Source organism: Peromyscus leucopus, chromosome 5, assembly GCF_004664715.2.
Source record: "Peromyscus leucopus breed LL Stock chromosome 5, UCI_PerLeu_2.1, whole genome shotgun sequence".
Taxonomy (NCBI): domain Eukaryota; kingdom Metazoa; phylum Chordata; class Mammalia; order Rodentia; family Cricetidae; genus Peromyscus; species Peromyscus leucopus.
The window spans coordinates 113,572,125-113,694,461 of record NC_051067.1 but is presented as its reverse complement, the minus strand read 5'-3'; the positions used below and the strand labels follow the sequence as shown (position 1 = coordinate 113,694,461).

The 122,337-nt window shown below is 45.3% G+C and overlaps 1 protein-coding gene and 1 non-coding gene across 6 annotated transcripts; both read left to right on the top strand.

Annotated features, from left to right (window-relative positions):
- The first annotated feature begins 13,714 nt into the window (after positions 1-13,714).
- Wdr59 (WD repeat domain 59) lies at positions 13,715-90,366 on the top strand. 5 transcript variants are annotated; one of them, XM_037206281.1, is made up of 27 exons: positions 13,716-13,901; positions 27,103-27,152; positions 35,282-35,417; positions 37,227-37,312; positions 38,795-38,875; positions 42,434-42,471; positions 45,766-45,854; positions 47,443-47,559; positions 48,909-48,986; positions 51,741-51,897; positions 54,853-54,932; positions 55,968-56,121; positions 56,221-56,345; positions 58,759-58,923; positions 60,449-60,544; positions 60,702-60,858; positions 61,723-61,792; positions 64,819-64,972; positions 68,347-68,403; positions 74,074-74,207; positions 75,706-75,787; positions 78,962-79,074; positions 80,383-80,533; positions 80,640-80,712; positions 82,061-82,184; positions 82,308-82,450; positions 88,884-90,366. In XM_037206281.1, exons 1-27 carry the CDS (start codon positions 13,848-13,850, stop codon positions 89,117-89,119), a joined length of 3,000 nt encoding a protein of 999 aa, XP_037062176.1. In that variant the 5' UTR covers positions 13,716-13,847; the 3' UTR covers positions 89,120-90,366. The 5 variants fall into 5 exon arrangements, with proteins under 5 accessions (XP_037062178.1, XP_037062176.1, XP_028748588.1 ...); XM_028892755.2 differs by having other exon boundaries at positions 82,058-82,184; XM_037206284.1 differs by lacking the exon at positions 68,347-68,403.
- On the top strand, positions 84,900-85,005 carry LOC114709122. The gene has a single exon (XR_003736887.1). It is a non-coding gene; the product is annotated as a U6 spliceosomal RNA (small nuclear RNA).
- Positions 90,367-122,337: the final 31,971 nt, after the last annotated feature.

Sequence of the window (122,337 nt, the reverse complement as noted above, 5' to 3'; positions counted from 1 at the left end):
AAAGAGTCTAAGTGGAGACATGAAAGATAAATTAGGAGGCTGAGGATGTAGCTCAGTTGGTAGAGTACTTACTTAGCATGCACAGAGTCCTAGGTTCAATCCCTAGTATTGCATAATCTGGGCATGGTGGTGTATACCTGTAAACTCAGCACATGAGAAGTAGAAGGTCAGGAGTTCAATGTCATCCTCAGCTTTTAAGTAAAATTTCCATGTAATTTTCTCCAACCATGCCTTGAGGGAGGGGCTATCCCAAAGCTTGAAGGAACTGAGAAATTTGAACTTGTTCCCTTTTAAATTAAGACACGTTCCCTCTTCCTCAACTAAAGACCTATGTGCTTTCAGCACATACATGAAGATATTTATGTATGTCTACATATATAGATTGGAGAGATGCGTGAAGAAACACAGTGGTCCCCTTGGGAGAGACAGTGGTGGCCAGGGTATTCTGGGTGATCGAACAGAGAAAAACATTGTCCACATAATACATGTTTTAGTATTTTTTGTCTCTCTGCCATGTACATTTTTTGTTTAAACTTTTTTTAGATTTATGTATGTAAATGTTTTTGCCTGTGTGTACATATGTGCACCACATGCATGCAGTGCCCACAGAGGTCAGAAGAGGGAATCAGATCTGAAACTGGTTGGGAACCACCACCGTGCAAGGTGCTGGGAACTGAACTCAGGTCTTCTGATAGAGCAACAAGTGCTCTTAACTACTGAGCCATCTCTTATTTTTATTTAGAACACAGAATCTCACTGTGTAGTCCCCCAGCTAGATTTGAGTTCTTGATCTTCCTACCTCTGCCTCCTGAGTGCCAAGGCTATAGGTGTTTACTGCCACGCTCACTGTGCCATGTAAATGTAGATGGACAGACAGATGGATACATGCCACATGTACACTAGAAGGTCCCATAGCCAGCAGGAATAGAACTGAGCTAGCTTCTGTGCTTTAAAGTGAATATGCTAATCATGAAGTCTCCAGATGACAGTTCTGTTTGCTCTGTATGCTTTTAAACAAAATGACAAAGATTAGGACTGCTCCAAGCCATATTTCTTTTTGCAAATGAGCCATTTGGCCTGTAGTTTTATGTTATATCTTACTGTTTATTAAAAGGCTGCTGCTCATAGGCTTACCACCCAAACAGCTGAGCGAAGCCCCCTCTTTCTGGAACATACTAATGCTGTGCTTTGGTGCCCTTCTCAGAGACTGCCCTTGTCACCAGTCTGTACATGTACCCAAGTGTAGCTTGAGTTTTTCCTGCCTTGCCCACAGTCAGGACAAATCTTTATCACCCGCCAGTCCCACAGCCGCTCAGACCCAACCAAGTAAACACAGAGACTTATATTGCTTACAAACTGTATGGCCGTGGCAGGCTTCTTGCAAACTGTGCTTATAGCTTAAATTAATCCATTTCCATAAATCTATACCTTGCCACGTGGCTGGTGGCTTACCGGCATCCTCACATGCTGCTGGTCATGGCGGCGGCTGCAGTGTCTCTCCGCCTCAGCCTTCCGCTTCCCAGAATTCTCCTCTCTCCTTGTCCCACCTACTTCCTGCCTGGCCACTGGCCATCAGTGTTTTATTTAGATAGAACAATATCCACAGCACTTCCCCTTTTTTCTTTTTTTTAAAAAAGGAAGGTTTTAACTTTAACATGGTAAAATTATATATAACAAAACAATTATTGAGCAAGAATAACAGTTACAATATTAAAGAAGATGTCCTATCTATCTTATATTTGTGAATTTAAGGTTTTATATCTAACTTATCTTTTATCATAACTGAGGGAATTACAACTATCTAGTTTTCAACCACATCAAAGACCTGAGAAGGAACATAATGGTACCTGAGAAATGGTAGATGGATGCAAGCAACTTTCGGGAATCTTGCAAAAGTAGACCAAGACAGCTGGCAGCCTGGACAGTCACCTAATGTTTCTCAGCATTGTTGGTGCATTCAAATTGGCTACAGGCCTAGAGTATCTGACAGATCATTTTCAGAAGCAGGAATTCTGAGAGACCATCTTACCCTGTCTTGGCAGAGTACAGTGGTCGCTTTCCTTGTGTCCCGCTTGTCCAGAAAGGACAGCATTATATTTGTACTGTCAGCCGTCAAGGCAAGGGCAGTTCTTTGCCCAGTAGGCCATTTTGTGCCAAAAAGACAAACTTCCAAATGGAAATGTCTTAGATGCCCAACATTCTCTCGGGATCAATTGGTACAGCCAGGAGCAATTGTGTCTCACATCAACAGAATTTTAAGTTATTTAAATGCCATGTTCTCTAGGTCTATGAAGTGTTTGAAGATTACCTATCTATCTGAAATATATCTATGTATACCTAGAAGACTTAACTAACATGGCTACAGATATGATTATCATAAATGACTAATTATTAACCTATTTTTTAATTATCCATTACAATTTTAAATGAGTTACATAAACATAATACCTCAAACTAGAAATATATATATACAGTATAACAAAATTAACTTTAAGTTTGTATCAATAATCTAAAATTTATACCAATGTAAAACATTTTAAACATAAACTAAAATCTATACCAATGTAAAACATTTTAAACAAGTTGTTCTTTAAAAGTAGTTTCATTAATCTACCCTTTTATCTTATCATCTCTATATCCTCCTGTATATCTATATCATATCCCCTTTTCTTTTTTAGAAAGAGATCACATTTATAATCAACCTGTTTTAAATAAAAATATTGGTTTTTCTCTGTCCCACATCAGAGGGCTCTTCTGATTTGGGACACAAGAATCTCTTAACCATTTTTTTTAAAGCAATATGTCTGGGTTTAGAGGGGGAGGGAATTTGGGCGTAGTATCTCTTACTACTTCCTGCTGGAGGGGGGCGCTGTATCTTATGGGGACGCAAAGAAAATTTTAGGCCTATAGGGTAGTCCGTGAGGCTTTATTGTGTGAACCAGTTGCCTTGAAACCGCTCTGGATGTTGGATCATCTGGGCCATGGTGTCATCGGAGACCTTTCAGGGGGTCTTGGCTGGTCAAACCTGATGTATCTTAATCTGGAACAAATCCACAGCCTCTGGTTTTCTGTGGAAACAAAAGCAGAATCTCTTTTCCAAAGCAACATATCCTTAAATCCAAATTTTGAAGTCAAGGTACCTTTAAAATATACATTTTGGCATAACTCAACAGCTTTTGAAATCAAATGTTTTTCTTCAGTTACGAATATCAGAGACAACATAATCCAGATTCTCTGTGTGGTAGCCATCGTTACATGGCTTATTTTTTATATTACCTTGAGCCTTGAGCCTATTGCTTTAAACTGCACCATTCTAAGACTAAAATGGCGCTGTGGCTGCTGGCTCCGCCCACTTCAGCTTCCCAACATGGCAGTGGTACATTTTCCGCCAGGTCTGGGAGTCATCAAGTCTCAGAAATAGTGGGTCTAAGCTTTTATCAAAGCAGCGTGTAGCCCAGAAACCAAATCTACCGCACAGCGTAATGTGCCGCTGGCAGACGCCTCATTCCCGCCATACTGCCGGTCAAACGCACACGCCAGGAACCCGCCAGTGTTTAAACCCACGTTTTGCAGCGTCTAGCTGCCCGTATGAGACAAGAAGCAGGAACCTGGTTTTGGCTCTGTTTAGAATTGGTTATTAAATATTCTCAGGTTTAAGGTGGAAACTCGAGCTGTTGGGCACCATTTGTTGCTTGAGTTTTTCCTGCCTTGCCCACAGTCAGGACAAATCTTTATCACCCGCCAGTCCCACAGCCGCTCAGACCCAACCAAGTAAACACAGAGACTTATATAGCTTACAAACTGTATGGCCGTGGCAGGCTTCTTGCAAACTGTGCTTATAGCTTAAATTAATCCATTTCCATAAATCTATACCTTGCCACGTGGCTGGTGGCTTACCGGCATCCTCACATGCTGCTGGTCATGGCGGCGGCTGCAGTGTCTCTCCGCCTCAGCCTTCCGCTTCCCAGAATTCTCCTCTCTCCTTGTCCCACCTACTTCCTGCCTGGCCACTGGCCATCAGTGTTTTATTTAGATAGAACAATATCCACAGCACCCAAGTGACAATTTTCTCTTGGAAGTGACATCGCAATAGGGAGCTGGGGTTCAGGAGCTTGAGTCCTCCCTTTACCTGGTAGTAGTCCATAACATTGCAACAAGCAGGCATGCACCCTGTCCTAAAGTCTGAGAAGAGTTCCATGTTGTCATTTGTTGCAGCAAGAGTCCAGTGTGAGGGACTGGGGAGATGGATCAGTAGGTAAAGCATTTGCCAGGCCAGCATGAGGAAGGTTCGAAAGAAGAGTTTGGATCCTCAGGAGCCATGTTAATGCCAGGTGGACATGCAACCTCTCTGTAATCCAAGCACATGGGAAGTGGAGACAGGGGATCCCCAGAGCAAGCTAGCTAACTAGACTAGCCAAAGTGGCAAGCTCTGGGTCCAAATGAGAGCCCTGCTTCAATACATAAGGTGGAGAGTGATGGAAAAAGACACCTGGTATAACCTCTCCTTTGGCCTCTAATGCGTATGTGCACATGCACTCCCATACATGTGTGCACTGAACATGTAGACACACACATACACATCTATACTTACACAGAGTTCAGTGTGAGCCAGACTGGTGACACATGACTGTGATCCTTGAGAGGCTGAGATAAGGGAATTGGGAATTTAAGACCCATCTGGATTATAGAATGAGCTCAAGACTATCATGGGTAACTTAGCAAGAATCTGCCAAAAAAAAAAAAAAAAAAAAAAAAAAAAAAAAAGTAGGAAGGTTTGAGACTATAGCTCAGTGGTCAGGCACCTGTGTAGCCCAGGACCCTGGGCTGGATTCCTAACACCACAGAAGGAAAAGGTTAATGGGTCTGGGAAAGGCAGCAAATCCTTTCCTATGTGTTCAGATGCTTTGAGTGGAACAAGGATCCTCCTGGGGACAAGAGACAAATGGAGTCTCAGAACCTACCAATATTCTGTGACCCCCCCCCCAAAAAAAAATAACAGGAAAGTCCGTGTTTGAATTGGACCTCTATCTAGAAAAAAGAAAAGATTTTTATTTTATTTATGTTTATACCATGTGTGTGGTGGTGCCTGGGTAGGCCGGAAGAGGGTGTCAGATCCCCTGGAGCTGCGGGTATAGGCAGTTGTGAGCTGCCCAGCATGGGTGGTGGGAACTAAACCCGTGTCCTCTTGGAAGAGCAATAAGTGCTCTTAACCACTAGCCGTTGCTACAGGTCCTTGACTTCTACCTTCCATTATTCTGTTTTATCTTTATGTTCTTACTGCTTATGGGTGAGCCGCTTCATGGCACTCTTGACTGCAGCAAGGTTAATGAATATTGATTGACCTGCCTTCTATAACAGTCAGGAGAAAGCTGATAAAATAGGTGCTGCAAAAGCCCACTGCAAATGTGGAAACGCGGGCTGCTACGCTGCGCAGCCTGTTCCAAACATCTTAGGAAGTATACAAGAAGCCCGGGGCTTGCGCAGTTCAAACAATAAGGGAGATGGATCGTCAGGGCCAGCTCCTGGTTGGCAATGGGAAACTTCTCCCTGTTGCTACAAGTCAGAGAATGGAAGGGCTTCCCACCGCTTTGAGGGAGCCCCAGCACCTCGACTGGGAGAAACACAAGTCTTCCACTGAGAAACATTCTCTTGACCCCTCTCGGAGCCCCGTGTTTTTACTGTTTTGCTTGAAAAGAAAAAAAAAAAACTTGAGCAGAGAAACAAGCAACCAAATGTGCAAAGCCAGAAGGCTAAGCAAGTGAGCACATCCTCAAATATTTGCTGATTGGTAAAGAGAGGGAAATTACTAGTGGGTCTCAGAGCAAGGGTCCAAGGTTTCCAGGTGTAAAAGGATTCGGCAGCAGAGCGGTGGGGAGCAGCGAGCTACCTCTACATCCTGCAGAAGAGGAAACAGGAGGCTAGAAAGAGAAGGGGTTGTCTTATATAATGCTGGTGGGAATGTAAACTAGTCCAGCCAGTATGGAAATCAGTATCGCAGTATTGCGGTTCCTCAAAACACCAAAAATAGATCTACCATGTGATCCAGCTATACCACTCCTGAGTATTTACCAAAAATACTCCCTGTCAATCTGTCACACAGGTACCAGCACACCAGTATTTACCGCAGCTCTAGTCACAGTACTAAGGTACGGAACCAACCCACCTTTCTTTAATTTTTTTAAAATTTGTACCTATTCAGTGTGTGTGCGTGTGTGCTTGTGTGGTGTCTGCCTGTGGGTTCAGGTGTCAGTGAAGGTCAAAGGCATTATTGCCTCACCTGGGTGCTGGGAACCAAATGTGGGTCCTGTGCAAGAGCAGTGTGTGCTCTTAACCACTAAGCCACCTCTCCAGCACCCAGTGAAAAAGAAAAACACAGCTGTGCTAAAATTTCATGGCTAGCTGCTGTTAAAAGCCAGCTGAGGTCCTTGCTTGCTAGGTTTCCTGTGTATCTTGCTTTTCTTTGGATTGGCTAATTAAGTGACCTTCTGGAAAGACAGGAAGGTGAGGGCCCTGTTGTGTGGTCAGTACATTGGGGTGTACGTGACATGGACTGCCAATGTTCCCCGGCCTCTGCCACAGACAGGACACTCACCCGTGACTCTCAGATGTGCGCAGGAATGAAAAAACAGTCAGAGAGCTTTCGATTTTGCTTCAGAGTCCTCAGTCGTTGATGGCAGAATCATGACATGACTTAGTGGGTGGGACATAGTGTGGGTGGAAGATGTTAAAGAAGGGCCCGAGGAGGCAATTGGGAAGGCACAAATGCTCCGCTTCCTTAACATTCTTTCTACCTGAAAGGAAGAAAGCCTTGAAGGAGGGAGCACGAAGGATCTCCGTTCCAAAGTACTTTCTGTGCTCATAACACACGACATGCAGATTTTGAGATCTGGAAGCCAGGTGTGGTATCACCAGTCTGTTAGCCCGACACTTGAGAGGTGGAGGCAGGAGAATCAGAATAAAATCGTTTGCGCTACAGTGAGTTCCAGGCCAGCCTGGGCAACATGGAAACCTGTCTTTTAAAAAGAAAAGATTGGGAGACCTGGAGAAATTTGAGTGAAAGAGCTGAGAGTGGGTGATAAGGGTGATCCAGCACATTGCCAAGCTACGTGTGGACAGACAGAGCTTTGTAATATCTTTATCTTTATCCATCCCACAAACAAAATTTGAACATGTAAAGCAGGGTCCTTCCTAACTAGTTCTTTACCTTTCCTGGCTGTAATTTCCCCGACGACCTGTCATGGTCTCTTAAGTACCAGTCATACCTGGCTGGTAATCATTCAGTTAGCAGAGTGATACAATTTACTATTTCCAGCTAATAGGCAAGTAAGAATACATCATGTTAGGTAAATTAATATATTCATTGATTCTGATGTGCTTTCATGAACAGACATAGAAAAATGTTATTTTCCCAGGGTGTAGTGCAACATGCCTGTAATCCCAGTTCTTAGGAGGCTGAGGAAGGAGGATCACTATTTTGAGGCTAGACTGGGCTTTATCTTCAGATCAGTCTTGGTCATTTGTGACAGAGAGTTAGGTATAGGAGGGCACTGGGCGACAGAAGAAAGGTTATTGGAGGAGGGTGGGAGCAGAGAGTAGAACAGTCTCTTGTCTGGGGGTAGGTCTTGCTATGATGCAGAGGCTGGTCTAATTTCTGATCTAAGTGATATTTATTTATTTATTTATTTATTTATTTATTTATTTATTTATTTATTTATTTTTGAGACAGAGTTTTACTGTGTAGTCCTAGCTGTCCTGGAATTCACTCTATAGATCAGGCTGGCCTCAAATTTACAGAGATCCATCTGCCTCTGCCTCCTGAGTTCTGGGATTAAAGGCATGCACCACTTGGCCTGAATTTTTTAAAAAGATTTTTTTTTTATTTTTATGTGTATGTGTATGTATGCCACATGTATGCAGGTACTCACTAAAGCCAGAAGAAAACATCAGATCCCTTAGGGCTGAAGTTACATGCTATTGTGAGCAGCCCACTCTGGTAATAGGAAATGAACTCCAGACTCCTAGAAGAGCAGCAAGTGCTTTAACTCATGACCCATCTCTCCAGACCCCTAAGGATCCTGTTTTGATAATGTACCCTGAGTTCTGGGATTGACTTGAACTTGACCTTACAGTTCACTCTAGAAGTTTTTCTTTAATATATGTATGTGTTTCCTGGTATGAGTATCTTGGTATATGTGTTTGTACTCACTCATGTAGTTGCTTCTGTACATGGGGAGACCAGAAGAAGGCACCAAGCTTTCTCCACCTATTGTTTTGAGGCACGGTCTCTCTCTCTGAACATAGGGCTCATGTTTTCTCAGCTAGGATGGATGCCAGCAAACTCCAGTGATCCTCCTGTTCTATCTCCACCCAACTAGGATCTGGTGTTACAGGTGCATACTGGAGCCTAGATTTGTTACATAGTCCTGAGATCCAAATTCTGGTCCTCATGAATTCAAAGCAAGTGTTCTTAATCACTGGGCCATCTCGTTCTTGTGGAATAGTCTTTTACACTGTGTGAATATATGTTGCTGTAATTGGTTTAATAAAGAAGCTGACTGGCCAATAGCTGAACAGGACAAAGTTAGGTGGGAGAGCCAAACTGAGAATGATGGGAAGAAGAAAGGCAGAGTCAGGGGAGTTGCCAGCAGATGCAGAGAGAAGCAAGATGGGCATGCTATACTGAGAAAATGTACTAAGCCACATGGCAAAGCATAGATAAGAAATATGGGTTAATTCAATGTAAGAGTTAGCTAGTAACAAGCCTGAGCTATTGGCCAAGCATTTATAATTAATACTAAGCCTCTGTGTGGTTACTTGGGAGTGGCTTGCAGGACAGAAACTTTCACCTACATTCTCTAGGCCTCAAGTTGTTTTTTGTTTTTGTTCTTTTTTTTTTTTTTTTGGTTTTTCGAGACAGGGTTTCTCTGTGTAGCTTTGCGCCTTTCCTGGAACTCACTTGGTAGCCGAGGCTGGCCTCGAACTCACAGAGATCCACCTGGCTCTGCCTCCCGAGTGCTGGGATTAAAGGCGTGCGCCACCACCGCCCGGCTTTTTTTTTTTTTTAAAGATTTATTTATTTATTTATTTATTTATTTATTTATTTATTTATTTATTTATTTATTTATTATGTATAAGCATGTATGACTGCAGGCCAGAAGAGGGCACTAGATCTCATTACAGATGGTTGTGAGCCACCATGTGGTTGCTGGGAATTGAACTCAGGACCTCTGGAAGAACAGTCAGTGGTCTTAACCTCTGAGCCATCTCTCCAGCCCTGTTTTTGTTTTTTTAAAGAGCTTCAGTGTGTGAGAGAAACCTGATGGGTGGATGGGAAAGAAAGCATTCAGGAAATCTTATGTTTTCTCCTACATATACAGAATTCCACAGGGATAAAGAGATACTTATCTGTATACTGCTCTTGTAGAGGACCTGAGTTCCATTCCCAGGACTCATATCAAGAGGATCACCAAGTACCTGTAACTCCAGCTCCAGGGTATCTGATATTCTCTTCTGGCCTTCTTAGGCAACTACACTCATCTGTATATTACCTGCCCCCCTACATACTGTCCTTCCTACACCACACACACACACACACACACACACACACACAATAAATAAAATAAATCTTTTAAAAGTCACACATGAAGAGCAGTTTTGAAGTTACTTTTGGTTGCACAGAAGGTCCTCCCAACCTACAAAGCTGTCTGGGATCATGACCATCTGCTGCTTGCGTTCATTCAGGGCAAATATTCACGGAGCAGCATGTACATGTGGTAACAAGCAGGAACCAACAAAATGGACCAGGGTCCTGTTCTGAAGCTCTGAATAAATATCAAATAAATAATTATTGAATTAAAAAGCATTGTGTACTTTGAAATAAAGAAGTATAGTGCCACAAGAGAGTTAAATTGGAAAATAGCCTTATATCTTTGGAACACAACTCATTCTTCACACTTCAAGGTCTTTGTTCACACTTATTTATTTATTTATGTTTTTTGAGACAGGGTTTCTCTGTCTAGCTCTGGCTGACCTGGAACTCACTCTATAGACCAGACTGGTATAAACTCAGAGATCTGCCTGCCTCTGCCTCCTGAGTGCTGGGATTAAAGGTGTGTGCCACCACCACCAGGCACTCTTAATGAAGTATTTTTCCTTTTTGATAGTGTACCCTATCAAACTCTTAATATACTGAAACACTCAAATGTCACCTTCAAGGTGTCACTTCAGGTCCTCAATTTAGGTTATTTCATCCTTGCTGCAGGCCACAGGAATATATCATAAGAACTCAGCTGGTTATGGCAAAGTCACTACCTGGAGGAATCAGGGAATTCCTCCAGAGGAAGCCAAATCCCAAGGAGTTTTTGGTGTTACTTGGCTTGTTATATATCAGCTGTATTCTGTTATGAAAATCATGTGTGCCTTCATAGTTTTCCCAATTGACTTTCCCCTAAGAAGGGCTGACAGTGTAGACTGATCACTCTCTGGACATACACATTCCAGGTATTTGGAGAATAGCCTCAGGAAAGGCTTTCTCTGGAATCAGATATCTCCCTTGGCCACTTTCAAGGACTAGCAGTAATAACAGTCCACATGCAAGTCTCCTGATTTAAGACAAATTCCACAAGGAGACACCGCCTAGGTCAGGTGGATGTTCAATAATAGCTTTACACAATTTAGCTTGGACCCTCCTTTCTTACAACCTTACTAACTTTATAGACTGCTAACTCCTTACCTAACCGCTTCTAGGAATATTTAGATAACCCTCTGCACTGACAGCTATGCTCAGCCAGAACCCCAATTCAAGCCTCCCTGTAATTATCATCATTGGCAGCATCCGGCCAAGTCCATCCCCAGATGGAGGAAAGTACCTTATCAGAGATACCTCCGTACTTTCTAAGAACAGACTTAAGCATCCAGGCTACCCATGTGAGAAGGCCTGGCGGATGTGCCAATTAGGCTTTACTTCCTGCTTTCCCAAACCTTACCTCTAGTTCCAGATCTCCCTTTAACTATCACCAGAGGCATCTAGCTGTACACAGGTTGCCTAGCAACTGAGCGCACTTTCCCCCACCCTGCAGAAAAACGGCAGACAGCTTGGACAGATAGGAGCCACAGGAAAAAAGAAGACAGTTTTATTTTCTCCCATTGACCTAGCAACTTATAGATTCTTAACATTTTCTACTAATCACGTTGAAGAGTTTAATAGTTGAGCACATAAGATCCCTCTTCTTAGATATTACCCGAATTTAGCCTTTAGTTAATTCCTTTCCCCATTGGTCACTTCCCTTTGGGGTTGCAAATGATAATTAATGGTTATTGCCTCTCAATGTGATTCTTATCACCCCTCCGTTTGACCCTGGAAGCCTGGCTTTATATACGAGGACTTCCAGGGCACGAAGAGACAGAGAAGAGAAAAGAGTATGTAAGAACTAGACAGGTGGGGCTGGAGAGATGGCTCAGTGGTTAAGAGCACTGACTTCTCTTCCAGAGGTTCCGAGTTCAATTTCCAGCAACCACATGGTGGCTCACAACCACCCATAATGACATCTGGTGCCCTCTTCTGGCCTGCAAGGACACATGCAGGCAGAATACTGTATACATAATAAATAAATAAATCTAAAAAAAAAAAAAAGAACTAGACGGGTAAGAACTTGCGAGGAATTATGGGGAAGAACTAGATTGAGGGGCTAGAAGAAAGTACTAGAGGAATGAGATGGAAGATGAGGAAGAGCCAGTACTAGCTGGGTAAGAACAAGCTGAAAAGGACCTTGCTGAGGCAGAATTAAGATGAGAGAATTAAGATAGAACTTAGAGAGAGCAATAGATAAGTATAGAGAGAAATCAGGCAAGAAAGGAGCTAGACATGAGAACAGAACTGAAGCTGTGTATAAAGGATGTTATGCCAGAGGAATTAAAGCAGGTGGACGATAGAGCTCCGTGTGCTGAGATTCTATTTCCTGAAAATAGTCCTTGACGTTAGTAGTTCTCTCTCCTGAGCCCCTGGGATGTATAATATTAAGGCTGGTCCCTCTAATATTATACAAGACCTTTTGTCTTAAGCCTGTGTCCTGACTCATGGTGCAAGAAGGTTTCTTAATAGGGAAGGGAGATATTCAACTATTCACCACAAAGAGGCCTGGGGTTCCTCCCGGTCTGCAGCACCTTTGGTGAGGGCCGTCAGTAGCCGGCACTTCAGGGGTCACCTTTACGACTCCCCGGAGAGACTGCCTTGTCTTTGGACAGCCTCCGCCAAGCACACCACTGCTTTTTGAGTGTGCTTAGTAGATTACTCTTCCTGAGACTGGGTACCCAAGGGCGCCATCACATTTATTTATTTTTTTATTTTATTTTATTTATTTTATTTTATTTTTTGGGTTTTTTGAGACAGGGTTTCTCTGTGTAGCTTTGCGCCTTTCCTGGAACTCACTTGGTAGCCCAGGCTGGCCTCGAACTCACAGAGATCTGCCTGCCTCTGCCTCCCGAGTGCTGGGATTAAAGGCGTGCGCCACCACTGCCCGGCGCGCCATCACATTTAATGCCTGCCCATTCTCTAAAGTTTTTTTTTTTTTTTTTTTTTTTTTTTTAATATCATGGTCCATTATGGTAGCCACCAGCCACTTGTGGCTATAGAACACTTTAAAATACCTTGTACAAGAGCTAGGCGGTGGTGGCGCAGGCCTTTAATCCCAGCACGTGGGAGGCAGAGGCAGGCGGATCTCTGTGAGTTCGAGGCCAGCCTGGTCTACAAAGCGAGTTCCAAGAAAGGCGCAAAGTTACACAGAGAAACCCTGTCTCGAAAAACTAAAAAAAAAAAATAAATAAATAAAAATAAAACCTAAAAGAAATTAAAGTCGTGAATAAAAAAATAACAGTTATATATCCACTTTCATTAATGTTAACTACACACCTTTTCTCTGTGTTACACTGGCTGTCCTGGAACTCTGCTCTGTAGACTGCCTCTGCTTCCTGAGTGCTGGGACTAAAGGCGTGCACCAACACCACCCGGCTTAATTTCACATATTAAGTGAAGAAAAAAACAAAACAAAACAAACAAAATCCCAACAACTACACTTTCCAAAACTTAAAAGATGTTATCGAACAGTGGCAAGTCCTTTTAACATTCGGCTTAAATCTGGGTACATTCCCTCTATTGGTTATGTACTACTGCACAATAGGGAACAACACTCTATGGCACACTGGTGAGAGAAAGTGAAAGTAACGTGTTAATAGGATTATGAGATTGTTTTACCTTTGGGGACTTGCTTCCCCACCCCCAGTATGTCGCGGAGACCCTCAGGAGCCCCTGAACACTTAAGAGGACCAGCGGTACAGCACCAAACAATAAAATGTGCGCTTAGATTTTTCAAATCCTTGATGACAGGCATCAGAAGAGGTGTTTTCTTTAGGTACCGATGTTTATAGGGTGTGTGTAGGAGAATACGGGAACATCAACCAAGCAGAAAGCAGACAGTACAACTGGCATCTGCCCTCTAACCTCCGGCTCATCCTGGGTCACCGACGCTGTGCGGACCCTGGACTACAATTCCCGGCAGAGCTCACGGTAAAGGGGTGTGTCAGCGGCCGCGCGGGGCCCGGGTGACTCCTACTGATGACGGAATGAAGGGGGCGTTCCTGTTGGGGGCAGGCGAGGTTCGCCGTTGGGGGAAGAAAGCCCAAGGGGCGGGGTCTATCATTGGGATAGCCAATGAGTTGCGGTCAAGCGGAAGGCGGGGAAATGGGCGTGGTTGGATTTATTGCTAAAACGTTGTGGCGCTTACTAGCCGGGCAAGTATCCGGGTTTGGAGTTGGGGATCGCCGATAGGCACCCCCACGGTCGGAATAAGGAGATGGCAGCGCGCTGGAGCAGCGAGAACGTGGTGGTGGAATTTCGGGACTCTCAGGTGAGCTGTGCGTGAATGGAGCTGCTTGGGCATGCGCCTTCAGTAGCTTTCCCTTCCCCCCACCTTACGCCGTCCCATCCACCCCCTTGCCCAGGATGGGGAGATGGACATGGTACTGACCTGGAGCTCTCCAAGTCAGAGAGCCTAGAGGAGCTTTGATACCTGGTCAGGACAGCTACGACAGGCGTGTACGGGGTTTTAGGGTTCCACACGGGCTTATGGGTCTTGGGACACACACTGAGGCAGTAAGTGCTGAAGGGATTCTTCCCTGGCTTAAGGTAGTGAACTGGGAGGTGTCCACTCCCTGAGGCGGTCGGCTGCACTTGGTTACTTAGGGAAAGTTGCAGAACTTCTCTGAGCCCCAGTTAGTTGGGCCAACCTCACCCTGTGACATTTTTGGGGTGAATTTGTGAAATACTGCTTTGCAGAGCCTCTGTTTTAGCCCCCGACCTAAGTAGTTGCTAATGTGGAAAATACTCTGTCCTTGACAATATACATGTATTGCTTAGATTGGACACCTGTGTAGCCCATCTCTGACGTCACTCTTTACCCGTCAGTTTCCTTACCTGTAGAAGGGAGGTCATTATATTTACAGGACTGGCGTGAGAATTTTTTGAGGCTACATGTTAAAGATGTGTGGCACAGTAAGGGGCATGTGGCAGGCCTCAAAAGTTGTTAACATTGGGGGCCGGCAAGGTGACTCAGCTGGTAAAGGCACTTCCAAGCCTGCCATTCTGAGTTCAATACCCAGGACGCACGTATCAGAAAGTGAGAACCAGCTCCCGTAAGTTGTCCTCTTCCTTCCATACACATGCTGTGGCACACCCATACATAGTAAATAAATAAACATAATAAAAAGTATATCTTTAAAAAAAAGTGTTAGCATGAGCCTTGGAAACGTCTCAGATAGTGGCTGTGCCAACAGGCCTGAAGACCTGAGTTCTGTTCCCAGGGCCCACGTGGTGGAAGGACAGAGCCAGCTCCCAAAAGTTGTTCATTGACCTCTACATGTATGGCGATGCATGTGTGCTCACACTCACATACACACAAAATAAATGAAAAAAAGAAAACTAATTTAAAAATTAAACAAAAGGCCAGGCAGTGATGTTGCTCCCCTTTAATCCCAGTACTGTGGAGGCAGAGGCAGGAGGATCTCTGACTTCGAGGCCAGCCTGGTCTACAGAGTGAGTTCCAGGACAGCCAGGACTACACAGAGAAACCCTGCCTTGAAAAAAAAAAACAAACAACAAAACAACAACAAAAAAAGTTTGCATTGTCTGAATAGGTTTTTTTTTTAATCATTTTTCTTTTCTTTGTTTAAATAAAAAAATCTTATTATTATAGTGAGCGTATGATGTGCGTGAGTGTGGGTGCATAGAGATCAGAGGACAACCCTTGGGAGTCATTCTCTTCTATTGTGGGATTTGAGTATCCAACTCAGGTCAACAGCCATGTCTAGCCAGAATCTTTATCCTATGGACATTCTTGAAGGTACTCATTTAAAATATTAGGTATATGGTTGTTTTGCCTGGATGTTTGTATGTGCACCGTTTTGGTATCTGGAGACTGCAGAGGCCAGAAGAGGGCATGGAGTTACAAACAGCGTGAGCTAACATGTGGGTTCTGGGTATCTATCCTGTGTTCTCTGGAAGAGGAGGAACCAGTGCTTTTGACCACAGGGCCATCTCTCCAGCCATCCCTCCCCCCTCCCCCCTCCCCCCCTCCCCCTTTTTTTTTTGAGACAGGTCTTATATGTAACCTTGGTTGCCCTGGAACTCATGTAGCCCAGGCTGGCTTCAGAATCACTGAGATCCTGCCTCTGATTCCCAAGGCCTGGGATTAAAGGTGTGCACTACCATACCTGCCCTCTTTTTTTTTTTTTAGGACAGTGTTTCATGTACCTACCCCAGGCTGACTTTGAGGTTGATGTGTAGCTGAGAATGACCTTGAACTTCTGATCCTCCTGTCTGTACCTCCTGCATGTTGAGACCATTGGTGTGCACTACCACACATAGTTTTATGCAGCACGCAGGGTTTTGTGCATGCTAGGCAAGCACAATACTAACTGAGTTACATCCCTGTGGCTTTATCATTTTTCTCTACTGAGTCTTCCATATGCTAAGCTTTGCGTTAGGCAGTTTCTCTACCTATTCTTTTTCTACTTAACGAAAGAGCCATGCAGGCTAAGTAGGTATTATCCTTTTATACCAAAAGGTGAAACTGACCCCTGTTTGGCTGATAGTGAGAGACTTGGCTAAGGCCTCCTGTACGTGGCTGATGGCACTGGAATTTGGACAGTCTCTAACCCCAGAGCCCGTCGTATTATTTCATCTCTTAACAGCTCGTAATGTGTCACACATAGGTCCATAATAAATACCACATCTCCCTTTCCTGATACCTACGACATTTCTTGGCACTTTCTTTTTATTTATTCAACAAATGTTATTGAATATTCTCTTATATTTTTGGTTGTAATCCTAACCTAAGGCTGAGCCATCTCTCTAGCCCTGAATACTTCCCGTGTTCCATACTTATTCACTTGCTTATTTAATGAGGATTGATTGATTGATTTCTATTTTTATGTGGGTGGTGTGCATGTATGTGTGTACGCATGTTTTTGCATGTGTATACACATGTGTAGTTGTGCATGCAGGTGGAGGCCCAAGGTTGATGTCAGGAAACGTCCTGAATGCTTTTCCACCTTATTCACCGAGGCAGGGTCTTTCAATGAAGTCCAGAGCTTGCCAGTGTGGCTACCCTTGCTCTGGGGGTCCTCTAGCTTAGCCTTCCAAGGTTAGAATTAGAGGCAGGCTACCGTACCCATCCCGTGTTTATGTGGGTTTCTGGGGATCTGAACCTTGGTCCTCATGATTGCAAGCAAGTGTTTTGACTGCTTAGCCATTCCCCCAGCACCACCCCCTTTTAAAAATAAGGATTTATTGAGCTCCTACTGGGTGCATATTGTGCTAGGCACAGTGTGTTGATCTACAGTTGGTTTACACTGAGGGAAATCTAGATCACAGTAAGTGAGTGATGTGAGTCTTCTTAAAACCCCGTCCTGTCTTTTGCTGTGAGGATTAATATGTGACCACTCTGCTTCCTGGTGCCCTCTGATAAGTGGCTGCCGTGGTGAGTTTGACCAGCAGCTTTTTGGACTGAGGGATCTTGAAACCCTTGGTCCTGTCAGCGTTGTCAATGTGAGGCCTGCTTTCCCGAGGGAGGTGCCGGAGTCTTAGGGGAAAAGCATTGCCGTTACCCTTCTTGTTAATTGCTTTCACTGGGGATCAGGACAGAACTGAGCATGTATCACGCATCTAAGCCTGCTAATTTGGAAGATGCTAATCTAGAAACCTTTGAATTCTCACAGAAACCCAGGAAGTCTCACTCTATTTCTTTATAGAGATGTAACCGAAGAGACCTGCAGAGAAGGTGCTGACACCTAGATTGGAGTGCTATGAAGTAGGAGCAAATAATTAAGTCTAAACAGCGGTTGGCATGGCAGGAGAATAAAGTAAATTGGGTAATTTAACTGCCTTGTGGGAGTTTCTGTTTTTCCTCCGGATTTTTCTATTTAGTTGAAAGGGTATATCTATAGTGTGAATTTGCCTATTTTTTTATGATGCTGATTGGCAAGAGGCAGAAACCTGTTTTTATTAATTTTCCACTACATAGAAAAAGTCAATACTTCATGTTGCCTCACCGACAAAGATGGCCAGAATAGTAAACCTCTCAAAATGCTCCATATTCTTTTTGTTTGCTTGCTTGTCTTTTCTTTTTGAGGCAGAATTTCTCTGTGTAACCACCCTGGCTGTCCTGGGACTCCTGCTGTAGTCCAGGCTGGCCTCAAACTCACAGAGATCCGCCTGCCTCTGCCTCCCAAGTGCTGGGATCAAAGGTGTGCACCACTGTTACTACCACCTGGTACCATATTCTTATTTTATATTCTAAAAAATAATTTTAGTAGGCTGTGGTGGTTTGAATGAGAATGACTCCCAGACTTATATGTTTGAATGCTTGGTCCCCAGTTGGTGGAACTGTTTGGAAAGGATTAGGAGGTGTGGCCTTGGAGGAAGTGTGTCACTGTGGGCCAACCTTGAGGTTTCAAAAGCCCATGTCATTTCCAGTTAGCTTTCTCTGCCTCCTGCTTGTGGTTTAAGATGTAAGCTTTCACCAGTCTGTGGTGGCACATACCTTTAATCCCAGCACTCTGGAGGCAGAGGCAAGAGGATCTCTGTGAGCTCAAGGCCAGCCTGGGCTACAGAGCGAGTTCCAGGACAGCCAGGGCTGCAGACAAAACCTGTCTTGAACCTACTCTTCCACCCCCAAAGATGTCAGCTGTCAGCTACTGTTACAGCACCATGCCTGCTTGCCTGTGGCCACACTCCCTGCCAGGATGGTCATGGACTCTAGCCCTCTGAAAACATAAGCCCCAAATTAAATGCTTTCTCTTATAAATTGCCTGGGTCATGGTGTTTTGTCATAGTGATTAAAAGTAACTAAGAAGCTGGGCGGTGGTGGCGCACGCCTATAATCCCAGCACTCGGGAGGCAGAGGCAGGTGGATCTCTGTGAGTTCGAGGCCAGCCTGGTCACAGAGCTAGTCCAAGACAGATTCCAAAGCTACAGAGAAAGCCTGTCTGGAAACCGCCCCCCCCCCAAAAAAAAAAAAAAAGAAAGAAAGAAAAGAAAAGTAACTAAGACATAGGCCAAAGAGTTTGCTGTCAATGTGATGACCTGAAATTGGTCCCCAGGGCTCACATGGTAGAAGTAGAGAACTGACTCCTGAAAATTGTCCTCTGACTTCTACGTAGGCACTGTGGCATGTGCACTTGCTATCCCCAACACGCACAAATAAATAAATGGAATTTTTAGAAATTTAAAAATTACTTTAGGGCTAGGGATGTAGCTAATGAGAGAGTGCTTACCTGCATGCTTGAGGCCCTAGTTCTTTTAAAGTTTGTTTCTATTTTATTAATTATTATTATTATTATTACCTTTGTAATCCATCTGTCTTTACCTCCTTAGCAATGGGATTACAAGCATGTGCTACAATGTCTGGCCATTAAGAACAAATAACAAAAGGACCAGAGGACCCAGGTTTGATTTCCAGCACCCATATGGCAGCTCACAACTGTCTGTGTGAGTGCAGGTGCACACCTGCCATAGCACATGTGTGGTCAGGTGACAACTTTTTTTTCCCCCTTTGGCTTTTTGAGACAGGATTTCTCCATGTAACAGCCCCTTGCTTTGTAGACCAGGCTGGTTTTGAACTCACAGAGATCTGCTTGCCTCTGTCTCCTGAGTGCTGGAGTCAAAGGTGTGTGGGCGCCACCACTCCTCAGATGACGACTTTTAGGCGTCAGTTCTGTTCTTGCACGCCCAGTCTGGGGCACTAACTCAGGTCTTCAGGTTTGCCCACAAGCACCGTTGTGTCTTTTTTAAGTTCAGCTAAGTGCTGCTCAGCTCTTGGTAGGCCTCATGTGGGGTGCGAGGATCTTGGAAGTCCGGTGGTCTCACAATCACACAGAATGATGATTGAGAGCAACAGAAGGGCAAGGAAGCCAAGTTTCCTTGAGAAGTAGAGTAACAGCTTCCTCCAGCAGGAGGGATCTCAATGAGGTGTCATCTGGTTACCCCAGCTCTTTTGTGTGTGGAGTCTCATTGGTTCAGCCTGTATATAAATTAGGCATTGATTTGAGATGAACCTGGGAACACGAACACACACACACACACACACACACACACACCCACACACACTTTTTTAAAATGTGTATGTGTATCTATAAGTGTGTATGTGCACATGCATGTAGAGGCTAGAGGTCACCCTTGGGTTTTGATCCTCAGGAACCGTCCACCTGTCCTTACTTCATTATCACTAGGATTACAAGCATGTGCTACAATACCTGGCTGTTAAAAATAAAAACCAAACAAACACGAAAAAGCCCCAGGGACCCAGGTTTGATTTCCAGCACCCATATGGCAACTCACAACTGTCTATGACTCTGCTTCCAGAGGATTGAACAACTTCTTCTGGCCTCTTCAACTGGACATGCACATGGTGCACAGGCAAAAATACACAGAAATAAAATAATTATAAAAATTGGTGTGTGCATGCTGGCGCACCTGTTTGTATACACATGCACGTGGATGCCCGCAGAGGCCAGAAGAGGGTATCAAATTCCCTTGACCTACAGAGTTGCAGGAGGTTGTGAGCCCTCAGGTCCTTGGGAAGAGCAGCCAGCGCTCTTAACCTCTGAGCCACCTCTCCAGCCCCTGGCTTACTACCTTTCTAAGCTTCAGTTTCTTCATCCATAAAGCAAGGCAAACACTAGGCACTTGTACTACCCAGAGCACCCCCAGGATGATGAGAAAGTACAGTGAAATTCCACAAAATAAAGTCAAGGAGCAAAGTCACAGGGAGTAGAGATTGGACAAAAGGAGCCCCGGGCTCCCTGGGGTCCTTTCGTGTGGAGTCGCACAGGACATTAATTCTTCCAGTGTTAGTGCCTGAAGTATTGTTTGGATCCTGGTCGATTAGGGATTACAACATGTACCATGAGTGCAGCCGCTCCTCAGAAAGAAAGTGAGCTCAAGAGTAGCCACAGGAAGTCACTTAGCAGCTGGTGTGAACACTCCCCAAATCCAGATTTCAGACAGAAGCCAGGAGCTGTGATTACAGGGAAGCCTTTGTAAGGCCAGCCTCAGGCCTGCTGCCCTTTCTCTTCCTGACACTTCATCTGTAGAGTAGTAGATGTGAGGATATCTGTGCAGAGCACTTAGCACAGTGGCCAACATATTCTAAGTGTTTAATCTGTGGTGTTAGTACATTGGAAATCTGACCTAAGGAAGAAACAAATGTGCCTTCACACGAATGGAATCATATCACGTGTAGTCTCTGTGACTGAGTTCTTTCACACTTTTCAATGTTCATCCATGTTTGTAGTATGTGTCAGAGTTTCATTCCTTTTTATGGTTAAGTATAGTCCATTGTATGTCTCTATAACATCTTACTCATCCACTCATCAATTGTTAGACATTTGAATTGTTTCCACTTCAGGGGTACAATGAGTACCGTGGCTATGAACATTAATATACTAGTTTTTCTATAGCATAAGCATTTAAGACTTAAATTGGCTAGGCTGTAGTGATGCATGCCTTTAATCCCAGCACTCGGGAAGCAGAGGTAGATGGACCTCTGAGTTCTAGGACAGCCAGGGCTGCATAGAGAAAGAAACCCTGTCTTGAAAAACAAAACAAAAAAGACTTAAATTGCCTTTAACACCAGATACTCATTGAATTAGTTTATGATTGAATACCATGTGCTAGGCATTGTGCTTACAAATTGATTTTTACCTTTAAGGAAATTGCAATCTAATGGAGGAAATGTACTAGTATATAAATACTATTGGGGTTGGGGATTTAGTTCAGTGGTAGAGCGCTTGCCTAGCAAGTACAAGGCCCTGGGTTTGGTCCTCAGCTCCAACAACAACAACAAAAAAAACAAAAACAAAAACAAAACTATTATAGTATCTCAAGTGTTAGGAAAAGAGAAACCCTAGGTTCTGTGGAAATACTGAAGCAGCTAATTCACACTAGGTGTGTGTGAGGGGATGGTCCAGCAAAACCTCAGAAGAGTTTATACTGAATCCCAAAGGGTAAAGATTTGGGGTTCTGTGTAACTGCCATGCACGCATGCAGAACTGAGTTTGGATCCCTGCTACTCACATAAAAAGCTGGGTGTGGTGGTGTACCCCTGGGAACCAGGTACTGAGGAGGTAGAGATAGGATCTTCGGAGGTTGCTGGCTAGCCATCCTAGCTAAATTGGTGAGTTCTAGGTTTCAGTGAGAAACTCTGTATCTAAATAAATAAATAAATAAGGTGGAAAGCAATTGAGGAAGACACTCCATGTTGACCTCTGGCTTCTATACTCAGGAGCATGCATGTATTCTGCACCTACCACACTACCGTCCCCATCCCCCATCCCCCCCCCCCCACACACAAAGAGTGGACAGAAGTGTCTTCCAGGCAGACTGGTTAAAGGAAAGGTCCTGAGGTGAGAGAGGAAGGGAGGAAGAGACAGGTTTGAGTTTTCAGCACTGGACGGAATTCATTTTACAGAACTCATAATGGCTGGGATATTGGGCCAGGGGTTGGGAGGCAGAGCTGTGAGGTGGGTTCTAGGAATGAACAGGAAGCTCCAGGGTGGTCTCTAATGCTACACTAAGGATGCAGTCAACCCTGCTGACTCTGCAAAGCCAAGACCAGATTTAGCTTCAGCAGCAGCTTGGAGATTACAGGGAGCACAGCTGGTGGGCGGCTCCTGACCTTCCCGGTAAGAAGTGACAGGCTGCGACTGTGCAGAGCGAGCATGGGAGCCAGCAGCCGAGTCAGAGAGACTAGGAAGGCATGTCCACACTCATGCGAAATCTCAGGAAAATTGTATCCTGGAAGCAAGGAGTTCTAGGTGGCTTTGTTTGTTTGTTTTTGTGTTTTTGACTATATTTAGTTCCTGCTGGCTTTGAACCTGTAGTCCTGTTGCAGCTAAGTGTTAGTATTACAGGTACGCCTCACCATGCACAGCTTGTTCTGTGTACACACACGCACGCACGCACGCACGCACGCACGCACGCACGCGCCCGTACAGCTCAGAGAACTGTTTAGAAGTTGATTCTCCCACCTTGTTTTGAGGCAGTGCCTCCCGTTTTTGCCCCCACCGTAGGAGTGCTGGAATTCCAGATGTGTGCTGCTGTGTTTGGCTTTCCTCCTGGGTTCTAGGTATCAAACTAAGGCCGTCAGGACTGCATGGCAAGGGCTTTTGCTTTCACTTACTGCATCACCCCTCTGGCCTTGTTTAAAGATATCTTTCTTTTAAAAAGTCTCACTTACCACTCTGTGTGTCTAAGTGTGTAGTGCACGGGCGCCACAGCACACGTTTGGAGGCCAGGGGCCAGCTTTGTGGAGTTGGTTCTCCTTCCACTGTGGGTTGTCAGGCATCCATGGCCAGCACATCCACCTGCGGAGCCATCTTACCCGTCCTCAATATACATTTTAATAGGAGGTATAAAGCACCTCTCTCAGTTATGGCTCTGGTCTATCCGCAATCTGCAGCAAGCCCCTTCCTAAAGGCAGGCAGGACGTTCTACCAGAGTCACTGCAAGGGTTCCTTTCCCCACTTCCGGTTCAGATAAAACCCCCAGGTCCAGTCCCGTGGTTCTGAGCTGTGGAGCCTCTGGCGCCCTGTCAGCAGGAAGGCCTTGGACTACAGCCTCCTGTCCTACAGATCACCCCTTTCTCCAGGCAGCTGCTTCATGTCTTGTTAAGAGTACTTCCCTTTCTCCAGTTCTCATGGGGCAACCCAGCATAATCCTCCTGTGTGTTCCTACACATGGTGGTAGCTTTTTAAAATTTTTTTTATTTTTTTAATGGTTCTTTTTAAAAAATAACTTTCTGGGCTGGCAAGATGGTTCAGTGGATAAAGGCACTTGCCACCAAGGTTGATGACCTGAGTTCAAGCATTGGAACCCATGAGGTAGAAGGTGAGAACTAAGTCCTGCAGGTTGCCCTCTGACCTCCACACACACCATGGCATACATGTATGTACCCTCCACCCCCAGTAAATAAATAAACGTGTAAAAGATACCATAATATGGTGATTGGTATATTTGCAGTTTTGATGTATTTTCCATGTTATTTAAAATGGTACTAGAATATTCCAATGTCTACATATATACTATAGTTGTAAGTAAACAACTCTGTTCAGAAAACATTTGCTGTATTTTGGGGTAGGTACTAGATGTAGAACAGAGATAAAAGGCATGGTATTTTTGGACTGTTGCCAGATCATGCTTTATTAGTGTTCTATTACTGTATACTGTACACTACACATTTAACAACTTAAAACAATGCCCATCTATTAGCTCAGATTTCTGTGGGTCAGAAGTCCAGGCACTGCATGGCTGGTTTCTTTGTCCAATGCCTCATGCCAAAATCAAGGCATCTTTGAGCTGTGTTTTCACCTGGAGGCTTCACTTAAGAGGAATGCACTTCCAAGCTTGTTCAGACGGTTTCAATATCTAGTTACTAGGGGTCTAGGACAGAAGTTCCTGCATCCTTACTGCTTGTTACTGAGGGGTTACTGTCAGCCCCCAGAGATCACGTCCTTGCCCTGTGCCCTTTCCATGTTCATAGGTGGCATAGTGAATCCCCTTCCCTTCTAACTTCCAGACCAGTTTAAATAGCCAATTAGGTCTCTCAATTGTTGCTGCTCCCTCCTAACTATTCATCATCCCAAATAGAAAGTCTATACTCATTAAACATAATTCCCCCAACCTTGCCGGCCTCTACGTTCTGTTTCTAAGAGCTTCCCTGCTGTGTTACTTACTTTTCTTGGTGGTTGTTGCTGTAATAAAATATTGTGACCAAAGGCAACTTAAGGAAGAGAGGGTTTGCTTTGGCTTATGGGTCCAGAGGAAGATCCATAAAGCAGGGGAGGCTTGAGGGCCAGAACAGGAAGCTGAGAGATCACATCTCCATCACACACAGGAAGCAGAGGGAGGGAGAAGGCTGCTCCCAGTGACTGGCTTCCTCCAGCAAGGCTCCACCTTCTAAAGGTTCCATAACCTTCCCAAACAGCTCCACAGCTGGGGATCGTTGGGTTTAAATACATGAGCCTGTGGGGACATTTTTCATTCAGACCTTCATACATGCCTTAAGTAGAGTTATCTTTGACTGGTCTCTTGTGTGGTGTGTTTCACTTGGCACTTGGTATAATCTTTTAAGAATCATTTGTGTTGTAGCATCTATAGGGAATTCCATGCTTTTGAAGGCTGATAATAATCCATTGTGTTGCTGGCCACATCTTCTTCATCTTCTATTCATCCCCTGACGGATACTTGGGGTCTTTAGATTTCTTTATCTTAAGGCCGGCTGATTTGGCCCCTTACTTGGACCAGTAGCCCATTGGCAGCTATAGTTGGAGTAGTGTCTTATTAGCCTTGCACAGCAGGGGGAAGGTGTGTGCTTCAGAGCCCAGAATCTTGGGGCTGTGGTAGGGTTCTGCCACCACATGCCCTCTAGGAAGACTCTGCCCCTGTTGGAGAAACCATTTTGTCCTCTTTGTAGCATAAATCTCTAAATCACACAGCAGAGTTCTAGAGATAGCGTGGCATCCGGCTTGCCTTCATAGCCAGGCTCTCTGCTCAGGACTCAAGCGCAATACGAAGGATGCCTTTTAATCACCTTCCATTCTGTGGGAGAGCACTCTGGCTTCATGTCTCCAGTATGACACGTGACATGGTTTTTAAGTGGTAGATAAGTGTGAGAAAACCATTAGTAAAGCGAGTGAGGGGGAGGGATTGGTGTTTACCTTTTATAGTTTATGATTATGACAGCATGCACGAAGTGAATTCTTCCAGCATGCTGTCTTGGAAAAGAACTTGGAGTACCAGTGACCAGATAGATGACACACAGATGGCAGTGTAAGGCTGTGACAGCCAGGGTTCCAGTCAGCCATGTGCCTCACCTTCACTAGACCTGCTGCAGTCTTTGGGGGATGAGGTACTGAATCATGACGATTGTGCTGGCTAGGAACTGGGAGGTGGAATTTCAGACTGAATGTGAATGGGACATGTTAGTAACAAGAAGGTTACCTGGGAGGAGAGTGAGGTACCGGGGTATGTGTGGGAATATGCTCAAGGTACATTATGAACTTGAATGGAAATGGCCTTATATAATCCTGTATAATAAAAAATAGCTAAAATATTAAGAATAAAACCTTGGATTCAGCAGGGATGGTATTTGAATAATGTGCCATATGGCTTCAAGCAGGTTCCACATGCTATGGAAAGGAATGAGTGTATTTTATGGGTGACTAGGTGGCAGTGTCCTAGGTTAGGTTCTCTTTGGGAGAGACTCTGTTTAGTAGCTAGCTGCTTCTTGCTCTGGTGCTAGTCACATTTTGGTTTTTCGAGACAGGGTTTCTCTGTGTAGCTTTGGTGCCTGTCCTGGAACTCACTCTGTAGCCCAGGCTGGCCTCGAACTCACAGAGATCCGCCTGCCTCTGCCTCCCGCGTGCTGGGATTAAAGGCGTGCGCCACCACCGCCTGGCTTCTATTCTTAATTTAGAGTGCACTGCCTTGGTTGTGTATAGTCCTGCTGTGTGTGTGTGTGTGTGTGTGTGTGTGTGTGTGTGTGTGTGTGTGTGTTTGTGTGTGTGTGAAATAGAAGCTGTCATGTTGTCAAAGTAAATGTGAGATTTAGGTGATAATTAAAAGGGCTTCACAGTCATGGTATGTACTCACTCATAGGTGGATTCTAGATATAAAATAAAGAACAATCAGACCACAATCCATAGAACCATGGAGGCTATATATATAGCATGCAGGTCCCTAGGACGACTGTGGCTTATAATAAATTTCAGTTTTACTCAATTATTGAAAAAAAATAGCCAAATGAATGGAAACACATGAACTATGAAGCAAAGGCTGAGGGGCCCCCAGCTGGATCAGGCCCTCTGAATAGGTGAGACAGTTGATTGGCTTGATCAGTTTGGGAGGCAACTAGGCAGTGGGACCGAGTCCTGTGCTCATTGCATGAGTTGGCTGTTTGAAACCTGGAGCTTATGCAGAGACACTTGGCTCAGTCTGGGAGGAAGGGACTGGACCTGCCTGGACTGAGTCTACCAGGTTGATCGCAGTCCTCGGGGGAGGACTTGTCCTGGAGGAGGTGGGAATTGGGGGTACGCTGGGGGTAAGGGGAGGGTGTGGGAGGGGGGAGAATAGGGGAACCCATGGCTGATATGTAGAGCTGAATGGTATTGTAAAATAAAATATATATTAAAAAAAAAAAAAAAAAGGGCTTCAAGCAGTGGTTCTCAACCTGTGGACCACAACCCCTTTGATGAACCTTTATCTCCAAAAACATTTACATTACGATTTATAACAGTAGCAAAATTATAGTTGTGAAGCAGAAACTAAAACATTTTCATGGTTGGGGGTCACCACAACATGAGGAACTATATTAAAGGGTCACAGCATTAGGAAGACTGAGAGTCCCTGGAAAGCATCCACGGCAGAGAACTCCAGTACCTGATGGTTGATTGTTGTTAGCTGGGGACTGCCTGAGAGGAAGACGAGCCAAAGGTAGGTCAGTCTTCTCCCCTGGCTGTATTGCTGGAGAACTGAAATTGTGTTCTTTCTCCCAGGCAACTGCTATGTCTGTGGACTGTCTTGGGCAGCATGCAGTGCTTTCTGGGTAAGTGAGCCTTCAGAGTTCATCTGCCACGAGTTCTGGGGATATGTTATAAGTTTCTGGGAAATTGGAAAATATCCTTATGTTTGAGGACAATGAAAGGGGTTAGTTTTCACATCCTGAGGACCTCAAGGGCACTTGCAGGGATTCTTTGCAGGTGTTTTTTTTTTTTTTTTTTTTACTCTCACAGGTAAGCAATGAACTCACATTTTGGTCATTTGTAATTTGGCCTTGAGCTTGCAGTTTTCTTGTTACCATACAGTCTCTTCAAGGAATCAGTCTAGTCTGGACAAAGGGGCGGTTAGGAGGATTGAGGGGACCTGGGTTCCAGTTTGATGATGCAGTGAGTGCTGGACATTGAGTCAGTTTACCTAACTGGACCTCAGTTTTCTCCTGAACTAATTTAAAAAATGATTTATTATTTGTATGTGTGTATGTGTATGCATGTGGATACATGTGTGCAGGTGCATGTGTGCCATGGTGCATTTGTGGAAGTGAGAAGACAACTTTGGGGAATCAATTCTTTTCTTCCACCGTAAGATCTGGGAATCAAATTGAGGCTATCAGGTTTATGTGGCAAGTGCTTTTACCCTCTGCGCCATCTCACCAGCCTCCAGAAGCAGTTTACTTCCACCAAGAAGGAATTGAACTACGTGATTTTCTTACTCAAAAATTGTAAGATTCTGGCCTTTGCTAATAACCCTAGCATTGAACCGGAATACAGTTAATGGGCAGAGACCCCTTCCCTTTCATGTTACTTAAAGTCACTGCCTTCCCCTCTCAAAGTTAGCTTTATTTTCAGTAATTTCATCGTTATTTGCTTATTTTTTGAGACAGGGTCTCACTGTGTAGCCCAGGCTGGCCTGGGATTCACTTTGTAGACCAAGCTGGCCTTGAACTCACAGAGATCCACCTGTGTCTCTGTATATATGTGTACCACCACAGCCTGGCTGGAAATGCTGTATTTCTATCATGATCTAATTTCTTTCTTTCTTTCTTTTTTTTTTTTTTTAAAGATTTATTTATTTATTATGTATACAGTGTTCTGTCTGCACATATCCCTGCAAGCCAGAAGAGGGCATCAGATCTCATTACAGATGGTTGTGATCCACCATGTGGCTGCTGGGAATTGAACTCAGGACCTTTGGAAGAACAAGCAGTGCTCTTAACCTCTGAGCCATCTCTCCAGCCCCATGATCTAATTTCTTAATCACTTAAAAAAAAAATCAAAAGCCAACCAAACAAAACAACACAGAATTAGGCCTGGGGAGCTGTCTTAGTCAGTAAAAACGTTTGCCATGCAAGTATGGACTTGAACTTGATCCCCAGGACCCACAGGAAAAGTCGAGCATGGCACATGCCTGTAGTCCTGGCTCTGGAGAAGTGGGGACAGAGGGAGACCTGAATTTCACTGTCCAGACAGCCTAGCTGAGCCTACATGCCCCATGGTCATCCAGAGACCATATCTCCCCCCCCCCCATATGTAAAAGCAAAGAGCCTTTATTTCAGGCTTGGAGCTTGGACTCTCTGCCCAACACAGCAGTGAAAGCAGAGAGTTCTGAGCCCAGGAAGAGTGCGGTTTTTGATTAATAGCAGAGGTTGGGGTGAGGGGATTTCCAGGCTTCAGGACCCTGATTGGCTGACATTTGCAGAGACCATATCTTTAAAAAAAAAAAGGGGGGGGGGCTATGGAGAGGGAGCTCAGCACTTAGGAATATATATTGCTCTTGCAGAAGACCCAAGCCAGTTCCCAACACACCCACATCAGATAACTCACAACTGCCTGTAACTCCAGCTTCAGGGGATTAGGTGCCCTCTTTTAGCCTCTTTGGGCACCTGCACTCACATGAAAATCCCCCTCACAGACACACATATACATGCAATTAAAAATAAAGTTCTTAAAAAAGAAGATGTGGGAGCCCACTTAGGTTTCCTGGTGGCTTTACCCAGCAGGTCTGCATAAAGAGGATGATTGGACCACAAGCCTGAGTGCAGGTGTCTGAGATGTCTGCACTTGGCTGTGCTGGGGGGAGGTCTTTTGCTCCACCCCTTGGAATTCCCTTAAACACCCTTTGGCAGGGACAGTCAGGGCCCGATGGATTAGCATCCGGGCCCTCCTGAGGCTATCCTGTATTTTCTATCTGTTTCTCCCCCCTCTTTGCTTCTATCTAATATTTCCTGCTGCTTCTACTTAAGAGTACTCTGGGGGAGTGTGGGGGTGGGATGGCCCCCCGACAAGAAGGAAGGGAACAGTTGAAGGAGATAGCCAATGTTGATTTCATATATGTGCACCCCAACACACACATAGATGAATAATTAAAACAAGCATTCTTACAAAACAGCTTTGTTAGGATATAATCAACACATCATACAGTTCACTTACTCAGAGTATACAGGTCAGTGGTTTGTGGTGTATGACATTAATTGCCTGCTTACTCTTTGCAGTATTGTGTTCTTTTTTAAAATTAATTAATTAATTATTATTATTTTTTTTTCCTGAGGCAGAGTTTCTCTGTGTAGCCCTGACTGTCCTGGAACTCACTCTGTAGATCAGGCTGGCATCAAACTCAGAGATCCGCCTGCCTCTGCCTCCCTAGTGCTGGGATTAAAGGTGTGCACCACCCCACCCCCACCTCCCACCCCCACCAGTATTGTTTTGTTTGTTTTTTTTTTTTTTTTTTTAGTTTTTCGAGACAGGGTTTCTCTGTGTAGTTTTGCACCTTTCCTGGAACTCGCTCTGTAGACCAGGCTGGCCTCGAACTCCCATAGATCCGCCTGCCTCTGCCTCCCGAGTGCTAGGATCAAAGGCGTGCACCACCACCGCCCGGCTCAGTATGGTGTTCTTGAGGAAGTGTGTGTACATGAGTAATGTCTAGAATTGAGTCGTGCTGCCAAGCCTGTGTGTAGAGCAGCAGTGCCTGCCTCCCTCAGCGTTTCCATCTTGGATCTCCTGTCCAGGAGCACGTTCTTGACGATCTTTTAGCCCTTCCGGTTCATTGTCTCCGATTTCCAAATACACTGCTAGATCTGGCTGTGCCCATCACAGACATTGTAAGCTGACTTCTGACAGCTGAAGGTGAGGACCTGGCACTTTGACCAGGTGCTCCGAAGGTCGCAGGTTACACCTGTCCGATATCCCTCGACTTCCCACTGTAGTTGTGTGTCACAGTTGTTAAGCGTTGACATTTGGGGTTCTTTGAGTCCCACCCCCTGAAGTCCTGGGGACTGACCCAGGGCCTCACACAGGCCAGCCAAGTACTCTACTATTGAGCTGCATTTTCACCCACCCCACCCCCTGTAGTTTCTTAAAATGTTTCTTACAGTGTCCTGCTAAGTTGTGCAGGCTGGCTTTGGACTGGTAATCCTCTTGTTCAGCCTTCTGAGTCACAGTTATGTAGTAATTCTAGATTCTTCACATATATTGCATTTGTCTCATTAAAAACCTTTAAAATTCTATCTCATTTGTTTGTTTGTTTTTTCAAGATAGGGTTTCTCTGTGTAGCTTTGGAGCCTGTCCTGAAACTCACTCTGTAGCCCAGGCTGGCCCTGAACTCACAGAGATCCACCTGCCTCTGCCTCCCGAGTGCTGGGATTAAAGGTGTGCCACCACCGCCCGGCTAAAATCCTATCTTTTATCTCTAAAATTTGTGAAGTTTTCACCATGATTGCTTTGGCCTGTGTCTGGGCACTCAGAGGACCTCCTGTCCCTTCCCTCTTTCATTATTGAGGTGTGTGTGTGTGTGTGTGTGTGTGTGTGTGTGTGTGTGTGTGTGTGTAGGCTGGAGAATAACCTCAGGTGTCATTCCTCAGGCATGGACTACCTTGTTTGTTCAGTTTTGAGACAGGGATTCTTGATGGGCTGGGACTCACAGAGTACACAAGGCTAGTTGGGCAGCAAGGTCCAGAGATCCACCTGTCTCCTCCACCCCCCGCACTGAAATTACAGCGTCTGCACCATGCCCAGCCTTTTTCACGTGGGTTCTGGGGAATCATATTCAGGTCCTCATAATTACACAGCAAATACTTTACCCCCTAAGCTATTTCCCCAGTTGACACTGTTTTATCCAAGTAAATAGAGGGATAGAAATACTCTGTATCATGTAGCAATACTAATGACCCATAAGATACTCTTAGGCACTCTGAATGTTAGATTTTTCCCATATTTGCTGGTTTGAAGAGTATCATCCTTAATGTTCTAGAGAATTGGAATTATGTGACTGGAAATCATACATGTGCTAATGCCTTATTGTGTTTTTCAGCATGTACATGCTTATATTATTTCCAGCCCAAATTTGAAGGGCTCCATTTTATTTTCATATAAAATGCTCTTTGAATTAACTAAGCAAGGCTCAGATAACTCACAGAGACTGAAGCAGCAAGCACAGAGCCTACATGGGTCTGCACCAGGTCCTCTGCATATATATTATAGCTTTCAGCTGAGGATTTTTATGGTACTTCTGACTATGAGAATGGGTGGGTCTCTGTAGTAGAATATTATTCTAAGGTGTGTTACTTTTGTTTATGTTGCATTTGCTTAACTCTGTGAAGCTGTGTTACTGTGCCTTACATACCTGATGGGCTAATAAAAAGCTGAATGGCCAATAGTGAGGCAAGAGAAAGGATAGGTGGGGCTGGCAGGCAGAGAGTATAATTAGGAGAACTCTGAGAAGAGAGTTATTATTGAAAAAGAGAAGCCAGAGAAGGAGGGGGACATTAGGGGCCAGCCACCCAGCTACACAACCAGCAATGGAGTAAGAATAAGATTTACAGGGCCTGGAGAGATTGCTCAGCGGCTGAGCACTGGCTGTCCTGAGTTCAATTCCTAGCAACCACATGGTGGCTCACAACCATCTGTAATGAGATCTGGTGCCCTCTTCTGGCCTGCAAGCACTCATGTAGGCAGAACACTGTGTACATAATAAATAAATAAATCTTTTTTTAAAAAAAGAATAAGATTTACAGAAGTAAGAGAACAGGAAAAGCCCAGAGGCAAAAGGTAGACTAGATAAGTTAAGGAAAACTGGCTAGAAACTAAGCCAAGCTAAGGCTGGCATTTGTAATTAAGAATAAGCCTCCGTGTGTGATTTATTTGGGAGCTGGGTGGCGGGCCCCCCAAAAGAGCAACTCCCCCCCAACAATAGGTCTCTGACTATCATGCCAGCTCTTGGGACTCTTCCTCCTGTTGGATTGCTGTGTCCAACTTCAATATGACAGCTTTTGCTTCATCTTATTGTATTTTGTCATGTTTATTGTTATCTCTTAGAAGCTTGTTCTTTTCTAATGAGAGAAAGGGAGGTGGGAAGGAACTGGGTAGGAGTAGAGGGAGGGGAAACTATAATCAGGATATATTGTATGAGAAAAGAATCTACTTTCTTCTTTTTTTGTTTTTTGAGACAGAGTTTCTCTGTATAGTTTTGGTGCCTGTCCTGGATCTTGCTCAGTAGACCAGGCTGGCCTCAAACTCACAGAGATCTGCCTGACTCTGCCTCCCGAGTGCTGGGATTAAAGGCATGCACAACCGCCACCCGGCAAAAATCTACTTTCAATGAAAGGAAAAAAAGAATTTTAAAATATATGTAGTGAGATATATGTACTATACTAATATGAAGTGAATAGCTCAAATAAATTTACAAACATATATGTTTATGAAGTCACCATTCTGATTACATTATAGTATTTTTTAGCATGTTAGAAGGCCCTTCCAATCTGAATTATGTATTTTTTAGTTTGGGAAGCTTTTCCTGCCTTACATCCTTGATAATTTTCTCCCCTCTATTTTCTCTTTCCTCTTTCTTTGTTTCTGTAGTTGTTAGTGTTAATTCTCCTAAGTGGATTCTTTTCTGGCCTCTTTCTTTTTTATTTCATTTCATTAGATTGTCCTTTGAGATTTATTTCTTTATTTTATTTTATTTTTAAAGATTTATTTATTTATTATGTATACAGCATGTATGCCTGCAGGCCAGAAGAGGGCACCAGATCTCATTATAGATGGTTGTGAGCCACCATGTGGTTGCTAGGAATTGAACTCAGGACCTCTGGAAGAGCAGTCAGTGCTCTTAACCTCTGAGCCATCTCTCCAGCCCGAGATTTATTTCTTTATTGTTTATTTGTTTTTACGTGTGTCCCTGCATGAATTTATGGCGTGGTATGTGTAGGTGCTCACAGCAGCCAGAGGTCACTTGATCCCCTGGAACTGGAGTTAGAGGTGGTTGTGAGTCCTGATGTAGGTGTGGAGAACTAAACCCGGATCCTCTGCAAGAGCAAGTGGGGTTTTAAGATGAAAAAAATTGTGAGTTTTCCTGAATTTATATGTTTGCACTATGTATGTGTCTGGTGCCCTGAGCGTCCAGAACTGGGTGTCAGATTCCCCAAAGCTGTAGTTACAGGCAGTTGTGAGCCATTGTGTGGGTGTTGGAAACTGAACCCATGTCTTCTGCAAGAGCACCAATGCTCGTAACTACTGGCCCATCTCTCCAGCCCTCTGTTAGATTTTCTTAATTTTCAACAACTTTGAAAGGCTTTGAATTGCTGTTTGAAATCAAAGGAATAGACAGAGTGCTAGAAAGGGGGACTCTTTTTATGCCTCCAGTTGTGGGCACAGTTGCACACCCTCCCCCCCAAAAAAATCTTGGAAAAAAAAAGATTAAAGAGTGATTGGGATAGCCAGCCATTCCCATGCTTTCAGACAGTCTTGTTTTGTTCTGCTTTGCCTTCCAGCCCTCTTTGCCTAGAGAAGGTGCCACCAGGTCCTGCACCTCAAATCAGCTTGCTGCTGAGACACTTCCTGCCTTCAGCACTTGGGCTTATCATCTGCTGTTACTTATTATCAGTTACCATTTGTCCAGATGCTTTCATTTCTCCTCCAATTTTCTTTGCCGTGTGGCTTCCTGTCTTTTTTTTTTTTTTTTTTTTAAACTACATTTTGGAAGGGCTTTGGGGGTTGGGAATGAAGAGAAACACGTTGAGTCACTGGTGTCTATCCTCAAGAGTCCCCTTTCTGCTGTTCTCCATCGTCTGCACTGTGTCCGAGCTCCCCAGTAATGGAGAAACAGCTCATGGATGAAGCTCGTAGTCTGGACTGATTTTCCTCCTAATGGGAAGGTGCCATCTTTCTGCTCCAAGAGTACCTGATTCCTTTGCCTCTAGATCTTCATTCTGCATTAACTCTCTTAGACGTTCCAGAAGGTCTGTGAAATTCCACCTTCCCTGTGTTAGCCGCCTTCTCCTTTAGCCATCGTCCCTCTTTAGATTTTCCGCTACTCTCTAGAAGTCTGGTCTTTCCAAACAGGGACTGTTAATCTTTCTTTCTTGAGCTCATTGGTCCTCATTGATACGCAGAGGCTTAGCATGTTCTCTAATTAAAAATCAATGCCGGATTACTGCAGGGATGTTAATTCACAGATCAGCAGTAATTTCTTTCTTAAAAAAATATAAAGCATTCTTATTTTTCAGATTCTTTATATTGATTGACACTTTAAACTTACTATGACAGCCTTCCTATGCTACTTTGCTCTTTTTTCTTGGGTCGTTAGTTCACTTCCTGATGGATCTGGTTTTGTTTCTGACTAGTAGACTTGCAGAGGAATTTGAGATTTTTCTGCAGGATTTTGACCCAGTAATAAGTGTGTTTAACACATTTATTGAGTGTAAAGCTCTGTGCCTGGTGATATTGGGCTTTAAAAGATATTCTAGACCTGGTGTTGTTTCCAGATATGTAGGTGGATTGAGACGAGAGCCTTAACCTTGGAGAGCCTTCTTGTAGAGAAAACACAGTTGAAATGTAGACCTTGCAGTGGGATTAACATGGAGCCGGAATTGATCCTAGCTGGGGCACTGGGAAAGACTGGGAGAGGAGCAGGTTGGAGCTGAATCCAGAGGGAGCAGACACTCTCTCATGAGTGGATATGGGTAGTGAAGGCCAAATACGGAAGTAGCTCTCACGGAGATACTGTTCCCCCTTGCTTAACTGTCAGCTTGGGTTACACTTGTCATTGGTATGCCTTTCAGAGTAGATCATTGTCATGTGCATCTGAGAGTTTTTGGAGCACTGCCTGCAGTTCGGCATGTGCTTTTCTGTCATAACGTGCGTGCTCTTACGTTGCTGTATTGCTATAATGTTGATGTTGTTCTAGCCGAAGATTCCTGTACATCGTCAATCTAGATGCCCCTTTTGAAGGTCACCGCAAAATCTCCCGCCAGAGCAAATGGGACATCGGAGCTGTGCAGTGGAATCCTCATGACAGCTTCGCACACTATTTTGCAGCTTCGGTGAGTTCATTTACGTGGTGTTGTCTTTTTTTAAAATGTGTCATTAAGGCAAGTCTTTGTGTCCTGCACAGAGAAGAGAATGTAATCTTCATTGCTCAGTTTAAAAAAAAAAAAGGAGAAGAGGTTTGTGAGGCTGGCGAATGGCTCATTGAATGGATGATCTTCCAGAGGACCTGGGTTTGATTCCCAGTACCTACATGGTGGCTCACAACCATAACTGTCTGTGACTTGGGTTCTAGGATATCTGACACCCTCATCCAGCCTCCATGGGCACCATGCATATGCTGCACAGATATACATGAAGGCAAACACTTATACACGTTTAATAAAAATAAATCTTAGGAAAGGGAGGTTTGCCTGTTTCTGAAAAAAGAGACAAGGTGTCTTAGAGGTTTTATATGTGTGTATATGTATAGTTAATTTGCTGGCCCCTAGTCTGTGTCAGGCTTTGTATTTATTTCTAGGGACTGAATCTAGATTTTTTTAAGGGAAGCAAGTAGATGCCTTCGTTTCTGTGTGTAGTGAGTTACCTTCCTCAGTGATAATCTGACTAGCTAAGGGCTGTGTGGCAGATGATCAGAAAGATACTCTAAGAAGAGGAATGTGAGCTGGTCTGGAGCTGGCTTTCTTTGCTTTTAGAGGGATCAAATACCTCATCCATCGCCTGGAGAGATGGTTCTCAATGGTTAAGAGCAGGAATGGCCCTTGCAGAGGACCTGAGTTCAGTTCCCGGCACCCACCTTGCGTGGCTCCCAGCTGTCGGCACCTCTAACTCCAGGGACCCTGGCCTTTCCTGGCCTGTGAAGGCACCTGCACTCACAGGCATATACCCCCTCCCACACATGCAGATGGTTAAAAATAAAGTAAAACAAAACTACTTTATCCATTCCAAGGGTGGGATGCTTTCCTAATTGGAGTTCATTAGATTGCTTAAGCTCTGTAGATTTCCAGTGTCCATTTATATGTGAATTCCCCAGGGTTTACACCTAGCTTCTTTTTCTTTTCCGAGAACCTTACACACCTCAAAAGATTTTGGACTATGTCATCTCTGGTGTCTTTCTCCAGATTCTTTGTCATCATTTTCTCTAAAGCAGTGTTTCTCAAACTTCCCAGTGCTGCTGCGGCCCTTTAACACAGTTCCTCATGTTGAGGTGACCCCATTCATAAGATTATTTTCGTTGCTACTTCATAACTGTGATTTTGCTCCTGTTATGAATCGTAATGTAAATATCTGTGTTTTCCAGTGGTCTTAGGTGACCCCTGTGAAAGGGTCATTCGACCCCCAAAGGGGTCGCAAATCCATAGGTTGAGAACTGCTGCTCTAGAGCAACTGTAGATTTCCATGCTTGTCCCTTTATGATTATCATTATTTGTGTATGTACATGTGGATATGTGTTCGTGTGTGTGTGTGTGTGTGTGTGTGTGTGTGTGTACACGTACACGATTTCATGTGTGTCTACATGCATGTAGAGGCCAGAGGTCCGTGTGGGATGTCTTCAGTAACCAGTAACCCCTCAGGGATTCTCTTTTCTCCACTTCCCCAGCACAGAGGTTCTGCACCTAGCTTTTCATGTGGGCGTTGGGCATCGAATTCAGGTCCTTATGTTTGTGTGGTAACCACTGTGCTGACTGACCTTCTCTACAGCACTTCCTGGACTTGAAGTTTGTTTTGTTTACCCTGTGGAATCTCTGGCACACAAGTTGGCTTCTATATGGCGTCCTCTTCTTTACGTTGGGCAGTTGAGGTGAGAGCATCTATTCCTGCATGGCTGCGCCACTCACGGCCTTCTCATCCTTGCTGCTTTGCAGAGTAACCAACGGGTCGATCTCTATAAGTGGAGAGACGGCAGCGGAGAAGTTGGTACGACGTTACAGGGCCACACTCGAGTGATCAGGTAGGCATTGCCCCGGGCAGCTTCCTGGCCTGGCGCACTTTGTCTCACAGTCCTTTGATGAGGGAAGGTGCCATTCATTTCACATGCTTGACCTGCTGTGTCGCCAACAGGGCCTCAGTCTTCAAGGCAAATGCCTGGAAGTGAAAATACCCTGGAGAACAGCCTGTTAAAATTTAGGAAGCATAACCTGAATCCCAGAAGACTTGGCTACAGCCCCGTCCAAAGTACAGGGCCAGGGCTGATTTTTGCTGCAGGAAGGAGAGTTTGTTAGACAACAGAATCTCCTTATTCAGGGTCCTTAGTGGTCAGGAGTGCAAGGACACACTGGGCAGCAGCTGTGGATTGTTCCCCGGAACTCTGCTTCACATAGTTGCCCCCCACATGAGGCCTTCCAGAGTGTTCCTTGATCCTCCTTTCCTCTGGGTCACCATTTCCTCTTCCTGGAGAGTAGTAGCAGGGAGCAGAGGGTTGGGGAAGATGGCCTGGAAGTAACAGGAAAGATGAGATACTGGTGTGTGCAGAACTGCCTTTCCTAGAACTGAGGGTAACAGCAGGAAATAAGTTGCCCCTGCTTCCGAGGGTTTACCCAAGGCTCCTGTGGAGATAACTTTGTGTGTTTCCTCTTTGTTTTGTCTGTTTATTCAGAGAGTAGGAAGAGGAACAGAGTTGGGAGAGGAAGAGTTGGGCTCCTGTACATTTTGTTTCTTAGGAGAGATTAGGAGCTTATGTCTTGTTTGTTGTTGTTTTTAAAGCTTTAGGGCAATTTAAGAGTTAAAGACAACTCCAGGATGGTAAGCTATAGCTCTCACCACTGCCTAGAAGAAGGTGGAGAAGGGAAAAAGACAAGGCCATGCTGTTTGAATTAAACCTGCACAGAGGGTCAGTCACCTGTAGAGAGGAGGGGACCTTTAGAGAAAAAGTCTTAGGGAAAGCAGGCCTAGAAAGAGATAGAAGAAGCTGGTGTGGTGGTGGCGCACGCCTTTAATCCCAGCACTTGGGAGGCAGAGGCAGGCGGATCTCTGTGAGTTCGAGGCCAGCCTGGTCTAAAAAAGCAAGTTCCAGGACAGGTAGGACTGTTATATAGAGAAACCCTGCCTTGAAAAACAAAACCAAACAAAGTGGGGAGGGATAGGGAGAGAGAGGGGAAAGCTATGCTTCTCTGAGCTGAAGGGCAGGCTCAGCAGAACCTTACTGCCCCTCTGTGCCGTCTGCGGCTGTGCGTGTTTTAAGTTGAAATGCCCATTTCTTCTTGGGAGCGGGCAGGATTATGGCTGGCAATTCTGGGTGGCAGGACCCGGGTTTCCTTCTGAGCTCAGTTACCTCTTGTTCACCTGCAAAGAACCTTCGTGCCTCGCCCCGAGTCATGTTAGGAAGCACACTGTGAAGACAGCGTGGAGCCACCAGAGAGTGGATTTGTCAGCGCGTTGGAACCAGACGTTAAAGCTCTGTCTGTCTGTGTTCTCTTTATTTTCTTTCTGCCAGCGACTTGGACTGGGCAGTGTTTGAGCCAGATCTCCTGGTCACCAGCTCTGTGGACACCTACATCTACATCTGGGATATCAAGTAAGAACAGCGACGCGGCATCGCCACTCAGTTGGTGGACAGTCGGAAACTGTTAGAGGTTAAGTGTCTTAGTTTGGTTCCTGTGGATCAGATCCCGAGACCAGGATCTGAGAGCAGGTATAGATAGTAAGAGGTGAGAGAAGAGCTGCCAGGGATGAAGACAGACAGGTCTGGAAGGCTGTGAAAAGCAGGCATGTCTTCCCTGGGCACCACTGTAGAGCTTAGTCTTCCCGGGGAACGTCAGTCTCTGCTGGGAAACTCCTCCCTTCCCACCGAGGGCCTGGGAAGCAGAGTACTGCAGTCACAGCTGACGGCTGCCCCCAGAAGTCTGAATTCCCCAGCTCTTCCGGCTTGTCAGGGTTCTGCCAAGCAGTCCTCAGAGGCCAGAGAATCCCTGTGGCAAAGCTGCACAGATGCTGGCCTTTGCAAGTCGAGCTGGTCTGCTCAGGCGGCACATGATGAGCTGCTAAGACCTCTGCTTAGCTCTTACTGGCTCTGTCAAAGGGGCTAGTGGCCTCCACACCGGGGTGCACCTCATAAAGTAAGGTTAAAGGAGCTCCCAGCCTCAGGTCTGGCTTGCCTAAGAACAGTGCTGCTTTTAGTGATAGAGCTAGCCATTCTGAGGGGGCGGTCTGCAGACGCTGCTGCATTGGAGGCCCCCTTGCGGCAGGCCACTGCCTCCCCCGTGGCAGTAACTTTGGGTTGTTTTACCCTGCCAGAGATGGAAGGGGAACAGACTAGTTAGACTAGCAGAAGTGTTCTGAGGAAGTAAGGTATGTGTGCCTGGCCTGACCAAGTACGGCCATGTTACCTGCAGACCAGCCCTTGGAGCCTATGAGTCTAAGGTCTAACATCTGAGGGGAATCATGGAATCCAGAAGTGAAGAGGAGAGCTCTTCAGCAAATAAAATGTCCTCAGGGAACTGCACCCCTCATTTACAGACAACAAGTATTTTCATCATTTGAAGACACTGAATTAGCCAGGCATATTGGTGCACACCTTTAATCCCAGCACTTGGCAGGCGGAGGCAGGGGGATCTCTGAGTTTGAGGCCAGCTTGGTTTATAGAATGAGTTCCAGGAGAGCCAAGGCTACACAGAGAAACTCTGTCTCAAAAAATGGGGGTGGGGGGTGGGAGGAGACATTCTTTCCTCAGATATTTAAGTCACACCGAATGTGGGGGTCTTAAAACATTTGGCAACAAGAAAAGATTTCTGAACATTCAGTGACCTAAAAATTAATCCAGAATCACACACAGAATGAATCTGAGGTGTTTTGATTTTACACCTATTTTATAAACCTGTGAACCCTAGGGTTGCATGAAAATTTCTCAGGCAAAAAGGGAATGTCAATGCGGGAAGTTTAAGAAACTCTAAATAGTAAGCCTCCTCAGCCCCAGGGAGCCTCCTGGTTCTCCCCTCTGTCTCTGTGGAAGAAGTTTCCCCCTGACTTGGTGGTCAGCTGTTATACTTCTTTGTATCAACAGTAATGATTCCTTGAAGTGTTATTCTAATTAATCTTATCAATAAAAAACCAGGAGTCAGATATCAGGGTGAAAACCTGGAAGATCAGAGAAGCAGGGGAGCAGCCACAGTTGCTTCCTACCTCTCCAGTTCCTTCGACCGAAAGGGCCGAGAGCCTCTCAGGCCACTTCCTGTCTCCTCTCTCTACAGTCCTCCAAACCTCTATGGTTAGCTAGTGGCTAGCTCCACCCTCTGACTCCAAGCAAGCTTTACCAGTCAGAGCACAATCAAAATATCACACAACAATTCCTTATTAAAATTGTGATGACATATAACATAAAATTTGGCATCATAGCCATTTTTTGAGTCTGCTGCTAAACCATGCTCAGTACATTTACATTATTCTGCAGTTTGTCTCCAAAGGCTTCTCTTGCAGATCCTAAACTTCACACATTAAACAACTCTCCATTCCTTCCTGCGCTTGGAACTGTGCACTCAGCTCTCATCAACTGCAATTGCATGTAGCAGGCTTTCTTTGGGCAGCCAACCAGCTCTCAAATCATGACACAGAGACTTATTATTAGTTATGAATGCTCTCAGTCTTAGCTTAGGCTCACTTCTTGCTAGCTCTTATTTCTTAAATTAATGTTTCTCTTCATCTGTGTTTTGCCTGAGGGTTTTTTACCTTCCTTTCCTTCTGTATGTCTTACTCATGTAGCTGGCTGACTGGCCGGCCAGCCCCGGGTATCTCCCACTTTCTGTCCTCTAGTTTCCTTCTCTCAAGCCTAGATTTCTCCTCCTACTTATTCTCTCTGTCTGCCAGCCCCGCCTATCCCTCTACTGCCCAGCTATTGACCATTCAGCTTTTCATTAGACCAATCCGGTGCCTTAGGCAGGCAAGGTAAAACAGCAACACACCTTTACATAATTAAGCAAATACAGCATAAGCAAATGTAACACATCTTTGCCTAGTTAAACAAATGCGACCCACCTTTACATAGTTAAAGTAATATTCCACAACAGTTCCACTCTGTTTTTAATGAATCTGAGCACTTCAGCTATCTCGTATAAGAAAAGATAGTGTTTACAGTTCTTACCTTTTTGTGGCTGGCTATTTCACTTAGCATAGGTTCTCAAGGTTTATCTCTGAATGTGTAGTATGTCAGAGTTTTCTTCCTTTTTAAGATGGACAATATTCCATTTGATAAAAATATCAGTCTTTTGTTATCTATTGCTTCTGCCTCATAGCTATGGGGAATGTTCAGGGTAGTTTGTATCCCTGCCCCCAGCACAGGATTTCATGTGGCTGAGGCTGGCCTCAAAGTCACTGTGTGTGCTCTGATTACAGACATGAGCCTTTATGTCCACTTTTGTTCTGCTTTTGAGACAGGGCCTGATCGGCCACCAGCTGTGGCAGCCCTCCTGCTTCAGCCTGTGGGATGTGGGATGTCAAGTGTGAGCGGGGTGAACCGTCATGCCCCGCCTTTTATTTAGTTTTTTGACATAGTGTCTTGGTATGTAGCCCAGGTTAGTCTCGAGTTTACAATCCTGTTGGCTCAGCCCTTGGCGTACTGAGATTATAGGCAAATGCTACTATGCCTGGCATTTTCTTTTTTCCTTTCTACTGGAGATTGAACTCAGGGCCTTTTCCATGTTAGTAAGTACTTTACCACTAAGGTATACCCCCAGCTCCCATAGTAGTTTTTAAACACTGGGAAGGTCCTGCAGCATTATACTGTGACTGTGCCTTGTTGTGGCTAGGAATAATGACAACATTGAGAGATTCTGATTCTTTTTTTTGAGATAGGGTTTCTCTGTGTTGCCTTGACTGTCCTGGAACTCGCTCTGTAGACCAAGCTGGCCTAGAACTCAGAGATCCGCCTGCCTCTGTCTCCTGAGTGCTGAGATTAGACGGGTGTGCCACCACCACCCAGCTATCTTTATTGTTTTTTTTTTTTAAAGGTCCTTAAAACAATGTTAATTCCAAATTCTCCTAGAGGAGAGAGAGAAATGTAAGCAAAGGGCGAGTGGCACTGTCTGGCTGTTGGTATACAGTGAAGCAGGCAGTGTTTGACTTTCGACTTCTTCTGTTTCAGAGACACGAGAAAACCTACTGTTGCGCTATCCGCTGTAGGTGAGTATGTCCACCCTGACTTGTCTTCCTCAGTCCCTTCTCACTCGTCCTGCTCACGACTCTGACTACTCACAGCCCATGCTCCATCGTGGCTGGGTGGAATTCTAAGTCCCATGTTCCGAGATGCTTACTTCAGGCTGAGTCCTGCCCTAACCCTGGTTTTAGGTTATCTGCAGTATTGTTCTATTAGCGTCAGTAATTGTCATCATATATCCAGTCTGCTTTACCGTCGTTCCCTTTGTGATTATTTTGAAGCAAAATCTGGATATTATATTACTTCTTCAAATATTTTATTATGTGTTTGCTCTCTGTCTCTGTCTTTGTCTCTCTTCTCTCTCTCTCCTCTCTCCCTCCCTCCCTTCCTCCCCCCCCCTCTCTCTCTCTCTCACGCACACACACACACACACACACACACACACACACACACACACACACAATCTCTGAGGGCTGGAGAGATGCCTAATTTGGCAATGTGCTTGCCTTCCAAGCATGGCACCCCAGTTTGGTCCCTAGAACGCATGTAAAATAAGCCTGGTACGTGTACCACATTTTTTTCATCCATTCTTCCGTTGATGGGCATCTAGGTTGTTTCCAGGTTCTGGCTATTACAAATAGTGCTGCTATGAACATAGCTGAGCATGATCTTTATGGTATGAATCAGCATTCCTTGGGTATATGCCCAAGAGTGGGATGGCTGGGTCTTGAGGTAGTTCGATTCCTAATTTTCTGAGAAACCGCCATACTGATTTCCACAGTGGTTGTACAAGTTTACATTCCCACCAACAGTGGAGGAGTGTTCCCTTTGCTCTGCATCCTCTCCAACATTGACTGTCATTGGTGTTTTTGATTGTAGCCATTATGACAGGTGTAAGGTGGTATCTCAGAGTTGTTTTGATTTGCATTTCTCTGATGATTAAGGATGTTGAGCATTTCTTTAAATGTCTTTCAGCCATTTGTAGTTCTTGTTTTGTGAATTCTCTGTTTAGCTCTTTAGCCCATTTTTTAATTGGACTGTTCAGTATTTTGATGTCTAGTTTCTTGAGTTCTTTATATACTGTGGAGATCAATCCTCTGTCAGATGTGGGGTTGGTGAAGATCTTTTCCCATTCTGTTTGCTGTCTTTTTGTCTTATTGACTGTGTCTTTTGCCCTGCAAAAGCTTCTCAGTTTTGAGAGGTCCCATTTATTAATTGTTGTGCTCAGGGTCTGTGCTGTCAGTGTTTTATTTAGGAAATGGTCTCCTAAAGAATGCCAATGCGTTCAAGAGTGCTTCCTACTTTCTTTTCTGTTAAGTTTAGTGTAACTGGATTTATGTTCAGGTCTTTGATCCACTTGGACTTGAGTTTTGTGCATGGTGACAGATATGGATCTATTTGTAATCTTTTACATATTGAGATCCAGTTATGCCAGCACCATTTTCAACTATACAATGGAAAAAAGATACTTTCTTTTTTCCATTGTATAGTTTTGGCTCCTTTGTCAAAAACCAGGTGTTCATATGTGCATGGATTAATGTCAGGGTCTTCAATTTGATTCCATTGGTCCGTATGTCGGTTTTTATACCAGTACCAAGCTGTTTTTATTACTATAGCTCTATAGTAGAGTTTGAGGTCAGGGATGGTGATGCCTCCAAAGGTTGCTTTATCGTATAGGATTATAAAAATGTGGTACATATACACAATGGAGTACTACTCAGCAGAGAAAAACAATGAAAGCATGAAATTTGCAGGCAAATGAATGGAACTAGAAAAAATCATCCTGAGTGAGGTAACCCAAACCCAGAAAGACAGTCATGGTATGTACTCACTCATAAGTGGATTCTAGATATAAAATAAAGAACAGAGCCGGGCGTGGTGGCGCACGCCTTTAATCCCAGCACTTGGGAGGCAGAGGCAGGCGGATCTCTGTGAGTTCGAGGCCAGCCTGGACTACCAAGTGAGCTCCAGGAAAGGCGCAAAGCTACACAGAGAAACCCTGTCTCGGAAAAAAAAAAAAAAAAAAAAAAAAAAAAAAAGAACAATCAGACCACAACCCATAGAACCATGGAGGCCATATATATAGCATGGAGGTCCCTAGGACGACTGTGGCTTATAATAAATTTCGGTTTTACTCAATTATTGAAAAAAAAAAATAGCCAAACGAATGGAAACATATGAACTATGAACCAAAGGCTGAGGGGCCCCCAGCTGGATCAGGCCCTCTGAATAGGTGAGACAGTTGATTGGCTTGATCAGTTTGGGAGGCACCTAGGCAGTGGGACCGAGTCCTGTGCTCATTGCATGAGTTGGCTGTTTGAAACCTGGAGCTTATGCAGGGACACTTGGCTCAATCTGGGAGGAAGGGACTGGACCTGCCTGAACTGAGTCTACCAGGTTGATCGCAGTCGGGGGTGGGGGTGGGGGTGGGGGAGGATTTGCCCTGGAGGAGGTGGGAATGGGGGGTGGGTTAGGGGTAAGGGGAGGGAGTGGGAGGGGGGAGAATAGGGGAACCCGTGGCTGATATGTAGAACTGAATGGTATTGTAAAATAAAATAAAGTTTTTTTAAAAAAAAAAAAAAAAAGCCTGGTACGGAATTGTGTGGGATGTAATCCCAGATCTAGGGAGGAAGAGACGGGAACCCCTGGGGCTGATTGGTGAGCTCCAGGCCAGTTGATGTCTCCCTGATCTCTGAGCACAGTGGCAGTGGCTAAACTAACTGTGCTGATGGGGGGGGGGGGGGGGATGAGCATCACTAGGGATGTGTAGGGCTGGGTGTGGTGATGCACAGAGGCAGGCATAGCTCTGTGAGTTCAAGGCCAGTCTGTTCTATATAACATAGTGAGATCTTGTCTCAAAGGAAAAGAACGGGGGTGGCGTACTGCCCACCCTGGGTTAACTCTAAATCTCGAGTCAGTGTTTCCCTAAGACAGTTGTGCAAAAACAACAATGGAAAAATAGAGTGCGAGGGGTCAGAGCGAGGCTTTTCTGCTGTCATCTGGGAGTCAGATTTTTGTGACAAGTCTGTTACCAATCAAACCCCGCCATCCCTGCTACTGTACGTGGCTCCTGCGGCTGCCCCCTTAGCGACGATCCCCTCCACAGGTGACTGTGGTCTCCTTCCCTTGTGTTAACTCACTTATTTGCAACTCTTTTCGTCTGTACTGGCGGAGGAGCCGGTGCCGCCCTAGAAACTGGAAGGATTCTCTGCTTCCGAATCAGAGCTCGTTGTCCAGCTCTCCTGGACGGGCTTCACTCTGCCTCAGAGAACCTTGAGGGCCGTGGCATTCTTCCCGTGCTTCTGTTTTTTTCTTTGCAGCCGGTGCCTCCCAGGTCAAATGGAATAAAAAAAACGCTAACTACCTTGCCACCAGCCATGATGGTGACGTCCGGATATGGGATAAGCGGGTGAGTGACCTGTCCCCGGTGACCTTTCTCCTGCAGTTGGTATTTAGTTTCCCCTAGAGGGTGTCATCGAGGCCCAGGACTTGTCTCAGTGGATTGAAGACTCCTATGGGGCATGGCAAATTGTCATTGTAACCAGAGGACATTTGCTTCTCACCTGAATAGCTGTTGAAGGAGGGAAGAAAACGAAGACATTGTAATCAGTAGTTAATACAGTAAACCTGGCCTGACCTAAGACAGAGCCCCATTTTACTGCTCCCTGAGCACATCAGGTATTCCCGTCCTTATACGGCTTTGTGGGTTGTTTTTTGTTTTTTGTTTTTTGTTTTTTTTTTTTTGTTTTTTTTTTTTTTGAGACAGGGTCTCACTGTGTATCCCTATGGGGCTTGGAACTTACTGTGTAGACCAGGACTGTATAGACCAGGCTGGCCTGGAACTCGCAGCCACCTGCCCTGCCTCTGCCTGCACACACGAGCTGCCACACCCAGTGTTCTTCATTCTCTCCCCTCCCCCTTACCACGTCCTAACCCAGGGGCTGACAGTAAGGCTCGAGCTGTACAGAGACTGCCACACACATTTGAAAGGGAAGCGGGAAGTGAAGCAGGGTTGGGGTGGCTCATCCCGTCTACTGGCACAGACTGCAGACCTGCTGGGGTGCACGGTGCAGTGTGCTGAAGTTGCTGCCTCCTGGGGCTCTCGGGAGAGGTGATTTCAAAAAACTGGAATGGCGTAGCAGTGCTTGTTTTTGTCTTCTGTATCTTTGGTCTGGTCTGCCATAGGCCGACAGCCCCCTTTCCTTCTCTTTTTCCTTTCTTTTTTTTAAATTTGTGATTGGTTTTATTCGTCACACACTTCAGGGTAAGTCAGTGTTCTTAAGAAGGCCAGGTTTGGTCCGCATGCCTCCAATCCCAGTGCTCACAGGTGGAGGGGAGGAAGGCCGAGTTCACATAGTTGTAGTATAATTTATTCAACTTCATTACTCCCTACTTACTGGTTTTAGAAGTTGCTTCTGACATTCTGGAGTTCTAAAGAACACTGATGCGAATGTCTCTTGTATCTAAATCTTTTATTGAATTTGGATTACCCCTTTAAAAAAGGAAAAGTTTAGTAAGTTTCTTTTTTAACATTTTAAATTATGTGTCGGGTGGGAGGATGTGTGTACACAGGTAGGGCTTTTGGATCTTAGTGCTCAGTCACTAGAAGACATATGTGTGCTCTTACCCTCACAGTTGAGGTTGGGTTCCTGTGACTGCCACAGTCCCCCTTTTTATGTCAGGAGGGGAACAGAAATGGTCCACTCTGAAAGGATGAGAAGTAGTCACTACCTGTATCTCTTAGTAAATCATACGTCAGGCCGGAGTGGGTAGAAATGAGACTGTCAGGCTTACTCACAGGGCGTGTGGAAGAGATCTGGGGACGTCTTCTGTTGTTGGGGTATTTGGTTTAAACAAAGAGAGCTTTTGGATAAAGAGTAGAGGCCGTAACTGTCCTGGCAGTGTTCAGCGTCTCCTCAGCACCCAGCAGCCTGTTCTGTAGTAGACATGCAATGCGTTCTTTCAAAAGTAACAAACCTGGTGTCATTGTGTCGCAGAAACCCAGTACAGCAGTGGAGTATCTCGCAGCCCACCTCTCCAAAATCCATGGCCTGGACTGGCACCCAGACAGCGAGCACATTCTTGCCACCTCTAGTCAAGATAACTCTGTCAAGGTGAGTCGTCCCCACCAGGGCCATTGCAGGAGCTGCATGTGGGAGGCGTCAGGAATGCATGACAGCACTTTGGAAGGAAGTGCCGTTTGCTAGTATGCCGGACATGCTCCCTGGGGGCCCGAGTGAGTCGGCCTGGCTCTCCGGACCAGCAGAAGTGATGGTGTGGCCGCTGACTGATGAGCTTCTGAATTTCTTCAGATTTTCTTTCCCTCTGAGAGCCAGAGACAGAAAGCATTTAGGAAAGACAAGTTTACCTGAGAAGAAGTTGTAAAGAAACCAGATGTCTACACAGAGATAACATCAAGGAGCAGCAGCCCACACGATTGTGAAAGCCACCAGGATTATAGTTTGTCTGCTCATGGTGGCCAGCCGTCAGTTCCTCATGCGATTCTATCTGTGAGAGATCTGGCCTCAGACATCAGCGTGGCCAGGATAGAGTTTTGTTAGTGTTCTCTAACTTAGGACCTGCTCAAGCTTTGTGTCCAGGAGCCCTGTCGTCTTTGACTCTTCCTAGAGACGGTGTGTCCCCTGTTTTCTGTCGCTGTGACACCAGCCTTGCGCCCTTGATCAAAGAGGTGGCGGGGCAGGGTGGACTCTGCCCCATCCTTCCCGTTGTGTTCAGGTCTCTGGCCCTGTACGTCAGGACTTGGGCACAGAGGCTGGTTTAGCACATGGTGATTATTATTATACGGTTTTATTGGATTTGCATAGCTGTAATCTTTCTGGTTTGGCTAGCTAAACTCGAGTCCAAGCCTTTCTATGTAAGGACTAAAAGTACTTCCGTCTGGAGGTGTGTGAATCCCCTGGCTCTGTGCCAGAGTTACTTGTTTGTTTTATTTTAGGTTTTGTAGGTTTCTGTCCCTAATCTCCCAAATTCAGGAGACAGAAACTTACCCCATTCTGCATTTGAAAAAAAGATTAGGAATGTCCTGCCGTGTTTGTAGTAAAGATTGGGTGAGATTAAAAAGTTTTAAATGTCTGTCTAAAAGCAGTAAGTTGTCATGGCCTGTTACCTGTTGTTAAATTACTTTTAAATGTTAAAGTAATGCAGGATTGAAACCTGTTATTTTCACCTTTGAACTACAATGGTTATTTAATAGGGGGTTGATCTGCCCTGTGCGGTCCTGGTGAAGTCTAGAAACCCTGCTGTAATGTTGATAGATGTCAAAGGAAGGGTTCTTTATGTGTCTGACAGTACATGGTTATGGGGGTGGACCTAAAAATACACTATTGAAATATTTCTTTGGAGGACGAAAAGCAATCAGTTTGAAGGCAATGCTTACTTCAATAGTTGAGTTTTTTTTTTTTTTTTTAAATGGCATTTATTTCACCAACTTTCTTTCTTGTAGTTCTGGGATTACCGCCAGCCTCGGAAATACCTCAATATTCTCCCTTGTCAGGTGCCTGTCTGGAAAGCCAGATACACAGTGAGTGAGCTACCCTACCTCTTGTCTGAAGCGTGCATTTTCTTGTTTTCTTTGTGAGACAGTTTTCTCCTGTTGTTTTGGTTTGAAGTATGGTAAATGCAGCAGTGGTGTTAGGTTCTTACCTTTGGAAGGCTAGCTATGTGTTCTGCAGAGAAGCAGGCTGGTGAAGATGTTTGCTCACCAAGGGTGGATCAGCAGGGTAGGACGGAGAAGCGGGGCCAGGGCAGAAATCCGGTGAACTACGGTAGAAAGAACCCTGGCTTTAGATTCAGAGCACCTGGTTTGGGGTCCAACTCCACCATTTAATGTTTTTGTAGCTGTGGAAAAGATACTTGATTTTAAGCAGTAATTTCTTTATTTGCCGAGTTGAAGGATATTTTTCACTCTGACCTTAAAATTTTTTGTTAAGGATTTGTGTTTATTTGTGTGTGTGTGTGTGTGTGTGTGTGTGTCTGTGTCTGTGTAAGTAGGTACCATGTGCATGTAGGTGCCCATACAGGCCAGAAGAGAGCTGGGGATACAGGCAGTTATGAGTCGGCCAACATGGGTGCTGGGGATGAAACTTGGGTTCTCTGGAAGAGCAGCAGCTGCTTTTAAATGCTGAACCATCACTCCAGCTCAAAGATTTATTGTATTTTATTTTTTGGTTTTTCGAGACAGGGTTTCTCTGTGTAGCTTTGTGCCTTTACTGGAACTCACTCTGTAGCCCAGGGTGGCCTTGAACTCACAGAGATCCGCCTGGTTCTGCCTCCCGAGTGCTGGGATTAAAGGCATGCGCCATCACCGCCTGGTTCTTATTTTTATTTATGGGTGCATATGCCGTGGGAGTGCAGGTACCTACAGAGGTTAAAAGAGGGCATCAGATCAGAGTTACAGGAGTTATGGGAGGTTGTGAGCTGCTGCTGTGGATGTTGGGAATGTTCTCTGGAAGAGCAGCAGGAGCTTTTAATTGCTTCTGTCTGCTCCAGCCCTGCCCCTCACTTTCATTATTGCAATAATATTCGCCATACTAAAGTGGACAATTCTGTGGCATTTGGAATATCACAATCTGCCTTCCACTTGAAATAATGTATATGAATGTGCTTTATAAATCACAGAATGCATATGAATGTGCTTTATAAATCACAGAATGCTACAAATAGGATGTTATCCACCTCCAACCATTTTTTCCAGGGCCACGTTGATAGCTGTGAGTCAGAGATAAATGCATTTCCTTTAATGTCACTTTGAAAGCAAGCTCAGGGATGAACAAAGCTACATTTATGCATTAGTCTATCATTGTGGGACTTTGTGGAGCAAAGAAGATAATTGGACATTATGTTGTTTTTGCATCTGGGATCACTTGCCAAGAAATCAGACACTGTTCTTAGGAGCTGACATCTCTGGGTTCATGTTTGCTTTAAAAAATAAACATGAAAGTTGGGGAGTGTTATTGGGAGGAGAGGGGAAGATAAATAAGTGTGCTCTTGTGTAACTATGCTTTTTCCCTGAAATAACAGAGTCTAGATATAAGTCAAATGGGCCCCTCAACTCCCCGACAGACTGCGTTTTGTAGTTCTGGGGTTACTCAGTGTCACACTGAGGCAGTGAGAAGGTGATGCTTCATGGAGATGGTGTCCTGACCTTTCTGCATGCAGATTTTCCCAGTGAGCCTTGCATGCTCATTCCTGAGGAGGAACTCATAGAGAGAGTAGGTAGGACATGGAATAGAAAGAGCCATTTGCTTACTGTAGGGTTTTCAGAGTTATTGTTAATTCTGCCAGGCGAAAATAAGACCACTACCTCAATTTTGAGCCAAATTTGAAGGAAGCTTTAATTAAATACTAGCCAGGATGATGGACTCTGGCCAGGTCCATTCCAGGGTTCCCAGAAAATGGCCACAAGCTACTTTGGCCAGGTACTTATAAAGGCAAACCCACAAGGCTACATACTTCCTGCCTTCGTCCAATTGGGGACAAGCATACATCCTGACATACTTCCTGCCTACATACGATCAGGCACATCCGGTGCAGCTGGGTCAACCAAACTTGTGTAGAGAAGTAAAAACATGTAGCTTGTCCTCGTATATGAACAACAGCCTCCAGCATCGCAGAAAGTACCCGTTCTTGGGCCGGGGGCTTACAGGTTAGAGGTCTTTGTTTTATGGATCTCTTAGGCACAGTAATTAAAACTTAAAACATAGCTTTGATTCTCATATTATCCAAACATTTGGCTCAGCCTTATTTCCCATTGATGTGTTCCATTCCATTACCAGAGAGAAGGCTGTATGCGGTAGACAGCTTATGGTATTTGAGAAAAATTTCCCCAAATGAGTTTGAGCCTTTCATAATTTTTCTTTTTAATTAAAGATAGGTTCTTATCCTGGTGGTCATGGCACACACCTTTAATCCCAGTACTTGGGAGACAGAGGCAGGTGGATCTCTGAGTTTGAGGCCAACCTGGTCTACAGAGTTCCAGGATAGCCAGGGCTACACAGAGAAACCCTGTCTTGAAAAAGGCAAAAAGTAAAAAGAAAAAAAAGGTAGGTTCTTTCTATATAGTCATGACTGGCCACCCTGGAATTTGATACGTAGACCTGACTAGCTGCAGACTGCGGCAATCCTTCCGCTTCTGCTTCCTCAGTGCTAGTGTTACCAGCCTGAGCCACCACGCCTGGTGTCCGTCGTATAGTTTATTTTAGTCAGGAAGAATTCCAGCGTTGCTTTTACCTGATTCTCCATGGACTAATCACGGCTTTCCCCTTCTTGGCTGCAGCCGTTCAGCAACGGCTTAGTGACCGTGATGGTCCCTCAGCTGCGGAGGGAAAACAGCCTGCTCCTGTGGAATGTCTTTGACTTGAACACTCCAGTTCACACCTTTGTGGGACATGACGATGTGGTCCTGGAGTTCCAGTGGAGGAGACAAAAGGAAGGTGAGTGAGGAAGGTGGCTGTCTTGTCTTCTGAGCTCTGGTGGACAGCCCATGGAAGCAGTCGTTTGGTCTAGTGAGGAGAACAGGGCTGGCTTTAGCAGCCAGGGCACAAGGAGGGCTGTGTTCAGTCACAGGTGGATAAAGGGAGTAGGTCGCATTCTCTCCCCCCAGTTCTCTTCTCCAGCTTCCATTGTAATTTCTCCTGCTTGGAGGAGATCTGCTCCTGTGAGAGGCCGGGAGGGGTTTGTTGTTGAATCATTGCAAGGGTCAAAGACAGCGATTCTCAACCTGTGCTGTCGGTCATGACCCCTTTGGGGTTATACTATCAGATATCCTGTAGATCAGATATTTATAATACAATTCATAACAGTGGCAAAATTACATGAAGTAACAACGAAATAATTTTATGGTTTTAGGTCACTCCAACATGAGGAACTGTATTAAAGGGTCACAGCATTGGGAAGGGCAGAGGGGCTCATGCCTTTAATCCCAGGGCTCGGGAGGCAGAGGCAGGCGGATCTCTGAGTTCGAGGCCAGCCTGGTCTACAAAACCAGTTCTAGGACACACAGATACACAAAGAAACCCTATCTCGAAAACAGACAAAACCACCCCTCCCCTTGAAAACAAACAAACAAACCAATAAACCAATAGCAATTTTCCTCCTGCCCTCCCTCTTCTCCTCCCTTCCTTCTTGTCTCTTTGTTTGTTTATTGATTGATTGTTGCTGGAGATCAAACCTAGGACCTCACACTTGCTACTGAGCTATGCCCCTGTCTTTCACTACCAATTTGTGAATTCCTAAAGCTAATTGTCTGGTTTTTTTTTTTTTTTTTTTTGAACCTTCCATAATTGAATTATCCTGGATGTTTTTTAAATTTGCCCTTCTTTCCAAGCTAATGTTGCTCTGGTGTATTTTTACCACCATGTCTTCTCATTTAGTTTGCATTGGACCACCTTGCGCTTGGGCTTTGGTCTTCACTGTGGGGAGGGCCCAGGCTGTGGTAGCTGCGGGAAAGGATGCCTAGGAGAGAAGCAGCAGTCATAGGGCTTGGGTGTTGCTGAAGACCAAAGGAGTGTGAAACACAAACATCTAGCTGGGCACAAAGGAAGCTGTTGGATGAGTAAGAGAGAAATTCCAAAGTGGGCTGAGACGAGAAGCCAGATCTCTAGGTAGCGTAAGTTAGGCCGCAGGGACTGGGCTTGTTACTTCCAAGACAAGGAGTGGAATGGGCAGTTGGGGAAAGCAGGGAGAAGATGCCGGAAAGGAGGTCAGTGGGAGAGCAAGGCCTCCTGGGAAGAGTGGGAGAGGCATGGAAGGCGCAAGTAGAGGAGATGAATTTATAAGGCCGTTAGGTCTAGCTTTTCCTCACAGCCAGGGGTGTGTGGAAAGGATAGACGCAGGGTCAGAGTGTTGATGACCGTGAACATGAGACTAGGTGGTGGAACTTAACAATGATCCAGAAAGGTTACTTTCTTGTTGGTGTGCCTCAGGACGTATTAAAACCCGGGGAGACAACTGTTGGTTGAAGTGGTGACACAGAGCAGGACTGATGAAGAAGAGAACTCGCCCTTGGCCAAAGCCTACGTAGCCTGTCACCCTGTACAGATCATGTCTGTTGTCTCAGTGTCCTGTCTACGAGTTGAGGGGATTGAGTGAAATACTTTATAAATTCTGTGTTGTCTGAAGATGCCCTGAAGGTGGTTGTAGGTGCTCGGCAGTTAGCCCAAGTGTCCTCAACTTGTATCAGCTGTTTCATGAGGCCCCCTGAACTTCTTTTGAGTCCCCTTTGACTGGACCCAATATCTAAAATAGGATTCAGCTAATTAAGAGGGCTAAAAGGTTGCTTATTTACTTTATAAGGAGATGTATCACCTTACAAAATTATTTTGAACAGTGAGATGCAATGTTGCATAGAAAACCGTTCATTTTTACAGATGATTGCCTTCGTCCCAGCTCCTCGGGAGGGAGCGCGTTTGCAGAGGTGACGATTTGGGTGACCTTAGGTCTTAGCCTCACTCTCTGTCTGCTAATTTGCTAATTAGTATTTCACTTCGTTTCCGTCTCTGTTCTCATGGGACTTTCCCGGGGAGTCCTAGCCAAAACCCGCTCTCAGCAGTCTGCCCTCTTCTCTGGTGTTATTTTTCTCACTACTCATCCCCATCAGTAGTTTATTACATATTTATTTGCTCGTCTTTTTCCACCATTGGAACTGTGAGCTCTATAACGATAGATGATTTTATTCATGCTACTGTTCTGGGGCCTAAGCAAGTATCGGCCATAGACTAAAATGTTCAATAACTACTTGTTGTAACTCGAATGTTAAATAGTCTTTAAATAAGAAGCCCAGGGCCAGATGTTGGAGTAAATGCTGAAGCATCAGAGAGACAAAGGAACAAGCCACAGCCACCACCTCCTACCTCACCAACTCCTCAGCCTGAAAAAGCCCTAGTTCCTGTCTCCCCACCCTTATATACCTTTCTCCGTCCAGCCATTACTTCCTGGGATTAAAGGCGTGTGTGTGCTTCCCAAGCAAAGGCATGAGATCTCAAGTGCTGGGAATAAAGGCATGTGACTCCCAAGTACTGGTATTAAAGGTGTGTGTTACCACTGCCTGGCTCTGTTTCTCTCCTAGACCGAGTCAATCTCATGTAGTCCAGGGTGGCTTTGAACTCACAGAGATCCAGATGGATCTCTGCCTCCTGAGTGCTAGGATTAAGAGTGTGTGCCACCACTGCCTGGCCTCTATGTTTAATCTAGTGACTTGTTCTGTCCTCTGATCTTTAGGCAAAGTTTATTAGGGTACACAATATGTCACCACAATTTGTGGAATATATATACATATGAATGTATGAGTGAGTGAGTGAGTGAATGAATCTTACTCCATTGCTGCCTGTAACAAAATGGATGTCAAATCTAGAGGATGTGTTTTAGGATTTTTATTTGATGATTTCTAGGGTCCAAGGACTACCAACTTGTCACGTGGTCCCGGGATCAGACCTTGAGGATGTGGCGGGTGGATTACCAAATGCAGAGGGTATGTACTTAGTATTACTATAGAGACATATAAGTGGATATACCAGAACTTCAACCAAAAGATAAAAGATATTAGAGAATATAGGCTGACATTTAACATATGTCTGTGGTGGGCTGGTGGCTTGTGCATGCCACACTGGCTTGGAGGTCTTTAAGAACCAAAGTCGTCTTCACTTTAAGGCTAAAGACTCCGTTTTTCCCCTCTTGTCCTAGGATGGGTGCCATAGTGAGCAAAATGGCTTAGCTTTTTCATTTCTGCCTCTTCCCAGTGGTTTGGGAAGCCTGCCCGTGTGCTCTGCAGATGTTCTAGCCCTCTCCCCCATCAGCACCCTCTTCTCTATGCAGCTCCTTCCAGTGTTTTCATGTATGAGTGTTTGGTTCTATGTAAATGGAAGGGGTACCTGATATGTCGCTCCGAACAGTCAGGGGACAGTCTTCTTTTGGTCCAGTGGCTGAATCCCTTGATGATGAGAAAATGGCTCACTGGTGTTTCATACCCAACAGCATTTCTCATACCAGCTCCTCCAGGACCGATGGGAAATGCTGGGTGAATGCTTAGTCTAAACTCACCTGAGCATTTTGGTTAAGTCCTATTATCTTATCACTTTTTATTTAAATCTGTTTTTTTCCAGAACATGCTATTTGGTCCAAATGCTTAGGGTTATGGTAATTTTGCTTGTGAGTTAGCTGAATAATTCCATTAAGACTTGGAATTTAAGTTGATTTTTTTCCTCAGCATTTTTTGCTCTGATCATGATGGAAAATGTCTAGAGTAGAGTAATAGAGTGTATTATCCTTTGTATTTAACCAGGGAATGTTGGTGATGGGTAAAATCTATTTTGATTATACCGGCTCTTAGCTGACACATCTCTGTCCTTTATGAACCCATTTTTTAAGACAGAACTCTTTAGCCAGACATAGTGACCGTTTCTGTTACTTCTCTGACTCTCTATCTTTAACCCAGGGCTTGTGCATGCTAGGTAAGCACTTGAACACTGAACAACATTCCCACCCCACCCTCTGCCCTTGATTTCAGCTCTGTGCCAATGACATACTGGATGGTGTTGATGAGTTCATTGAGAGCATTTCTCTTCTGCCGGAACCAGAGAAGACCCTCCACACTCAAGACACAGATCACCAGCCCAGCGCAAGCCATGGAGAAGAAGATGGTAATGGAACTGATGTCCTAGGTGAGGGGCCCCACTATGCATTCCAGAGTTACGTGGCAGATACCCCAGGACTCCCTCATATTCTAAAACATTTTCAATATTGACTTTCTCTCCTGGTAGCCTTAAAGGAAGATCCTCCCAGCAGTTTGCTGGAAGAGAGGAAATCGGACCAACTAGGCCTGCCTCAGACTCTGCAGCAGGAATTCTCCTTGATCAATGTGCAAATCCGGAATGTCAATGTGGAGGTAAGTCGGAGTAATGACCTGGGCTTGTGGATGGCATGTGTGGGAGTGTGGGTGACGGGTCTGTCGGAGCTGGAGTTAGAGGCAGGTGTGAGCTGCCCAAACACAGGTGCCAGGCTGAACCGTGGCCCTGTGGAAAGACAGTAAGCATGCTTAACTGCTGAGCCATCTCTCTAGCCCAGCCTTCTGTTTTAATTCCTAAGTTTTCTAAAGACACTTCTGAAGCTCATGTGCTGTAGCATCTCCCTAGCATCTCCAGCCCTTACTTTTCTGTGTGTGGTGATGTTTGCTCTGGGGAGGCTTACTGGTTGACAAGATGATGGGGAGGTTAATGGCAGAGCTGAATTTGGAGCCAAATCTCCTAAATCTCCATGTTGCTGTTCTGTGCTCCCCCACTTTCCATTGTGAGCTAGTTTCCTTTGGTGTAAATTCGGAGGAAGAAGGTGACCAGAGCCTCTTGGTTCACTTAGCCCTTGGAACAGACCTGCGCCAGCAGGTTATTTATCAGTGACAAGGTCCTGAGGAGGACACATGGCCAGGAGATGAGACCACAAAGAAAACAGAAATCTGGGGTCAGGAGGTCTTGTACAAGCTATGTCTTATGCCAAGAAAACTTATTAAGAAGTACAGCATCTTATATGCTGTTTCCAGGGGGAGAAAAGGGAGGAAGGCAGCAGCAGAAGCTGTCACACAGTGGGACACCGTCAGCAAGATGCTAGTCAAGCAGTGTGGCCCAAAGAGAACACAGGGTATCGCAAGTACGTCCCAGATTGACCACACAGCGGCCTTGGGACTGATAACTCGTCTCTTCAAGGGGAAAAGCCACGTTCCCAGGAACCAAAACCCTGACTCATTCAAGGCCCAGGTCCCAGCTCCAGATTAGACTATGGCAAATCTGCCCCTTGGCAAGGGCACAAAACTAGGTTCCTTGTGTGATCTCATCTGGCCTCTGAGAAGCCTTGGATTGGCCTGACTCTCAACATGGAGCAGTGTGTGTGTGTGTGTGTGTAGATTTCAAAATTCTTTGCTTTAGAGAACTGAGTACCACTCCAGAAAGGGATTTTCAAGCTTTGATAACTTTCCTTTTGCTCAGAGGTGTTTCACTACAGACAGAGATAAGTACTGCAGTGCCGGGGTCTGTTGGTCTCTAGCGTTATTGTGTGATGTGTAGTGTAACTGCACTTTACAGATGAGGGAATGAGACAAAGGGACAGATGACCTCAAAGGCCAGCAGCTGTTTGGTCTACATGTCTGTCTGCACACCACGTGTGTGCAGTGCCTGCAGAGGTTAGACGAGGACACTGGATCCCCCCCAAACTGCAGTTACAGACAACTGTGAACTGTCATGTGGGTTCTGAGAATTGAACCTGGGTCCTCTGAAAAAGCAGCCAGTGCTCTTAACCACTGAGCCACCTCTCCAGACCCCTGATGATAGTATTTGAATATTTGAATTGAATTTAGTTGCACAATCGAAGTTTCTAGATCTCCATGGGTTTCGCCCTTTTCACTTCACTTGAGTTGCTTTCTCTAGTTGGCCATGTCGGAAATCACCAGAGCTAAAGGCTGCATTAATTGCCTGTGCGTATCAGCTTAGTCTCTACTGCTGTTCTCCCAGTTGATTCCAGAGTTGGGCAGCTTTCACCACTGTTTAATTCTAGAACATTCCCATCACCCTAAAAAACAAAACGAAACAAAATTCTGTAACCAGCGAAGTGTGGTAGCACATTTTTGTAATCCCAACACTCAGTAAAGATCATGAGTTCAAGGTCAGCCTTGGCTGCATAACAAATTCCAGGCCAGTCTGGGGTACATAGTAAGGTCCTGTCTCTCAATCAATCAATCAACAAATAAATGAATGAATGAATAAAATAAGTAAATAAATAAATAAAGCAACTCATTTTTTTGCATCTCTCAGATGGATCAGAGCTTAAAAGCTCTGGCTACTCTTTCAGAGGACTCAAGTTTGGTTCCCAACACCCACATGGCAGCTCCCAGCTGTCTCTAACTTTGTTGTCCTCTTCTGCCCTCCAAAGGCACCAGGCACATAGGTGGTGTACAGATATACCCATACATATAAAATTAAAAAATAATATGTATGAATTTATTTAAGACAGTACTAAAACTTAGAAATCTTTTCTGAAAACGAATTATCTTTCAAACTCACTTGTTTTTATAGGCACTTTCCTTTTACTCAGTTACTAGGAACACGAGCATTTATGCTGATTGTTAAAATCCATTCGCATCTTGCTGAGGGTGTGGCTTAGGGGTAGAGAGTACTTGTCTTGCCTGTTCAAGGCCCAGGCTTGAGGTTCAACCCTGCAAATAAAATACAGCACAATCTGATAAAGTAAATGTGTTTGCATCTGAAGACCCTTTGCAGTTTGTCTCCAAAGCACCTTGGGCTTGTGTCTTGCAGATGGACGCTGCAGACAGGAGCTGCACGGTGTCTGTGCATTGCAGCAACCATCGTGTCAAGATGCTGGTGACATTCCCAGCACAGTACCCCAACAACGCCGCTCCTTCTTTCCAGTTCATTAACCCTACCACTATCACGTCTGCCGTGAAGGCCAAGCTGCTGAAGGTAAGGCTGGGTCCCAGCTTTAAATTCTCCTTGCATCTGTAACCGAGGCATTGGTGAGGTTGAGCACAAACCTGGATCGTAAGATTTAGAAGTTGCCTGTTCCCTATATGCTGCAGTATCTGCTGCATAGATACTGTCCTGGCCTCCCTCTTGGTCCAGTCAGCAGTAGGGCAGGGTTCTTAACTGCTTTTTTTGAGGGGGTGAGTATGGATGTCCTTTGGAATTCTAATAGAAACTGTTGACTTTTCTTCAGAAAAACTTTTACAAATGTTGGATATGAAGGGTTTCATAAATACTTCAGGCACATATATGAACTATAACTAGTGTACTTGCAAATTTAGAGCTTTGCATTAGTCTGAGGTTATGACTCTGCAAGGCAATTTCACTTATCTAGAAGAAATAGGCAAGATATATTTTGAAGCTGAAAAATATTTGACAGAAAAAATTTATGTATAGTCATTGAAAAATCTCAGAAAAGTAGGGGCTGGAGAGATGGCTCAGAGGTTAAGAGCACTGACTGCTCTTGCAGAGGTCCTGAGTTTAGTTTCCAGCAACCGACCACATGGTGACTCACAACCAACTATAATGAGATCTGGTGCCCTCTTCTGGCATGCAGGCATACATGCAGGCAGAATACTGTATACACAATAAATAAATCTTAAAAAAACAAAAAACAAAAAAACTTCAGAAAAGGAGCCCTGTGGGTTCGGAAACTGACATGTGTGTAAAATAATCTTAAGATACATTGATTTTAATAGTACTTTTATTTAACTCAGCATATCTAAAATAATATTGTATGCCAACATATAATTAGTGAAAATGAGCCAGATAGGGTGGAGTGATACAGTCCTTTAATGCGTGCACCTATTGTGGGAAGCAGGGAGATCAGGAGCTCAAGGTCATCTTCAGCTACATAGCAAGTTTGGGGCCAACCTGGGCTACATGAGTCCCTGGGTCGACCCCCCACAAATGAAATACATTACACTCCAGCTTCTGTGGAGTTGTGAATTTTACATTTGCGGCAGCTGTGAGTTTGGAGGAGGCACATTTCCTGTGTTCTCTGCAGGCAGTGAGGGCAGCGGTCCAGTGCATGTGCCTGTCTTAATGTGGGTGTCAGTTGATATCTCTAGCATGTACTTTAAAATGTCAGGGGTCACTGTTTTCGTGGATAAAAATAGAGCAATGCATCATAACTTGCTGAATAGAAATCTTTGGCCTGGCTTATATCACTTAGAGCAGTTTTCTCTCCAGCCCAGTGATGGTGTTTACAAAATGATGGTATTTGTCATGTGTGGAAGCAAAGCTGTGTAGAACTCACTAGAAAGAAAGACTAGTCATTCTGTTCTGTCTAAGGCTCAGGAAAGTTCTTCCCTTGAGCCCCTGTGGGAACCAATAGAAGCCTCAGGCCTGACCATGTGCCAGCCCCCAGTGCCAGCATGCTTCCAGCCCCTTTGCAGAGTAAAGCCAAACAGGAAACATATGGACATATGATTCTCTCCCTGATGGTGTTTTGGGTCTTTTCCAGATCCTAAAGGACACGTCCCTGCAGAAAGTGAAACGCAACCAGAGCTGTTTGGAGCCTTGCCTGCGTCAGCTCGTCTCCTGCCTGGAGTCTTTCGTGGTGGGAAACGTGAACTTGTTGAGCTGACCCATGCTTTCGTGCCTTGTTGCGGTTCCTGTCCCTGAGACCCTGGCCCCCATTGCAGTACCGCACCACTGTCTTGTAATCCAGCTTCAAGATAGGTTGTAGATTCTAGTGTGTTTATGTTTGATTTCAGAACCAAGAGGACAGTGCTTCTAGCAACCCATTTGCACTCCCAAACTCTGTCACACCACCCTTACCGACATTTGCCCGGGTAACCACTGCCTATGGGTCATACCAGGATGCCAATGTTCCCTTTCCTAGGACCTCTGGGGCCAGGTTCTGTGGAGCAGGTAGGTCTCTCTGTTCTTTGACTCTTAACTCTGAAGGAGTGTAGCTAAGAAAGGCCTATATTCTGCATAATTATCAGAAAATGTTTGTTTTTAACTTTGCAAGAGCTCAAAACAACATATGGTGTAATGCTAAATTGGTGTCTGTGGATATAGCCTAAGAATGTTTACCAGGGGCCTGGAGAGGCTCAGCAGTACAGAGCACTTGCTGTTCTTCCAGGGGACTCAAGTTCAGTTCCCAGCACCCAGGTCCAGCAGCTCACAACCACCTGAACCTCCAGCTCCAGGGGATCTCACATCCTTTCTGGGCCTCAACAGGCATCTGGACTCACGTAGCATACACATACATGTACACATAAGTAAAATAAGTAGGTCTTTGTAAAAAAAAGAATGTTCACCATAATTGAAGTCTAAACTGTTTTAGTTCTGATGATCTTGAATCTGCATCTACTTAGATCCCTGATTCTTTTACCTCTCCTGGATCTTGTAGACTCTCACCTTGTTCCTTTTAAGGATTGGTGTAGTCACAAGCATTGGCAGTTGGTAGAGATGTGCCTCAGGTATACTGAAGGAGAGGAAAAAAACCCTGCCTGGTGATAAGAATGCTTAGCATGTGCAAAGCCTCACATACACTCTCTAGTACCACCAAAACAATTATTTTAAGTATAGTTATTAATCTAGGCATAGAGGTTCATGTCTTGATTCCGGTACTTAGGATGCTGAGGCTGGAGGCTTGCTGTGAGTTCCAGTCCAGCTTGGGCTATCTAGTGAGACCCTGTCTCAAAGAACAGAAAGATTAGCCAGGCCTGCCTTAGGGTCCTCATGTCCAGCTCCCTGACAGCACCATGCTCATGTCTCCTTGGTCAGGCTACCTGGTGTACTTCACAAGGCCCATGACGATGCATCGAGCAGTGTCTCCAACAGAGCCCACGCCTAGGTGAGTCTGGGAGATGCAGCAGGAATCTGCATCTTGGGTCTCTCTGGAAAGTTCATTTCAGGTCTTCAGTTAAATCCCTCTTACAAAATTCCTTCTTCAAATACTGAGGTTCATGAACTTATTTCTACTGGAAGGTTCGTATCAGAGCACGGGAAGGCAGCTTGGTGAAGGCGGTTAAGGCAGCTTTGGGCTGGGCTGCAAGCCTGGTGGGAGTTTATGTTCAGAGCGTGTCCAAGGACCTGGCTCCCCTCCTTAGGACTAGGAGGAGAAAGAGAGAATTCTTTCTAAGTGTTTGATTCCCATTGCTAAACTTTTACTTAATTTTATTATTTAATATTAAGCTGAAAGTAGAAATACCATCTATAGTTAACCAACGCTAATAGGCCACTTCTAAAATCAGGGTATGTCATCTTAAAATTGTGTGTTGGGAAAACTCAAACCACACTAACGTTTTAAATGAAAATGCAAAAGCCTACCCTTCCCCCCCCCCCGTGCCGGAAGAGTCTCTGTCAAACAGCACGTTCCTGCCCTCGGCACTAGTTTTCTGTGCTGCTTCTCTGATGGACAAGCTGGTGGGACAGATGAGGTGTGAACTTTATAGCCAAATTACCTGGGTCCACATTTTGGCTGGTTGATTCTTTTACTGTGGACAGTTTATCTAAACCGATTTAGTTTTTTCAGCAGTCACATGGGAAGATCCTTTAGTTGCCAGTAAAAAATTTTAAAAGAAAGGATTGAATACCTTAAAAGAAAGGATTGAAGATGCTATTGCTTGAATGGGAGGTTGCCAGTTTCTGTAGTAGACCGAGCAGATGAAACCTTGATGCTCAAGAACTGGGGTTAAATAACCAGGAGTCCTACACCTACTCTCCAAAGGAAGCCGTGAATCGCTGGTCAGGACTTGGGATCACATGTTCTAGTGGGGACGTTTTTTCAGCTAGCAGTCTTTCCTTGGGGTGTAATTGGCAGTAGACAAGTTTGAAGTTTACTGCTCAGTGACCAACATTCAGCTCAAAACACAAAATATTATCTTGACTCCTAAAAGGTCCTGGTTCCTTTGCCAAGCTCCACAGGAAACCACTGTCTTTACATCTGTCACCAGTTTTGCCTGCTTTTAAACTTCATTGAATTAGAGTCATGCAGCATGACCTGTTTTATGTCTGGCTTACTTTGTTTAACTTAACGTTATTGAACTTGATGTGAATGGCTGCATGGATCCATAATTGCACTGTATGAACATAACGCAGGCTGATTCATTCTGTTGACGGATATTTGGATCATTTCCTGTTTGGGACTATTAAAAGTAAAACTAGATATACATGCTCCCTCCCCCCCTTTTTTTTCTTTTCTTTCACGGATATAGTAATTTCTTGACTTAAGGAGTGGAACTGCTGAGTCATAGGGATAGACGTCTATTTAACTTCAAGAAAGTGTGTGCTCAGTGGTGAGGGCATTTTGTCTTCTTCTCACTGAAGGCTCAGAGGATTGATTACTCCACGTCTTCTCTCTGTATTGCCAATCTGTTCAACTTCTGTCATTGTGGTGGGTGGGAAATATTATCTTGTTGCTTTAATTTGCATTCCCACGATGATGACTAATGATATGAGCAGCTTTTGTGTGCTTATTGACCATTTGGGCGTCTCCTTTTGTGATGTGCCTGTTCAAGTATCACGCACTGTGTTACTTATTTGTGCTCGCTATCTATTTTGATTGCAGATCTTTTGCTGGATATATGCACTGATTCTCTTCTAATCTATGGCTCTTTTTTCTCCCTCCTTAGTAATATTCAGTGAACATGGTTTTCAATTTTGATACTGTCTAATTCATCATTTTTTAATTTTATGGTTAGTGATTTTTGTATTATATCAAAAGAGAGAGAGAGAGAGAAAAAAAAAACCTCAGTCTACATCAAGGTCACAAAAATGCCCTTCTGCATCTTCTTCTGTGCGTCTGCAGCTTAAATTCCTTGTTTAAGGTCCGTGGTCTCAGTCCCTTTGGTGTTTGTGATGTGAGGTAAGGGTGAACATTTGTTTTATTTAATAGAAATAAACGGTTGTTCTAGCCCCATCTCTGCAGCCTGCCTTCCTTCACGGATGAAAAGTGGACATCTGTTTCTGCACCCTAGTTATTCTTTTGATCTGTTCGTCTCTCCCATGTCTTAGTACTCAGAATGTAGTCTTCTTTGGTAAGTCTTGAAGTTTGGTGGAGTGAGTTCTCAAAGGTTATTCTTGCTTAGTTTTTGTTGGCTACTGTAGGCCTTTGAACCTCCGTGAAGTTATATCAGCTTGTTAGTTTCTACAACGCCTGCTCGTGTTCTGATTGGAATTATGCTAACTCTGCTTATCAGTCAAGAGAAATCTGATGTTGTGACTGTGGAACCTTTTCATTCCCTGGCATGGATGTCTCTCCATTGTTATGCATCTTCTTTAATGACTCTTAGGAATATTTTGTATTTCCAGTTCATATTTTTTCATTATATGTGTTCCTAAGTTATTCAACTTTTTTTTTTTAAGACAGGACTTCCCTCAATAGCTCAGACTATCCTGAGACTCACTATAGCCCAGCCTGGCCTCATAGCAATTCTTCTGTCTCAGCTCTCGTAGGACTGAGATTACAAGTGTGAGCCCTATGTCTGCCTATTTGATGTTTTGATAATAAAAATTGAATTTTTTCAAAATTTTTTTATATTTATGTGTGTGCGTGTGCATGCGCACATGTGTCTTTACCAACTGAGCCATCGTGTGTGTGTGTGTGTGTGTGTGTGTGTGTGTGTGTGTGTACTCACGCGCACGTGGGCATGTGCACATGTGTCTTTACCAGCTGAGCCATCTTTTGGCCCTCAAATGATTATTTCTAGTATCTGGAAACAGCAGATTTTTGTAGCTTAGCAGGTCTAGTAGTCTGTAGAGTTCTCTGAGTTTTCTGTCTATAGTCATGGGAGAGTCTGTTTCTGCAGTCTGCAGAAATCATGTTACTCAGGGTATAGAGGCTACAGCCCACCTGGACAACTCTCATTTCCACCACAGGTCTCTCTCAGCCCTATCTGCATATCACACCGGCTTGATTGCCCCGATGAAAATCCGCACCGAGGCCCCCGGGAACCTGCGTTTGTACAGTGGGAGCCCAACGCGCAGCGAGAAAGAGCAGGTCTCCATCAGCTCCTTCTACTACAAGGAACGGGTAAGCGTCTGAGGTTCCTGTCTCCTGGGCCGTGCTCAGTAGCTGAGTTAGTAATCCCCCTGTAGTCTTCACTTTCATAGCTCGGTTATAGAAGGAAGGTCGCCCTGCTGCTTTCGGTCGGGTTAAACCACTGTAAACCGTGGGGTAGAAGGAGGGGGCTTTGTTCTTATACCCTAACTGCAAAGTGAAGGAGAACTTCACTCCTCCCTTAAAGTCTGCCCTGGCAATCCCCATGAGTTGAATCGATCCCCATATTCCAGGTAGAATAATTTAACTTTGGTTCTTCCGCTATATCCCGATATCCTGATGTCTGTCAACACACTGAGAGTTGCTTCTGAATGCTGGAGAGCTTGGTGGGTTTGCAACTACTTGATCCCTAGAAAGTTTTCCAGAGTGGATCAGCTGGTACAAAAATATCCTGAACTTGCCCTTATTTTTTTTTTTTTTTTTTTTTTTTTTAGAGACAGGGTCTCACTCTGTAACCTTGGCTGGCTTGGAACTCATAGAGATCCACCTGCCTCTGCCTCCTAAGTGTTGAGAGTGAAGGTGTGTGCCACCATGCCCAGCTTTTCTGGGGTTCTGAAGTAATACATTGTCCCTAAAGTGCTTATCGTTTAGCTGGGTGGAACCTGCTAAGCCCGGGAATGCCTAGAGGTCTTTGTGTTGTCAGACTGAGAGCCTGGCCTCCACACTGATGGGTCTAAACAGTCAGCATCCTTGCTCACCTACTGCACAGATTCTTCCTTAAGGATTCTTCATTGTTTCCCATAAAACAGGAAATAACAACTGTTGGTAACTCAAATCGGCCTTAAAAATGGAATCATTTAAAATATAAAAAATGTTTTGTTTTTTTAATTAAGTATTGTAAGTATCTCCACATGTGTTGCAGCGGAGCCTGCCTCCAGCTCCCACTGATGGCTGACCAGCTCGGACTAGTCTAGTCTCAGGGCTTGTGTGGCTGAAATTGGGCAGCAGCTGGTATTTGGGCTAGTTCCATCTTGGGCAAAGCCATCTAGTCAAACAGGAATATGGTTCTAGCTGGCTTCCTGCCTGCCTTCCAGTCTCCACACTCCCTCTCCCCATCTCCCTGATGGGGTTCTGTCCCTCTGGCTGTCACAGACCTTCCTCAAGCACCCACCAGACTTTATCTCCCCCAAGTTCACTTACATTAAAAAGTTAGCCCCTTCCCCCTCTGCTGTAAGGCATCTGGGAACTGGGTAGAAGAGTTGATAGTTGGAGCATTCAGTTGGCATAAAAGCCACTTACGGTTAGGTAAATGAGGGTTGTATTTAGTATCAGGACCAGTTTGAAGAGATCTCTCTGAGTCAGAGGCAGTTCTGAAGAGGCAATTCCGGATGCCCGTTGGATTCACGTCATGTGAGTCACCCATGCTTACAATTTGATTGGCCAGAATAGACTGGCCCACATATTTGACTTGGAGCTCCCAGAAAGCCTGTCTGTAGTCAGAGTGCTTGCAGTTCCAAGACAGAAGTGTTGGTGATGCCTGCATTCGTGGTCACAGTGGTCTGGCCCTTTCCCCACCAACACTGTGTTCATGAAGAAGCACCAAGAGAGCACGTGGCTGATCATCCCAGCTGCTAGAGAGGACTGTGAGCTCTCAGTGTGGGCAGTTCCTAGACTGCTCTTCTCCACAGGAAATGGGCTGATCCGACATAGGAAGGAGCCTTTCAGGTTTATTTTTACATAGCAACCAAATAAAATAGGGAGCACTTTTTTTTTTTTTTTTCAGTATCATAGTGTAGCGTGAAACCCTGCACTGGTATATACCATACGCACAGTAACAACAGCTGGTCGCAAATGTGTAGTTTAGAGAATTAACAAGCACCCCAGTCAAGAAGCAGAAGACTGAGACCTTCAGGACCCTGGGGGAGGAGACACATTTAAAGAATGCACATAGTGATTGTGAAGGTAAATTGTGGGCACATGCTTCTGTCTGGCCACGTTTGAGCTAGTTTCATGTGGTTCAGTGTATTTAAGATGCCCCAAACAAGTGTCAGTTGTTTTGTGATAAATTTGAAATAACCTTATCTCTCCCTGCCGCTTGTTCATGCTTCATCCTATTTAAATAGAGCAGGGCAGCTAAAGCAATGGAGGCCCGCATGCTGGCTTCCGTAGGTGGTCTCGTCTTCCTCACAGAGCTCAGTCATTCTTGAGGACTGTTTTCTCCTCAGGAGAAATGATTTCATTTTATTACTTTGGGTCTGGAAATGTTTCCGGCTAACTGAAAATCTGTGTGTCCACATTTTCCTCCTGTGTACTTTCATATCCTTTAGGTCTCCGCCCCCGAGAGCTTTAATGAGGGAGGCGGAAGGGCTAAGGGGTGCCTGCATTAAAGCCTAGCAAGAAGGGATTGCGTTGAGAGCGCAGAGTCTCATGCAGCCTCCTGAAGGCGGTGGGTTATTTCTAATCTGCCCGACTTAGGTTGAATTCACATTCATGCAGTGTTCTCTAGATGAAATTACAAGGTTTGCTACTAAAAACTTAAAAGTGTGAGTGACCTAAAGACCCGTCCTGTCACATATAAGTCAGAAAGCATGGATGCTCACAAGGGCAGACTTGGCAAATAGGCCAGTGATTACCAGCCAAAGAATTATTGTTTATTCTAGAACTTCTAAAAATGTTGAGCATTGACCTACAGACACTTTTCGGATTTCGCAGCCTCTCATCTCTGCTTCAGTTTATGTTATTAAAATAGCTCTGATGTAAGTACTGGAAAGGCCTTTTGGTTATTAGAGGAACGTCTGATCTCCATGATCGGCAGTATGGTATACTGCCCACCCCACACCAGATCAGCTTGGCTAGCTGGAGTGCCTAGAGAGCATCCCCCCAGCTTAGTCCCTCCTCCTCCGCCGGGCATTGTTCTGAAAACAGTTTTTCAGCCCCAGTGCTGAGGCATTCGGTTGCCTCCTTGCTCCCGGCCACACTAGGAACTGAGCCTATTGAAGAAGTGCTTAGGAACAAGAGTGTGTTCTGGTGTGTTCTTCACACCTGTGAGCTGAAGGGGAACTATCTTTCCTGTCTCTCCACTGGCAGCAGGACCTTAGTCCTGTCAGAGTCCCTCATGCCTTCCCCTGGGTTCCTTTGTCAGAGTGTGTTGACATCAGCCTCCTTAGATCCTGGACAGTGACTGAAGAGCAGCTGAAGCTGGGCTCGAGGCAGGTGGGCTGGGGGAGGAGAGGGGCACAGATGCTGCCATGCTCAGCCTTCCAGTCACCCCAGTTCCCATTTTGCAGCATATGTGCCTATAAATCCATCCGATGTGGGGGAAACTTTCATTTTATTCTATATTTCTCCCTTTTAATTTTCTTGGTGTTTTTCTTCCCTCTTCCTGGGTGTAACGTTTTCACGCACAGATGTCTCCTCGCTCTGCCCGGCGACGTTGGTCCATACAAGCAATTAACGACTTCCCGGTACTGTGCGCTGTGCAAATGCTCTCCTTGACTAATCCTGTCTCTACCAAAGGCCCAAGAATAAAATGCCACCTGCCTGGCTTTGAGGAACCTGAATGACAGACAGGCTGGCTGGTGTTCAGGACCAGCGACAATAAAATTTTCACCCTGGGGAGGCAGGCACCAAGGACGGCCTCCTGGCCAGTCCTGGTATTTCAACTGGGTAAACACGTAAGGATCACGAATGGGCTTTGCAGATGAAACTCACTACTGGGTTCTTGGAAAGGACCCCGATCAAATGACTGCAGCTCACCTGATATCACTTGGGGCACTTCTGCAAATTGCATGGAGATTCCAAAAGCCTACCTTTGGCATGGGGGCAGCAGAGGAAGATAGAAGAGACCTCTGCCATTTAGTCTCTGCTTTGTAGCCTCAGTCCGATCAGGGAGGGAAGTACCTACCTGCTTCATTGGCATGCTACCTGAGCTGGTTTTAACCTTTGGGAGTTTTCCGGAACAAATTTTTCTTCTTACCATCGGTATTTTGCATTCAGAATAAAATTTGCTGTGGACATCCTCAGATCTTCCTTCCCTTCCTACTCATTCCTATTGGCCTCTCCCCTCTTCTGTCTTCCTCTCCCACCCCCTTCATGTTTCAGTAGTGCCAAGGTGTCCTCAAGGCAGCCTTGAGGCCTGTATCAATTTTGTTGGCTATAAAGAATGTTTAGAACAACAGACCGTTACTCCTTTCCTACAAAAACCAGTTGAAACCAGGAGCCTGGAGTAGCGAGAACCACTGCTCAGTGGTTTGCGGGTAGAGCCGCCAGCATGGCCTCGTCCCTCAGAGAGCTGCTGCTTCCCTTCACTCCCTTGCTGAGTCTCACTGGTGTCCCCCGCTCTGTAAATAGGAGCTCATTGGCCTCCCTGCCCACTCTGCTGATTATGCCTTGTTGATGGGGTTGCTGCGAAGCAGTCGGTGGCTTATTCTTGGGCTGTTTTTACATTTAACCCATTTACTGGCATCCATGTTGCCTCCGAGTGTAGCGGTGACTGTTAGTGTTGCAATCACGAGCTGGCTAGTGGTCTGTTATGTAGTGCCTCCCTCCATGCAGCCCTTCTTCCCTGTCCTCTCTGTCCTCCACGGCCACCTCCCCAGGATGTTCACAAGGACATCCCAGAGCTCATCATGCGATAACCCTGTCTGCCTTGCTTTGTCTCCTCCCTCAGTCTCTCCTCATGACATCTGTGAGAAAGGTATATTCTGTTGATGGAGCACTGAAAAGACCCCGAGAGAAAGACAGAGTCCTGGCCTCCTAGAGGTACCCATTTTGCTGTGCAGAAAGGAACCCACCTTGAGACCGGTCAGAATGGGACTGGAGCGGTGCAAGAGGGCTAGGACCAGTGTTTTAGACCACGGTGCCCTTCCCGACCTGGACAGAGGAGCCGCACCTCAGCCTTGTATGTCCGTGTTCTCTGTAAGCAGAGAACCCCAAGAGAAACCCAGGGGTGTTACTTGACAGTTGTACAGACAGCAGAGAGCCCTACAGTACCTGAAGGTATTAGGGAGAAAGTTAGGTTTAGGGAAAGCGGATGGGGTAGGATTGTTTCTTATTACCCAAAGTTGTAGGAAATTCCCTGAAAAACTTGCTCACCTTCTCATCAGGGATCAGCCAGGGCCTAAGGCCTCAGCTAACATATTTCAAGATTATCATATCTTCATTTAGGCAGCTTTGTTATGTTTTAATTTCTAGAATAATTGGCCATCTGAATGATCACTGTAACATGAAGGGGAGACATTTAAAATTGCCACCCTACAAAATTAAACAAAACAAAACAAAAAACAGCCACCACTGTTTTGCCCCCGTAGGATTTTGGGCAGTGTTTTGTGGTTGTTCCTTGCTAGATTAAAACAAAACAACACAACAACAAAAAAGTCAAAACAAGGAAGAACCCGACAGAAACAAAAACAGTGGTGGTGTTCCGTAGCTGCACTTACAGTTTTATCCCTAGTGGCGGCTAAAATTAGGGTGACCTTATGTTGGGGAACCTGCTTCTATTGCAGGCTGAGGCAGCTGTGTGAGGCTCCTCTGTCATCTCGTAGACACCCCATATCGGATGGAAACCTCTAGAAGCTTGTTGTCTCATGCAGTCCCAGGAAATACAGACCAATTTCTGTAGTTCAAGGAGGGGTAATTGCAGAAGGTTGATGAAAACTGCTGCCTTTCTGTTCTCGCTAAGGGATTGGCAGCTCATGTTTGTTTGTTTCTATTGGTCTGCAAAAGGAGAAGAGTCTGAAGACATCTCTTTGGACTCTGAGTTTTCTTCTATATGCCTAATCTTAACAAACCCAGAAAAAATCATACACATGTATACACACATGCACCCATGCACGCACGCACGCACGTACATGCGAGAGGCACATTCTCAAGGCCAGCCTGAAACCCTTCAGACAAAGTGTCCTTGTCGGAATCTGGCTTGTCCCAGGGAATACTGTGCCACTAGTCTCTTACACCAGAGACTCCCAAGAGAAATCCTGGTGCTGTTATTAACAGCTGTGCAAACAACAGTGACTCCGGAGTACCCGCAGGATGTTAAGGAGAAAGCAAGGCCCTTAGCAAACTACCCTGATCTAGCAGAATGCAGTCATGGTGTTGAGAGAAAAAGTGATTGCAGAAGGATGTTTTAGGGTCAGCATTACTAGAATTAAATGTCAGTCTCTTTATTTACAGAGATTGATCCGCTTAAAAGATAGACCTAACTATTTATATATTTACTGGCAGCTTAATTAGGACTTAGTTTTTCCCTGTGTTGATTCTTAAAATCACATTCAATACTGAAAAGGCAAGTTAGCACAAATGGGCTTAGCTGGGGCTGGATGTGTGGCTTAGTTGATAAAGCGCCTGCCACACAAGCGTGAGGACCCGTGTTCAGATCCCTTGCACCATTATAAAAACCAGGCACAGTGTAGCTCTGGCACTGGAGGTAAGCAGGGACAGGCTATTTATTGGCCAGCCAGTCTAGCCCAATCTGTGAGCCCCAGTTTCAGTGAGAGACTGTGTCTCTAAAGAAATAAAGATAATGTATTATGGAGGAAGACACCAGATGTTGACCTCTGGCTTCCACACACATGCACACACCACACACGAGCATAGCAGCTCGACCAGCCTCTTCAAATTTCAGCTCCAAAAGCATGACCTTGTATAGGGTTCACATTTCCATTTACAAAGTGGAGGTAATCCCCCTGTTCCATGGAGCTGCCGTGAGGCACCTGCTGGCTCGGCATGAACAGTCCAGAAGCAAGAACAAACGCATGTAAGAATAGAAGAGTCTTTCAGTCCGAAGTCAGATGTCGGGACACTGGTTCTTGTTTCGTTATCTGTTGCCAGATGAGCTGCTCCCGGCACATGAGCCTTCATAGAATTAGTAATGTGCTTTTGTTAGGTCTGCTTTCCAAGGCAGGGAAGCGGGGTTGTTTTCAGTGTAGTCTGAAAGCACGCAGGCCCCATCCACCCTTCACAGGGCCTCCATTTGTTCCAATCGTATAATTAAATGCTAAGCTGTTCAAGCAGTTACCGTTTTTTTTCTTTGTACTACGGAGCCACAGTGACTTCATGTTCACAGTGTTTTAGAAGCCTTCTGTCCAACCCAGAAGATACACTAAATGGATCATATTCCCTCCCAGATGGAATCTTTTTGGCCTAGAAATTAAAAGTGGAACCTTTCCTATTAATGTGTGTATGTGCACACTTGTGCACATGTGTAAATGTGTCACACATTTGAGGTCAGAGGACAACCCGTGGCAGTCAGTTCTCTTCTTCCACTGCATGGGTTCTGGGGACCAAACTCAGGTGGTCAGGCTTGGCAGTAAGTATCTCCCATCACTGAACTATTTCACATCCTCAGACTGTTTTTTTAAATCCAGCATCCTAGATCTCATTTGAAATGGTCACTTGTCAGGGACCTGTGGGCATATAGTTGCTGGCTAGTCAAGCATTTGATGCTGCTCCTTAGAATAGCCATGCACTAAGTTACCCTCCCTGCAACTGGTCATGCATTGAATGCTCTTGTGACTACTTCTGCCTTATCTCAGCCCTGCCTGGCTCCAGCCCACTCTGACATGTCCTTCCCTTATGTGAACCCAGCTGGATAAGAGGATAGTAGTACTGGAGTATGGACATAGTTACTCTTCAGGCAACAAGGCCATGTAGAAGCCTGGAGGCTTACTCCATAATAATAGATCCAGGTTCCCCCTGCATTGAAGAGTCAAGAGGTGTGGATAAGTAACAAATAGTAACAGAACTGCTTCTTAAGGTCAAATGGACTGTGGCTCCAGATTGATAGAGACAAATTCTGATAAACAATTCATAGATGTTGCAGCTAACCTGCTTCACTTATCTGCCTGGAATCCAGGCAGACCGTATTTAGTAGGTCCCAAGACATATTGATTGTATGAGAAGTTAATGTAGTGGACACCTGGGGCATTGGTTGGCACATCAGTGATCAGAAATGCCTGGATTTAGACCTAGACTGATTCATGAAATAATGATTATAAAAGTCCCTAGTGGAAAAGTGGATATGTGGGTAATGTGAATAGTGACGATTCCTGACCGTTTATGGACCTTTAGAGTACATAACTGCAAGTTTTAGGTTGGGATTTTAAGTGTATGCAGTTTGCATCTGTCTTGTCATCATACCCTGACTGACCTCATGAGATTGGGTAACAGAACTCAGCATTAGCCACAGGTTACCAGTATTAAATTGCCTAGGGCCATACTGAGCCCGAACACATGTAGTACCTTAGTTTTCTGCTGTCAGATTGCAAGCCCCTTTCAATTGCTCCTTACGCCTCCTTTCTTAATAAACGTGTTCTCCCTCCTTGCTTAGTTGAATGACTTTGGTGACCTCTTTTTTTTTTAACTTTTGGAAATAAAATAGGATATTGCTCCCGTGACTGGTTGTCATTTTGAAGATACCAGATGGGGCTACACTCTGTTACGTTTTGTTTCCCAGGACATGTCTCATTCCACGTGAACAGATTCCTCATGGCCACTCACTGGGACAACCGGGAGCCGAAACACGAGTTTGTGGTCTCCCGTGTCCATTTCCCAGTTTCCCCAACTAAGTGTCTTTGACCTTCAGAAATGATCACTTTTAGAAATAACTGAGGCCTACTACAAAACAAGGCAATTCTTCGCTGCCACGTTTCTCTGTCTTCGTATATTAAGGTTTGCAGAGCCCACACACTGTCGTGTCTGAATTAAAATATCAACAAACCCTGTTGAAACTGTCTCAGAAGAAAAAAACTTTGAACCATTTCAGGCAAGAACTTTGAACCTAGTACTGAACACCTTAAAGCCCCGCCCCCCATTTTGGGGGGGTCTCTACTAACTTCTTCACCTGCTATTTTAAATTAATTAATTAATTGATTGATTAATTCTGGCTCCCGGTGCCTGTGGTTTGAGCACCTACAGAACGTAAATAGCCCTGCAGTAGGTGCCTTTTTTCCCCGTTAGGATTTGGATCGAGAGCTTGGTTATCTTTTTATTTCCTACAGATGCTGATTCATGTAATTGTGGGCATGATGTAATTTAAAGTCTCTGCAAATTACCAATGACCCAAATATGATGTGCTCTGCAACTGTAGGCTTCCACTCTCCAGGGTCCCATTAGTCACATCTTGTCATCTCCCCTAGAAATCAAGGAGGTGGAAAAGTAAGCGGGAAGGATCGGACTCTGGCAATCGACCCATTAAGGCTGCTGGGAAGGTCATCATTCAGGATGTTTCCTGCCTCCTTCCTGTTCATAAATCACTGGGAGAGCTGTACATGTAAGTCCAAGATTTTAGGTATACTGAGCTTGTCTTTAGGATCTGCAGATCTTTTTCAAGTTTTGGACACTTTGGGGGAACTCAGTGTTAGCTCTTTGTTGGTGCCTAACAAACTGCCATGAGCTGCAGCTTCAAAGAGTATATATTTATCACCTCACTATTTCTGTAGGTCAGGAACCTAGCTTCAGTGAGTCCTCCTTGCCCAGGATCTCAACTAATTGAAAGCATGACCTTGGTCCCACCATGGTCTCTTCCAATGCTTAGGGTGCAACAAGCTGGTTTACATAGCCGAATTCAGACCCTGAGAGCTGTAGAGCACTTGGCATATTCATAATTGAGACCAGCGTAGTGGCCCACAGAAACATCTTTTTTTAAAGGCCCTGTCTGACTTAGGCCCTTTTGGCAGACTGCAGGTCAAGTGCTTAATAACATAATTATGAAAGTGATTTCCCAGGAATTCTGGGGACCACCTGAGAATTCTGCTTCCCACACTGTCTTAGTTAGGGTTTTATTGCTGTAAGACACCATGAACATAGCAACTCTTATAAAGGAAAACTGTTTTTAAAAATCGATTTATTTTTATTTTATGTGCATTGGTGTTTTGCCTGTGTGTATGTCTATGTGAGGGTCCCCTGGAACTGAGTCATAGACAGATATGAGCTGCCATGTGGGTGCTGGGAATTGAACCCAGGTCCTCTGGAAGAGCAGTCAGTGCTCTTAACCGCTAAGCCTTCTCTCCAGCCCCAGGAAAACTTTTAATTGGAGTAGCTTACAGTTTCAGAGTTTTTTAGTCCATTGTCATCATGACAGAAAGCATGGCAGCACACAGGCCAGATGAACATGGTGCTGGAGAAGGAGCCGAGAGTTCTACATCTTGATCTGCAGGCAGCAGGAAGTGAACTAGCCTGAACTTCTGAGACCTCAAAGCCTACCCACTAGTGACACACTTCCTCCAACAAGGCCCCACTTAATAGTGCCACTCCCTATGGGCCAAGTATTCAAACACATGAATCTATGAGGGCCATTCCCATTCAAACCGCCACACACACCCACTATGTAAAGCAGATCAAAACAGAGTTATTTTGGTTGAAGGCCTTAGGAGCCAAGTGACCCTACAAGTGAGCCTACAGGTCCCCTAAGTCCTCATGAGCTTGAACACATGACAAAAAGTGGGTTTTTTTTTTTTTTTTTTTTGTTTTTTTGTAGTAAACTCACAGCATGGTACTTTTTATGTGATGTCACAGTTAATTTGCATATATTTAAATCCCAGACCCTGGGTGGCAGTTGGTGTTTTTCTCACCTCAGCCTCCTTCCCTGAAAGTGGGGAGTGCTCCCCTCAGTGGGAGCCCGCAGCCTGGCAGCACCAGCTCCAATCAATCCTTCTTTCCCTGTCAGATTTGAGTGACAACCTAAGAGGCGCTTTCTAGTCTATTAAATCGGGAATGCTTGGGAGACTAAAGTAGAAGCCTTCTTCATCTTGTTTTTGCTTTAATTTCAGATTGAACGTGAATGATACTCAGGAGACATGCCAGAAGAACGCCGCTTCCGCCATGCTTGTTGGAAGGAAGGATCTTGTCCAGGTACTCTTGGTGATTCTTACCTGTTAGTGGCATTTACAGGGTGTGCCCCATTTTGAAGTTTCTTATATGATTTTCTTTGCCAGTCTGTAGGGCTGGAGCAGCTTCCTAAATCTCTACCCTGGATATTTCTCTTATTAGTGCTAAGTGGGGGATCCATAAGTGTTGTTTTTCTTTTCTTTCTTAAACTATGTATGTTTCTATTTCAGTACCACAGTGATTGCTGTATGCCTAAATTTGAGTATCTGTGCCTTTTTACCTTAATTATTTTTTTTAAAAAAACTTAAAAAAAAGTTTCATAAGAAGGTTTACTGGAATGTTCTTCCAGGTAGAGGTGTTCAGATTTTTAAAATATGACTTCATGGTGCTGGAGAGATGGCTCAGTGGTTAAGGGCACTGGCTGCTCTTGTAGAGGGCCCTGGTTCAATTCTCAGCACCCACATGGTGGTTCACAACTTCTTGTAACTCCAGTCCCAGGAAATCTGACTCATCTTCTGACCTCCTCTGGCACCAGGCATTCGAATAATACACATACATACATGCAGGCCAAATGCTCAGACACAAAAATATTAGTAAAAAATTTAAGACTGAAACCTGTCAGTAGTTATAAACGGTAAGATTCCTTCATCTCTCTAGCTCCCCGGTGTTGTTCCCTGAACTCTTACTGAGATGCCATCTGCATACCCTGCAGCCTGCCCATCTAAAAAGGGATAGTTGGTCATTTCTAGTTTTGTCAGAGTTGTGCAGTTGTCATGGAAACCGTTCAGAATGTTTTCATTTATTACCCAGAAGCAGCTCCTTGTCTTCAGTCTGTTCTTCCCATCAACACTGGGCAGCCAGCGGTCAGGCTCCATCTTCCTTCCACTCTGTGCTTTAGTGTGACGATTAGACTGAGCTTGGGAAATGACTTGCGGTTGTCCCAACAGCTCAGTGTTTTCCCTTATGACTGAGTGAACCAACACTAAGGCCTTCCCTGGATTTTCATCTGATTAAAAACATCCCTAAGATGTCTTGTAATAAACATCACATCTCTCCCTGAAACCTTTTAATGAAGAATCGTCTCATGAATTTAGTCTGTTTCTGTCAGCCCTCACCCACCCAGACTCTATGAACACCAAGAAGGCAAAATGAGGTCATTTTTATAGTGGTAGGCTGAGTCCAGCTCAGAGTCCTAGAGAACTACTTGGGCAGGTTATCTCAGACCCTCGGCCTTTGAGCGTGTTTATAATGTGAGAACCTGAAGAATTTCCCCATGGGGTTCATGGGATCAGTGAATGTAAAGGCTGGCCTGTGGTCCCAGAATAACAATCTCTGAGCAGTTTCCTTCCTACGGTTTCCTTTGTGTGTTCTCTCTCCCTCTTTATTCTCTTCCTCATCTCCTCCCCTCCCCCTCCCCCAGTGTTTTTCTGGCAGAACTGGTGTGGAAGACTAGGCCAGTCTAAGGGAAATGGGGAGACTCTTGTCGTCAGACAGTCTCTGCTGACTCTGGGCCCTGACACATTTTTTGTGTGTGATCCCAGACGAGCCACCCCATCTTTCTTTCTTTTTTTGGTTTTTCGAGACAGGGTTTCTCTGTGTAGTTTTGGTGCCTGTCCTGGATCTCGCTCTGCAGACCAGGCTGGCCTTGAACTCACAGAGATCCACCTGGCTCTGCCTCCTGAGTGCTGGGATTAAAGGCGTGCGCCACCATTGCCCGGCCACTACCCCATCTTTCTAAACCTCAGGGTTGTTGCTATAAAATGGAGCAATGCTTCTAAATTCATTAGGAACCAAATGGAGTAGAGCTTATGAATTCTCCTAGCTCTCTGGTCATTGGAAATGGCTGCCCTGTGGTGCATTTCCACTGCTGTTCTGTGATTGTCACTGTGACTGGATAATGTTTAAACACATAACATGAGTGACCATGAGTGCTTGAAGGATGTTGTTGTTCTTCATGCCCTTGATAAAGGTGTGCTCACTGTTTTGTGTCTCTCACATTTCCCAGAGAAGTAATGTCAGGGGCACCGTTCTGTTGAAGGCTTTAGGAGATGAGAGGTGTGTTGTAGGGAGAAACGAGCACCGTTGTCAGCAAGGTGGACAGCCCATCCTGCCCCAGAAAGCCATCCCCTTCTTTGAGCATCTGTTGAAGGGGGTTGTTTATCAAGGCAGCGGCTGTGAACTGCATGTCCCTCCCAGGAGCAATACTTGATTGACACGTCAGTGTGCTGCCCTCATGCTGTTGAGTGTGCATATCTGATGTTTGCTTTTCAGCTTTTTCATCTACTTGCTCATCTCAAATTAGAGACTTGATCCAAAGTTTGTATCTTCTTCCTTTTGGGTTTAGAATAGTGTGTTCCAGTTAGTGGTTATAATGCATCACTTTTCCAAAACCAAATAAAACAAGAGATTTTCCAGAAGTAGCATTCAAATTTTGGAAGGTCTCAAGGGTTGGGGCTCTTTCTGAGGGGAAGTGAAGGCTTTGGGTTTAATAGACACTTCGTGGACTATTTGTTTGGTGATTCTAAGTTCCTTCAGGGTTGAAGTTTGGGGTGTTCATCAGACTCCATATCAATATAAAGAAAGCCAAAGTTGTTTTGTTCTTGACCTATTCTTTAGCTTTAAGAGTGTACTAAAATTTGTAATGAGGCAACAAAGTTTTCCATTCCTTGAGCAAAGAACAGTGGGATGTTGACTGCACTTGCTTGCTCTCTGCCAATCCAGTTCACCAGTGAAGCATCAGAAAAGGCCAGGCATAATGAAGAAAATGGCCCCTTGAAATTGTGATGCTGTGTTATTCTCTGAAGTTTGCTTAATGAAAGGTTTTTCTTATTTTAGTAGATGGGGTTTTGCTGCATCGTCTAGGCTGTTGTAGAACTCACTGTGTAGCCTCGCCTTGTCTCGCCAGCTCTCAGAAGTCTGAGCCTCTCCTGAATTGCAAGCATGAGTCACATGTTTGACTTTTAATGAAAGTTTTAAGGCTGATGTTTCTCAAGTGTACAGTGTACTCAATCACCGAGGATCTGTTAAAATGTCAGTTCTGACCCAGCCAGTCTGGGTGGGGCCTAGAATTCTGCACCCCAAGCTTTGGCCACCCTTGTGGTGAGGTTTTAGGTTGTAGGAGGTAGATGGGGCTCCTTTACCATTTCCATTCATTTCTTCAGTGGTTTGAACTTGAGCCTCTTTCTTTGGTCTGTCTAGGTTTGGTCGCTGGCTACGGTAGCTACAGATCTTTGCCTTGGTCCGAAGTCTGACCCAGATTTGGAAACACCTTGGGCTCGACATCCATTTGGGCGGCAGCTGCTGGAGTCCCTGTAGGTTCTGAGAGCTAAAAGTGAGGAAAATGAGTGAAGAGGACGTTAGGTCTGTAAATACATTAAATGTTCCTGCCTCGGTGAGGAGCACGGAGGCCAGAGGAGTGAAGGGGCCGAGGCGCTTTGCTTTTAGCACCAACATGGCCTCTGTGCAGAATGAGCTTCTGAGAGCATGGGGCATTAAATACTGTTTGTCACTCACAAGACTGTGTCAGAGTACCTTAGTCCTCCCACCCCACCCCTCTCCCCCGAACCTCTAGGCACGCAGGCCTCTGGGCTCTGGATATGGTAAGTTTCTCTGTGGTGCTGTGTGGCTTGGCCTCTGGGAACAGGGATAGGACCGTGTGTTGGTCTTCGTGTTCTCCTGACCCTAGGACCCTGTTAGACAGCCCCTAAAAGTAAATACAGTAAGTCAGACTGTATAAAACACTGTCCTCGGAAGATACCCAGGGTGCTGGGGCAGAGGCGTCAGTCCCTCTGTCTCATCTCCCCGCCCCTGCAAAAAAAAGTAGTAATAATAATAGTGTCCCATTAAGGAAGCCACTCAAGTGTTCCTCACAGTGAGACTCCGGGCCTGGGCAGAGAAACTCCACTGCTTCAAATTGGATTGCTTTTCTGCTGGTTCAAGCCAGGCCTGGGGCACCTGGTCACCTGGTCATGCTCTCATTGCCTCCTCCTTAAGCAGGGGTTATAAGGCTTGCTCTGCTTGGTTTACATTAGCCTCAAGACAGAGTCCTTCTTAACCCCTAAACTCATTCTGGAGTGGTGGTCCTGAAGGATAAAGGGAATGAGAACCTACGGTAAACATATTCCTTGTTATTCTTATTTAATTGAGGAAAGAGAGTCAATGGTCTGCCATGCTGTGGTGATACAATATCCTTTGACTGCCTCCTTGCAGAATTAGGTGGAAGGAAGGACATGTCTAGAAACTTTCCACAAAGCAGGGGGCTTCTCCCTGGAGCTGGGGAGAGTGAGTGAGAGTGTGGACCACCTCTCTCAGATGCTAGGTCAGTCTGCTGGGTTCTGGAGAAGCTGTGTTGAGTTAGAGCCCAGGCCTGAATTCAACCAGAAGCTTTCAGATTGTGTCTGGGTTGTCACTAACATTCTGAAATCTCCTATGCCAAAACAAAGGGGCCAGTCTCCTAGTAGGTAAGACCTACAATGGTCTGTAGAAGTCCCTGTTCCTGACAAGGTCAGAGGAAGGATGGAAAATCCCCCAGCCTAGCCCAGAGTAGGAGTGTTGTGGCTGGTAACTGCCTTCCTCCATTCCTCCTCTTGACCTGTTTTTTCTCCTCTTGTATTTTACAGACTGGCTCACTATTGCCAACTCCGAGATGTTCAGACCTTGGCCATGCTCTGCAGTGTGTTTGAAGCCCAGTCCCGACCTCAGGGCGTACCAAACCCCTTTGGGCCTTTCCCTAACCGATCTTCTAATCTTATGGTATCCCACAGTCGCTATGTAAGTTCATGGTTTTCTGGCTTCCCTTGAGGTCTGTTTTCCCCTCAAATGCAACTTTGAAATGGGATGGTGTTGGATGCTAGCGTGTGTTCCTCTTCTCTTCTAGCCCAGCTTTACCTCCTCGGGGTCCTGCTCCAGCATGTCAGACCCAGGGTTCAACACTGGTGGCTGGAACATAGGTTTGTGAGGGGATGGCACAGCCCACTGGACTTGGGGAAGGCTGTTCACGTGGGGAGTTTAGTTGGTGCACGCTCTCCATGTTGGTCTTTGGTTCATTTAGTGTGCAGGGACAATGTTGGCAGCGAAGCATGTTGAATGCACTCGAGTCTGGGAGGGCTTTGTGCTGCTCTGAGTTGCCGGAAAGGCTACAATGGGACTTGTCCTTATCCTTCTTCCTTTACATCCCCCTTTTTCCATTATCATCTGCCACTTCCCATCAGCCACTTCTTCCCATGATTCCTTTTAGTGGAGAGAAATAAAATGGACTGATGGTGGCCATAGGGTTTGTTTCATGAGGGAAATATCTTTGTGACTCCTTGATTACATAATTTTTAAAAAAGATTTATTTATTATGTATACAGTGTTCTGCCTGTGTGTTTGCCTGCAGGCCAGAAGAGGGCACCAGATCTCATTACGGATGGTTTGTGAGCCACCATGGGGGTGCTGGGAATTGAACTTAGGACCTCTGGAAGAGCAGCCAGTGCTCTTAACTGCTGAGCCATCTCTCCAGCCCACATTTTTTTTTATTTAAAACATGATCTTAATTTTCTTGATTATAAAAATAGAACCCGAGTCAGGTGTAGTAATATACACCTGTGATCCCAACTTCTCAGGAGTCTTAAGGCTAGCTTGGGCAACGTAGCAAGACCGTGCCTCTTAGAAAATAATCCCAGCACTCAGGAAGTAAAGGCAAAAGGATTGGAAGTGTAAGGCTAGCCTGAGCTTTGTAGAGAGATCTGTCTACACACACACACACACACACACACACACACACACACACACACACACACACTACATGTCCTGTAAAGAAGAACAAACAAAAAGCATCAGAGAAAAAAATAGTAATGAATGATATCTCCGTGCCCATCACTTAATAACATCTGTTAACATTTCAAAACGTTTTCTTCCTCTGCCTCTGTGTGTGTGTGTGTGAGTATGGGTGGATAGTTATTTGATTTATGCTGTTTTGTGTTCTGCTTTTAACTTCATCATGAGCATTTTCTCATGTCATTTAGCATTTTTATAACGAGTCCTTGCATGGCATTCTACTGTATCATTAAGCCATAATTTGCTTAGCTATCATCTGTGCTTAATTACCAGGTTCACTTGGTGATAAATACCTGGACAAAGAGGTATACCTAGGAAAGAGCAGTGTAGGATTCCGTTCCTCGGAGTCTTCAGTTTGAGTGTTTTGCTTCCAGAGAATGAAGCGGATACACACTGGGACGTGGGGGTGGGAGGGACTTCCTGTTTTCTGTGCCTTCTCTGACTGCCCATCCCCTCTTCCCTTTTGCTTTTCTTTAGCAGGAAGAGAGACAGAACACATGTCTTCACCTTGGGGAGAGTCTTCACCAGAAGAACTCCGATTTGGGAGTCTAACCTACAGTGACCCCCGTGAGCGGGAACGGGACCAGCATGATAAAAACAAAAGGTAACCAGCGCCTCCCCGACTCAGACTTTGAGAAGATGGCGTTGGATACAAATGCCATTAGGTAGTGAGCTTGCTCTTCTCTTAGGGAAACTGACAGGGGACCTTTTGGGTTTATTTACCCAGGCTTCTGGACCCCGCCAACACCCAGCAGTTTGATGACTTTAAGAAGTGCTACGGAGAGATCCTGTACCGCTGGGGTCTGCGGGAGAAGAGGGCAGAGGTGCTGAAGTTCGTGTCCTGCCCTCCTGACCCGCACAAAGGGATCGGTAGGGATCTTTTCTTTTCCTCGCACTCTCTGGAAGGCCCTGTGCTCTAATGTGCCCATAACCTTAGGCTTGGAAGGTTGCGCTGCTCATTTAGAAGCAGAAGCGTCTGAAGCATTTGAGTCTTTTCTAAGCTTCTGAAAACCTGGCATTCCACAGCAAGATTCACTTTCTATCATAACAGCAATGTCGTAGACACAGTAGATGAGTTTCATTTATTTAGCTACCATAGGCACAGTGGGACCCATGGCAGAGTAGAGGGGAGACATTAATCAATTAAAAATCGTGGTCACTATTACTGTGACGTAAGAGCACTGGTTGTTCTCCTAGAAGTCCTGAGTCCAGATCCCATCACTCACGTGTGGCTCACATTGGTCTGTAACTCCACCTGGAGGATCTGAAGCCCTCTTCATGCCTCTGTGGGCACTGTGTGCATATGGTACGCAAACATACATGCAGGCAGAACCCTCATACACAGAAAATATATTTTTTTAAAAAGGGATAGACTCAGTATGATTTGCTGATAAACTGGATATGGACTGATAAAGAGAAACAAAGTTTTGGTGATTCCTGGGTTTCCAGCTAATGTGCTGAGAGATAGCAGTGTTATACTGCAGATAGAAACAAACGGAGGAACACTGGAGCTCAGGTGTGTGTGTGTGTGTGTGTGTGTGTGTGTGTGTGTGTGTGTGTGATGAGATCACTGTCTGGAGAAGTCACACAGTCAGATGTGAATCTGGTTCTCAGGAGAGATTGTGTTCAGCTAGAGCTAGTAATTTGGAGATAGTTGGTATGTAAGTCTGCTAGTGTGTGTGTGTGTGTGTGTGTGTGTGTGTGTGTATTATCCAGGCATAGTGACACACCTTTCTTTAAGCCAGGAGGAAGAGGCAGGGGGATCTCTATGAGTTTGAGGCCAGCGAGGGGATACACAGTGAGACCTTGTCTCAAAAAAAAAAAAAAAAAAAAAAAAGTGTATCTGGGAGCTAAGGATGGGAGGAAGATTAGAGGGAGCACAGGCTGCCCTGGTCCAGCCTAGACCCTGAGAGAAATGAGCACTTAAGAGTTACGTCAAAGAGGAAGATGGAGACACCAGTGAGTTTGGTGAGAAGCCAGACTGTGCCATGGAAGAAATGAAGCCGAGCTTCCCTTACAGGAAGAAAATGGAAGACTTCCAGAGGGGGTGGACTGACCATACATTCCCCTTCTCCCGCAGCCCTTAGCAAGTGTCTGTACAGAGAGTGTTTGAAAAGGTCTTAATTGCACAAGAAGTAATATTGGCAATAACACTTGGGAGCTGGGAAATGGGTAAGTTATCGGTGACCTCCAAGGCCGGAGCAAACCAAACCCTGAACTTTTAGTCAGAAAAACAGGCAGAACTCTGCCATGGCGGAGGATCAGGGGAACGTGATCCTCTGGGAGGGGCTCAAAGATGAAATTTAAAAGCTGCTCTTGTTTGAATACCCTTGGAGGATGCTCGAGTTTCCTCTCCCAGTTTGTAGAACAGGTCATAACTCCAACAGAAAACTGTGAGCTTCTTCTGCAGAGAAGAGAAACACATTTACAGATTGGATGGGTCTACCTGCCATAATGAATGCTCAAAGACCAGGGACCCAGAAGAGACCTAGATGCTCCCAGATATAGTTCTGATATCAAGGATGAGGAAGGTGGATGGTATCAGCTCTGAGGGTTGACCCTGGCAACTAGATGGCCAGGCAGCAGACTCTGAAGAATTCTCAGGAAAAGAATTTCTAACCTGGAATTCTGAACCCAAGTTATCAGCCATGTGCGAAGTAAACTTTGAGTGTCCCTAAGAAGCAGGGCTAGATTCAGTCCAGGAACTGAAGGAATCAGTGCTGATGGAGAGCACTGGTCGTGACAGACCTAGATAGGCCAGTGCAGACGGGTGCTCCAGGAGCCTTCCTCCAAGGAGAGAAAGCTGAAAAAAAAAATCAGATGTATTTCACTGTTGCATATATTTATAGAAGATGCAGACATTTGAGGGAGTGTTTGGAGATGAATTATTGATAAGTACATAGCAAACTAAGCAAATGAAAGAATAAGGCAGTTACTAATTCTGGGAGAAACAAAATGTGCAAGAAAGGAAAAGTGTCATGGAATATGGCTTGAATAATGTTTGCTTAGGTAAATAATGTATGAGCCAAATGTGGTCTAGCCAAAACAGAGCTGGGGAGACGGGCCGGGTGGTACTGTGTGTGATGGGGAAGGAGACCGGAGGAGAGGACTTTCCACTCTGGGAAGCTGTTAGTGCTTGAATATGGTACTTAAGAATTAGCTTTGTGTCAGGTGTGGTGGTACTAATCTCTAATCCCAGCACTTGGAATGCAGAGGCGGGTGGGTCTCTGAGTTCAAGATCAGCCTGGACTACATAGTAAATTCCTAGCTGGCCAGGGCTACATAGAAAAACACTGTCTCACAAAAACAAAATAGCTTTGTGCTCACATTCACAGCACAGACGCTAAAACTGGAGAATCTATAAATAAGGTTAGCATGGCCCCTGCCCAAGGAAGGCATATAATCATGAAGCATTTACTGTTTTTTTGTTTGTTTGTTTTTACAAGGAGGCATTTAAGAGGGTGTTTGGGGGTTGAGGCAGTGTGTCTCTCTACATAGTCCTGGCTGTCCCAGAACTCACTCTGTAGACCAGACTGGCCTTGAACTCACAAAGATCCCCTGCTTCTGCCTCCCAAGTGCTGGGATTAAAGGCATGTGCCACCACACCTGGCTACATTTCCTGTTTTTAGTCAGTATATCATGGAGATACTTGAACATCAATGTTTATTGCAGCATGATTTATAATAACTGAGTTATGGAACCGGCCTAGGTGTCCATCAACAGAGGAGCCGATAAAGGAAATGTGGTGTATATACACAATGGAATTGTAGTCAACCACAAAGAATGAAATTGTGGTGTTTGCAGGAAAATGATGCAACTGGAGATTAGCCTTTTAAGTGAACTAACTTCGTCTCAAAAAAACAAGTGTCGCATGCTGTCTCTGGCTTGTGGAGTCTAGATTTTATTGTACATAAAATCATGTATGTATATGACATGACAGTAGAAATGAAATTGCCTAAGAAATGAAGGAGGGGGTTGGAGGAAAAGGGAAGGAGGGAATGTGGGGTGGAGTAGACCCAAAGTACATTCTGTATTTACATGAACGTCCTTATGAAACACAGACTCACTCGCAGTGAATGTGGGGTTGCTTTATAAAGGAGGCTTTAGACATGAGACAGTGAAAGGAAATGGTGGAATGAGCAGGTGAGGTTTCCTCTAGGGAGTGTCAGGGAATGCTTGGGTTTTGATAAAATGTGTAAAGTTGTTTGACTCTGTATGTTGCATGTGTTTCTAGTTTCCCTTGAAAAAACAAACCACAGCAACATTTATAATTGCAGACTATAAATAACAAAGTTATATTAGTAAGGTATGCTTAGGTATACATGCTTGAAGAAATACAAAGATAGAAAAATCCATTTTGACAATGTATTTTTTTCCCCAGAGCATCTAAATACAGAAGAGTGTACCAGGAAGAGATTAATGATAGCCTAGAACAATTTGTCTTTTAAAATTAGTTTTTAGGAAAACATCTGAATCATGGGGCTGTGGAACTGATGTATCAGGCATCAGTCAGCCAAACCCTTGTTGACATCGCCTGCTCTAAAGCACCTTGCAAGACTCTGCAGGGCACGCAAAGAAATAGTTAGGGGTGGTGGTGTGTGTGTGTGCACGCAATTCAGAGTGCCTGGAATATAAGACAGATAAATGATAATCAAAAATTATTATTGCCAGGTGTGGGAGGTAGAGGCAGAAGAACCGGAGCTCCAGGTCATCCTCAGCTGCACCGTTTGACAGCAGATTGGTCTGCAGGAGACCTGTCTCAAAAAGTAAAAAACAAAACAAGACAAGAACCCAAACAAACCAAAGCAAAATTAATGTATATCCTAGTACCAATAAAAACAGTATCACAGGATTGTTGGAAGGGAGCAGAGGGTTATGAAAGAGACTCACAGACAGACAGACAGACACATGAACACACAAGTGGCGACTGCAAATATACAGAGGAGTGTCCGTCCCTGTGAATTACGAGGAACTGACTGCCCGGGTACAGGGCACAGCAAGCACTGGCAGGAAAGTACCCTCTGGACTCCAAGACAGCAGTTTCCTCTCTGTTCTGTCTGTAAGAGTCACCAGGTCCGCAACACCAAACAAAGCCCAACAACTCAGCCGGATGTGGTGGCACCCACCTGTACTGTGGTGCCCTGGAGTCTGAGGCCAGCCTGTGTTCTCGAGTGAGATCAGTCTTGGTTCAGAGCAGCCACAGACGCAACAGCAAAGAAGGGAAGGCACCCGGATCTAAGATGAGTTTCCCTAGGGACAATTCCTTCCCCAAAGATTCAGATCTGCCCACGTAAGTTTCTTTAAATTAAGAAGACTATTAATTTTTATTTAATTAGATTTTAAAGTTCTGGTTCTTTTTTAAGATGAAAAAGATTATGTGTATATACCTAACCGAGTTTATGTACACCACATGTAGGGGCCCAATGAGGTCAGAAGAGGGCATTAGATCCCCTGAAACTGGAGTTACAGGGGATTGTGAGCCTCCATGTGGGTGCTGAGAACCAAATTTAGGTCCTCTGGAAGAGCAACAAGTGCTCTTAACCACTGAGCCATCTCTCCATCGCTGCCCTAAATAAATACCTTTTCATTAAAAGAAAAGACAGGAACTAGCAAGATGGCTTAGTCTGGAAAGGCGCTTGCCACCAAGCTTGACTACCTGAGTTCGGTTCCCTCTACCAATGAGTGACAGCAAACACGTTTTTCATTGGGGGGCCTTCACGATGGCTTTACTCCCCAGGGCAGATGTACAGTGGGCAGGTGACATGGCCAAGTCAGGGTTTCAGTTGGGCCAAGTGGGGAAAAGGATCCGAATATGTTTGCAAAAACAGGAACGTGAAATTAGTCCGGGTGCTCTAGGTTGGCCAGAGAAGAAAGTCCAGCCAGGAAAGGCAAAGGAGACTGCTGTTCAGGAATGTAGGAGATGCAGTTTGGAGACACCAAGGATCCTGTTAAGAAATGGAGCAGAGATGGCAACCCAAGACAAGAAGTCATCCGCGTGCGTGCGTGCGTGCATGCGTGCATGCGTGCGTGCGTGCGTGCGTGTGTGTGTGTGTGTAGAAATTTGATAGATGAGGAAAGAGGAAAAGGTTGATGAGCCACATGGCCTCAGCCTCAGTGAGGAATAGTCTAAGGCAATAGTGGGACGTGGCACCCACCTTTCCTGTTACCACAGGACTTAAGAAATGGTGTTTCATCCAAGGCCAGCATAGCCAGCCAGAATTTGGGTAGAGTTAGGTGGTGAGGGCATGGTTCTGAGAGAAATAGATGGGGCACACAGAGAGGTGTGCAGTCTGCATGGCCCCCGGGGAACAGGGGTGAGCTGGGGACACACAGGCTGACATTCCAAGTAGAAACTGAAGCACTTCCGGTCATGTGAGTGGGGAAGAACCTCATGGACTCTTCAGGAGGTAGAAACGTGGTCCTGGCACAGACGTGGAACAGTGCTGTGGGGTCCTGATGTGGGCGAGCTTAGCCAGTAGGATAACCACTGTTAAGGAGTTAAAAGCCATTGGCTCTCACCTAAGTGCTTTTTGAGTCACTCTAGTCTTTCTACAGCAGTGACCAGTAAGAGGCATCAGATGTAGTGACCCTCTGTTGCAGAGTACTCACTGGGTTTCCCACAGGACCTCAGAGAGCCGGATGCTGGCTACGCCCCCTGCCCTCACTCTAGCAGGAAAGACAGAGCCCAGTTAGTAGACATATCTAGTGTCTTGAAAAAATAGGATGAAGAAAGATGAAGAGCTGACATTGACATCTGCCCTCAACATATACAGGTGCTCAAACACCTGCACTCATACTTGTATTCAAACTCACACATGCACTAGAGACACACACACACACACACACACACACGAAAATGAAAAGAAAAGCAGACCTGGGTTGTAGCTCAGTAAGAGTTTTTGCCCATCATGCAATAAGCCCCAGGTTCGATCAATTCCTGGCACCACATAAAACTGAGCATGGTGATTTATGCTTGTAATCCCAACACTTAGGAGGATCAGAAGTTCAAGATCGAGTTGGGGATTTAGCTCAGTGGTAGAGCACTTGCCTAGCAAGTGCAAGGCCCTGGGTTCGGTCCTCAGCTCTGAAAAAAAAGTAGTTCAAGATCACCCTCAGCTACATAGTGAGTTCAAGGTCAGCCTGGACCACATAAGACTCTGCTTCAAAAGAAAGAGAAATCACTGGTCTGCTAGAACCTGACAGAATCCCAGGGGACTGGGTATTACCCAACAATACCCAGTCTGCTTTACTAAGACCTAAACTAATGTTGCCTCTTGCTTTGCCCCTCCCCACCCATTTCCAGAATTCGGTGTATACTGCAGCCACTGCCGGAGCGAGGTCCGTGGCACTCAGTGTGCCATCTGCAAGGGCTTCACGTTCCAGTGTGCCATCTGCCATGTGGCTGTGCGGGGCTCATCCAACTTCTGCCTGACTTGTGGGCACGGCGGCCACACAAGCCACATGATGGAATGGTTTCGGACCCAGGAGGTATGTCCCACTGGGTGTGGCTGTCACTGCCTGCTGGAGAGCACCTTCTGAACTTGAGAGACGATAGTACTGTCCAAAATCCCAGAGGACTCCGTAAGTGCTGGAGAAGGCTTTCCGATGCTGGTGGTGGAAAGTTCCAGAACCCTGGTTATCTCCAATGATTCAGGAGCGTAGTCCCCTCACAGACTGTCAAGCATCTGCTCCTCGTGAGCCTTTGCCTTCCCTTCTCTTGGCTGTCGGGGCACGGATGGTGCTGGACAAAGGGAGGAGACGCCCAGAGTTGGCTGTCCTGCACTGTCTGTTGAGTCCACGGTGGATGTTATCATGGGGAAAAGCACCTGTTCCCAGAGCCAGCGTCAGCCTTTGAGATGTTGTCCTTGACCAAGCATTGGGCTCTCCACGTGCCAGCGCAAACATCACATCAGCTGGGAAGACACTGGATGGTAGTGTCATTCACAAGTGAGCCTATGACATCTGTGACTTCAGAAGTTGGTACCTTTGATGAGTTAATGAACAGAGGCCTTATAAACTACAATACTAAAGTGTAAAATATGATGTACTTAAAAGACTTTTTCCTGGTGCAGGCACTTAAACTTGGGGTCTTGTACATTATTAGTGAGCGGCGTACCACTGAGTTACATTCCCAGTCCCTTAAGGATTCTTACAATGTATATATATTTAAGTTTCTGCTCCATCTGCTTTCCCTCAACTAATAAAGCTTTATACTTGTGTGAGAGAGAAGAAACAGGAAGTTGACCATCTCAGTGGTTCATTTTGCATTGTACTTCTGATTGAAGTGAATTGTTTTGGAAAGGACTAGAATTAGTCCCAGGATTTCTAAAGGAAATGCTGTTTGACTTTAATCATCTGGTGGGAGGAAATAGAATCTGACATTAAGGTTCTTCCTAGCCGCAAGAGTCTCAGAATTACTTCTCCTAGCAAAAGGGAAATGAGATTGCATTTCAGCATTGCTACCCAAGTCGGTCTCTCTCTGCGTCTGGCCAGGCTGGCTGCGCTCGCTCCAGGGGCCTGTTTACCTGAACTCCCTGAAAACCATCTCTGTCACTCCTGAAGGATTTTCAAGGTTTTCACTGAAGAGAATTCAAAACAAAACCAACAAAAAACTACTATATTGAAATTCCTCTCTTTTAGAAATTTAAATTCCTTGGGCCTGTGATTTGGCTCAGTAGGGAAAAGTGCCTGCCACTAAGCTTAATAACCTGAGTTCAGTCCCCAGGATCCACATGATGGAAGGGAGAACTGACTCACAAAATTAAAGTTTTATGATTCCAAATTGATTAACTTGAGAGATATAAGTGATTTGTGTCATCGGAGTGTGGTTGCTCGTGTCTATAATCCCTTCATTGAGACTGAGGTAAAAGGGTTGTAAATTTGAGACCATCCTGAGCTGCCTAGTAAGTTGAAGGTCAGCCTAATTTATATAGTAAGACAGTCTTGAGAACAAACAAGTAATAAAAACAAGGTCTGAGGGATATACCTTAGTGATTGAATGCTTGCCTAGCATGCATGAGACCATGAGTTCAATCCTCAGCACACACACACACACACACACACACACACACACCCCAAAATGCCTACATGTCCTATAATAGGAGAATGTTGTGTATCACTCTGTTTGAAACTATAATTTAAGACCCATGAATGGATTAGGAAATCAGTCTTGTAGATAAAAACCAACATTTATATTTTTAAGGATTTACTTAGTGTGTATGAATCTGTGTGTGTGTGTGTGTGTGTGTGTGTGTGTGTGTGTGTGTGCGTGCTGTATGGACTAGAAGAGGGCATCCTGGATCCAGGGTGTTTGCGGGATACCTTGATTGTTACATATGTGTTTGGGGATCCTAACTTGGGTCTTCATGATTGCAAAGCAAAGACTTTTAACTGTTGAGCCATCTCTCCAGCCTCCAAACTGTCATTTAAAGGAAGTGAAATGTGAAATAATGTGGGAGAGAAATGATCGTGTACTAACACACACGAACACAGTGTGTTCAGCAGTATGCACACACAACCTTGCACTCATATGGTGAAGGTTGGGGTTCACCTTTCCCCTTTTCCTGATTGGTCAAGCGACTCCATGACATAAGCTTGGTCTTGAACTATGTACCAAGTTTGGGTACCAGTGTCTCAGCAGCGTGAGCAGCCAGGTGTGCTGGGATGAGGGAGAAAGGCCCAGGACATCTGGGCTTGTTAGTACTCTACTCTTCCAGCCCTGTCTGTGTTGATGTTGCCATGAAAGTGGTTCCAGAACCGGTGGACTGGTATACACAGGTCCAGGGCCTGTTGGGTCCTCTGTGAATTCACACCATTTGTGGAACTCTCTTCCTCTGTCCCACTGTGACCTGATGAAACTCCTATCCATGTTGAGAATGGATGCTTTTCTTGTGTAGATTATTATTATTATTATTATTATTATTATTATTATTATTATTGGTTTATCGAGACAGCTTTGCATCTCTGTGTAGCTTTGCATCTTTCCTGGATCTCGCTCTGTAGCCCAGGCTGGCCTTGAACTCACAGAGATCCACCTGCCTCTGCCTCCCGAGTGCTGGGATTAAAGGCGAGTGCCACCACCGCCCGGTGTGTAGATTATTCTTATAAGAGCATTGTCTTCCAAAACAGAAAAGCCTTAGTGACTATGAAACAATTTCAAGTTTAAAATGTTATATAGAGGGCTGGAGAGACGGCTCAGTGGTTTAGAGCACTGACTGCTTTTCCAGAGGTCCTGGGTTCAATTCCCAGCACCCACATGGCAGTTCACAACCATTTGTAACTCTTATTCCAGGGGATCTGATGCCCTTCTCTGGCCTCTAACAGCAGGAGGCATGCATGTGGTATGTAGACATACGTGCAGGCTTTTTTTTTTTTTTCATTTCTAAGTTGCCAGAACAAAAATTTAATATTTTTTAAAAGTACCCACATTTGGAAACATGTTGTCTGGATGCTGGCTACAGTTAATATCCTCTGCCTTAGAATGGATTGTTACAAGTAGCTAAGTCCTTTTTTTTATTGTGTTTTGTTTGGAGTAGGGTGTCATTATGTCACCCAGCTGGCCTTGGATGTGAAACCTCTTACCTCCAGAGTGCTGGGACTCCAGGTGAACACTACCACAACTGGGTTTTGTTTGTTCTTTAAAATAGTATAACCTACATTCTAAATACCTTTGAATTTGCCAAGGAAAATTTGCTAGGTGTGGTGGCACACACCTTTAATCTCAGCACTTGGTAAGCAGAGGCAGGTGGAGCTTTATGAATTTGAGGCTAGCCTGTCTACCAAGAGAATTCTGGGACAGCAAGGGCTACACAGAGAAACCCTGTCTAAAACGATGCTGTCTAGTGTGCCAAAGGTTCTTTAGCCAGCCTGCTGACTAGAATGAGCCACGTGTTCTAGGTGACTGTCAGCTTGATTCTCTGCTCCCACCTCAGGCCACCAAGAACACATGCTATGACGCTTTCCTCAAGGGTGGCGGCAGAATCACACATACGCTTAATTCTGAAGCAGTTTTGACTGTATAGATGCATACCGTCTGCATCCACTGGCTCCGCAGTGGGCATCACGCTTTCCCCGTGCTTCCTTGCGGGGCTGGCAGGCTCACGGGGAGAAACCCAGGTGCTTTTGGAGGCCTAGTGCAGCAGAAGCTAAGGGACAGCAGGCTTTCATTCTGCCGGAAATATGGATGTGGTGTAGACAACCGGAGGTGAGGGGTAGGGGATCATCTAAGCAACAGAATAAATGTAGAATTAGTTTCAGTAGCTGTGGAACAATAGCTTAGGAAATAGGGTTGTAAATCACACACCCGCTACTGGATGGTCACCCTTTTCATTCCATCCTCAATGCTGGAGACAGCAGGTGTCACGCCCACTCTCAAAGGATAGAACCCAAGGATAAAGCACACACTGTTTTGTAAGAATCAGAAAGAAACCTGACCTTCTGATCGTCTGTGTGTTGGCAAGTTTGTGTGGACACATCCCTGAGTTGTTGGTTTTCCTCTTCAATCTCAGAAGGCCTGGGTTTATTGATCAAGTATTCATGTGAGATGGGCACTGTGAAGGCATTGCACCTGCGTGTGCCAGAGGGGGGGTCTAGTAGGAGGGAGTGTATGTAAAGTGTCTGCTCCTTGTGCTCGGGCCTCCAGGGAAGAAAGGAATAATTAGGAGCTGAGGGCATCCAGAGAGGACACCATGGCTGAGCTCCTTTGATGGGTGAGTGTTTTCAGCAGGGGAGAGTGGAAGGGCCCACGGAGGGCTTTGCCAAGGACAGACAGAACATACAATACAGCCTTGAAGGACACGTGCCGTTGCTTATCAGTGGAACACAGACCAATGTTGATAAGCAGGGCCGGGGAAAGGCAGGAGTCAGAATGCTGTGCCAGGGAGTCTGGGCTTTATCTGTAGGCTGGAGTCTCCGTCCTTCCTGGACTCGAAAGCTGCTGCTGGGTCCTCCCTCCCCCATCCCCGTGTGCCCTTCAGGCTTGGGACTCTCCGGCCCACCATGCCTGTGTGGAGCGGTGTCGGATTCAGCCCTCACCGTGGCTGCATCCTTTTCTTGCCCAGGATGAGCAGCTGCTGATGCCCATTTGGACTCCTAACACAGTGCACTTTGTGTCCAATGCGTAGGCTTTGTGCCCCACACACCAAGACACTCTGCAGCACAATTGCCAGACAGGTATCCTTTGGTTCACTTTAGATCCTAAAGACATAGGGCTTAGTTGCTCACAAGACTACTTCAGGTGTGTATCTCAAGTTCTCAATTATGCTCTCTGGCCACTGCCTGCTTCCTTTGGTACAATAAAGCACCCAGAGCTCAGAGAAACAGGTACTGGGGATGTAGTTCAGTTGGTAGAATGCTCACCTCATACGCATGAGGACCTGGGTTTGATCCTCAGCACCACTTAAACGAGGGGTAGCAATACCTACCTATAATCCCAGCACTTAAGAAATAGAGGCCGGAGGATCAGGATCTCAAGGTCATCCTCCCAGCACTTAGGAAATGGAGGCAGGAGGATCAGGATCTCAAGGTCATCCTTGTCGATGTGGAGAGTTTGGGGCCAGGCTGGGCTACTCTGTGAGACCTTGCCTCAGGAGGTGGGAGCCAGGGGCCTGGGGAGGTGGTTCAGTTAGGAAAGCGCCTCTTTCACAAGCATGAAGAGCTGAGTTTGAATTCCCAGAAGCCACACTGAAAATTGGGGTATGCTGGGATATGTCTGTAACCCTAGCTGGCAGGGCACTGCCGGGGAGACAAGTGGGTCCCAGCGCTCATTGGCCTGCCTTGCCAGTGTAGCCAATCAGTGAGCTCTGGGATCAGAGAGAGACCCTGTCTTAAAAACAAGGTGGAGAGCAATAGAGGAATGCAGCTAGCATTGACCCCTAGCCTCCCTCTGCACATAGACAGAATGAATGCACACACAGAGAACATGTATGCACACACAGAATAGCATAAAAGATACAACCAAGCCGGGCGGTGGTGGCGCACACCTTTAATCCCAGCACTCGGGAGGCAGAGGCAGGCGGATCTCTGTGAGTTCGAGGCCAGCCTGGGCTACCAAGTGAGTTCCAGGAAAGGCGCAAAGCTACACAGAGAAACCCTGTCTTGAAAAAACCAAAAAAAAAAAAAAAAAAAAAGATACAACCATCCAGATGAAGAGGCTCATAAGACAAAGTGTGTGGAGAAGGGACATGCAGCTTCCCAGCCCTCACCCAGACATTACCCTCTAGACACCTCCACATCTTCAGCAACCTGGAAGCTCCCCAAACTCATCTTTATGGTTTTTTTTTTTTTTTTTTTTTTTTTTTTTTTTTTTTCCGAGACAGGGTTTCTCTGTGTAGCTTTGCGCCTTTCCTGGAGCTCACTTGGTAGCCCAGGCTGGCCTCGAACTCACAGAGATCCACCTGGCTCTGCCTCCCAAGTGCTGGGATTAAAGGCGTGCGCCACCACCGCCCGGCTTTTATGGGTTTTTAAGGAGAGTTCATTATACAGGTTTAGTTAATATGATTGATAAAATTATCAGCCCCCGGTTAAACATTCAACCTCAAGTCCTTCTCCAAGGTCAAGGGTAAGGCCTCTCATGACACGATTGGTTTCCCTGGCAACCAATCTGTATCCCAAGGCGACCCAGGGGTCTAAGAGTCATGGTATTAGAATAAAAGATACTCTTACCATTCAGAAAATGATAGGTCGTAGGAATTCTATGTCAGAAACTCCAGCCAAGACCAAATACTGAAAAGATGGCCATCGTGGCCCTGCTGCTAGGGAAGTAACAAGTCCTCTCAGGAGCCAGAGCAGAGGCCAAATACACACAGCCTGTTAAATAACCAGGGAAGGAAAACGGTGTCTCCACTCTAGTCAGGGCTGTTTTTGACCCTTTTTTCAGTTTTAACAGTTTTCATTTTTGTGTGTGATGCAGGTGTATTTGCAGGTGTGCTTGCCTATGCCTTTGTGAGTGATGCCAGAGTCAACACACGAATGTCTTCCTCTATTGCTCTCCACCCCGCCCCCTTGAGACAGGGTTTTTCTACTTGGCCCAGACTGTCCTGGAACTCGCTCTGTAGACCAGGCTGACTTACAACTCAGAGATCCTTCTGCTTCTGCCTCCTTAGTGCTGAGATTAAAGGTGTGCGCCACTTTGCCCAACTCCACCTTACATTTATTAGGCAGGATCTCTCACTGAACCTGGAGCTGACCTTTTTGGATAGACTGACTCACAAGTGAGACCCGAGGACGTGCCTGTGTCCACCATGCAGGCTGGGGCTACAGGTGTGCACTGCTCCACCAGCTTTAATGCTGGGGATTGAACTCAGGTCCTTGAACGCTTGTACAACAAGCGCTTTTCCCACCGAGCCATGTCCCCAGCCCCCTGCCACACACGTTGAAGACAGCTGGGCATGGTGGCACATGCCTGTAATCCCAGCACTTGGGAGGCAGAGGCAGGCGGATCTCCGTGAGTTCCAAACCAGCCTGATCTACTTAGTGAATTCCAGGACAGATAGGGACATGTAAGAGAGACCTTGTCTCAAAAAGCAGGAAAAAAAAAGACCCCAAAAAAAATAACAACAAAAAAGAAAATATCGTAAGCTTTTATCTTAATTACAGAAATATTTTAAATTTCATTAGTTCTGTCCTTTCTATCCAAACTCTATATGGTTGTTCATTTGTAATTTTTTTTTTTGTATTTTCACAAATCAAAAGGGACACAGAGGAGCACAGTAGAGGGAGCACTCCCACGTAAACAGGCCACAGCCGCCCTCCATCCTACTGTGACACCTAAGCTCCCAGCAACCAGTGACTTCACTAACAGAGCAATGACAATATTATTTCAGGGGCGTTCTAAAATGCCCACGCATGGTAGCACACACTTAAAATCCCAGGACTTGGGAGGTGGAGGAGGGTCAGGAGCTCAAGTTCATCCTTGGCTGTGTACTGAGTTTAAAGCTAGTCTGGTTGCAGGGGCCCTGCCAGGAGTTGGGAGGATGGGACGAAATGGAATTGTACTGAAGAGTACTGTAACTTTTGAAGATTCTCTTTTTCACCCAGTGTGAGCCCTTTGAAGTCCATACAAGTTTCTGTCTGTGTTAGTGGTTTATTCCTGTATATGGCTGAGTAGACGCACTGTGAGTGCACCACGGTGTACTTGGCCGTTCAACCGGAGGGCGTTAGGGTTAGGGTTGTTTCCATGTTTTAGCATTTAACTCTGAAAGAAGTTAAGATTTAGTTTTATTTCTAGAAGTGTGTGTGTGTGTGTGTGTGTGTGTGTGTGTGTGTGTGTGTGAGAGAGAGAGAGAGAGAGAGAGAGAGAGAGAGAGTGAGTCTGTCTGTCTGTCTGTCTGCCTGTCTGTCTGAGTATAAGCCACACACTTAAGGATGTCTGCAGAGGGCAGAAGGTGTCAGATCCCTGGGATCTGTGGCTGTGAGCTGCCTGAGTTGGTTTCTGAGAGCCAGTCCTGGTCCTCTGAGAAAACAGCAAGTGCTCTTCACCACTGACTGAGCCAAGTCTCCAGCCCTCAGTGTTTTCATAAGCCAGGCATGCTGGTTCAGGCTGTCATCCCAGCATTTGGGAGACTGGAGCAGGAAGATTATTACAAGTTGAAAGCTGCCTGGGCCACAAAGTGAAATTTAAGGCCACCCTGAGATGAGGTAGAGCAAACCCTGTCTCAATCAATATGAAACAAGCAAAAGGAAGAAAATAGCTTTGTTAATTTGTAATCAAAAATGAAAATATGGGCCGGAGAGATGGCTCAGTGGTTAAGAGTGTACACCACTCTTGAGGACCCAGGTTCAGTTCTCATGCCGCCTTGACCCTGTGGGCATGTGCACTCACGTGCATAGACCCCCACACTGGCACACACCACATGCATAATTTAAAAACAACAAGACAAATGTTTTTAATGAAATCAATGAAACAATATCTGGGAGTATATAAAATTAATCTTCTGTCTTTGTCGCAACCAATCCATATTTTCATACAAAATGTACAAATGAATAATAAGAGGAGGTGTTTGTTGACAGAAAGTATAGTTTTGTGCTTGACACTGATATTTGCTTTTTTCACTTAAAGAAATGGGCTTAGTATCTGGAGAGACAGCTTAGTGGTTAAGAGCACTTCCTGTTTTTCCAGAAGACCCAAATTTAGTTCCCAGAACCCACAGGCCACAACTGCCTGTAACTCCAGCTCCAGGGAATCTGATGCCCTCTTCTGGCCTCCATGGGTACCCCCCCACAGGAGTATGCATTCACACAGACATATACACAGAAATAAGAGATAAAATAGTACTAGATGGTGGGAAGTGAGACAGAAATGGGTCTGGTCACGTCCCAGTCCTGGTCAGGACAGGATGGGGTAGACTCGATTATCCTGACTCCTCCCAGCTAAATATGATTGTAAAACCTGAGAATCCCACAACAGTCAGCCAAAGAACCCTAAACACTGGGGAAAGAAAGGTGAACCAGGTTACCGGGGCTGGGAAAACAACAGAGGGGGGCCATCTTGCCACCCATCACCCAGCACTTTCCAGCCCTGGCAGCAGGAGTCAGTCAGGTGAGAGGTCTGTCACGCCAGGTGAGCCCGCAGTACCAACAAGGGTCGGAGAGTCACACAAGCAACAGAGAGATGCTCTCCCCTCCTTCCCACTCCCCGTTCCCATTAAAGACACCCGGTAACCCAATCCCACAGCAAGAGAATCCCCCAAGGAGCACTCTTCCCTCATTGCGCTTGAGACCCCTTTTACTGGCAAGGGACATCTCACCCGCAGCAAGTACCTGGCTTGGGAAGCATCATTTTTTTTTTCCCCACAAGCTTCATGGAACCAAGAAGCCCCACCCTGGAAAACTTATTTGAACCTTCAGGGAGCATCATTGGGGACCTGTGAGTTTAGGTGGTGCCAGACAAGTTAACCAAACCCAAATAACACCGAAGAACCTCAGAAAATTAAATTGTTATCAGAACCACAGCGACCCGAGTGCTAAATCTAATTTTCAGTCCGACCTAGAGTCTCCTGACTGACGTGGTCAAATAATGTCCAGTAGACAACACAAAGTCACGTTACATCAAGAAGTAGTCACTGGAATGAAAAAAGACCTCCAGGGCCAATAGTGAGATGAGATGCTACGGGAGCTGACAAGCAGCATCCTAAAAAACCCCTAACAGGCAATTGTAAGCTTCCTCGGAGCAAGTTAAGAAGAGCAAATCTCAGCGCAGAGATGGCACTTGTCAGAAAATGACCGAGTGGAAACAATAGCACTGACAATACAGTAGAAAATGAGGACTTGCTGGATGAAGTCAGAAGATGGATGGAGGTGACAATAGATCATGGAATTTACTCGCTCTGAGTAAAGAAGGTTGGCTGGAAATAAACGGGTGCCTGGGGCACCAGTGGGACAGTGATAGAAGCCTCCTTGTTTCACCGGAGTCCCCAAAGATGATGGAAAAGAGGAGCTTGACAAAGTGCTGGCCAGAAACTCCTTACTTTATGAAAAGCCCAAGCCTGCTGCTTCAGTGAAGCTGAGGTCTGTACATGCATCTAAAACGTTTATCCGGGGCTGGAGAGATGGCTCCTGAGCATGTATTACCCTGCCACAGGACCCCAGTTAATTGCCAGCACCCAAACCAGGCAGCTCGCGATGTCTGTAACTCCAGCTCCAGGGGATCCAACACCTTTGGTCTTCAAGGCACAAGCACGTGTGCTCAAGCACACACACACACACACACACACACACACACACACACACACACAGAGATTAAAAAGAAATCTTTTTAAAAAGATCACATACTGCTCTTGCAGAGGAACTGAGTTCAGTCCTGAACACATACCTAAACCTGAAGTCCTGAAACCTAAAAACAACAAAAAAAGAAAAGCACACAGCATCTACAGAACAGCATTCAGTCGGGATCAGCTCTCTCATCTGAAGCCGTGGAGGCCAGGAGGAAGTGGATAACATTTTTCAAGTGTTCAAAGAAAAGAATAACCTACCCAGAATCACGAATCAGGCAAAATTATCTTTGAGAGAAGGGGAAATAAAGACATTCAGAGAGGACTGAAAACAAATGTCACTCTCAGATTCACCCTTAGTCTGGTTAAAGAGCCAATAGGGTGGAGACAGGATCATTTGTGTGGGTTCTTGGTTGTGATGGACACATACTTACGTATGGGACGATATCACACAGACTAAGTGCATAGGCACAGCTGGGGACGGGGAAAACTGGGGAGGTCTGAGTGACGTGGGCGAGGGGTGACAGACAGGGAATCCTGGGTGATGTGGGTGAGTGGTGTGACCGACAGGGAATCCTGGGTGACGTGGGTAAGTGGTGTGACGGACAGGGAATCCTGGGTGACGTGGGTGAGTGGTGTGACAGACAGGGAATCCTGGGTGACGTGGGTGAGGGGTGACAGACAGGGAATCCTGGGTGATGTGGGTGAGTGGTGTGAATGGCAACATCACAAGTGGGCTATTGCACTGTCATTTTGTAATGACATTACCTACCATCACCTCCATTACCACCGGAGGAAAATGGACAAAGGCCACACAGATGTTTTGTTTGGTTTCTTAAAGTTGTAGGTGACTCCCCGGCATGGGACGTACACCTGTACCCTCAGCACTGGGATGCTGAAGTAGGAAGACGGTGAGTTTGAGGTCAGCCTTGGGCTATATTGTAAGTGTCACAGCTCTGAGGGGAAAGGTTTCCCCTATGCTAATGTGACAGCTCTGGGGTGGACATCCGTATGTAACAGCTACCTCGGACAGGTGTCAATAAGAAGAAACAGAGGAGGGGAGAGCAAGTTTAGATGTAAAAGGTTCAGATCATTTGTGCAGCGGCAGAAGTTGCCACCACTGAAAATCGAGCATGCCAGTTTTGGTCATTGAAATGTACTGAGGCCAAACTGTAGTATCAGAGCGAGGCTTTAATAAAATCTGAGTCTGTGGAGGAAGAGAGGAAGGGTGGACAAACGAACTCCACCTGAGGGAGGTACTGTAAGCTCCAAGCGGGAGCTGAGAGGCAAGAGAGAAGCCCAGGAGGGCATAGAGACGCTGTGAGACTTCCAAGACTGAGCCGAGAGACAGGAGGGAGGAAGTCTCGGAAGGAGGCCTCGATGGGCTTAAGGAAGTCGTGGGCCTTAGCAGGCAGCTCCTAAGGGGCAGAGGCCAGGAAACAGGGAGGATTCCAATAGAGGAAGAGGAGCAAGTATCTTAATAACTACAGAGTTGCCCACATGGTGGGGCCCCGGGGGGCCTGGCGGGCTCCAGGAACCAGAGAGAGGACACTTACTGATAGGCGAGGAGAGACGGATGGTTAGAGAAGGTGGGAGGGAGAAGTAGCTGAAGAGGTGGACTCTAGGATTTGGAACCAAATGATGGGTGGCAGAGGCCAGCAGAAACATGATCCATACACACCTTAAGAGAGCCAAATCAACAACTTGAGTCGGTTTGAAATGTTGAGACGTGGGCATGGCTGAAAGGTAAGTCTGCATCCTCTACCAATGCTACCTGAAGAGAGAACTTGGGAATGGAGGAGTGTCTGGAGACCCTTGTGTGTCAGAAGGTGGGACAGGTAGTGAGGAGAGAGGACAGTAATAGGTGACCCAAAGGTTAACTTTTGATTCATGTATAAGAAGCTTGGATGTGGCCAGAGCACGCAGGCAAGGTGCCTATCCTTGGATAGTGTGGTCCAATTTTTTTTCAATAAGTATACAACAGGTCCAGGTGATCCAGGACACTGAGGGCATATTCCTCCTTTTCTGTAAGGTGGAAAGAAAAGGAGAGAGTTAAGTTCAGTAGATGTCGGGCTGGGGTCTGGAGGAGGGCCTGTTGAAGATGACAAAAAGGCTTGGCAATGGCTGCAAGTGGGGGTTCACACGAGGAGCCAAGAGCTGCCTCATATAAAGAGTGGGGAAGGAGGAGGAGGAGGAGGGGGAATCCAAGAGTGTAAGAAGCCAGCCATCCCTAGGAAGGATAGAAGGATAGAAGCCATTTTTGGTGGTGAGAATTGCGAGTGACTGAATCAAGGGTCTTCTATCTGGGGTAACGGCCTTGTGAGTTGGAGTAATGGCTAATCCTAGATGAGTAGCCTGTGGGGTGGACAGCTGGACCTTAGAGGGTGAGACCCTATGTCCCCAGCTGCACAGAAAATTTAATAAGGTAGAGGTGTTGGCCTGGCTAATTTGCAGGGTTGGACTACAGAGGAGAAGATCACCTATGTATAAGGTATTGCATTGTATAAGCTTGGTTTTGGGCAGAAGCAAAGAAAATAAATCAAAGGCTGGGGCCTGGCCAAAGAGATGTGGGCTATCCCGGAACCCCTGGGGTAGGATGGTCAAATGAGTTGGGAAGAAAGGTGAGTGTCTGGGTCAGTCCAAGTAAAGGCAAAGCTATTTTGCGACTGGGGTTGGAGAGGAATGGAAGAGAAGAAACAGGAAACCTGTCAGGGGATGGTGGAGATGAGAGCGTAGGGGTGGAGAGGAGACACTGCCAAGAGGATAAGTAGATCCCGAACCAAGTGGTGGGTTCAGTTGGTTTCTTTTTTTCAAACCTCGAGTATGCAAGTGTTAAAGGGGAAGATGTGGAACATAGAAGATGTTTTTCTTGAAAGGTTGGAGATGAGAGCCATAAGTCCCCGGAGGCTCTGGAGAGAGAGTGGGTACTGAGCCTTGATGATATATTTGGTGGGGTTTTGTAATTGAGTGATGGGAGGAGGAATATGTTGGACTATGGAGGGTTTTTGGGTATCCCATACAGGGGGATCCACCTGGAGGCCAGTAAGGGAAAAGATGTCAGATTGTGTGGTTTGGAGGAGGAGGAGGAGCAGGAGGAGGAGGAGGAAGAGGAGGAAGAGAGGATTGGCCAGGAAGCCTGGGATCAAGCAGATGGGGGAGCGAAGGGAACAGAGGCTTCCCAGCAAGGGGTAGGACAGGTGGTACCACTAGGAAGGAGTGGGTGAAGGGAGCACCCCTAAAGACACAGCTAAGTGGTGGGGTTTGGCAAGCCTGGTAAGGCTGTCCCCCTACTCCGACAATAGAGGAATGAGAAGGGGAGGTGGGCCCCCCAAACTCCATCAGGACTGAAAAAGTGGCCCCAGTATCCCGAAGGAAGGAGATGGGCCGCTCTGATACCACGATGATTACCCAAAGCTCCCTCTTGGAGATGGTGGTGGTCAGGCCCAGAGAGCCTGGGGTCCTCTCAGTGATCCATGGCCAGATCCATGGAAGTCGGCTGGAGGTCGATCTGGGCTTGAGGTCCCCATGCCTCGAGGGACATGAGGACAGTCAGCATCCCAGTGTCCCCCATGATGGTACCTTGGACATGGTCAGAATGGTTTATAAGGGTTCAGACAGACCAATTCTGACTGCATTCGAAGCAGGGGCCTAGAGGTTTCCAGGCTTTGGGAGGCCAGGGAGCCTGGGCAGTTGCTATGACCAGTCAAAAGGCCTTATCCAGCATCAGGTATTTTTGTTTGGGGGTTTTTTCATCTCTGCCATGATACACCTTGAAGGTCACAGCTAAGGCGTCTGCCTGTGACATCACGGGTCCTTGGTTTTTTTTTTTTTTTTTTTTTTTCTTGGTCCTGGTCTTGGGCTTGGTGGCGCCCAACGTTCATGTTATGAATTCATGAAAAAAGCTGTTTACCTGTGGCCTTGTGAGCCCCAGCTCAGGCCCAAGCTACACTCAGCCGGTTGTGGTGGCGCACGCCAGTAGGATTTGCTGAAGGAATCAGAGACAGGAGGATCCCAAGTTTGAGGCCGGCCTAGGAGGCTTGGGAGAAGCTTTGGCCTGGATTGAGCCACAAACAGTGGTGGGACCATGGAAGCAGTGGCTACTGCTCCACGTTGCCAGCTCCTTCTCATCATGTTGGTGACTGCGGTGATGCTGCTACCTGGGACGAAGGGTTTACTGCTGCTGGTTCAGAGAAGAATTGCCAGGACCATCGTGTTACAAGAAAGCATTGGCAAAGGTCAGTTTGGAAAAGTTTGGCAAGACAAATGGTGGGGAGAATTTGTTGTGAAGATTTTCTGTTCTAGGGAAGAACGTTCATGGTTCCGAGAGACAGACATTTATCAGACTATGATTGCTCCAAACCACAGAGGAGGCACCAAAAAAAAAGTCTGCATGGAACCATGACCACACCTAACAGCAACTTTGAAATCTTCAAAAGGACTATGGTAAAGCCATTAAGCTGAAAGATCTGCTTTGGACTACAAACTGCTTAGGACAATTTTGAGATGGCTAGCTGAGATGATCCAGCCTGACAGACTACTTGAACAAGGACTTGAAACAAGCCCTGAACTTTCCTATTATGCAGAGACTGGACAAACGATACAGGACTTGATGATTAACCCCGAAATTTTCTTTTCAAAATTCCCTAAAGATATCTTCACCCCTAGAAAGCAAAAAGAAAAAGAGAATATAGATATGAGATAGATCATTGAATCTACTCTGAGAAAAAAGATAAAGAAATAATAGGATAAATAGGTAGATCACTGAATCTACACTGAAGAAAGAGGGGAAGATATAAAAATGACAAAAGGTAGCCTAATGAATCTATTATGAAAAGAAAAAAGAGAGAATATGGATATGATAAGATAAAAAGGGAGATTATGGAATCTACTTTTAAAAAGGAACTACTTGTTTTAAATAAGATAAGTAATGAAAATTTTTTGGTCTGAGTTTATCAGATGTTACTGGACTGGACATTGTTAATATATATAATGGAGTTTTTATCTGAATCTGTCAAATGTTAATGGACTAGACATCATTAATGTAATTTTTGGCTGTATATATTGTATATACTTATTGGATAGTTTTTCTTGTATTAGTTATAAGCTTTTTTAATTTTAGACAAAAAGAGAGGAAATGTGGTGGTATTGTGTTCCCCAAAATATTGTGTACTCTAATAAATTTATCTGGGGTCAGAGAACAGACAGCCACTAGATACAAAGGCTAGAAAATGGTGGCACTCACAACTTTAATCCTAGCATTCCAGAGGCAGAAATCCCTCTGGATCTCTGTGAGTTCAAGGCCACATTGGAAACAGCCAGGCATGGTGACTCACGCCTTTAATCCCAGGAAGCAAGCCTTTAATCCTAGGGAGTGATGGTAGAAAGCAGAAAGGTATATAAGGCGTGAGGACCAGAAACTAGAAGCATTTGGCTGGTTAAGCATTTGGCTGGTTAAGCATTTGGCTGGTTAAGCATGTGGCTGGTTAAGCATTCAGGCTTTCCAGCAGCAGTTCAGCTGAGAGCCATTGGGATGAGGACACAGAAGCTTCCAGTCTGAGGAAACAAGACCAGCTGAGAAGTTGACCAGGTGAGGTTAACTGTGGCTTGTTCTGTCTCTCTGATCTACCAGCATGGACCCCAATAACTCGCCTCGGGTTTGATTTTATTAATAAGAACTTTTAAGATTCCTGCTACAGCTTGGGATCAAGTAAGGGTGTTCTTTCCTTGGCCCTTTTGCCCTACATATTTAGCAAAACCTTGCTTCAAAAAGAAACAAACAGAACCTAAACTGAGCAAACCAGGTGCATTTAAAATTCTTTCAATTAGTTTAACTACTAAAAAATGGACACTATGATTCAAAATGAGTTCTGATAAACAATGATAAAAGCTTTGAACAACCCAACCATGATAGACTCATGCTAGGTACAGACTCTCTTACTTTTTAAAAAAATATCCGTGTGTGTGTGTGTGTGTGTGTGTGTGTGTGTGTGTGTGTGTGTGTGTGTGTTTATGGGCACACATGATGCACATGAGTGCAGGTGCCTGTGGAGGCCAGATGCAGGCATTGGATCCTTTGGGACTAGAGTTATTATAGGTGGTTGTGAGCCATCTGCCATGGGTGTTGGGAACTGACCTTGGGTCCTCTGGAAGAGCAGCAAGAGCTCTTAACAGCTGAGCCATCTCTCCAGCTCCAAGACTTTTTTGACTAATGTTCAGTAAGGTATTTGCACAGGGGCTGGCGAACTTATCCTATGTTGCCCGAGGAGCAAGGTTTGGCCTCTGAGGCACCACTGGTGAATGCTTTTTGCCTGGCAAGCACAATAGCTTATTGTGTGAATTGCTATTGTGATTTTGTCTCTTCTTTAACAGCATCATCTAAAGCGAATGAGTGGCCATAGTGAGAGGTTCCTCTAATTATAGAGGGAACGGAGAGGGGACTAAGAGGGGGTGACTAGTAGTAAAGTGAAGGGTTGGCTGCCATGACGGGGAGGATGGACATCGGAAAATAACATTGCTTGTCTTTCATTCAAGGTTACTGCCTTGACTCTCTTCCCTCATGGTGGTAGTAATTCCTTTCCAGCAATACTTGAGGTTGAAAAGAAATAAAAACTTCTAGTAGACTAGATAAAGTGACACACACCTGATGGGAAACGGGAAGGTGGAGACTTAGGCCAGCCTGGGCTATGTAGCAAGTTCCTATCTCAAGAACCGGCACCACCAAATGACCCCATAAGTTTCAGTAACAGGGAATAGTATTGGTGTTTGCACTACTATTTTCTTGTGCCATTTTTTAAAAAATTATTATTATTATCATCATTATTATTATTATTATTTTGGTTTTTCAAGACAGGATTTCTCTGTATAGCTTTGCACTTTTCCTGGAACTTGCTTTGTAGACCAGGCTGGCCTCAAACTCACAGAAATCCGCCTGCCTCTGCCTCCCGAGTGCTGGGATTAAAGGCATACACCACCACCGCCCCGCATCTTGTGCCATTTTTACAGTGTGTTTAACTCAGAAGACTGGTCATTTCCTCCCAGGAAGGCCTGTGGACAAACTGTCTTCACGCCGAGCTAGCAAAAAGCTGTATGAGGAACGCAGGTGCCAGCAACATGGCTCAGTAGGTTGAGGAGATTGCTGCCAAGCCTGACAACCAGCACTCCTGGTTCAAAACCAATCCTGTCTTCAGGCAACAGGGTGGGGAGCAGCGGAGGAAGACATGCAGCATCACGCCTCCATGTGACCAGACCACAACGCCAAAGCCCGGTTTTTAGTCCACTGTAAAAATTCTACTCCAATAGCAGCATAAACCACAAGAAGCCGCCAGTTCCTGCCTACACTTTGGGGGGTTAGGCCAAGACCCAGTATAAAGCACAGGAAAGCAATGGTGGTGTGGATGTGACAGATCTTTTCTCAGATTTTTCTCTCTGTCTGCTCTGACTCGTCATTCAGGAGTGCTACGTTTGTTTGTTTGTTTGTTTCCAGTAAGAACTGGTCCGAGCTACAAGTGACATTTGAACTCACACTTGGAGCATCACTGGTTTAAAGACCCAGGGCCAGACAAATGGTACTTTCTTATTTTAGAGAGAACTGTTGATGAACAGAACCCAAGGCCATCCGTTTAATGGTCAGAAATGGAAGAAAATGAGAAAAGACTTTTTTCTTATCAGGAATCTATCCTGGCAACTAACTTTCTTTTGGCTTCTCTAAGGCATAGCACAATCATTATCTTGAAATTAGACACCCCCACTGTGTACGGTTTCAAAACATCTGAGACAATGGTGTTAGTGTTGTGATCTGTGGTAACATTTGTATGTATGATACTCAGTAGTTTTCTACATTAAGGCTTTTTTTTAAAAAAAAATGTTTTGGAGATGATATCTGGGTCCAAATTCCTTCATGTCAGCACCCAACCCCCATCCCATGCTGGGATTACAGAATAAGATGCTTAAGGGCCTGATAGAGTTAGAAATCCTGGAAACATACCTCAACATATGATTTTCAGATCCAGAGCTTCTGAACGTTTCTGTGTATGAGTGTTTTGACTGCATGTACCACATGTGTGCCTGGTGCCTGTGGAGGTTAGAAGAGGGTGTCGTATCCCTTGGGACTGGAGTTATAGACAGTTGTGAGCCACCATGTGGGTGGTGGAAATGGGACCCAGGTCCTCTCTGAGAGTAACAAGCTCTCAACCTCCAAGCCAGCTCTCCAAGGCCGTGACTGTTTGTCTTTCAAGCGGAAACTCAACACTAGGTGGCAGCAGAGTCCGCACCAATTTGAGCCCCTCCATCCGAACTGAGGTGAAAGCCTAAAGTTAGTCCAAACCAGGCTACACCTGCTTCTCTGACTGTAAAATGAAACTCAGTCTCTTTCCTCTTCCTGTTCAGAATACTCCAAACAGGGAAGGGTTTGTTTTGGCTCACAGTCCATCATGGGGGTGGGGGGTGGAGGATCACGGTACCAGAAGCTTTTTAGGCAGCTAGTCTCCCTGTGTCTGTAGTCAAGAGGCCTAGAGAGGTGCCTGTTGGGGCTTAGCTTAGTCTTCCTGCCCAAGGGGCTTGTCTTTTTGTTGATTCTTTATCCTAGCCAGTAAAGCAGACTGCAAAATGTCTCTATAGGTTCACCAACCAATTCAGTGACTGAACAAACATGGCCCCCAGCAAAGAGTTAGGAACGAACACGTTATTATTCAGTCACTTCACATTTGCAGCCGCAGTTTACATTTCTAAAAGTTTTGGTGGGAAGAGTTGCATGCATGTACCAGACATGAGTCAGGAGACAACCTTCAGGAGTTGGTTCTCTCCTTCAGCTTTGTGGGTCCTGGGGATTGAGCACAGGTGGTCAGGCTTGCAGGAAGTGTCTTTGCCTACTCAGCCATCCTACCAACCCCTTAAGTTTCATTTTAAAGGAGAAACACAATTTAAATATTGTTGTCTTAGTTTCCACTGCTGTGGAGACACCTCTTATACAGGAAGAACACTTATTGGGGTGTCTTATTTCAGAGGTTCAGTCCATGATCATCATGGTGCGACATGACGGCATGCAGGCAGACACGGTGCTGGAGAAGGAGATGAGAATTCCACATCTAGATCCAAAGGCAACAGGAAGAGAACTGAGACACTGGGCATATCTTGAGCAAAGGAGACCTCAAAGTCCACCTCCACAGTGTCACACTTCCTCCAACAAGGCCACACCTACTCCATCAAGGCCACATCTCCTAATAGTGTTACTCTCTATGAGCTAATGGGGGCCAATTACATTCAAATTACCACAGTTGTTTAATAAGAAACCTGAGTGTGGCCAAATAGTATCTTAAGCTTAGTCACAGTTTTTGGTTCAGGGGCATCCACCTGCTCAGAGATGAGACATATCCACCAATGCTGTACCCAGAGACAGCAGAATCGGTGGGAACAGCCTGAGAGGACTGAAGAGTGGAAACAAGGCCGTGACACATGCCCGTCATCGTCTTAGTATTCAGGAGGCGGAGGCATGGGAATCACTGCAAGTTCAAAACCAGACAGGGCTACCATAATGAGGCCGTGTCGAAAATAAAAACAAATAAGGAAAGCAAGATAGAGTCAAATGTGAATCTTTTCATGGAATGTCACCATTGACCCTCACACCATCCCTGTCAGGGATACAGCCCATTTGACATTTGGTGAGGATAAGGGTCAGAGAGATGGTGCCTAGGGTCACAGGACAGCAAAACTGACATTGGGGCCAGCAAGGTGGTAAAGGTCTGGATTCAACCATCCGGACCTGGTAAAGGTCTGGAGTCAACCATCAGGACCTGGTAAAGGTCTGGAGTCAACCATCCGGACCTACATGGTGGAAGAAGAGAACTGGCCTCTCCAAGTTTCCCTCTGACCTCCACACGTGCCCCTCTGACCCCCCCCCCAAATAAATGAATGTAATAAAAATGTTTTAAAACTAAGATTGGAACCAATTTTTTGCTATAGTTTAGCCTGATTTCTTTCACATGGATTTAACAAGACTGTGTGGCCATTTCTATACAGACTCACCAGAAAACTCTGACAACAGCAACCCATGAAAGCCAGGTGCGGTGGCGCACTCGGGAAGCAGAGCAGGAGATCTCTGTGAGTGCGAGGCCATCCTAGTCTACACAGGGAATTCCAAGACATCTGGAGCTGCATAGAGAGAACAAAACAACAACAAAAATCAGTGGTTGGGGGCCCAGATGTGGTGGTACACACATCCTATAATCCCAGCACTTGGCAAGTAGAGAAAGGAAGTCATCTTTTTGAAGTCATCAGTTTGAAGTCATCTTCAGCCACATTTCCAGTTCAAAGCTAGCTTGGGCTATATGAGAATCTGCCTCAAGGGGGAAAAAATAATTATGGTAAAAATTAGGATATCTTTGAGTTGGTAAAGAGATTTAGACACAAGATGAAAAAAAAAAACTGACTTTCAATGATTAACAGTAAATTAGCTTATTCTATACTTCTGTAACAACCAACAGGAGTAATGGAGCCAAGTTACGAGGACACTGATGTCAGCTGAGTACAGGGTGGCAGTTGGTGGTGGGGAGGGTAACACACTACAGAGGTGGCGTTGCCTTGGAGTCTTTCTGTCTAGGAAGAGCCTGAGCAAGCCTGTGCTATGCATGGGAGCTGCTATGCACTCAGAAGGCAGGAAATACAAAGAGGAGAGCTCCCTTTCCCTGACTAATAAAATGAGAAGACTCTTCTTGTTCAACAGGGAGCTACACAAAGAAGGGAAGAACTGTGAACATATGTGGACAGAACAGGTTATACCTAGGAATAAATATGTGTACATGTATCCATATAAGCATGCAGTAACCCTTAGTGGGGAAAAGACCAAGACTTTGAAATGGGGGGGAGGGTAAGGATCGGAGGGAGGGATGGAGGGAGGAATGTTGTGATTGTGTTATAATCTCAAAAATAAAGTAAAAAGGAACATGAGGACGGTTGGGAAGGCCCAGTCCCCTGGAGGGACACAATGAGAAATTTGTCAGTGCCTTACGAGTTTCTTAAAGCAGCAATCCTTGACATTAAACAGGAAATGCCCTCCACCCCCTTCTTTTCCCTTCTTTACCCTTTTCTACCAACCCTTAGAAAAGTATGCCCCCCCCCCCCGCAATGACCTTGCATCTGTTGCCTTATGGTCACGGAAAGGGCCAGAGGTCAGGTTTGGGTGAAGCAGTCACCAAAGGCAAACGGCAAAGGTAGGTGCTAATTTTGAGCTGAGGCCAAGCATGGCTGGCAAGGTAGTGCTGGGCTGGGTGGATAAACACTGAGGCGCTATAGAGAGCTGGCACGGAGTCAAGGTGGTGCTGATGTTTATAATGTTGGCACTTGGGAGGCTGAGGCAAGAGGGTCAATGTGAGTTCAAAGTCAGTCTAGGTTACACAGCAAGCCCTTGTTACCAAAAGAATGAAAGAGACTGGCCTGAATTTCTGTACCTTCCTAGTTTCACAAATAGAGGATCTGTTTTTACATAAATTCTGTCACCTATGTAGATATATGTAATTTTTTTCTTTCCATATTGTCAAGAATGTATGGGGTTGGAGAGATGGATCTGATGTGAAGAATCTTGCTTCACAATTGTGTAGATTGGAGCTCAGGTCCCATGTAACAAATCAGGCACCCCAGTAAATGCCTGTAACCCCAACTCTGAGGGGGATGGAGACAAGCAGATCACCAGGGTTTGCTGATTTCCAGTCCAACTGAAAAGGCTCAAGCCCCAGATTCTGGGAGAGACCCTGTCTCAAAGGAATGAATGGAAAGTGACTGAGGAGGGTACACAGCATCCTCTTCTGGTCTCCACATGCACACACCCACTCACAAACATGCATATGCACCTATAAGTAAATGACTAAGTAAAAGAACTTAGACCTTCCACTCAAAGCATTTTAATATCTTCTCTTCGGCATATTCAAATGATCAGCACCATTACTCTTATGCTTCGAGGGCATTAAATAAAATAAGGATTATACTTTGGCAAACACCTGCTATCTGAGACGGTTCCTGGGTGAATAACAGATGATTAGCATATACAGTGTGGGTACCCTGGACCAAGGGATGATTCCTATTCCAAGCAAGATGGAGCAGGACAGCATGAACCAGTGCTTTTCAGAAGGGCACACAGTTTAAAACTTGTGTTGGTTTCCTGTCTCCATGACCAAACACTTGGAATATGACTTGAAAGAGGAATGATTTGGCTCAGGTTTTCAGAGTGGTGAGCCCATGGTCAATTGGCTCTTCTTGCTTTGGGCCTGAAACGAAGCAGGCTGTTGTGGCAGGGAACAAGTGGAGGGTCAAAGCCGCTCTCATCTCATGGCAGTATGGCAGTTGGGGTTGGGGATGGCAGAGGGATTGTGAGTTCAAGGGCAGTCTGAGCCACATAGCAAGATCATGTCCCAAGACACCAAACTAAAACAAACTAGTCAACAAAACCCAGAGATAACTGCAAAATTGCTACATTCAAGAAGTCTGAAGAGATCTGACAACTAAATGTTGTCTGAATAAAAAATGGCCTTAGGTTATCACAATGTATCAGCATTGGCCCATGAGTGGAGAAAAAGCTACCAACACATTTAGGTATGAGATTAAGGATTAAGTAGGGCTAGCATGCGGCTCAGCGGTAATGCATACCTAACTAGTGTGAGGCCCTGAGTTCAGAGCCAACCATGTGAGGTTAGCCTAGCTACATCATGAGATCCTATCTCAAAAAAAGTTGAGGGGGGTATTTAGTTTGTAAGTTTTGGTATGTTCATACAAGAGAAGACAGCCAGGGGGAAAAACAGATGCATGTTGGATGTGCTGGTATGTATAATGTAGCCGTGGAAGGTGAATCCCATAGAAAATAATTTGGTAGTTCTCTATTCAGTGGCCAGGTCCCTTATTGTTGGAAGCAAGGAGAAGCCCGTGATTGGATATCTGAAGACTTAGTTGTAGAGGATTACTCCAAGTGAGGTTGGCACTGCAGTTGGTGAAGAAGCGGATGCCACTCACATTTGCTTGGAAAGGCGTTAGTAGTGTTTTGTGGCTTGAATGGTGTTCAGGTTTTGTTTGAGCTCAAACGCGGTACCCAGGTGGTCTTGAATGTTTATGTTTTAAGATACTACGTCTGCACTGCCTGGCCATAGAAAATGAAAATCATTCATCTAAGAACAAAATCACTTGAATAAGAAGGTCTGTCAGTTGATAGCTAGCGAGTTGCTAATGTAGGTAAAAGCAATCTTGGCTTTAAAAGTTTACACCTGCAGGTGAACAGTTTCTGCATTGTATTTGTTAACAATTGCCATTTCCAGCTGGGTATGGAGGCATGCTCTTATAATCCCCGCACTTGGGAGGTGGAGGCAGGAGGATCAGGAGTTCAAAGTCATCCTCAGCTACATAGGGAGTTCAAGCCCAGTCAGGGATATATAGAACCCTGCCTCCAAGACAACAGCAAAAACTCTATTTATAAAATTACACATTTAGGTCGGGCGGTGGTGGCGCACGCCTTTAATCCCAGCACTCGGGAGGCAGAGCCAGGCAGATCTTTGTGAGTTCGAGGCCAGCCTGGGCTACCAAGTGAGTTCCAGGAAAGGCGCAAAGCTACACAGAGAAACCCTGTCTCGAAAAACCAAAATATATATATATATATATATATATATATATATATATATATATATATATATATATTACACATTTAGGACTAGACATTGGTTTGGTAGTTGAGAGCAAGTACTGCTCTTTCAAAGGTCCCAAGGTCAGTTCCCAGCACTCACATAAGGTAGCTTAGAACAGCCTGTAACTCCAGCTCCAGATGACTCATCTCTGGCCTCCAAGGGCACCTGCACTCAAGTGTACAAACCCACACACCAACACACATAATTTTTAAAAAATTAAAATAAATGAGATTGGGCATGTTACCACACGCCTTTGATCCCAGCACTCGGGAGGCAAAGGCAAGTGGATCTCTGTGAGTTCCAGGACAGCCAGAGCTATGTAGAGAGACTCTGTCTCAAAAAAACAAAAACAAGCCAGGTGGTGGTGGTGCACGCCTTTAATTCCAGTACTCAGGAGGCAGAGGCAGGTAGATCTCTGTGAGTTTGAGGTCAGCCTGGTCTACAGAGTTCCAGGACAGCCAGAGCTACACACAGAGAAACTCTGTCTTGAAAAACCGAAACAACAACAACAAAAACAAACAAACAAACAAAAACAAAAGTTCACAAATAAAAATTAAAATAGATGTTTGTATGGCAAGTGTTTTAACTCACTGAATGTAGAGAAGTGCAGTAATTAATAGATGAGAAAGATTTACCTGGGTTGGAGAGATGGCTCTCTGGGTAAGAGCACTGGCTGTTCTTGCAAGACCAGAGTTCAATTCCACAGCACCTCATAACTGTTTGTAATTACAGTTCACACACACTTTTTTAAAAAAGATAAACTCGTATGAGTTACTTAGCATGAATTTGTTTTGTTTTGTGGGTTTTTTTTATGATAAATCAACCTTAGTTTCCTGTAACCTTTATACTTATACATCTTTAAAAAACTCTGACTCTTCATAGTAACACCCCCCTAAAATACAAACACACCCCCCACAGCTGTACAACAGTATTTTCTTTCTGTATACCTTTGTTCTAAGTTTTTTGAATTATTTCTTTGAAGTTTAATTTTTACTTTGAAAAATCTCTTTTTGTTTTGTTTTGTTTGTGTACTGTGAGTATGTGGTGTGTGTGTGTGCATGGTATGTGTGCACATGTGTTACAGGTTCGTGTGCCTGAGTGTGCACGGGGAGGCCGGAGGAGGACATCAGGGGCCCTGCTCTTCTATTCTCTACCTTATTCTCTTGAGGCAGGGTCTCTCACTGAACTTGGAATGAGACCAGTGGTCAGCATGCCCCAGCCATCCTCCTGGGGTTACAGGCTTGTGTGCAACCATACTTGTTTTTTAATGTGGTTTCGGGGATTTGAACTTGTGTCCTCTCGCTTTCCTGGCAAGTGTTCTTACCCACTGAACCATCTCCCCAGTGTTTTGAAACTTTTGTTAAAAAAACAAGATGCACACATTAGGCTGGGTTTGTTTACACCAGCATTGTCACAAGCCTATGACCACTGTGCTGTACTGTGATGGGTTTTTGTTTGTTTGTTTTTCCAGACAGGGCTTCTCTGTGTAACAGCCCTGGCTGTCCTAACTTTGTAGACCAGGCTGGCCTTGAACTCACAGAGATGCACCTTCTTCTTCTTCCTGAGTGTGCGCCACCACACCCAGCTCTGTAATGTTCTTTTTAAAAACTATTACATTTCCTTGTCTATTTTATTACATTTATTTGTTTGTTTGCTTGCTTGCTTATGTGTGTGTGTGTGTGTGTGTGTGTGTGTGTGTGTGTGTGTGTGTGTCACAGTGAACCTCTGGAGGCCAGGGCACAACTTTCAGGAGTTATTGCTCTCCTTCTACTGTGTGGGTCCCAGGGATGGAACCCAACTCAGGCTGTCTAGCTTGGCGGTAAACACATTTACCCACTGAGCTATCTCATTAAATCTGTGATGTTCTGATGACTATGATGTCCCTAGCAATTGGAGTCTTTAGCTCTATCATAATCTTACAGGACCAGGTCCTGTCCATAGTTGGCCAGAAGTGCCATTGTATGCTTCATGACTGAATGTGAAGAAAGATTCAAAGCATTTCTGTGTGTTAAAAACCAAATTAAGTCATTTAGAAAATCAGAACTTTTCAGCATTTGATTATTGGTTACATAATTGATCATCATCATTGGCTCAATAAGCTATTTTCTTGGACCCAGTATGTGCTAGGGCCAGAACAGCAATGGCCTCCAAAGCTCATCTCTAGGTCCACCCTGGTCTTTCCTATCATGCTCCTGAATTCCTCAGAAGGGTCCTCTGTAGAAGTAACCATCTTATTCAATAAGAAACACAGAACCAATGCAAAGAAGAAAGCCAAGAGGTCAGAGCTAAGAGCTAAAAACCTTACCCTTCCTCTTGCATTGGTCCTACCTCTCCGAAAGAGACCTACTTCCTGTGTGTCTGTCTTTATAAAGACTTTCTGTTCTACTTTCTCATTGGTTGTAAACCCAACCGCATGACCACCTCGTCACTGCCTGTCTGTACAGACCTCCAGGTCTTCTATGGTTGGTATTGAGGTTAAAGGCGTGTGTCTCCAATGCTGGCTGTATCCTTGACCACACAGAGATCTACCTAGCTCTGCCTACCAAGTGCTGGGATTAAAGGCGTGCACCACCACTGCCCAGCTTTCTCTATGGCTCTAATAGCTCTGATCCCTGGGCAACTTTGTTTATTAACATACAAATCACATTTCAGTACAAATAAAATATCACTATAGTCCTCTCTACTTATCCTTCCCCCTGGTTCTAAAGTGGAACCTTTTCTCTTGCCAGTGAAACTGAGGTTTAAAACGGGGTGTGTCCACCCTCAGTAGAGCCATTGATGGTATACCAGTTTTCCTGAGAGGTTCCGCGGCTGTCAGATGGTATGCAATGCCACAGAAAACCACACAAATGGAACAGGAAGAGGCAGGGAGCTTCCACAGCACACACCGTTTCCAAACTTTCTTTCTTCACACCACCTACCAGTTCACCTCTGTGTCCTTGTAAGCTGCATGGATGTCTCAAACTTGCTGCTGTGTGTAATTCAGGCAACTGGCCAAAGGCAGCCAGCCATGGGAACCCGAGACTGTCAAACTGCAGGTGAACATGCACACGCCATGCTCAGTGTCCGACTCTCAAAGCTGTAGCTCCACTCTAGAATTAACTTCTCAATCCAGGGACTTGCATGTTCTCATCATCTTTCAAATTTATCTGTACTAATATCTGCGTTCTGACTTCCATAGATAGAATTCAGCAAGTCTCACCATATCTACTTTAATTTCAGCCAGCCTCCCTAATTCCCACGAGTGACCCATTGAATTTTGTGTTCTTTGATGTTAATCTGTTAATCCTTTTCCTTCCTTCCTTCCTTCCTTCCTTCCTTCCTTCCTTCCTTCCTTCCTTCCTTCCTTCCTTCCTTCCTTCCTTCCTTCCTTTCTTCCCTCCCTCCCTCCCCCCTCCCTCCCCTCCCCCCTCTCTCTCTCTTTCTATATTTCTTTCTCTGTCAAGTCATTGCTGAGTAGCCCAGGCTGGCCTTGGACTCACCATCCTCCTACTTAGCCTCCCGGGTACTTGGATTAGAAATATGAGCCAACACCACACTGCTGAATTCTCTACTCTTTTGGGAGGAATCATATTTGATCTTTCTTCTTTTCAAGATGCCATATAGACAGAATTGGATTTATCTTTTTGTTTTTTTGTTTTTTGTTTTTTTCAAGACAGAGTTTCTCTTCATAGTTTTGGCACCTGTCCTGGATCTCGCTCTGTAGACTAGGCTGGCCTTGAACTCACAGAGATCCACCTGCCTCTGCCTCCCAAGTGCTGGGATTAAAGACATGTGCCACTGCCGCCTGGCTTGGATTGATCTTTTATAGAATAAAGTTCATTCATGATCCAGCTCTCCAGTATCATTGAGTGGATTAGCTGAAAAGCCCTGCCATCCTATACCACCTGGCCAGGGGTCTTTCAGCTTCTGCAGCCTGACTCATTCGTCCTGATTGCTGGGACCTACATATCCGAAAAGACATGGAACTGTGTGGTAGACCTATGAGTGTTGGCTGAGAGGTGGGGCAGAACAATCTAGAAGGCTGGCTACTCCACTAAAGCAAGCAACCAAGAATTGCCTGTTCCTACTAAGAATCTCCTCACTAGATGTCTGTATTCTCTTTCTATTTCAGATAGCCACTGACTCCATTCTGTAGTTGATTGTGACTGTTCTTAGAATTAGAAAATTGCCAGGCTTGGGATACAGTTCAGCTGGTAGAATGCTTGCCTAGCATGCATGTTGCCTAGGTTTAACCCCCAGCACCACAGAAACCAGGTGTTGTAGGGCATGCTTGCCATTTCACTCCTTGGGAGGTGGATGAGGAGGATCAGAAGTTCAATGTCATCTTTGGCTACATAGTAAGTTTAAGGGCATCGCGGGCTACTTGAGACCACTGTCTCCAATTAGCTAATTAATTAGTTAGCAAAATATGAGGTGTGTCTCCTAGTTAAGTTTCTCATCTTAAAAAATATTAAATATATTCTTATTTTAATGTATGGAAGATGGGGCAAGCATGTGTATGCCAGAGGAAACCCTGTGGGCATTGGTTCTCTCTCTACCAAGTAGGTTCTGCAAATTAGAAATAGGTCATTAGGCTTGGAGGCAATTGCCTTTACCTGCTAAACCATATCACCAGTCCACATGTCTCATCTTTTTGGGTACATATTTTTTTGAAGATTTATTTTTTATTATGTATACAGTGTTCTTTCTGCATTCCAAAAGAGGGCACCAGATTTCATTAGAGATGGTTGCAAGCCACCATATGGTTTCTGGGAATTAAACTCAGGATCTCTGGGAAGAGCAGACAGTGCTCTTAATCTCTGAGCCATCTCTCCAGCCCCCTTTTTGGATATTTTTAAGGTAAATAAATAGCCAAAAACAATGAAAGCAATGTCTTTCAACAGGTGTTCGGTCGAAAGGCTGGGACTTTTTCCCCCCTTTCTGTTACCACCATCTTAGTAGGTCAACAGTAGGCACATGTGACTTGGCTGTCTCATTGTGAATGTGTTTTGGTTTTGTTAGCCTCATGTACCCTTTATCTTTCTGCCTTCTCCATTTCTTCATATGTACAGGTGAGAGACCATTGGGTCAGCATTTACAAAGATGATGTGATATAACAGGTTCGTTACCTGGTTTCCACAGTCAGTGTTGGCTAAGTCATTGAAATGTTGACAGCCGCTGATGTGTTAGAATGAATCTTTCAGGCAAAGGCATTGTTTAAGGAAACCCGCCCTGTCTATTTGCTACTAAGCTACTCACCTCCATTATTAGTGGCTTTTGGTTTATTTAGCCCATTTCTATTGTTAGCTTGGCCTTGTGGAATTTCTTTTTCATCTGAAATAAAAACATGTCCAATTACATATACAGAACTTCTATATAGAAGCATAAGAGTTTAAAAATAAAAAATAGCTACTGAGCAATTCCTTAAATGTCTTTCAGCCATTTGACATCAGGGAGATGCAAATCAAAACCACTCTGAGATACCATCTTACACCTGTTAGAATGACTAAGATCAAAAGCACTGCAGACAGCTTATGTTTAAGAGGATGTGGAGTAAGGGGAACACTCCTCCACTGTTGGTGGGAGTGCAAACTTGAACATCCCCTTTGGAAATCAGTGTGGTAGTTTCTCAGAAAATTGGGAATCAATCTTCCTCAAGACCCAGCTATACCACTCTTGGGCATATACCCAAGGAATTTTCAGTCATATCACAGAGACATGTGCTCAACTATGTTCATAGCAGCATTATTTGTAATAGCCAGAACCTGGAAACAACCTAGATACCCCTCAACTGAAGAATGGATTAAGAAAATGTGGCACATATACACAATGGAGTACTACTCAGCAGAGAAAAACAATGACATGAAATTTGCAGGCCAATAAATGGAACTAGAAAAGATCATCCTGAGTGAGGTAACCCAGACTCAGAAGGACAAACATGGTATGTACTCCCTCATAAGTGGATACTAGATGTAAAGCAAAGGATAACCAGACTTTAACCCACAACTCCAGAGAAGCCATCTAACAAGGAAGACCCAAAGAGGGATGCATGGATTGCCCTGGGAAGGGGAAATAGATGAGATCTCCATGAGTAAACTGGGGATGAGGGGTGGACAATGGAGGGTAGGGGATGAGGGATTAGAACATAAGGGAATGGGATGGTCAAGCTGGAAGAGGGATGGAGTGGGAAAACAATGAAAGAGATACCATTATAGAGGGAGACATCATGGGGATAGAAAGAAACCTCATGCTAGGGAAGTTCCCAGGAATCCCTAAGGATGACCCCATCTTGGACTACTAGAAATAGTGGAGAGGGTGTCTGACCTGAAATGGCTTGCCCCAGTGACCAGGTGGGTGAATACCCTAACTGTCATCACAGAGCTTCTCTCCAGTGACTGATGTAAGCAGATGCAGAGATCCACAGCCAAACACCAGGCAAAGCTCCAGGAGTCCAGTCAAAGAGAGGGAAGAGAGATTCTATGAGCAAGTGCATCAGGATCATGAGGGGAAACCTGCAGAGATGACAAAACCAAATTAGTGGGAACTCATGAAAGTTGGATCAATGGCTGTGGAACCTGCATGGGACAGGACTAGGCCCTCTGCATGGCGAGACAATTGTGTCTCTTGATTTGCTTGGGGAGCGGCCCTGGTGGTAGGATCAGAATCCATCCCTGGTGCATGAGTGGGCTCTTTGGTGCCCACTACCTATGATGGGACACCTCGTGCAGCCTTGAGGCAGGGGGAAGGGCTTGGACTTGCCTCTACTGGATGTGCCTCTCCATGGGAGGCCTTGTCTTCTTGTGAGGGGAATGGGGGTGGGTTGGGAAGGGGAGCCTGAGGGGGGGGGTGGGAGGAGGGAAGAGGGGGATCTTTGGTGTTTAAACTGAGTGAAAAATTTTTCTTAATAAAAAAAGAAATAGAGAAAACAAAACAAAAAAAGATAAAAGCTTTCTTTTATCGTTTTGAGTCTAATAGCTTCTTTTTTCCTCACAGACTTTGATTATTTTTTTTTCATTATTTTATGTTCTGTTGGGACTTTAAAGTGCTTTGTAATTGGAAACATCCCTACCAAGTAAAAACTCTGGCCAGCAGCAAAGCAGGAAACAGCATCTCTAGCCTTTTCGTCTGGTATTTACACAGCTCGGTTAGTTCTTTGATCATTTCATATGATGTGTTTTGACCGTATTCACTCCTTCCTTCCCCCCACGCCTCCCAGGTCCACCCCCACTCAATTCTGTGTCCTTTTTTTTTTTTTTTAAACCCATAGAGTCCAATTTGTGCTGCCCAAATATTTTTGGGTGTGTGGCCTTCCGCTGGAGTGGGACAGGCTTACCAGGGGCTACACCCTTAGAGAAAACTGTCTCTCCCTCTCTCTCCCAGCAGCGACCAGTTGCCAGTGACTCCTTGGCGGGAGGTGAGACTTGATGCCCGCCTCCTCTCCGTGATGGGCTCTCTCTGGCTTCAGCCTGCACAGGTCTTGTGCACGCTGTCACAACTACTGAGAGGTCATTTGTGCAGCTGCCCCACTCCATTTAGAAGACTGTTTCCTTGAAGTCATCCACCCTGTGCTTCTCACAGTCTTTCTGCGCCTCTTCTGCGATGATCCATCCCTGAGTGTTGGGAGGAAGGGGTAAAAAAAAAAAAACAAAAAACTTTGTTTGTTTGTTTTGTTTCTGTTTTTATTTTTTTGAGATAGGACCTCATTTGGCAGAGACTGGCTTTGAACCCTTGATCATCTTCCTGCTTCCCCTTCTCGAATGCTGGGATTACAGGCATGCACCACCACATCTGGCTTGAAGTTCTGTCTTCTACCGCTATTCAAAGCGTCGTTGAAAGTGACTTAGAGTTTAAGATCTTGCTGTAAGCAGCATAGACGTATCCCCCATGAAGCAGTCTCAGTAGGTTCACGTTGCCACGTCATCCCATTCCACCCTGGGCTGCAACCTCTGCTGCTTGCACAAGCAGCTGAAACGAGACTACGAATGAGTGATGCAACTTGATCGCTTCCTGATCAGCTGAAAGTGAGCACAGAAGTCCAGGCACCGAGGCCAAATCCCCAGATGATCACAGGACTTGTTGGATGAGCTGCTGGAGGACGGATGTGCCAAGAGGTGTGAGAACAGAACCCAGACTGCTTAATGCAGTTTCTCTTTCCCTAAGGAGGCTGTATTTCCAGAATATTCTACAGTTATTCCTGAAAATCATAATGAGAAAAGGGAGAGCAACTGGGTGTGTCCAAAGCCACCTGGAGAACTGTCTCATATTCTCCACTCCCCAAAGATTTCACAAATCAGTGGCTGTGTTACTTTATATGGAAAAAAATAGACATTGCAGATGTGGTTGAGTTAAGAAGGGGAATCTACACTGGGCGGTGGTGGCACACACTTTTAATCCCAGCACTCAGGAGGCAGAGGCAGGCGGATCTCTGTGAGTTCAAAGTCAGCCTGGTCTACAAAGCCAGTTCCAGGACAGCCAGGGCTACATAGTGAGCCCTGTCTCAGGGGTCAGGGGCAGCTATTGAAGATTAAGCAGGTGGCCCGATGTAATTACAGAAATCCTTTCAAGGGGCGAGCAAGCCTGGCTGTGGGTGCCTGTAATTCCGACACTTGGGCGGTGGCGCCAGGAAGACCCTCAGTCAAGGCCAGCTTGGGCTGCATGTAGCACTGTCCCCTTCCAAAACTACGGGGAACAGGAAGGTCGGGAGCAGAGGGAGACCTCAAGGTGGAATCATGTGTGGCTGCGCCTGGAAGATGGAGGAAGGGGCCAGAAGACAAGATTTGTGGGGAATTTGTAGAAGATGGAATTGACCAAGAAACAGATTTTCCTCTAGAGCTTCCAGAGGAAAGACAGCTCATCCAGACTCTTGACTTTAGTCCAAAATACTCCTTATTTTGAACTACTGATTTTCAGAAGTGTGATTTCATTTTCTAAGACCCCAGGCTGGCCTCAAGCTTTCTACATAATTGAGGAAGACTTTGAACTCTGGATCCTCTTTTGCCCTGCCCCCCTAGTACTGGGATTGCAGGTATACTGACTCCGCTGCATGATCTAAGAACAAAATAATTTAAGTCAATCTACTGTACACAAATGTAATACATAATCCTGTGTAATTAAGGACAAACCCTGTTACCATTCTCAACATGGAAACAAAAGTTCCGTGCAGATTAACCACTTGGTTAGGCTGCATTTGTTTAGATGGAAAATTTTTTAAAACTCAAATTACATTTTATTTATGTGTGTGTGTGTGTGTGTGTGTGTGTGTGTGTGTGAGAGAGAGAGAGAGAGAGAGAGAGAGAGAGAGAGAGAGAGATGCACTTCTTGCAACCTGCCAAAACAACACTACAAATTACTCTTTCCTCAGAGAACGTCCTTCCTTGGATGGCTATCTGATGGTCTGCTCCACAAGCGTGGG

What these genes read in the sequence shown, in the direction of transcription:
- Wdr59 (XM_028892755.2), top strand. Translation starts at nt 13,848, where the DNA reads ATGGCAGCGCGCTGGAGCAGCGAGAACGTGGTGGTGGAATTTCGGGAC. An exon ending in CCAACAGAGCCCACGCCTAG is followed by an intron (nt 61,793 to 64,818) that starts GTGAGTCTGGGA and finishes TTTCCACCACAG; the next exon opens with GTCTCTCTCAGCCCTATCTG. An exon ending in TCACTGGGAGAGCTGTACAT is followed by an intron (nt 74,208 to 75,705) that starts GTAAGTCCAAGA and finishes CTTTAATTTCAG; the next exon opens with ATTGAACGTGAATGATACTC.